This window comes from Chaetodon auriga, chromosome 4 (genome assembly GCF_051107435.1).
Source record: "Chaetodon auriga isolate fChaAug3 chromosome 4, fChaAug3.hap1, whole genome shotgun sequence".
Taxonomy (NCBI): Eukaryota; Metazoa; Chordata; class Actinopteri; order Chaetodontiformes; family Chaetodontidae; genus Chaetodon; species Chaetodon auriga.
This window is the reverse complement of record NC_135077.1, coordinates 9232071-9370928: the sequence shown is the minus strand read 5'-3', so window position 1 is coordinate 9370928 and position 138858 is coordinate 9232071. Positions and strand designations below refer to the sequence as shown.

Here is a 138858-nt window from a genome sequence, read left to right as displayed (position 1 = left end):
CTTACATATGCAGATATTGTTCGGGGATTTAAATGTGATAAAGATCCGGATGCATGTGAGTTGAAACCTCTTTTGCTGCCTTCAGTTTCGTCAGACCAGGAATGCACTCATTCCTCCATAGATGATTGTGCCACAGAGTTCCGGCCACAGTCTCCTGAATCGGTGGCATCTCAAAGTCACCTTAGGCCCCTCTCTCCAGACTCGCCTGTTCCTCAGTTCAGATCTCCTCATATCGATTACGATGTGGTTTTTCCAGGGCACAGGTCTTTTACACCAGAATCAACATTTTCTGACTGGGAAGGTACTGATTTGTGTCTGGAAACCCTGTTTGAGGAGACCAGGCCAGAGTCCCCCCAGTCAGTTTTGTCAGATTTTGAACTTGATAAGTTATTTTGTAGCAGGGCTTTGTCCCCGGAATCCGTGTCTTCCGATTTTGACTTTTCGCTCATGCAGGACTGGTTGGCAGACTTTAGAGCGTCCTCCCCAGAATCTGTTGCTTCAGCTGAGCACGCCGCGTTGTCTCCTGCCATGACATTTGGCCAAATGAAGGGTCAACATTGTAACTATTACTTACGATACCCTGAAGGTAGACCAGTATCACCGCTTTCAACACTGTCAGATGTTGAGTATTCCGGATATTGTCTGGAGGAATTGTTTGATGAAAACAGACCAGATTCACCAGACTCACTTACTTCACAGATTGAGGCTATACACACAAGGCCGCCTGCCACTGCATCATCGACGCTTTCCGCTGCCAGACCTCTTACATATGCAGATATTGTTCGGGGATTTAAATGTGATAAAGATCCGGATGCATGTGAGTTGAAACCTCTTTTGCTGCCTTCAGTTTCGTCAGACCAGGAATGCACTCATTCCTCCATAGATGATTGTGCCACAGAGTTCCGGCCACAGTCTCCTGAATCGGTGGCATCTCAAAGTCACCTTAGGCCCCTCTCTCCAGACTCGCCTGTTCCTCAGTTCAGATCTCCTCATATCGATTACGATGTGGTTTTTCCAGGGCACAGGTCTTTTACACCAGAATCAACATTTTCTGACTGGGAAGGTACTGATTTGTGTCTGGAAACCCTGTTTGAGGAGACCAGGCCAGAGTCCCCCCAGTCAGTTTTGTCAGATTTTGAACTTGATAAGTTATTTTGTAGCAGGGCTTTGTCCCCGGAATCCGTGTCTTCCGATTTTGACTTTTCGCTCATGCAGGACTGGTTGGCAGACTTTAGAGCGTCCTCCCCAGAATCTGTTGCGTCAGCTGAGCACGCGGCGTTGTCTCCTGCCATGACATTTGGCCAAATGAAGAGTCAACATTGTAACTATTACTTACGATACCCTGAAGGTAGACCAGTATCACCGCTTTCAACACTGTCAGATGTTGAGTATTCCGGATATTGTCTGGAGGAATTGTTTGAAGAAAACAGACCAGATTCACCAGACTCACTTACTTCACAGATTGAGGCTATACACACAAGGCCGACTGCCACTGCATCAGCGACGCTTTCCGCTGCCAGACCTCTTACATATGCAGATATTGTTCGGGGATTTAAATGTGATAAAGATCCGGATGCATGTGAGTTGAAACCTCTTTTGCTGCCTTCAGTTTCGTCAGACCAGGAATGCACTCATTCCTCCATAGATGATTGTGCCACAGAGTTCCGGCCACAGTCTCCTGAATCGGTGGCATCTCAAAGTCACCTTAGGCCCCTCTCTCCAGACTCGCCTGTTCCTCAGTTCAGATCTCCTCATATCGATTACGATGTGGTTTTTCCAGGGCACAGGTCTTTTACACCAGAATCAACATTTTCTGACTGGGAAGGTACTGATTTGTGTCTGGAAACCCTGTTTGAGGAGACCAGGCCAGAGTCCCCCCAGTCAGTTTTGTCAGATTTTGAACTTGATAAGTTATTTTGTAGCAGGGCTTTGTCCCCGGAATCCGTGTCTTCCGATTTTGACTTTTCGCTCATGCAGGACTGGTTGGCAGACTTTAGAGCGTCCTCCCCAGAATCTGTTGCGTCAGCTGAGCACGCCGCGTTGTCTCCTGCCATGACATTTGGCCAAATGAAGAGTCAACATTGTAACTATTACTTACGATACCCTGAAGGTAGACCAGTATCACCGCTTTCAACACTGTCAGATGTTGAGTATTCCGGATATTGTCTGGAGGAATTGTTTGAAGAAAACAGACCAGATTCACCAGACTCACTTACTTCACAGATTGAGGCTATACACACAAGGCCGACTGCCACTGCATCAGCGACGCTTTCCTCTGCCAGACCTCTTACATATGCAGATATTGTTCGGGGATTTAAATGTGATAAAGATCCGGATGCTTTATTGAGCGTCAAATCATGTGAGTTGAAACCTCTTTTGCTGCCTTCAGTTTCGTCAGACCAGGAATGCACTCATTCCTCCATAGATGATTGTGCCACAGAGTTCCGGCCACAGTCTCCTGAATCGGTGGCATCTCAAAGTCACCTTAGGCCCCTCTCTCCAGACTCGCCTGTTCCTCAGTTCAGATCTCCTCATATCGATTACGATGTGGTTTTTCCAGGGCACAGGTCTTTTACACCAGAATCAACATTTTCTGACTGGGAAGGTACTGATTTGTGTCTGGAAACCCTGTTTGAGGAGACCAGGCCAGAGTCCCCCCAGTTAGTTTTGTCAGATTTTGAACTTGATAAGTTATTTTGTAGCAGGGCTTTGTCCCCGGAATCCGTGTCTTCCGATTTTGACTTTTCGCTAATGCAGGACTGGTTGGCAGACTTTAGAGCGTCCTCCCCAGAATCTGTTGCGTCAGCTGAGCACGCGGCGTTGTCTCCTGCCATGACATTTGGCCAAATGAAGAGTCAACATTGTAACTATTACTTACGATACCCTGAAGGTAGACCAGTATCACCGCTTTCAACACTGTCAGATGTTGAGTATTCCGGATATTGTCTGGAGGAATTGTTTGATGAAAACAGACCAGATTCACCAGACTCACTTACTTCACAGATTGAGGCTAAACACACAAGGCCGCCTGCCACTGCATCAGCGACGCTTTCCGCTGCCAGACCTCTTACATATGCAGATATTGTTCGGGGATTTAAATCCATAGATTCTATACCATGCACTAAGCAAAACATTGTACATCAAAGACCTGTCTTTAACAACTTAATTTCCCATTTGTTTGAGCCAGTCTACAGGGGAAAATGTTTTTGTTGTCAATCTCCACAAGGAAATGATTGCAGTGAAGTGAATGACTGTTCTTCATTTTCAGAATATCATGTGCCATCACCTGAAAGGTTAATTCCAAATGATGGAAATTCTTTATATTCAACCTGCTCATTCACTGACCAGAGGCCACCTTCTCCACACTCGTTTTCCTCAATTGACGACTTCACTGACCTATCTCCTGACTCACGAATTCCTCTGTGTGATTGTCAACCTTGTTATGACATGCACTTGTCACAAAATAGATCTCTTTCACCAGACTCCATATTACCAGAGAGAGATTGTACTTATTCATGTCTTGATACTTCATTTGATGTGATTAGACCAGATTCTCCGGAGTCCATTGTGGTTGAATTTTATGAGTCTTTCAGTTGTATGCCGTCTGATGAGGATGCACAGTCATTCCTTGACTTCTGGCTGTCTGAGTTAAGACCACCTTCACCAAGTGCTGAATCAATTGAAGATTTAGATGAAGTTTTAAACAAGTTGCCATGTGGGCAAGGTCTGCCAGATGAGACTGTTATAGCAGACAATAGACTTGTATATAACACATTCACTGGAAAGGTGACAGCACACATACATGATCCAGTCTTTGAAGAAAAATACGTCTGTAATGAGGTTCATTTCCTTGAAGATGCAGTTGATAAGTTCTCACATAAGACTTGCAGTCAAAACAAGCTTGAAGATGTAGTAGTCAGCATGGGACAGCTGCATAACCCAGCCATATCTTGTCATTTTGAAAGCATCATACCAGACAAAACATTACAGGATTCCTCACAATCCCACTCTGCAGTACTTTCTCTGGCAGTAACAGATTCACACCCTGAAATGCTGGTGCCACCAACTGGAACAGTTGAGACAGGACCCATGGCTCCCTCCTTAAACACAAATGACCAGTCTTTTTTTGTCAGGGCTCCTCCCTGGACAGCAACAAACCTAGACTAGATCAGGTCAGACCACATAGGATTTGCCAGGTTTGCTCTGAGTTGAGTCACATGCCATCTGCAGTACAAAAATTTGAATGTCATCATGCTGTCTGGCTGGAGGAGGTTTTCCATGAACAAACTGAAGCAATGAGAGAATCAGTGAAACAACGACCACTTGTACATGAACATAAATGGACTGACCCTGAATCGCAATTAAAGACGACAGACACCCAAGATTCATTTTCCGAGAACATGAAAAGAAAATCCATGACCAAGGACGAGAGCAAAAGTTCCCTGGTGTCGGTAAGACAGCACAAGCTCTTGCCCAGTAGTGAATGCAGTGTGGCTTTCCAAAGTGATATATATGGCAATGCATAAAGTGTGAATATGGAAGAAGCTTTCACTAATAAAACCCAGAGGCTTCACTGTCTTGCTGTGGCATGTTTGCATTGGAGCAGAAAAAAGGATTTTTCATTGAACAACACCTAATGGAAATTACAGAGTAATCAGTCTCAGTGACATGAGAGCTAACCAATGGACTTAGTCATACCATTAGACTGCCAGACTTGACTGCTTCAAGTCTAAGGATGTTCAAGAGCCTTAATTATATCTTCCCTAAGTGTGACACATTTTATTTATTTTTGTAAGACTTTTGTAGTTCTAATACATTGTAGTAGCTATGTGTTTACATCTTCACTTAACAACCTCAAAAGTCTAAACCAACCAATGTATTTGCCACAGCTAGGGGCATGTACTATCTGTTCTGTTTGCCTTGCTGTTTATAAGGCAGGGGCTCACAGCATTTTCATAACAAACATACTTGTAAATACAGATCAAAGAAATATACCACTCTCTTGGTGCCCCCAGTGTTTCCAAACATGATAATGTCCCAGTGCAAGCCACATGGGTTGTGGCAATTTAAAATTAATTTCAGTTGTGAAATTAAATGTGATGGCATAATTGCTGGTCTATAACTAGATATTACCTCCCACTACCATCCTTGTCCCATGTTCAGTTGTCTCAAGTATCTAGACAGAGGACACAACACCACTGTTTGGTGTTGATTGTATTATTTTCACCTGGTGAAGATTTGTATCATTTTTACAAAAAGTATTACTTTAGTATTACATTAGTATTGCATTATGCTGCTGTTAATGAGGAGACATGCAGTGGAACAGAGAGTAGCATTTGACTGTGACATTTACTGTAAACTGGTACATTCATGCAAAGTGCAGTGCTTCCTGCCCTTGTGTTATGACAGGGCAGCAACAATTTATGTGAAATGGGTGTGAAATGATGCATGTCCACCTTCATGTTTCACCAAATCCTAATTTTGACTGAAGTTCATTTGTGCCCTGCTTTTTTTTTTACTCTAAATGTTGTCAGTGACGTTCTTGGTGTAGTATCTTTGGATATCAAGAATATTTCATGAATATCTTAACGCAGCATCTTAATCAGTCGTTACATGAATATAATGCATTTTAAGTTGTATGTGGTCTGTTAGATAAATGTTATTAACATATACTGCAATGACCTAGATGCAAGCCGGTAACAAGTGAACTTCCTCATTTGAGACACTGCTCTCATGTATATAGCCAGAGTCTGTCCCTGATGCATGCCTTATTTGATTCTTCCCTTCATGACCAAAAGAATTCACAACTCATATTTAATTACAATTTTTTCCCCACTCCATTGTATCATTTCTTGCAGGTATCAACGGCATCTCTCAAGACAAATGTTTCAGAATCTTCAGATCAAAACAATGTTCATTTAGAGTGGAGTCAGGTCTTTCCAACTGAGACACCATCCTCGGCACATGATTCAAACACACTTTCCACTGAAAGAATAGAATTACCGGTTCCAGGTACCTTTGACCTACATAAAACACAGGCTGAAATCACATTGACCAATCAAAGTAGCTCACCACAGAAAAAAGATGAAATGCCATCATTCCTCGAGCAAAGTGCAAATTGTGGCTTTGCTAAACCAAACTCAGTCACCTCTGACTCACTCTATCAGACCACTCAAGACAGTCCAGATGAACAAATAATCATGTCCTCAGAGTCCACTCCAACACCTCCAGGGTCTGGGTCCCCTCAGCTTGACCAACTGCTGTCAGATCTGGAGGAGATGAAACTTACATTTAGACCAGAGACACTTGACCCACCTCTGTCGAAATCCATTGATGAAAGCTCTGAAGATGATCAGATTGATTGCTTTGAAGGCCTTTCACCTGAAGATCAATGCCCTGTAGAAGATATTGATACCCAAAGAGTCATGTCATCTGTTGCACAGCTTGCAGAAGATACCAACCCCACAAATGTAGATGTCACAGAACCTGACCATTTCCAGACATCCATTCAAGATGAACTTGAAATTGTCTCAGCTACTCCTGATCCAACAGAAACCTTTGAGACTGGTATACCATCAAGCTTCGGCAGTTCTAAAGATGGTCATGTGTCTCCTACTAAGTCCCTTTCAGTTTCTGAATCTCCCGAAAGATTTTGTGAAGTGATGGAACCCTCACTGAACTCTAGTTGTCCTTTGGACATATTCCAGCCCAGCGAAAATGAAAATGCTACCGAGACATATTCACCATTATCTTTCCACAAAGTAGCTGCAAAGGGTCAGTCTGACATACCTGAGGAACATCTGGAGAATCTTTGTGAGGAAGACTTTGGTTTTCTTCAAAGTCAAGAGGAACTTGACCCAGCCATTTCATCTAATGACTCAAGGGGTGTGACAGAAGAAATATCAACAGAGAGTACCCAAGATCACCCTCCATATTTATGGGAGGCAACTTTTGCTAAAGCCAGTTCAAGTGAAGATTTCTCTTCTCAGTCAATTTCTGAATTGACTCCGGAGACAGTTACATGTGCAAGACGTTTTAGCTTTGAGGAACTGATGCCTAACTCCTCCTCAGGGAACTTAGAGACATCCTCCGATGAGGATAGGCCAAGGACCAGTGGACAACATTCAGAAGAATCTCTGACTCCAGTAGACTCTGAGTGTTTTGCCTCTCAGCCCACTTCAGTTAAACCCAAAGCAGAGGTGACTTCATCAACCTCTGATGAGGAGTACAGCATTCCACTTGGGTATGCAGAGAAGTGTCCTGCCACAACCATCTATCATGTGCCTTCAGAATTCTCAAATGTTGTGCACAGTGATGCAGACAGCCCGACCTTTGAATATTCCGACCCAGAGCCTTACTTTGACTGCAAACAGGCTGCGTCAGATTTCTCAGAGACTGAGCTTGATGAAGCTGATCCAAGTACGAGGTCAAGTGGAGATCAGCCCCATGGTCATCTCAGCCTTCCCGGAGTGCTAGAAAACATGAATCAAAGAGTCCTTGTGTCCTCTGGAAGTGTAGATTATGAGGATGCTCCTTTTGTCCATGAGCCTCTTTACAATGTACATGAAGCGGATGAAGAATTATTACACTATTCAGAAGCATCGGATGAAGAATATACTCTGTGTGAGGGTTCACAACTGCCTCCTGTCTGTGAAACTGGGGCATACGATGATACTGCTAAATATCTGACAAGGGTAAGATGAGATTTAGAACCACCCAGCCTGCAAGCTTTTCCCAGAGCTGAGCTTAACCAAATACTGTATTTGCTTCAGAAAGGAATGACTGCTAACCCTCTGGCCACATGGATGGAATCTAAAACTCCTTATAATCATTATTTTGTTTTGATTTCAGATTTTACTAGTCATGATGCAGCATGTTACTTTGTTGCCTGTAACCAGCTGTATCATTCACAGTAATAATAATCGCTCCATGTTTTTTCATCAGCAATAACCACATTAATTCTTTAAAGATGTATAAGCATGGTATGTTTTGCAAACGTTTTTCCATGTTACAGACTGCTATGTTGTACTTTCCAGTGTGAGATATGAAAATTCAATGTAAAATATTCAGAAGCAGTGGAAAGTGCACCATATCACTCTGCTTATGGCTTGCTTTGCTGCAAACATAGAATTCATCATATATCGTCATTCACTACATCTTAATGGGTTTGTGTTGCTTGGTCAGGAGATCACCGCAGAGCTTGGATCAATGTCAGAAAGTTCAGATGATGAATTTTTGACCACCAGAATAGTGCGAAGGAGAGTTGTCATTCAGGTATCTCATTTAGCATGATTGTTGGCGTTTTAAATGAGCATGGAGGGTGTGAATTCCAGAGTGCACCTTTAACCAGGCTAGGTCCTCATTATGAAGTTAAAATGTTCACTAACAACTTTCAGTCTCGTCAAAATGGGTGAAAAATTTGTGTTTGAAGATTAATTTAGTGTTTACAAGAAACATGCCACCTGATTCGCATAGATGGCTGAACCTCATGGTGGTGTTTGATGCTGCTGTAAGCACTTTGTTGGTTTATTTGTCAATCCACTCTAACCTTTTTTCCCTGAGAATGCAAGTTTGCTTCCTGTGTCTCAAAGCCCCTATTCTCTCTGAATCACTACCTAAAGTATGAATTTTGCTACCTATTTTTTCTCTAACATGCATTTGCATTTTCTTTTTGAAGTGGAGAATTAAACACGGAAATGTTACCCTGACCCAACTTACCATTCCTGATTATTGTTTGTCTTGTTTCCCTTACAGGCTGATGAAATGCCTGACCTCCCAAATCAGTCAGTGACTGAAGAAAAGTACAAGGACGAAAATGGACATATTGTTGTCAGAAAGGTAAAGCAAGATTTTATATAAGCTCCCATGCACATATCACAGCAGTATTTAAACTGGTAAGTGACCACAGCCAGTAAAGGCAATTTTTGATTGTGCAGAAATACCAAAGGTGTTTTGTTGCACTGTTGCTCCATTCCATTCAGGGGTAGAAAACACTGATTTCTGGAATGTTTGCAACGAATCATGTTATTGGTTGCCTTTGCCTTTAAACCTCATGATCTTTGCTCATGTGGTCATCATCAGGTCACCCGTAAAATTATACGCAAGTGTGTTTCCGCGGACGGTGTGGAGCGGGAACAGGTGTCAGTAGAAGGCGATCCCCAGGGGTCCATCAGTATGGCAGAGGGAGACAGATACTCTAAGGTGGTGAAGCGGACTGTCCTGAAGAGTGAGGGAGACCACACAGAGGTGAGTGTATTATGTACTATGTGTGTGTTCATTATCCTAGTCTCTGTTTTTAACAGAAAACACCAGACACGGCAACATTTATACTGGTAGTTGTGTATAAAGGACAATTAAATAACAAATAACTTCTTTTGACCTATAGGTGACATTTGCTGAATGTGAGGGTTTCTCTGCATCAAGGCAGGACACAGCTGAAGGTAGTAAGGTCAGTCACGTACAAAAGACTACAGTGGTGGAGGGTGAAAGGACAATGACACACCAAGGTGATCCTTCTTTGGCTTCAGATCTCCCCTCAGCCCAAGACGATTTCAAACAGGTTGGTTCATAACCTTGTCACCATTATTTCCTAACTGATTTAGGCACTTATACCTGTACATGGCTACCTGGTACTGTGTGATAGGGTCTTTTTTTTCTTTAAAATTTGACAGAAATTTACAGTCCTTGTGTAGAAAATTATTCCACATGCGTGTGGAGAGGTCCTCACATTTTGTTTTCATAATTAAATCAGTCCAAATAAAGTGAATACAGTGTTTTCCTTTTCATTCCACCAGGCACTAGGTTATGTAAGTGGTTTTAGCAGAACAGAGCTCCCTCATGTGGTAGAGAGGGAGACTGTCAAAGAAGATGGAACTGTGGTCAGGAGGTGTGTGAGTGCTGGAGTGCACCTGTGTGTGTGAGTGACTGCTTGTATTTTGTGAGTGTGATTTCTCACAATGACAGCCATGCTGTAGGTTTATTAGTATACTAATGTTGACTAATGTGTGCTATTCTTACTAACATTAACCACTCAGTCTTAAGTAGCAAACTGTAAAATGTCTGTATTCTTAATCGAAGGGAGATAACACACAATGAACTCATCATTCTCATTTGGGTGACAACATGCTGCTATATTATTTTTAAGTGTGAGGAATGAAGCAGTTATCCCATTGTCGTCCTGTGCATACAGTGCACACTATTTAATGGAACAGTTTTATTCTATAAATTATGTTCTCTTATTTATGTTATTATTTTCTGTGTTTCCTGTGCATTACGTGTTGTGACAGGTTTAGTTAAAGCAAGCATGCTGTAGGTACCACATAGTCTCAAGTATTCCACATAGTAAACAGGATGTAAACAGGAGGCAAAGCAACACAAAGGCGGTCTGTCCAATTTAATATGTGCCTCTGTGGTGGTACCTTGTCATTAACAAGGTTTATAAATGCTGGTAATGAGAGATATATAAACAGATGTACACAATTCAAAGGAAACCCCTGAAAGTGGAGAAACATAAATGCAGATTCTTGCTTGTTGGTTTTTCTTTGAAATTATCATATATTTGCATGTAAGTGCCGTGAATGTGTCACCACACTGGACTTGGAATTGATCATTAGCCTGTGTAAAGTGTTATCCAACATAATCTTTAGGTTTTTGCAGCTAAGATTGTTGAAGATCGTTGCTGTGCATGTGATCACAATGGAATGCTGGTTTTATTAAGCATGACGTACAGTAATTTGTGGGTGTTTTGTTTTTCTCCCATAACATCTTACAAGTACAGCGTAATCTGTACATTCGGCTTAATTACCACAGAGCCTCAGGTATGTTTTGTGAGGTCACTGACCTGTCTCTGTTTGCCTCCACACCCTCCTTGCTCCATCTCTAGGGCCCACATGCGTAAAGGTCGCACCCTCAGACGAACAGTGGTGAAGGGAGCTGGGCAGCGCAAACAGGTCCTTCTAGAGCAAGTGGACAACCCCAGAAAAGGGTCAAAACCACGTGATCTCCAGCAGCATCTCCACCAGCTCTTTCACCGCTACTACGAAGAAGAACAGGAGGACAATGATGAGGACGAAGAGGAGGAGGAAGAGTAGAGGAATGTGTAACACTCTCCCCAACTCCCTGGCTAAGCCCTTGCTAAAGTTCCCCCTAATCCTATGCATTAGCCACATGCAATCCCAGAGTGCACCGCGGCACCTCAAAGCGACCACAGTCTTCCCATCTAAGTCCTGGAAGATGACCCTTTGTTTGCAATTTGGAGTTTTCTTCCCTGGCTTGTATTATGTATCCATGATTTTCTTTTCATTTTCTCATGTTGTTTTGCCTTTCCGTGACCAAAGAAATCCTCCCGTTGTTTTCCCGATTCATTTTACTTTCCATGTCAGAATTGTCTTTGATATTTTTGTCTTGATGCTGTGGTAAAGCAAGAAAAAAAAAAAGAAATAAAAGAAAACACTTCGAGAAGGTAAAGAAAACTTTACCTGTAAAATACTGGTACAACTCACTGAGTTGGTACTTGGACTGAAAGACAATATCTCACACTGCACTGCCTCTCACAACCAGAGATTCTCAGATATCCCTTACTCAAAAGCTGTCTCACTCACTGTACTAACCTCTCCGCTCTTTTGATTCAGGTGATCAAGATGTCACACAAAGAAAACCAGACTGTATCGACACTGAATTGAACTGCTGCTGCTGTGTTTTGTGTAGGCTATGTGTAATCTGTCTTTGGGAATTATATATTATCTATAATCTAGACATTACTGACATCAGTAGCCTAGGAATTAATAATCACTCATGTGAAGTAGAGCAGGCATGACTAATCAACATCTGTCATTATGATCCTAGCTTTGACTGCTTTGTAGTTCTATGGATTGCCCTTCTGCCTGTCCTTCCCTTCTGTGTGTGTCTTTCTTTCTGTGTTATTATGTTTGATTCTATTCTTGTTTTTTTGGCGTTTTTCTCTTAAATTGTTGATTTGACTCATACTGTGTGAATGGTGAATGTGTGAGTGAGGCTGTAGGCACTGTATGTACGAGTGTGTCCATGCATGTGTTAAGTTTAATACTGCACTGTTAGCTCGTTTGAAGGGGTTGCTGTCAGAATTATTTCATTTGTCATTTGAAGATGTCTTATTTCAGAGTTTGTCTTTTATTTTTAGTTTACTAGTAAGTATGGAGAATTATTTAATCTGACATTTTTGGTGAGGTGATCAGGTGTTTCTGCTTTCTTTAATGCTTTAAACAGTATTAGTTCATCTTTTGAAGGAGGACGTGTTGGACCAGGTGCTTGTGCGTTTATGAGTGAATGAGTCTGAGTGTAGTACAAGAGTGTGTTCCAGTTTCTGTCAGCAAAGAAAAGAAAGATTTATTTTACACAAACCGCATTTGCACTCCTGAATGTCAGGAGGGAACACCTCCATGCTTTTTGTGCACACGATATGAGAGGTACAATATGTTTCAGCCACAGAGAGAGTCTCATTTTGGCGGGACAGATGCTAAATACATGATATCGTTACACCAGACACACGCGTAACGAGGCAGGTTGAGAGCTTAAATATACTGTTATTCACAGCTCTGAGCATCGCTTCTGTATGTATCTACAACATGTAATGTATTATTTCACTCTCACTGTTTACTTTGTGATTTAGAAAAATGTAAAATGCAAACTAGTGGAAGTTCACTGTGACAGGTATGCTTTTAATTTGAAGAATCAGCATCCCTTTTCTGTGATGATGACAGTTATATACATATACAATACATATATAAATATCTATAAGGGCATGTGTTACTGTATCAAAATTCAAAAAGACAAAAAATGGCTGCAGTGTGTCTATGGCTGATCGAGAATAAAAGTCTTCAAAAGTATTGTTGTGCCTTGTGAATCTTTCAGTACACAGTGTACGCACTATAGAAAAACTCTAAATTTATTTGAAAAGACTCACATAAAACACACTGCATGTGTTTGTTTTTCAATTAACTAACTGACAGCTGGACACAGAGGGCAGGTCTCTTACTGGGTAGACCTGGTGCTGCCCCCTGTTGGGCCTCACAGGTACTGTAATAATTGAGGAATCACAGCAGATGCTTATTAAGCAGATACTTAGAACTGAATAAATCTAGTTTTGTGAATGTAGCACATGTATTTATTCAATTTACCACTTAAGTTTAAAGGAGTAAAACTGACCTTTTTGCTTTTTTACTATAAGTCCTAAAGCGGTTTTAAAGTGGTTTAGTCTAAGTGGTTTAAAGTTTGATTTGCATGAGCTGTGAATTCCTTTTGGACTAACACATCATGCCTGTTTATCCAAACACTGTATTAGGATAAAGCAAACATTACAAAGAAACGTTCCAAATAATGAACTTGAAATCTATCACATTCAACAGCAGCACCCCTCCATCTCCGCACCAGGGCAATAATGATCAACCTGCAACATAAAACAAGTGAAAACTCATTCATTATCACACCTTTTAGCTGATTTATTTATTTCTTAAACATGTTAAGCCATCCATTGCCGTGCTGGCAACAGGTACACACCATATAAGGAGTGGTGCATTGCATTGACATCATACGTTTCATTTAAAGAAATGTTTATCATATTTTCCCTTTAAAAAAGAAGAGACCAACCAATTGAAAAGAGCAAACAGTAAGGATGACGAAGACACTGGCATTGTCCTGCAGTGGCAAAGAGACCACTGGATGGTAGAAGCACTGATCATCGAGGAAGACATCCCAACATTTTTTACAGTCCAACTCTCATTTGACTCGTTCACTGCTGTCTTGTCTAACTGCAATGTTCTTCAATCCAGCTTCCAGATTTAAAAGCCCATCCGTCAGGTTAACACTTAACCTGACTGAGGGTAAAGACTATAGTGCCTTTGCTCCATCTTCATCATCTTCACCTTCTCTGTGCAATTGGCAAAGTAACACACCGGAAATGACAAGAATAAAATGGCAACGGAAAGCCTACATACAGTCATACAATACAAGTACAAACGTTATGAAAAATGAGTTTGTTTTCTTCTCATTTTTATACAAAATGTAAGGGGTGCTTCAGCAACCAGGAGCTTAGTTTTCCTCCTCTTAGATATGAGGTTTTGATATTTACGCTGTATGTTAACCATAACTGTGTTATTGTTCTTACAACAGTTCCATGATACTGGAGGACATTAGAAACATCTGGGACAGGACTGATGCACAACATTAACAAATGCAAACAAACAAGTCAGTGATTCACAAATCAAACAGAAGATATTATAGTTTCATATGATCTTACTTACAATATTCCCCCCATGCACTACACAATAGTCTTGAATTTTCATATATTACATATATGCTACATTCTCTTATTTCTTATTTCACTGATATAAAGGCAAACATATCTCAATGCAAAGTGTAAGCTGCTCTGCTTTTCTTTACATTTAAATTAGTATTATAGGTTGAAACTGGACAATTCAAACAGTATGACTTAGCTCATAGCAAACATAAATGTAGCTCATAAACTGGATTTTACGTAAACTCTTAATTCCTCTGATAGCAAGAATAGCAATTTCAATGTTTGTTTTTGTTTTTATCAACAACCACAATGTATATACATCACCAGAACTAAAGCAAGCTCAAATTTTTACATTCTGATCTTCCAAATGTTTTTGTATTGCACACACATAAATACACATAAAAATACAGAACTAATTTTTGGGAGAGGTTACAGGAGTAGATTTTTAAACATCTCTATTTTATATTTAAAATGCATACCAAAACATCTTAAAAAACAAACAAAAAAAAATGCTGTCAATATGCTTGTTTCATAATGTCCAAATACTGTGTGCAGCCACCCGGTGGTGGTTTCGAATGATGTCCATTAATAAAATGCCATAACAGTAAAATGTATTAATACTTGTGTCCTGTGCGATGTCATGTCCTTACAGAAGGGTCAAAGGGCGGACAGCAGTCACGGGTTGGCTATTTGACTGCCCTACTAGATTTGCTGATGGGATTTTTTTTTCTTTTTTTTTTTTGACCACATGTTGATATTCCATTAACTGCAAAAAGAGAGAGAGAGAGAACACAAATATGAATGTAAACTAACACAGAGCACTGGGTAGAGCGCAATCAGACCCGCAGACATTTTTTCACAGCAGGTTTTGGGGAGTGTAAGAGCAGGGAAAGCACTGGTTTGATTAACAATGATTAATAGTAGGTCCTGGCACTTTATTGTGCATGCTGGATCACTGGCATTAATTACTGGGAAAAGCCCTTACACACCTGTGGTCCACCCATACAGGTGTTTTCAATTAGCTTGCATAATTAGACCTTCGTTCCTCAGGAACGTGTGGGTGTGTACAGACGTGTGCTTGATCAACATCTCGTGTGCTCTCATGTCACTTTTGTTGCAACTGCTAAGGCGGGACGACTTCAACAACACCTTCATGATTCATATTTCGTGTTCAAGTTCGGTGACTTCAGGTAATTTTCAGCCTAATGCCGGCCAGCGTGTAATGTGCAGAAGGGCCTACAAATGGAAAATGGCTGTCATTAATGTGATTGGTTACACCTATGCCTTTCCTGCTATGATGATGCTCTCATGAAAAATGTTCCATGCTCTTGAAAACTCCATCTTTGCAACTGACAGTTTGCTAAACTCCCCCACCAAACAGCAGTTTTCCAACTGGAATTTGGAACAGCAGGTCTGTCAAACACTGGATTTTCCTGTGTTGAAGCAGTGTGTTTACTCCACCTATCATGCGTTTGGAGGGTGCTGTCTATTTTTCTTCCTAAAGCAAAATCATTATAACGTGCTCAGCCATCAATTTAATATTAACACGCTTTTACAGGTTCTGGTATAAAAAAAAAAAAAAGCCAGGTGGAGTTTCCAGCCAACTCACAGGCTTTGGGTGTTAGAGCTGTTATTAATAAAATCCGTCATCATTCTAGCCAACAAAACCTACAGTTGTCTGCGAGAATTAAGAAGCCTTAACTGCATTATGTGGCATTAGAATGGACAAATGGAAAGGTCTTCAGGCTGAGTAAAGCTAACTATGGGGCAGGGCTTAGTGACTAGCCGATTCTCTCCTGGTTAGATTGAGTTTACTTTAAAAACAAAACTGAAAAGCAGCATTTCACTGCCCTCTCTGGTGGAAGGTTTCATGTCTGTTGCAATTTTGACCACTGGACGTGCTTAGGTGAGGTGTGGTCAGAAGTGTGCTCAGATGGACCTGTAACCACACCCAGCACTGTCATAGTGTACAAACTACACCCTGGAGCATGTTTACATCACCCCATCAAGGCGGGAAGTTAAAGCACCAGATGCCAGCAAAAACAAGATCTCCACTACTGTTTAGTTTAGCTGCTGTGTGTTTCTTACTGTCTCTTACTGGGAGGGGATGCTGGGTGAGCCGGAGCGGTGGAAGTGGATGTTCTGCCACTTGCCGTCGCGGCGGTGCCACACACGGGTCTCCTCGGACTGCATGGTGCGGGGCATGCCGCCAGCATCCATGTACTGGGTCAGTCGAATATAGGCAATACATGCTGCGTTTTCCCCAATTAGGTGCACATGTGGGTTCAAGAGGATGGTGTGCACCGGCTTATTCCCTTTTGACAGGGCTGGAAGGGAGACAAAATGGCTAATTACAGAGAGCAAATGTCCCTTAGTATCATATATTAAACAAATATAATGAATGTAAAGCACTTTCCACACTCGGCTGGTTGAGGATGGTTGGGGAAATTCTTATACAGCTGCATGACTGTTCAAAAAGAAAACACTAACCCGACCTTAGAAGGCATGCTAACTGATATGAAAACAGGAGGAACTAAAAGTCTCCATATGTTGATGTTGGATAGTGGACAAGCACCAGCTTGCCAAGTGATTGAGGTTTCTAGGACATATCTGGTTTATCTGAACTATTTTTACCCAAACTGAGGACATTCTGCCATTTATAGCTGTCATTATTCATTAGTGATTTTGACTCTGTCCATCATCACAGCCGTGACCTTCTAGTATACCAGCAAATACAAACTGTAAACTAAAGGACTAAATGTTGACAAAGAACATACTCACTCATGCATTATTTACACTCTCTTCCACACACTCCCTTCCTTATTTTCAAAATACTGATATCAATACTGATGTTTGCATTCTAAACCAAATTAACTGCAAGCAATGAAACAGATTTCTGTTCAGGTTACAGTTTTTGTCTCTCAGTACATTATGTCTGTCTGCAGGCAGGCTCTACATCACCTGTCCACTAGGTTATCTCAGTGAGTTTCCTGCACACCTGCTTCCCATCAGCTTGTGTCCTGCCTCCACAGCTGTTGCTTATTGGCTCGTTATCCTGCATGCACATATAGCTCTTGCAAGAGGCAAGCAGTTGTGGTGCATGAGCTGTATGAGTTACATTGTGTGTCTGTTGATGATGTGCATGCACATTACATTATGGGCCAAAACCTTCTTTAAAAAAAACAACAATGCAGACAGGGTTTTGTATAGCATGTATTTGTCTGCAATTTGTTTTTCCCACTGTGCTTCAGAACAAACAACTCATGCGTTGCATCATTCAGCATGCCAATGTAAGCAAGCATGCTTATAATTTATCTCCAGAGCAGCTGGAAAAACATCAACAAATCGATGTGACTGAAGAATACACAACCCTTAATCCTTCCGAGGGCCAAATTCTCTTTTTCAGTGTTTGGGTGCAGAGCCAGCTGGCTACTTGCACTTTTTGGAGTAACCCCAGACCCACAGCTACTACATATTTCAACTGCTCTGGACAACAGCAGCACAAGCAAGCATTTCCTGTTGTGATAAATTCCTCTCAACTGGTCGATTTTGTTGTTGCTCTATTCAGTTATTTTATTTAATTTGTAAAACGTGACCGCTTCAGGCCACATACAACTGCCCTGATGATGCTGCAAACGTGACAAGTCATGAATAATGTTTATGAACTCACCATTCTCAAAGTAAAAGCGATGGAAGTCATGTCCTTCCACCAGGTTGCCCAGGGCCTCAGGCTCAAAGGAAGTTAGACCAGGATCACAAATCTTCCTGATAGACCAAAAAAAAAAAAAAAAAAAACAGGATCAGCAAAGGAAGTAAACAAATCACTACAGTCAGATGTTGCTGCACAAATGGAGAGAGGAAGAAACTTACGCATAGGCCTCAAAGTCTCCATTGTTGATAGACTCAATCAATTGTTCAGTGACTTTGATAATTTCCTGTTTGCGGGCTACAACACAAGATCACAGAACATCATCAACCACACAAGCTGATGTAAACATGGCTAGTTGTTACTGTATTTCAGGCAAATAGGTCTGAGTGCAGATAAAGTAAATCCGACATCAAATCAGCTTCAAATGGGTTCTAGTCTACGAATTAGCAGGATTTCAGAGTTATTAGAAATGGAAGGCGCTCAAAGAAGGTATTTCACAAAAAAAAAAAAGTTATTTCATATCAGAGTAACTAAACAACAAGAAAGCCTCCCATGACTAATAATGGTATCAGGCAGGAAAATGCAGGATGACACGATTCCTTTCACCCAAGACAGCTCAAAATGAACAAAGACAAACCAATGCTCAGATGCAAGTATTTGCTACAAAAGCAGTTTTAGCTAAGTAATGTTGACAGTTACCTTTATTGTTATTGGTGCAGGCTGGGGGATATTAAAGAAATTACTTAATTTGTGCAACAAAAAGACATGTTAAATAGTAAAGAAATTATAAATCAGCAGAACTCCATTGCCTTCACAGCCATAAGCCACAACACTGTCTGTGTACATGAGTGTTTAGTATGTGAGTCAGCTCTCTACTGTGTGACTCAATATTTGGGTAAGTCAGAACAGAAGGCGAACAGAGGAGTGAGAACAGCATCTGTATCTGCAAGACACAAATATACAGCAGGAGAGCATCTTCTTTGAATGCAGAAGAAGAAATTGCATGGAAGGGGCAGATATTTAGGGGTAAAAAACAGAGGTTTCATTTCACTGGAGTGGGGATAGTAGGTGCAGCATAAGGACCAATAATCTCAGAGCACAAACACCCACTTATCTAAGGCATGGAGATCAGCTGAACATCAGGGGCACACGATTTGAGACACAGATCACTTTCCTCCAGTGATGACCGGGTAACAGGAGGGAGACAAAACAGGGCAATTCTCCCCCACTATGCAGGGACTTACTCTGAACTGAGGAGGTGGGAGTCTGCCTTGAGTCAGACATCTGTGAGGAACGGCTCTTAGAGCTCAAGATACCACTCACTAAGCTGCCCAGACGAAGGGCTGTTGGAGATCAGATGGATGGGTGTGTGATTGGGTGTCAAATGCATTTGTTTGTGTGGGGGATATAACACAGATAAGGGTTGTTTAGGGCATACATGTGTATGTATAGGCAAAGTGAGGATAGAATTAGGGGATTTTTCAAGAAAACATAAGAAGGGGGAAAAAAAGTAGAAATTAGGCACATTCAGAGACACAGAAAACGTAAAAAGGTATGCAAAAAAATAAAAAAAATAAAAAGCAAGCAGTGTTTTAACTGCGATGCAAAACAGAATAAAAAAAAACAGACAAAGGAGGGATCAGTCTGGTTGGAAACAGCGAGGACCAACTGTTGTAACCTCAGTGTAGCTGAAGACTGTCAGCAGGTAAATCAGACAAAAACACAAATTTCCCTACCTTTAACATCCTCATCCTCTATGGTGGTGTTGGCACTCTCAATAGACTCCTGGCAAAGAACAGATTTTGTATGTCACCCATGATGTTGTACAATTTATGTTCGTAATATCAATTACTGTTGAAAGTTTGAAATGCTCTTGCAAATCGAACAAAAACATTTTACTGCAAGTATTTTCTATTGCAATATAGTCAAAACAAGAGGAGGAAAGACATGCAACAAACCCCTCAGCCACCAAGATGCCCCATTGACCCATAGAATTTATTAACAGTTTATAATATAACAAGAACACATTGATAGACAGGGGCTTTTTACTGTTGTTGGAGAGAGATACTATTGTTATTAATTGTGCTTACAAAAGGAAAAGGCCTTAAGTACAGGAGCAAAGAGCTTTCATATCAATAAATGTAACTAAAGATGAAAATGGTGGTTTTTGTTCTCATACCTTATTTCCATCCACGGGGTTGTGGATCACAGTTGTCTGTGGTTCCTAAAGAGAACAGATGACAGAGAACTTGTTGGAAGAAATAACTAGAGAGGGCCAGAAAAGGTATGATGGCACAAAAACTGTTAAAGGAAGTGTGTTCGTGTTTATCTATCTATCTGTCTGTCTGTCTGTCTGTCCGTCTGTCTACATACATACACTTATCTAAAAACCTAATTATCACAATCTGCCTTCAAATAAAAAAGAGCACTTGTTTTCTTTGTTCACGCTTTCATCTCCCTTCCTGCGCGACATTGCTGTTCAGTGTCTTTTTCTGAGTCTTCTTCTCTCATCAGCTCTCAACAGACTCCTGCCTTGGTAATCAGATGTCTGGGATCTTGTGGAATCGATTCTGATGACCAGCTCAGTCTTTCTAATCACTCACCCCGATTACAGTAGATTATAACATCAGCAGCCTGAATCTGTGTATGTGTATGTGTACGTGTGTGTGTGTGTGTGTGTGTGCAGGATGATGGAGAGAGAAAGGAGGAGAGAGAGAGAGAGAGAGAGAGAGAGAGAGAGAGAGAGAGAGAGAGAGGCCATGTGCCTGTGTTCATGCGTAATCATCTTGACAGCAAATGGGGGGACAGAAAGCCTTTGACATCATGCAGAGCAGCAGTCATGTGGCCTGACGTAGACAGCCAGTCAGCAGACACCATGCGCAAGCCAATGAGCGACGGCCAAATCACTTGGGAATGTAGCATCATAATGAGCCCAAGGAGCTGACATCCTCACACTCCAGCCATGCACAGACAAACTAAATAACACGTCCTTTCTACTTGTTAAGAATTTTACTATCAAATGCAACTGTGAGAGCACTAAAGTACATTTTATGACATGAGAGGAACACATGCATGGTGTTGGTGTGTAAAGAGGAAGGAGAGAGGAAGGAGAGAGGAGGGGTTCAAGCAGAGGAAAATGGGCCAAGGAAGAGGGGTGGGTTGAGGTAGAGGTTGCCCTTAACTACATATTTAAAAATACACTAGTCATGTGTGTAAATGCTTATTGTTTCAGCCCAACATTAACAATATACAGGTCCAGCAAATCCTGCCCAAGCTCTGTATGCCCCATGCGTGCGCTGCTAATTCAGATGACTGAAAGAAAACATCAATCTGAATTATGAATAGTCTGTTTTCATGGTTAGTTGTGTCAAATATGCTGGAGCTTGGATGTGCTGCGCAGCCACAAAAGCTTTTACACACTCTTTCATTCAGGGATAGCCTAAAGAAGACATCTTTATCACCCCATGTTAGCACCCATTATATTTTCTGTATTCTTATACACCAGGCTAAGGGTTTAAATGTTACCAAGCAAGGCTGAGATCAAACAAAGAAGTGATCTGACCCCAAGTGAACGGGTGAACCTGTACCTCCTCCACAGCCGGGGAGTGAGGTGGGAAGGTGTAGAGGTTTTGTGGATGAGGGTGTGGGTTTAGGTGGAGTCGTGTGTGTGTATACCAGAGCAGGGGCAGGGCCAGTGTCTTTAGGACTGGTCACTGTGTTGGCTTTGTTGTTGACCTGCAGGGGGTAGTGTAGAGGGGACATGACACACATACACACATTTCAGACACACACGCACGCACGCACACACACACACTCTGGCTGCGGTCCATTCCATCGAGATCATCCAATTCATGTGTCCCAAAGATCTAGTGTTAGTGTTACACTGTTTCCAACCAAAACCGCTTGATGAAATCTGTGTTTTTTAAAAAGCACACTTACGCAGAAGCAGAAGTTAGACTGGGCTTTGGTGAAGGCAGGGAAAAATATTAAGCGCAGTAGGAGGGAGCCAACCAATAATAAAATAGGAACCAACATCGACAGATCCTCCTCCAGTTTGAAACTTGGTCTATCCTTGTCAAGGTAGATTTGTATTGGTCCAACCATCTGCTACTAAAAATTAAATAATCTAAATTCAAATCATGGTCAGGACTGTGAGATTCACTGAATTAACCAAGAAAACAAGATTTATCATATGTTTTTTTCCATATTCATAAAGCCCGACACTACAGACATGTCCCTTCATTTTTGAATCTAATGAGGACTATTTTTTTTATTCTCACTGGGGTCATATGAGGGATAAACTCCCTGGAATGGATCTCGTAGCATGACATACTGTAGGCTTGAGAGAGACCCAAACACAGTGACACTGATTCACAGAATGTATGCAGGGGTCCAATCTCAAGTCAACACACACTTACGTGTAAACACAGAATCAGTCAGAAAAATACAATTCTCAACATTGTACGTGCAGATGTGCACAAAAGCGTGTGCACATGTACTTCTGCATCAAGTGTTAAGTTCAGATTGGGCCCCAGACACACAGAGAAACTGGGATAGAGCACATTAGGGGCTCCACGGTAAAGATTAGGTGATTCTGGAAAATATGAAACATGGTCCATTCAGGAAATACAGACGAGAGGAGACACTGAAGAGTTTGATGAAACGTTTGATAAAACTAGAAATATACCGTAACTCACATGTAAATCAATGTGGTCTGCTGTGCCACAAAAACAACTGTGAGAGCTTAGAAAAGAACAACCGTTGCCCGCTGCTTGGAGTGACTGTCCCTGAATGATGATGTTGTCAAATGCACAATGCATAATAATTATCCAGAAGGGGCCTCAGACACTGAACGTTCCAACAGACTAATGCAAGTAACAAAGCGTTTTCGTCGCCGCGCAAAGCCACTCACCTTAACGCCATCTTGCTTCTTGTTGAGCAAACTCTTGGCTGCTGTAGGAGGAAAGAAAGAGACAACACTTCAGCATGAGAGTTCACAGAGTCCTGAGCCTGAGGCTACACTAACATGCAGCAAGCATATCAGTCAGCTGTGCTTATCTTCAAACTCCAGGTGCAAAATCCAACTGCAAAATCCATAATGCAGTGCAACAGATGCTTAAAATATCATCATCATTTATGCAAGGTTGTCCTCCTAGCACATACTAATTCACATGTGAAGGGCTGAAGGGTGGGTGGTGTATTTAGCAGGTGATGAAAGGGATAATCTACCCATCTCCAACAGACTCACACAGCATTCTTAAATTAACATTTGCACTCACATGCACATAGCACCCACACATCCAACAACCCCACCAGTCTTCTCTCCTTGTATTTATCATGGCATGAAAAGAATCCAAACATTAGACTGCATTTAAAAACACATGCTGCATCCTTTCATCCTTTCATTCAGATCTCATACTGGCACTTTTGCGTGAGGATCAATAGGGTTCTTTCGAATACAACCCCGATTCCAAACAAGTTGGGACGTTGTGTAGAACGGAAATAAGAACAGAACACAATCATTTTGCAAACAAACTGTGTTTCCTGAGCACATGTAGTAATATCATGTATCTTATCCTACACAATAATATGGTGAACCTCGCTCCATCCTCGCTTGTGAACGCCTGAGCCTTTCCAGGATGCCCCTTTCATACCCAATCATGATACTATCACCTGTTACCAATCAACCTGTTTACCTGTGGAATGTTCCAAACAGGTGTTTTTGGAGCATTCCACATCTTTCCCAGTCTTTAGTTGCTCCTGTCTCAACTAATTTGAAACGTGTCACTGCCATTAAATTCAGACTAAGCATATACTTACAAAAGTCAATTTAGTTGATGAGGTAAAACATTGAATATATTCTCTTTGTACTGTTTTCAATTGATTATACGTCAAAAAGAATGAGCAAGTTAATTCTGTTTTATTTATGTTTTCCACAGCTTCCAAACCTTATTTGAAATCAGGGTTGTACCAAACACCTCATCGTCATGCATAAGTGATGGACTATTAGAGGACTAAATAAGGCCTAAACATCATAACTATTTATTGGGCCCAACCCCACATATTTCCCTGTCATTCCAAAAATCTTACCTCAAATGGAAACCACAATCCAAACAAAAGAAGGAAAAAAATTGAAAAAGGAAGAAAATGATGAATAAAAAGAGACACAAATGCACTAATGCATTTAACTGCAGAATGAAGAGAGAAAGTAGGCCATTAAGAGGCCGAGGCAATAGAGATAGGTCAAAGGAAATGCATGCAAAAAGGTATGATAGAGTGCAAAACAGAGACAGGGTGAAAGAGCAATAGCTAGAGAGATAAAGAGAGATGACTGTTTACCAAATGGCACCTTTGTGCCAAGATCGTTTTTGTTCCATGGAGAAACAGATCGAAGGCATTCAAAAATAGGTCTGAAAGCCTCTACTCATTTTTTTTCTTTCAAATGTAAAGATTGACTGCACATTTTTACCTACTTTGTAGTGCCTCTGATCTGTTTTCCTCATCACTAGAAGATGCATTTTCCACAGTGCACCTGACCAAACTACTATTATATAATATTAAAGGCTAAGAAGTATTTCCAGCCTTCTGTTTTTTTTGTTTTTTTCTAATAAAAAAAATGAATGTTTTTAGTTTATAAAATATGTTTGGGAAACCAGGTCTAAGAGAGACATACCTGAGAAGTTTCTTGTGACCAGCAAAGTGGTCAATATGGCTCCCTGCAGTGGCAGAAAAGAAGGAAAGAAGGAGGTAATGATGATGGAAGGAAGGAAGGAAGGACAGAAGGATGGAAGAAGGAAGGAAGGAAGGAAGGAAGAAAGAAACAGAAATAGGAAGATTGATTATAAGGTTACAGCAAGAAAGAAGACCACAGCAAAAGGGCAACTTGAAGGTTTGGGAGAGAAAGTCATTATTTCTGAGTTACCCTGAGAAGTCTTGAGCGAGGAAGACAGAGAGAGCAGGGGCAGAGAAAGATGGCTGGATGGATTGTTCTACATAAATAGAAACATGGATTGCCAAACGTCTCACCTTGAGTTTCCTCCTGGCGTTGAATTTCTTCAGGCACTCCACTGTCTCCTGCCTGTGCATCATGGAAGCTACAGTGGACCGTTGCTGCAGGAAGAAGATGATGAGAGAGGATTTGGAGGATTAGCAGAGAATGCAAACAATGGTTGGGAGGAATGTGTGTGTGTGTGTGTGTGTGTGTGTGTGTGTGTGTGTGTGTGTGCTAACACTGTGAAGAGTTGTGTGTGTTTGTGCAAGGTGGATCTGATGCCATGACTGATGCGACTGGCCTTCTTTTACCAATAATAGTTTATCATTATCAGTGTGTGGGTCTTTGTTTCTGTGGCTGCACCTGTGTGTTTCAGCATCTGTTTGTGTGTGTGTGTGTGTGTGTGTGTGTGTGTGTGTGTGTGTGTGTGTGTGTGTGTGTGTGTGTGACACATACGCAGATCCATGGGTGTTTGAGGGCCTCTGCAGCAGTGATGCGTTTACTGGGGTTGATGGTCAGCATCTTGTTGATCAGATCTTTGGCCTCAGGAGTTACAGTGTCCCACTCTGGAGACGGGAACTGTCAAAATACAAGAGTGTTCAATGCTGATTGCACAGATTGACAAAGGAGGCAAAGGAGAGGTGGAACAAAACACAACATGAGTAAAAAAACAATATTCTGAATAAAAGACAGAACCAAAAAAAAGAGTACATATGGGAATTCAAAATTGCACACGTGTGTGATTTCTTATTTTAACATTGTTTTCATTTCATTGAAACACCCGGCTGAGGAAATTAGTGGACAAGACCATCATGAGTGTCTTTGGAAACATTAGGTTCCTTTTAAAAATTGAATTTATGATCACAATTTCCCAAAACCTTCAAAATCAAGGGAGAGAAATTAAATATTTGAATAGTGATGATCTGCCAAATTTTACAGTGGGGCAAACAACACAGTCATAACACCAAACCATCCGAGAAGACACCATAAATGAAGGAATTGTGGATAAAGGTACGGCTGTTTGCCCACAGCCTTATGGAAACCTTAGCATGACAACAAATCTTAAGTTGTCTGTTAGCAAAAGAACAGAACCACATGAATTCTGCAACTTATTTTAGGATTGGGCCATGTGGGTTGCATTTAAATGAATTTAAAGTAATCATATGTTAGTTGACTTATTTTTAACGACAGCCCTAGTTTGTACTTAATGTGTGTGAATGCTTACATCATAGGCTCCAGCCTTGATTTGTTGATAAAGGCGGTGCTGGTCCTCATCCCAGAAGGGAGGGTAACCCACCAGCAGGATGTATAAAATCACACCTGGAAGGAAGTGACATCATAAAGTTCAGTATGGTGTCAGAAAACACCAATAAACTGCATACTGATAAAACCTAATTTACTCCCCAACAACATCAAATCCACTCACTTAACACTGCCGGAAACACGTGAAACAACATGAAGATGCAGTGCTGGTGCAGAGCCACAGAAAAAAGCCTCGGATTGAGGCTTTAGCTCCAGCGTCATTCAAACAGTTGCAGTGAGAGAATTTGAATGTTATTTACCACAAGCCCACATGTCCACTGGCTTCCCATATGGGTCTTTCCTCAGAACCTCCGGAGACAAGTATCCCGGGGTGCCAGCAAAACCTGGAGGAGTAATATGGAGGGAGGGAGGAGATGTGGAATGGTAGGCAGGAGTGGGCAATTCAGTGTCCAGGCTGTTTCTCAACTAACTGAATGAGCGATTGATTGATTGATCGACTGATTGGTTGGTTGCTTGATCAACTTGACCAACTGATTCAGGTTGAAAAATGGATGGATGAATACTCACCAAACCATGCCTGCTGGTCCCCCTGCACCTCGATAGCCAGCCCAAAGTCAGCCAACTTGACCGCCGCCCCCTTCAGCTTACTGGCCAATAGAAGGTTCTCAGGCTGGGGGGGGCGGAGTCAAACAGGTTAGAGGTGAGAGGTCACACGCTCTGGGAACAAGCTGCCCACAGACACAGATCTAAGATCAGATTAACCAAACCAAATCCTAATCCAAACTATTAGGGGTTAACGATGCTAAACTGCTCTTAAATCAGTGTCTGAGGCAACTCCCTTTCTGCCACAAAAATGACAGAAAACATAAATGTGCACGGGACCAAATCTCTTCGTGACAGAGGACATTTTCCACGCTGGAGCTGTGGACTTGCTCCCTCAGCCTCATGGATTCTCAGAGAGTGAACTGGTAGCAGACATGCTGTGCTTGTCCACAGAAACATCAATCCACCGCTAAAATCCATGAGTGGGAACAAAGTGCACACTGCAGGGAGAAGGATAAAGGAGGGAGGTGTGGTGTAACAGGAGACGTGGGTGTAAAAACAAGTGACTCAGCCACATATGAGTAACAACAAACACACATCGCATGCTAACACAGTTTAGCACAATCAGAAAGATACGCAAGCCCTCAGCGAGCACACGTGCACACACACTCACATGGACACAGGTGCAGAAAGGTCTTTGCTAACCTAAGGCAGTTAGACAGTGTGCTCTACTGAATAATACATTTCCTAACATTTAGAGACTCTAAACACAGACAGCCTGTGAGCACACAGTTTATGGCAGACATGACTCACCAGGACACTAACTGACAACTGGACACATAATCATTTAGATAATGAAGAAATCCTCCCGATCATGAAGTCTATGAAAAACTTTAAATCACTTCAGCGAAGGATGTCTTGCCTAATTAAGTCGACATGATTGGAAATCTCTTTTTTTTTTTTCCTAATTGGTGTTTTTTACAGTACACATTTCACAGTCCATTTGAACATACTCAAGAGAGCTTTCTTGCATCCTCTTTCCTGCACATAAAAATGCTCTGGGGAGGTTATGAGAATACAGACTTCCATTAGAATATTCATGACCTTGGAAAATCTTTCACATCTCAACATAATTTCAACATAATTATGCAAATGGTGATCATTCCCAAGGTTCAGGCTTGTGATTGCTCCTATTCCTGTCACCATAGCACTGCTACACACAATCCCCCCCCCCCCCCCCCCCCCCCCCCCCCACACACACACACACACACATTAAGACTAGCATGCTCTCTGCAACGTCAGGGGTAGTATTAGAAGAGGATCCTTATTCTTGACATCAGCAGGACAGGTATTAAGCCGAGAATAACGAATCAACAAGATTCTAATGCAACAATGTAGGAAGGCAGATTGTACTGCCTTAAGTCTCTGCATGTTTGGCTGGTTTAAATCTCATTCCTGCACACCAGAGTTGCAGCCAATTTCAAAGCTGGGGTCAAGGTCAAATCAGCTTTATGAACTGCTCAAAGCTTGTGACAAATAAAAAATCTTTATGACGGTATTTTTCCTCTCACATGAGAAAACAATTATCAATTTCAGCTTCATTACATCAAACAGTGCGTAAAAAAAAACCAAAGTGTGTGGATGCAAACGGTAAAGACTGCTAGGGGAGTCACTGGGTCTTTCCGAATGTTGTCATCTGTTGTACAGAGTCACGACCGGCTGTGGTCATACAAACCTTCAGGTCCCTGTGGACGATGCCATTAACATGGCAGTGATGGACACTCTCGAGGATCTGCTGTATGCAGTGGCTGAGGGCAGCAGTTTGTGATGGAGGGAATGGAAGGAGAGACAGAAAAAGAGGGGAGAAAAAGAAAGGAAGGAAGGCAGAGACGAGAGGATGATGGTTATTCAGTGAGGGGAAGAGAAGAGGAAATAATGACATAGCAATGTATCATATACAGGCATGTCCTTCATTAGACTTTTTATGTGTGATGCTGCTTTTTTGATGGATGATATTAAGTCACAAAATGCGAGCCATTTTTCATAAGATTTAATGTATTACACTGTATAGACAGACTGAAACTATACAGAGTGAAAACACAGATACAGACACTATCTCTCTCTCTCTCTCTCTCTCTCTCTCTCTCTCTCTCTCTCTCTCTCTCTCTCTCTGGGGAGGGAGTATTTCAACATAAAGCTGGCGGTGTAAGGTAGGCTGTGTATGATTAATACAGAAGGCTATATGTCGTTAATCACCTTTATAAATAACTCTACGAGATGCCTCTGAGACAAGGCAGCTGCATCACACCTCTGAGACGACCATAGGTGAAACACACAAATATACACGCTAGTAACAGAAAGAGATGCATGATGGCTGCTGTGCTCAGCAGTGTATATGTGCGTGGGTGTGTGTTACCTGGCATCAGCCTCACTGTAGTACTCCCTTGCTACGATATCCTCAAATAGCTCTCCTCCTGTCACCCTGCGGAGCGGCAGAGAAAACATTATAGTGCACATGTTCCTGTCTCTCCGTATCGACGGCTGAAACACAATCATTCGCTCATGCCCTTATACACATCTACTGTAAACTTATTACAACAATTAGCTAAAGCATGTGTTTTTGAGGGCATGTAAGCTTGCACGAGAATGTGTAAGAAGGTACGGTTGAAGATATGGTGAACAGGGTTGCACATGTTTCTTTGCATGCATTTTGTGTATGTGTCTGTGCACATCCTAACAAGGTTTGTATGGGCACAAATCTACCCAAAGGGCTTTCTACAAACACACCCTTCGGCCACAAGCGCGCACACACATGCTGGAGAAGCTATATAGGTCAGGAGCCTGTTGCACCAACTCTTCATAAGCTCTAACTTAGCCCAGTTAATATTACTCAACCACAACAGTGTGGCTGGTGATGTTTTCACCTTGTGAGGCTTTATGTGTGTGTGTGTGTGTGTGTGTGTGTGTGTGTGTGTGTGTGTGTGTGTGTGTGTGTCATTGTGGCAAAATGTGGTCTTGGAGAAACCTATTGTAGGGGCAACTACCACAAAAGCAGTGTGTGTGTGTGTGTGTGTGTGTGTGTGTGTGTGTTGGGGTGGGGTGGGGGGTGGTGGGGGGGGTGAGAAAGTATTACACATTCTTCCAATAGTCCCCATAAATGTCACACACTGGTCCTCTGAGTCCAACTTTAATCTAATAATCTTTGAGTATTTGTGATTAACAAGTTGCGACTTGCTGTGCATACACGTTTTACAACCGCTAGCCTCCACCTCCAAAAAATGCGATGAAGAAAGAGAAACGTCTGTGACCCACATGATCTGTGAATGTGTGTGTGTGTGTGTGTGTGTGTGTGTGTGTGTGTGTGCGCACGCACTCAACTGAGAGGCTGTGTCCTGCTGAGTAGAGAGCAGAGAGTTGGCGTCGGTGTTTGACAAATGTTAGCAAAATAACTGATGACAAAATATATTAAGAATTGAACTGATTGCCCAGACAGGGGACACCTTCATTAGACAGCCTGCTGCGGAAAACACTGGAAAACACTGGTGGCAGCAACTTGACGAGCTACTGATTTTCCATATAAACAGACCTTTGTGGCCTGAATGACACAAATTTTACTCTTTCAAATGTGCTAAAAGATAATGGTTTTACAAAAAGCCAGTGTGCTTGATAAGAACTGAGGACATTTCTATACCCATGTTAACCTCATACAAGTACACAAACTGGCAGGGAAAGTAAAACAAGACACAACATGTGAACTTGTTCGGTTGGTTACAATTGACAGAGAATGTGTGCATGAGTCAGTTACTCACAGATCAAACACCAGATAGTGGAAACCTTCTTCTGATATGCTGTCATGGAGTCGAACTGGAAAGGAGGTTTAAAAAAAAAAAAAAGACGCAAAGCACAAATACAGGACAGAAAAGGAAAGGGAGACAGAAGAAAAAGCCAAATGAAACAGACGGCAGTCAACACCTCAATACACACACTGCCAAATACTCATTGTTTACATTTTCCTTTGTGCTGCTGTGCCTCAGAGTTAGGCTGTCATATGTACTGAAAATTCTGTGGTATTATGCAAAGGAGCAGCGTGAAGTACTAAGTGTACATTAAGGAGCAGAATGACTCTGCAATGCATAACATATCAACGAGATATTCATAATGTTATTGAGAGCGGATACATCCTGAGAAGTTTCTGAGCACAGTTACTATTTCCACAATCACTGAGATTAGCTGAAACCTTGTAGAACAACTAAGACTCAAATGAGCCCAGTTCCAATTATTTGTGTACATAGCTAACGATGGATAAGAGAATTCATGAAATGGGCTTTAAAACATGTTGATAACCCCAGTTATAAACCTGTAGTCACGCAATAAGCCTTGTAAAGGTTAAAGATTTGTACATCTTTGTTTTGACATCTGAACTGATGATCTAGGGACTCAACTTGGATTAAAAAACAAAGGAATATTAAATCCTACTTGTAGGTAAATATATGATCAAATCTGTTAATGCTGATTGTTACAGTGAGTCAATATATGCCTCTATATCCATTCAAGTTTAAGCTAAAATGTTTAAGGAAATAAACTTTCTGGCTTGCTTCCACTTTGGTCTTTGATCCCTGCAGCTGTGCTGATATTGCTAATGTCTTAATCTGAGGTGTTAGCATACAGAGGACTTTGTATTGATAATAGGAAGTCAATAATTAGCATTTGGCTCCTGATACCGAAGAACTGTCCTATGGAATGTCTTTATAGTATCTCCAATTTCTAATTAAGATAGTCTTTAAAGGTTTCAAAGCCTGGGAGTCAAAATGTTCAGTCATAGCTGCTCTCAAATTTTATAAGCACAGAGTTATCTTAGAAAACTGACAGGAGCGGCTGCTGTGGTGCAGAAGTGATTTAAGAAACCTGAGATAAAGACAGCGAAGAAGAGAAAGAGAATGAGAGGATGAGTGTGAAAAGAACAAAGGAGGAGAGACGGGTTCTATCAGAGGTATAATGAAGAGGAAAGAGTGTAAAGGGTCAGTGGTTTAGAGAGAGGGCTTTGGGCTCCCGTGTCTTTCTGATGACTCGGCTGGGAGAGCACACAGATACATCATCATTAGATACCTGTACACACGCACACACACACACACACAGGGTTTCTCTCTCTCTCCTCCTCCTCATAACTGTGTCTAGAAGATGAATAGCCACGGCAGGATTCATCAGAGACCTGAGCAAAATATGTGTGTTTTCGTTTGTATCAGCGTGCGTATTTTAAGACTGAGGACTCGACGCTCACCGATGTTGGGGTGCTTCAGTAAACGACAAATCCGGGCCTCTCTCTCCAGCTTTTGATGATCTAAAGGAAAAGCAGAGGAGACACAAACGCAGAGAGAAGCACAGGCAGGTTATTTTTAATGCTCTTCATTATTCACTGGTGTGATTGGCCTTCTGAATCATCCAGCATGAAGTTGGCTGCAAGTTAATTTTGACTTAGTGGAGGTGGAGCCCAAGTGTTAGGGCAGCGTTGTCAGCATCAGTGTGGTGTTTGTGTGCTTGACATTCACACTTCTGTATGTGTGTGTGTTGTGTCTGTCTCTGAGTGTGTACGTTGGCTTGGTGTCAGCCCGGCTCTTTTCCTTATCAGACCTGAAACGCTTGACAAAAATAATGTGACCTGATATGTGCTTGGTTATGTGCCACAAACAGGGCGGCAACAGCGATCAACAAACAGAGTGAGGAGCCACAGTGGCTTCAGACTGACCTCCTGTGAGATGATTAATATGAGGCTGCGGTGTGCTGGCAGGTTCCTTTTTGCTGCCCTGAGGACAAAATAAATTTGCAGAAATACAAATACACTTTCTCATGAAGCCAAAGTCAAGTTCAAATGTAAAGATCAGTTTTTCTCTGTCTTACGTTTCTTTGTTCAGTTACAACAGACAGGGACTGGGTGACAGGATACACTGTAAGACCAGAGCTGGGTGGTGATGGTAATGACATACATCACGAGGATCAAACTGGTGTTCGCTAAAATGAAATGTGTCCCACTGTTACATCAGACAAAACTTTCAAATAAAGAAAATTATGTCTATTTCAGACCCCCTTGAGAGATTGATGTGAGTATTGTCCACCTATTTTAACAGAGGACATTTAACTTAAATACAGCATATCCTGCTTGTTTTATTCTATACCTCAGAAAGCTGTTGTTAATCACTTTGTGCAACATGTGCATGCTTGCTAACAAGACAGCCAACGGCGTCTGCAGGGAGCAACAGACAGGACATCAGGTACCAGGGCTACTGTACTCCATCCATGTGACCTCGGTCACACGGCAGCCCTCAGACAGAATCCCTCCTCCATGAGGCCCAGACTGATTTTATCTGACTTTGTGACACAAGACGTGACTCTCAAATCTCCCTGTCAGGAGAAGCCAAAGTCCAGTGACTCTGATTCGGAACAACTGAGTCAGAGCAGCAGTCGTTATAATGAGCGATGCAGTACGGTGCTGAGGCGACCCATTTCAGCTCTGCCTCGAGACACAGAGCGCAGGAGCAAGAGAGAACGTGAGGGAGAGAAAGAAGAGCAGCGGGTTCTACTTTTTTTTTTTTTTTTTCAAATAAAATAGGACGCCTATTTTTCACTCTCATCCATGTCTCCATCCCCTGCTCTTCTTGATGCTATGGAAACTGTGGACTCAGTGCAGCTCAGAGGCAAGACCAACAAAGAACACCAGGCAGCTTGTTCCCATTATAGGTACAGGTGTCTGCCTGTTTGTGTCGGCGTCGAGCATCTATAGGAAGCAACACTCAGACAAACTTAGGGCTGCAGTGTACTTTAAACCAAATGGAACTTGGCGTGCTCTCACATGCTGGGTAAAAATGCCAGAACAGTATGTTCACTATGACTGAAAGACTGTTCATCCACACCAGAGGGTGGAGTTTATCAGTCGCAGTGAAAGAGATGAAGCCAGAATAAAATCCCAGCAGCGACATGCAAAACAAATACAGGATGAGCTGTGGCTGCACTACAGTTAAAACTAAAAATACAGAAGGAAGAAGCTGATTTAAAACCTGCCCCAGTGCTGTTGGTTACAGGCACAAAAAACAGAAAAGAAGATGGCATGTTCACTCTGTAAAACATGGACCAACACTTTGATTATCTTCCAAAACCCATCAAATTAAAAAAGGTGATAAACAGCCACAAAACCATTACCTGACTACATGTAATAAATCCTTCCTTTCCATTCAGGTGTTGCAGTGACTCAGACATGTAATGACACAATGCTATAAATGTTATCTGGTTAAGTTGGAGAGGTGACAAAGGTATAAATAAACAACAGATAAACTGGAAAACGTGCAGCCCAAGGCCAAAGGAAGACCACAATCAATGATATGACTGTAAACCAACTTCAGGGGTGAAAGAAGACTGTGAGAAAGCTTCAGACAAGAGGCCTGCACAGGCTGCGACAAACGGACGCCGAAGCAGCTCTTTTGTGTGGTCGTGAGTCTGCCACATTGCCTGTGAGAACACGCCAATTTCGATGTTGTTTGAGGTATGCTGCCAGCTTCAGAGACAGGCGCAGCAGCAGACAGGCATCCTGACAGGCAGAGCCAGAAACAAGGGCAGCTCAGCCATTATTTCATGATTAGCAGGACCCTCTGAGCAAGGTCACTAATCTCTCCATCTCTGCCTCAGTCTTACCATGTTACTGAATGACACATAATCTCTTTGGCTCTCTCTCAGTCTAACACACAAACTCTGTGTTTTGTTTGCTAAAATATTCATATCAGTAACCCCAGCGCCCAGTTTTCTTACTCCAGCATTTTATTTTTGACTTGGAGATTTTGCTTTTTGGTTATACGTCTTTTTCAATCTACCACCGTCAAATTGCATGCTGCAATGCTTGTTTGTTTTTTTTATTGTGGTGGCCCCTCCAGCCCAGAAATACATCCTTTTCTCTCTTTTTCCCTTATCTATACTTTGTGTATAGACTAAACTAGCATCTAAAATCTCTATATAAATGATAATACATACATAATCTTTGATAGAGATACCAATAATATGTCACAATCTCTTTTTATTGTATGTGAACAATCAGATACTCTGTGTTCATTTAAACCTCCATGACTGACGAGTATAATAGACTCATTTCATAATTTATCATGACAGCATTGTACAACAGAAAAGCCAGTAGAAAAGCTTCCAGTACTCTGCTGAAGCTACTGTAGACTGGTGCACGTCAGTAGCCCCCAGCCCTTCTCCTACAAATTATAAAATATATCTGCTGCAGCCCACACAAACATATTTACCCAGACCACCAAAAAAAAATTTTTTTATTTCAATTTTGTGTTCTTTGGAGATGTATTTTACAGGAAAACTGACTTTCCTATTCAAATGTAGTCTCATGAATGCAATGTTTTACAGCTGACCCTCAAAAATCAAGCAATTAAAAAACCATGGAAAAACACTGCTTTCAAGGTACAGTACATACAGAGGTGGTTATATTAGGTCGGTGGTATGTTTCGCTGTGCTGTATCTCACTGTGCATTGTGAATGTCGGTAATATGACAACCTAACTCCCCCTCTCCATCATTTTCCACCTCTACTTTTCTTTCACTCTCTCTCTGTCTCCACTATCTCCCTCCTCCACAGGTAGTCCACCTCCCAGCCGGCTGGACATCTGTTGTCTAGCAACTCCTGCACCAATCAGAGCGTCAGGCCTCTCTTCTCCTCTGCAGTGGAACCAGCCTTGCATGCAAATGGCTGACATCGAGAGTTCACACACAACTATCAAACTCTGTAGAACTACAGACAGGAAAGCACAAGAACTCGTTCTGAAGGAGCACACATGCTTTTAAAAGAGGTGTGCAATTTGAACACATCTCTGGAACATCAATCCATGTCGTCCAGAGCACACGGAGCGCACACTGTGGACGTGCATTAGGATCAGAAGGAGAAAAGGGAACTTTAGAGGTGCCTGTAAGTGCTTATGTACTGTAGAAGCCAAAAAGAAGAGCATCCAGTACACTAGAATAAACAGCACAACCCACACTAAATGTTTGTCTGCATTAGATGCTTTTGTTAGACAGCTGCTTATGTAACACATTAAAACAGTAACTTTTCATTGTAGCCCTCTGCAGCTGCAAGATGCATTTGACATGACCCTTAAGCAAAAAGGCATTGTTGTGGAAGACAGGAGACTGCTGCTGATAATGTGATGGTTAATGCAGTTTATTTTAATAAGTACAAGAAGAAGAAGAAGAAGAAGAAGAAGAAGAAGAAATGCAACTATGTGGTTAAACTTATCAATTATATTGCTGTAGCTGTGCTAGAGACTTGCTGTAAACTAAAACAAGACTAGCTTCAATTAAAAAAGCTGTAGGCAAGTAGGTTACAATATGTTAGTAACTTTGTGAATGTTTAAATGCAGTTTGGTTGAGATCCGCTCAGGTTTTAGCACCATTGCTTCATAACAAGAGGGCTGCTTGGTTTGTCCTGGTCCTGTCTATGTGGAGTTCGTATGTTCCCTTGACATTTCCTTTATTTCCCTTCAAAGATAAATGAACTGGATTGGAGCACATAAGTGCCCATAGGGGTGAGCAGGGGTTTGATTGTCTCTATGTAAGCCTGCCAGAGGAATTCTATTTTTCAATGGATTAGAAAATCACAATTTACACTTTTCCCTGAGCCAACTTGTGCTGCAGTCGACTCGGAAATCTGCCTGACTCTCAAAAAGTCTCAGACTGACAACAATGAGTCGTGAGCAGGTGATAAAAATACTTTACAATACTTTAAAGTATCTGTGTGTGTGTGTGTGCAAGCTTGAGCCCGACTGTCACAGCAACTGGCGAGAGGCTTTTTGCTTACGCGGTTAAGACTGACAGCAGCATTTCTACATAGTGCGAAGCCACTGCTATTGTGCAGACAAATGTGTAGCAACCACAGTCAGCTGTTATCATTCAAGACTGTCAGGACGGGACCTTTTTGGCGTGTCTGAATGTCCACATGCATGTGTGTTACTCTGTCTAGCATTGTATTCATATATAGAGTTGACTTAATCCGCAACATACTGAGTTGCTTCCTGGTGTGAAGATTTTCTTTTTTTTCCACAGTCAAAGGTTTTTTCTTTCACTTTTTAGATGAAGCTAATCATTTGGAAGTATACTGTAAGTCTACTGTAAAGAAAAAAGCTTTGACGGTCTTGTTTGTTTATGGCTAAAGTTTTTGTGCTAATGATATATGGCTATGGATGCAGCAGATTTAAAAGGAAAAATTCTCAATAACTTAGAGGATGAGCACACGTTGCACATCATTTGAGCCTTCTTAAAAATGTGGCCTGAACAGAGCAGCGCAGGACACTGCTGTGCTGGATCTCTGTCAGCTGCTTTGCTGTCTGTAGGACTCTGACCTCTTGCATTTGTCACGTCATAAACCATCTTGTCTAAAACCATCTATTTCTTGGCATCAGCACCGCAAGCATGCAGCCTCTGTCCTACCCAGATTAGGATTTCACACTTCATACCATATTTAGGATGGCCCAGTTGTCATTTATGTCTACGTCAGTTAGTCGACAGCAAGCCTGACGTAAGGAGAGCTTCCTATATGTTCTCACTGTCACGTGAAGATGGAGATCTGCCATTTTTGCAATAACTGAATTGAGCAACACTCAAAAACTTCCCACACAAACTATTTCCTAGCTCATAGAAATATTGTCACTTCCTGTGAGTAACTCTGATGGGTAAGTTATTAATAAACGCATTACCTTACTTTCTACTGGTTCTCTTTATTGCAACAGTGACATCTCTTGTAAACCTGTTTTCTCATTAACTTATAATTACAATACAATATGTTACAATATTATGTAATATGGAGTTATCTTCTCCTTTTAGAGAAAGCTGCCGGTTACAATGGAGCTTTTCCGTGAAGAATACTGTGTATTCAGAATACTGAAAGGGCAATGTAGGCCGACAGGGAAGTGGTCCTTATTGCAAATCAACCCCAATTAGTAGATATGCCAAAATGGGAAGCACATACCTGTGATTCATGTGAACATTTCCTCTCATTTCATATATTTTCTTTTTTCTCTTTATTATATCTGCTTTGACTTGTGTCATCCTTCCGTCCTGGACTTCCCTGCTGCAACACTTTCTTCCCACCTTGTATGAGTAAATCCTTAATAAAAGATTGCTGTTAGTAAGCAAACTTTACTTCCTGTAGCGCCTTTCACAGAGCAAGGTCAAAAAGTCAAAATTGTTCAAAATAAGAACAAAAACAGTTTAAAAAACGAAAGAAAGAAAGAAAGAAAGAAAGAAAGAAAGAAAGAAAGAAAGAAAGAAATGGTAAAAACATAAGCAACAACAGACCTTAAAAAACACAAAGAATTACAACGACACTCTACAGCATGAGGCAAGACAAAGGCCAGTTCAACTGCTTGTTAAAGGCGTCAACAGCCCACAAGTCTATCGGAAGTGTTACCTGGGTTGGTGTTACCTGTACCTGTATCTGTGACTTGTTTTTATATGTTTGTTTTTTTTCATGGTCTGACTTTTTATGTACTTTGGGGGCAGATATATGGCTTCTCGTAACTCTGAAGGTAAGAATAATCCAGATTCAAGGACATGTTTGCTTACAGAGTTTGTTAATGCCGACCCCACTAAACCTTCACCTCTGTTTCCCTCTCTGTCTGTCTCCACTGCTGCTTGTTTCTCTTTCAGTCAGTTTTGGATGTGTCGCGTCTGCAACCGCACTGCAGCAGAGTGTACCGCTCTGTGTGTGTGTGCGTGTTTGTGTGTGTGTTTTCTTTGCCTCTCGTAGTTTGACGTCCTGTAAGTCTAACACGACCGGATTTCGGGACAGACAGAGAAGACATCGAGAGCGAGAAGGAAAACAAGCCAGAGACAGAAATATAGACAGAACAAAGAGACACAGACAGAGAAAGGTAGTCGAACACACACAAAGAAGAGGCCAGCATGTGTGTCTTCACTGAACATTACGCTTTAAAACATTGTGTCCCCAGTTTGTATCTCATATCTGATTTCTGGCCTCTTGTATCAGTCAGACTCGCATTATAATGTCAAGCACTCACTTCACTGAAACCTACAATTCACTCACTTACACACTTGAAAAAACAGAATGAGTTTTTTTTGGTCCCATGCTGGTATCAACTGTTTCTGTTTCTGACAACTAACATAACTACTGTATCTATGAAATATTAACGGAAATGTAAAATGTAATATAAAAAGGACGAAGGAGTTTGGCTTGCTTTATTTTTGCAGCGTTAACGTAACAAGGTATTGTACTAGAGATGTAACGTCACATTACTTTCTGTTACAAATATGTATTCGTGTCTGCATCAGATGCAAACTGCAAAGGGGGAATAAAAATGTATAGGAACAGCGCAGCTCAGTGATATTTTCGATAAATAGCTCTATAGAAGGACATATGAGAGAGGATTTCTTTGGTTTGGTAAAACAAAACGGCTGATTTATCGGAATAATGAAATAATTTATCAGGACAAAACATCAGTTCCAATCAAAGTCATATTATAGAGTTTGAACTATCATCATTTAATAATGACACAGTCAGTGTTGCGTAATCTGTTTTCTATCAACACAAGCAAAGTTGTTAATTAACTCATCTGGAAAGTGCAAAAATGCAGAGAAAAAGTCCACAATCACCTAAAACACGAAACAAAACATGATTAATAAAATCTAACTAAGACCACAATCTTTCGATACCGATGCATCTGTAAATGATTCATACCAGCTTCTAATTATGACAATCAATTATTAGCTGAAATCATTTATCACATTAAAAATACCCATGTTTTTTTGGGTAGAGCTTCTCAAATGAACTAACGTTTATAGGCTATCACTGTAAATTGAATATCTTTGCATGTTTTGACTCTTGGTCAGACAACGTTAGCAGTTTGAAAACATTGTCTGGGGACATGTATGGGCATCGTTCGATTAATCCGTTTAAACGATCAATAATTTAATCGATAATGAAAATAAGCCTTAGTTGAAGCCCTGCTCCAAATGCACACGCAAATCGACCCACCACACACACCACAACAGGGTGCTAGAATTTCTCTGCTCAAATTTAATTAAGAGTTTTAATTAAAAAGATGTAGTGGGGTGAAGTAACATCCTCTGTGGCCAGCGGCTAAATAGTCCTCCTCCACACGGTCCCCTTCTACCCGCCACAGAACCCGGGGGTCTAATGAAACCATCCAGGACGCTGAGACACCGTCACCCTCTGCTGGTTCCCAATAGAGGAAGAATTATGAGACTGATAACTCCCTTGCTTTCTCTTCTGAGGAGAAACAAAAGGTGGCTGGTGTCAGAGATAAAGCTGCCCCCGGAGTATTGCCGAGAGGCTCATAACCTACGGTAATGTCGGCTTCTATCTTATCCAGCGTAATGCAGCTGCACGCACATTAGACTAATATGTAAAAGTGGCTTAATCTGAGGGTGGTGGTCCGGAGACATCCTGACAAGGAGAGACAGGCACAAAAAGCTATAGATTCAAATGCGCCAATGAAGCCCGACTGTACAGTGAATTCTTGTAGTACGGTAATGACTGGAAGTCTGTGGTGCTGCGAAAGAGCACTGCAGCACCAAGATATCAAAATACTGGTCCCATAATGACAGTATAAATGATTCTTTGCAGGAATATAATCCCCGCTATTAAACAACAGTTATAATAGCATGGGCTTTTTCTGAAAATGTTCCTTTAAAGACACTATGTAGCTCACTGGCTACCATAAGAGCTGGCACAGCAACCAGCAAAGCTTTATCAGTAAGGAAGGCAACATTGCCTAATATGATGAGATATGAAACAATATGCACATGTGCTGTTCCAAAGTGTGCAAACGCTCAAAGACTCAAACACACCAGCTGTTAATACTTAAAGGAAAATTCTGCATTTTCTACATAAATTGCTAAATTGCTAAACTGCTAAATTCGAGCTGCATGTAACTGCATTTCTTTCCAGCAAGTCCTAAGAGAACATGGCTGAACTTTGCATCCAGCTTTCACTTTTACATAAAGGCGGAGAAAGCAATAGCGTTACTGTATATAGAGCGAGTTGTTTTGCAGCCACACAGCATTTCACGCCTACAGCTGCTACTTTTGTCAGAAACAGACCTCCTCTGCTTGAGATTTTGGAACATCAGTGCAAAATGGCACTCCTGGTAACAAGAACTTGTGAAGAAGTACTGACAAAAAAAAAAAAGATATTTACAGTTAATGTTTTGAAATTAAATAAAGGTTTCTGCACCTAGCAGCAGTGCTATATCCTACCTATCCTATCTAGGCACATTGTGTTTTAATGTGGATTTCTCCAGTTCTGATATGGTTCTGCTGGAACAATAATACAAGACACAGAGATAAACATGAACATTTCAACAACCAAACAGATCTTTTTCTAATTTGTCATTTAGATATCATTCTTCTCCGTGGCCTTTGTCTATCCATATCTTGATAGAAACTCTCAGCTGTGAAGCCGTTTTCTGCTTCATTGTTGAAGAAGTTAGATAAGGGCTTAAAGGCCATGAGTTTTAAGTACTTGTGGGAGGAGACCAGAATAAAGATTTCCACCATGAAATACAGACTGAGACTGTGGTTTTGTTGTGAGAGCAACACAGTGTCAGGGAATGTGTGAGGGAGGACAGAGAAGAGAGAGTTGTTAGCGCGAAAGGGTAAATCAAGCTGATAAAAAAAAAACAACCAGAGGTTGAAAAGGACAGAGGCAGAGAGGAGAAGACAGAAGGAGATGCAGTCCTCTGTAATTAAGAACACCCTGACTTTCTGCAGAGTCCATTAGCCTTGTTAGTCATACTGTAGGTTCTTCCTGGGCTCAGCGATCATAGTTTATATATCGAAAGCCTCAATTCTGATTAGAACTTATGTTATTAGCAGAGTTTTAAGAGGTGACAGCCCATTAATCAATAATCACAATAGTCAGAAAAATGTCCCAAAAGACCTGCCCAGTGTCTCTCTGATTGGCTAGCGTCTGTTGCTTGGTTAGGGTCAGGGTTAGAGGGTTGGTTGGGGTTAGAAAAAATGTCAGGGTCAGAAGCAATCAGAAGTACGGGTGGATCTTTGCAGAATATGGGAGGGGGAAAAACAACACAGGGAATTGGAATAAGTGTCCATCAAAACACTGGCATGGCACAGATTAGTCACTTATTTATACAGCCTCTAACAGGTTACCTACGAATGAAGCTGTTGAGCGCTGCCAGTGTGCTCTTTGCATTTCAGTACTATTTATTACTACTTACTGCATTTATCAGCCAAAGCTGGTTATGTTGAGAAAGAAGGAAAGAAGCACCACCACCTCAGCACAACCGTGGGTCGAGTTATCAATCTAGCAGCATTTTCAGACAGTTACTGCAGCTCACAGCTAGTTAGATGATTATCAAATGCAAATGACAAAAAAAAAAAAAAAAAAATACCCAAAAACCACTGACAACAGCAAACGCAATCTCTACATTAAACCTTAAAGGATGTAATATCATTGTTTCAACAAAAATTCATTACTCTAGGTTCACTCACTAGATTTCTCCCGGAGCTTTCAGGCACATCTAATGGCCTTTATCATGGATTTTGCTCAGTTGCTTAAAGGAGCTAGAGGCTGATGAACATAGTGAAGCATTTAGCAGCTTAAGAGTGGTAAGTTTCAGTCATTGCAGGTTGAACTCTTACAAAAATCGCATCGGGCAGAATCCCGGCATTGCTCAAAATGCAAACATACACAAAGATAGATGCCACAGTTTCAGGTCTTTTCCTCCCTCTGTGTACCTGCAGTCTGGTTGGCCAGACAGGTGAGCACTGACCGAAACCATAAACCTGGATGCTTTCAAAAGATGGAAAATTTTCAATACTGTGTGTCTCTCCGCTTGTGAGTGTGTGAGATAGAGACACAGAGAGTGAGAGAATGACCAACATTTATTTTTAGCCCTCAAGCACCCAGTGAGTCATGTGATCCCCCTTCTTCCCACTGATCCCTCCTTCCTTTCCTTCCCTCCTATCTCAGTCTCTCCCACAATCACGTCCCGTCTCTCCCTTGCTTTCCGTCACTTCAAACTGAGGCGAAACAGAGTCACAGTGACACCGGAGGAGCGCAGGAATAAGGGCGATAAGAGAGGGAAGGGAAAGCAGGAGGGAGGACAAATCTTTATCTTGCCTAATGAGGGGAAACTACACCAGGCGAAATGCAAAAAATAAAATGCACATAAAAACACACACACACACACACACACACACACACACACACACACACACTAGGTTTTCATCACTTTAGGAGACATTACATAGACTTAGATTTATTTCATGGAGACTAACCCAAACCATAACCACTACTTGCCTAACCCTAACCCTTATCTTAACCTTAACCTAACACTAACCTTAACTTAACACCAGTCTTTACCCTAAAATTTAAGGTTTTGTATTATGGGGACCTGCAGTTTGTCCCCACAGTGTGAGTGTGTAAACAGATTTATGACCCCACAACATGAGTAATATAGGGTATATAGCACACACACACACACACACACGCACACACACACACACACACATATAAATATATATATTTACCACTGAGGCAGACTGCCTTACACCTCAGCAACAGCTATCATCTCTGTTACCATGACACCACCACATAACAGAAATAACAACGGCACATTGCTATTACCAGAGAAACTGTCCACTATGGGGAGGGTCAGTTACAGATTGGTGGACTAGAACAACATCGAGCCAGGAACAACAATAATGCAGTCTCTGCAGAACCAACATGGTACAGTTACAGTAAATTAAGAACGAGAATTCAAATAAGGGAGAAAATGACATGGGAGAAAGAAAATGAAAAGCATCATCAGTGCTGCATCAAAACAGATAGAGTTTCATCATACCCTCCTTGTAAATGTTATCTCCTTATCTCTGTGTCACTCTCACAGTGCAATGTGATATTTACACAACGAGAAAAGCAGGCCTTCTTTCCAATTCAGAATATCTTTATTGCACTAGATTCCACAATGTATGCCTACCCAGCTGTTAAGACGAGCTGAAAGGGTCACATAATCAGGGAAGGCTAGTGCACAGATGTACAAAACAAGGACGATCATGTGCACAAGCACACACACAAACTGGATTGAAGACACACACACACACACACACATAGACACAAGTACATGCACGCTTGTTCACGTGCACACACACACAGCACATCACAAGCAAATACAAAGTGACAAAAGATAGCAGACAGACTCATAGTGACAGGACACTGACGCATGCATGAAGGGAGAGGACAAATATTCCACTGCTGTGAGGGACACAGCGTGCACAAACATACACACACATGTAAATGTTGACTTTCCATCTTCTCTTTCTTTCTCTGATTATCTGTCTCTCTCCCTCTGCTTCCCATCCTCTCTCTCTCTTTCTCTCTCTCTCTCCACGGCTTCCTCTCATTCACTGACTCATCTGCTGCTCTTAATGAAAGGCTGCATAATCAGGATTGCAGATTGCAGGACTGTGACTGGTCCTATAGGCCCACCACACTTGTGTGCATGCATAACCAGAAACAAAACACACACACACACACACACACAGTGCCTTGATCTGCCTGCTTTCCAGCCACCAATCCTACCCTAAACCCTTTTAAATTATATATACTCACACACGCACATACACATGCATAGGCAAACACGCACACACAGTAGTGGAGCGGGGTTGGGGGGAGGTCATGATCCTGCCAGAGAGAAGGGAATCAAGAGTTGCAATTCTAGGGCTTATCACAGAAAGAGGGTAAGACCATATCTGACACGCTTGCATGCCCGGTATGTTAACCTCTATACACACAAACAAAGAGAGGAAAAAGAGAGATATATAGAGAGAAAGAGTGTGTGTTTGTGCACACCCGCAGATCTGCATGCATATGTGGTGAGATAACCCTTTGCAGTATTTTTGGAAAATCTGTCCCAGCATGCAAGTGGTGAGATACTGATCCGTCTGCCGAGGTGTCTATTACCAACACTGCACTCAGCAAGCGGGGGGGGTCAACACGGGCGGAAGAGAGACAAAAAGACGGAAGGATTGGTGAGGGAAGAGTGAGGACAGCAGAAAGAAAAAAGGATGCAGCATGAAGGGCGGCACAGAAGAGGAAGCGATAACCAGACGGTATGACGGCAGGGATAGATGGGGAGGAGGAGAAGATGTGTGGGAAGGAGGAGGCGGTAGAGGCACCTGGTGACAAATACGACTGTGTCTTGTAAGTCAAAAAAAAGAGGGAGAACAGATATGAAAGAGGGAGAATAAAGAAAATGCAAAGTAGGGAAGAAGAGTAAATGCAAAACAACAGAGAACACGGAGAAGGATGCTGAGGAGGAGGGAGACTGGGAGCCGCTGGAAAGGAATGAAAGGTAAAGTACTGCAAGGAGGGGGAGGGAGTCGCTTGTTTATACACACATACTACAACACTATAAAAAACATACATTTGCATAATCACAATGAGACGATAGGTAGTGGTATAACAAGGGTGCAACAACAGCCAAGGAAATTTACAGTAAATTACTATTAATGAAATTTTAGTTAAATGGCTCAGCTCACATCTACAGATCCCTGACGCCTTGTGAGGTATGACAGCAGTCATTGGTTATCACAGGCCAGCAATAACTGTGCCAAAGCACGCCATTGGCTGAAGAGAAGGAGGAACAGCAAGGGCGCAACACACCATTGGTTTATAACCACGAATATGCTGTTGGCAGTTCCCGGGTCATGTGTGTGCTTGCGTGTGCACGTACGTGTGTGTGTGAGCTAGTGTGTGTGTGTGTGATTATGTGTGTGTGTGTGTGTGTGTGTGTTCCAAGCCTAAGGCAACCAGGCCAGCGGCTACAATTACAGTGACGGATGTGAAAGAACTGGGTCGGCTTCGCAAGAGATCTGCCCCTGGGACGACAAGACCAGCCAGAGCCCTGAATCAATACGGAACACGTGCACGCGCACGTAGGAGCGCACATGCGCACACACAAGGTTTTATGTGACAAACATTTACATAGAAACCAAAGGACAGATATGAATAACACAAAAAGGAGAACCAGTGCAGCGCCACACAGCACAAAAAGTGCAAGTGGGCAAACGGCTACGGCATTTAGTCGACATATTCGCTGCTTCCTTCACAGACAACTTAATCAGCCAAAATCCAGATGAGTCTCTGCCGCTGTGCGCCCGTCTGCCTCTCGCTCGCTGACTTTCACTCTCTCACACATGCACACACATTAACTCGTTCCTCCCAAAGCCCGTTTCAGGGGCAGCTCATCCACACGTGACACTTGGGGCATGTTTTTCTGCTCGTGTGTGGTGTGTGTGTTTCTGTATGTGTTGTGTGTCGGTACATGTGTGTCTGTGTGTCCTACCTCTGGCAGAAAGCTTCTTGGTATTGATGATTTTGGCAGCATATTCCTGTCCAGAGGAGATCTTCACGCACCTCCTGACCACAGAGAATGCGCCCCTGAAATGAATACACACACAGAGAGAAATACTTCTTGATGTATTCAAAAAAAGCTCAACATTAAGTTGTGACCCATACTAGCCGATTTACAATCAGGGAGGGTTTGAAACAGAGGCCTGAAAAACAGGGCTTAGTGTGAAAAACTTGGCTGAAGAGAGGCTAAGAAAGCAAAAAAAAAGGTATTTCAGATTGACTGATTTGGAGAAAAGCCAGTTTAAGCCTGAGGTAAAGTTAAGATTCAAAACTTATTGCAGCGTGCTTCCTAACAAAGGATTTCCTGAAAACAGAAAAGATTTACTGACATAAACCTGATTTAACTGATCCTTTTTCCTTATGAAACATCCCCCAGGCATCATGGGAGAGTAATAAAAACCACAGCTGAGTTAAAACTGATGTTTTACAGCCATATTACAACATTAAATCGCACAAAAAGCTTGGCTGCAGTATCTGTGCAGCTACTCACGTAAACACACTCACAGGTGTGCACTCATCACCACACACACACACACACACACACACACACACACACACACACACACACACACAAACACTACACGAGGCACCAACGAACATGCCTACCAACCAGCCTTCTATTGTTTGAGCCATGTGTTGTTCTGGTGATCCAGGCACATGTATGAAGATCAAAAAACTAGGTCAGCTATATTTGAGGGAGGAGAAGAGCAGAGTGCTGCATCTCTCATCTCTAAATGCAGCCATGGAGCTTCGGCTCTGCTCAGCTCTGCAGCCATGCAGGCCGCTTCGTTATTCAACCTCCATCTCCGTCTGCGCACGCCTTCTCGTTCACATAAAAATCTGTTCTCATCCTGTCTAGCTCCAGACAACATCAGTGATATTCATACAGCATCAGAGCTATCACACACAGCGAGAAGCACTTGGATGCAGACACTGGAGAGACGAAGCAGAAAATGTAATCATTACCTCAAATGAACCCTGCTCTCTCACTTGCTGTACATCTAATGGCTGACGACTGTGGCAAAATGTTACTGTGCAATGTTATATGATTTGTTAAAATCAGTGTTACCATATGAGAAGCAACGTAAGCTTTGTGCCTATGTAATCACTGCTGAGTATATTGTGATGTGTAAACATGTTATCTAACATCCTGTGGAGTGAGCAGCTTGCCACTAAAGCTTACCTCTAATTTATAGGGGATTTGTTAAAGGAAATGATCATAGCATAACATGTTATGTAAGAATCTGACTTGACTGTGCTCTATAGATGCTAGTATGGCACGGTGAAGTGCATATGTTACCTGTGTCTGTGAAGTCCCACATGACAGAATGTACGAGAGCTCCACAGTGAAATTACACAGAGTTCAAAACCTCTTTTGAGAATAAATGAACGCTCTATTTTCCTTACTATACCCTTGGTTTTGCATGTTTCAGTCCAATCATGTAAATCACAACTCAGCATTTTGCAAACCATGGAACTACATTTTACAAATTTCAATGAATTCTTTCCACTGCACTGAAACACCCTCCAAAAAATGTTTTTTCTTGAAACATGCTCTACTTATTTAATACTACATTTATTTGTCAGTTGCGTTAATATTATGGGGAACACACTGCAGTTTTTTCAAATCAGTCTGTAATAAAACTGCATAAGCGGTCAACGATAATATAACATTGACAGAAACAAACGCAGACTGGCTCTTCAGCAAGTTTCTATCGTCTCCTATTTGATTCTCATATAGAACAGACTTCTAGGAAATTCAGATTACTAAAAATCCAAAACTGAATAGTGTGCATTTGAAAATAAGCAAAAATGTAAAGAATAATACTGATTTGATACAGGCCAAGTGAGGGGATAAAACTTGTCTGGTACGGTTTCTAATGGCTTAATCTGAGTCTGGTTCCTAAATGTATCACTTTACTAATCTTTCCAACATTTTCCAGCCCTACGTAAACATCTCCTGAAATAATAATTTTAGAATAATTTAGGGGGGAGGGGGTGGTGCTGCACACGGTACAGGTAAGTTTAAAGGTACTATAAAAGCAATATGGTTGCATTATTGATGACAGATGGTGTAAGATGAGCAGGGAAAGGATCGCAACCGCAGGGGGCTGAGGCTGTGGAGACTTCCTCCTCCTCACTGGAAACTCTGGCTTCCATCAGCAGGGTGATGGTATGCTAAGTGGGATACACTGGGTAATTCTATCTGGCGCTCTGCTTTAGCTGAAAGTCAACCCACGATGCAGACATCTGGGATTGTGTACACTGACCACGGGGTGCTGGGCAGACTGCGGGTCAGGTAGCGCACGGCCATACAGGTGGAAATTCACGTTCATGAGCGCGCGCGCGCGCGCGCACAGGTACATGGTTTTTCTCTCTCTCAGTGTCTGTCTATCTGTCTGTCTGTCTCTCTCAGGGGTGAGGAATTCCCTGCCTGTGTCTGATAATTGACCGCAGCTCGGTGCTTGGCTGGGGAATGTGTCATCGCCAACTACATGGTCTGCTGTCGCATTACCGAGTGTGTATTTCTGTCACGCGGGAGGAGGAGGAGGAGGAGGAGGATTTGGGGAGGGGTGAGAGAGGTAAAGAGGGAGGGGGAGGGTTACCAAATCTCACCATTTCACACACCCCGATGCATTTCACCCGGTTCAGTTTACAACATGGGGGCACCTCACCCTCCTGTGGCACCCAAAGGTCGAAATGCAACATCAGTGGCTGCACAGGATGGAGGCAAATGACGACACGCTCGCTTCTACATACTCTTTCGTAAGCATCAAACGTAAGCAGGGCTTCAGATGTGGGATTAAAACAAACGGGATGCAATTGTACAGGCCTGCGTGGTACATGATAGCGTATTTAGCTCCCTGCATCAAAGATTTCATGGCTACGCTGTCGCGCATAGTCACACATTCAAAAAACGCACAGACACACAGAGCCCGGAATCCGCGTCCCTAAGCCAAGGCGGCCTATTACGTAACAGGCTGACATTTCATACAGAGATGATGCCAGTTGATAAAAATATACTTCCTTACTTCCCCAATTCCTCGAACAGCTGATATTCGTCGGTAAATCTCGTGCAGATCGTTAACGCCATCCTGAAGGTGGTGCCACGGGGTGTGCGGAGACGCGGATAAGGTGCACTTCACAAACAGTATCCTCCACACACAGTCGCCACCCGGTTTTGTCCTGGACCTGCAAGCCAAACGGAGGGATTCATGCACAGCTGAGGCGCATCGGCAGGAGCTCTGGTGGGATGATTTCTGCGGCAAATACACTGCCTGCGCGAGTGCTTCAATTTGGACGAGAGAGCTTCCGGCGTAGACGTTTGCTGTTTCTTTATTTTCTTCACATGCAGCAGCTTGTCACAGCTCGTGGACGCAGCATTTTGTGTGCATTCCCGTGTCTGTGGTGCGTGTCCGTCCAGTGAGGGTCGTCTCTGCGCGCATCAGACGCCGCACTACCGCACCTACCCCCAGCTGTGCGCTCAGTCCCGCCCCTTTGCCTGCATCCTCACACGGCCCAATTACACACAAAGAATAACAAGAATAACAACAAGAGAAATAATGTAAATATTTACAATAGTGCCATGTGCATTATTAATGAGGGTATCTTTAATGGAGCTACCACTGACAGCAGCAGACAGTCCATTTAAAATGTAATTTACCAGGAACACAGTCTCAAAGAGCCACACTAGGTTTTGGTGCTGGGGCATTAAAAAATTTGATTATTTAAGTATTCATTAAATTCTTACTAAAGCTGAGCCATGAACAACAAAGTGTATTAACAGTCATTTTGTTCCATTTCCTCTGAAAGTTGTAGTTGCTGATTTGCTGTGACGCAACAGTGACAGCACATTTATGAGAATATTATCATGTAAAATTGGTACTTATTTGTGATACACAAGCCTCAATAAGGCATTGGCATAATCTTGCCTTGCTTTTAGTTGTAAACAATATTATTACCTCCCATTCTTTAAAGGACCAGCATGTAAGATAAAGGGGGGATCCATTTGTAGAATATGGCGGGGAGCCTTTTGCGTTTTTCACGTTTTTATTATCCACTGTAGGTTCTTCTGCATGCATGGTTAAGGAGGGATGAGGCGATGGGTATTCAGTCAGTTGCAATCTGCAACCTCACCATTAGATGCCACTAAATCCTACACACTGGTCCTTTAAAGAGCCACTCCAAGAGTCTAATGTCCTCTTGCTCTCAAAAAACTTTTGTCAAGTCTGAGAAAATGACTCTGATGATGTCATCCACGTTAATCTGACTCAAAGACTATACATTTTAAAAGAAGGCCGCATAACAAACTGGGGTTGTGGGGTAGAGTTGAAACTAATGATCATTTACATTATTGATGAGTCTGCAGATTTTCTTGATGAAGATATTGCTCAAACTTAAGGAATATTCTGAAAGGAATGGCAAAGAAAATGCAGACATAGACATAACACAGGCATATCAGTTACTAGAAGCTGAAATTTTTGATTGACTGATTGGAAATCGTATGACCACATCCTCGCAAAGGACATACAGCAAGGGAAAATTCACAATACGTAAGAGAGACAAAACAAAGAAATTCCATTTTCTATTTCATGTAAATTTCTTTAATCAATAGGTTATCAGTAGGACTAAACAACTGCACGCAGATACATTAACATTCCATAAATACACCAATAAATATGTTGAATACATAAGTTACCAAACAGTGACACACAAGTGACATACAAACAAGTACAATCATAAGTGATAAATAACACGTTTGATACAAACAACCTTCACGGGTCAATACTGTCGTCATGTTCAACAGTTGAACAGGACATTAGGCAGCCCTCTGGCATTACAGTGAGATGTCATGGCTTTATCATCTTGTTAAACAAATACTTTTTGGCTCTTTTCATTTGTCTATAGAGTAAACAGCTCAGACTCATGAAACACACTCTGTCTCCTGGTCACTTCAGCGTCTTCTGCTGCAGAGAAAAGAAACAGAAAAGCAAAATGAATTTGTGTATCAAAAGCACACCCTGGCATTTTCTGTCACACTATCCAGTTAAATCATGAGAGCCGACAACTGTGTTTGACTGGCCTTGTATGGTATGAGTGACCTGTACTTACTTGGACATGATCTTCTCAATCACTCTCTTCACCCAGGGAGCCTCGGGATCCAGGCAAACCTCTTGGCCTGTCTTTTTCAGAGTGGCACTGCAACACCAAGCAAGAAACAGACATGCAGTCAGAACCAGTTGATGAAGCCAACGAGCGACAGCGACAAAATCTGAAAGTACTGACACCATCCCAATCGAGATGAGACGATGGCTTTGAAATTAGGTCTTACATGATCTCAGTCTCCTCGCAATGGGAGTTGGGAGGAATCAGCTCCACCTTCCCGATGTGGCGGCCGATTGGTTTGCTCTCTGTTTGGATGCAGCGACAGTGCAGCTCAACTCCCAGGCTTCTCAGACTCATCCCTGTCAGGAGAGAGGAGTCACATATGGTCACAAAGTGCAACATTAAGAAAGACAGCAGAATGTGCATAGTAGTGAACTCAATATTATTATGTTCAATTTCTGAAAAACAAAAACTTACCTTCACTGATGGTCATGACGGCCAGGAGCACCGCGATAGAGGTGATGAAGACTCTGCTGCTCATCATTGTGCCTTTTACAAGTTCTGCAACACTTAACTCTAAAAGGTAAGAATGCTCTTCAGAAAGCCGTCTGATGAAGCCAGGAGCACTTTGTGAAAATAAAGAAGGCGGTTTTTATTCTACTTGTTCTTCTGCTTAGTTCCCTGTCTCCTGCTTTCCTTGTCTTGGCTCAGCTGCCTTCTTGCTCTGCTGTTTGAATCTAGCGCTGAAGAGGAGAGCCTCGCCTTTTATAGCCGTCAGTCGACATGAGTCATTCCTTCGGCTCAACCAGGTTGCGCAAGCTGGGACTGTTGGTTGCTGAGTGGGAATTTACACTGCAAGGTGCTTGACTAACATCTCTGATTTATCAAGAGGAATCACGGGTCAGAGACTTATCATTTGGAAAAACACAGTGACTAAAAATCTGTAATAAATCGGTTGATGCCATAGGAATGCTTGGGAAAAATTCTTTTTAAATTAGGCATGATTGTTGACAGTATATTGAACTGTTGCTCACATTAAGATCACAAATTAGCCTTTGATCAACGGAAAGCTGATCCAGTGATTGCATGCAATAAAATGTACAGTCAGATGCAATCTATGTATGAGTGACTGGTGAATGTAACCCTCAGGTTTGTCATTTAATATGTCACCTTTAGAAAGTGGAACCTGTTCAACCAAGAGTCCATTCATGAACTTAGTGTCAGTGTGTCTCTCATATACTCTGGCAGCTACTTGTTATTTTGTTTTAGTAGGTGTCAGCTATTAAAACACGAAAGCAAGAGTTTTCAAGCCTTGCCCTGTTTGCCCTGCCATGCTCACTGCTGTTAAAGTTCAACATTAGCAAGTCAGCTTCATCAAGGTGAATACTGTGTATCAGAAAGAGGCAGAGAGTAATGTGGTGTCTGATATCCAAATTTTGTTTTCCTTTCCAGAGGAGGATACAATCTACCAACTTGAATAATGCAGCTAAAGTAAATCTAACTACAATCACAAGTTTATGATTATTGGGGAGAAATTTAATTAAGTAAAACCATATTCATGCATCCTGAATTAAAAGCACATTATTGCAACGTAATTTGTGACACAAAGCTAATGTATTTGCTGGCTCATGCATTAGCAATGGCAGGCAATGTGCCCAAAAAATTGTGGGACTCAAGCCTGGTGCAACCGCAACAACAAGCTCAAACACATCTTCCTGCAGTAATGACGTCACTTCAACAACTCTCACAAGCAGAAGGAAGTATGGAGTAACTTCTGAATGGGGGGGCGAAGGGGGGGGCGGGTAATCTTGCGGTTTTGACACATTAAGATTTTCAGTTGTTGGCCCACTTAACATTAATACGTGCCGATTGACAGCTTTTGGACATGAGACAAAATTATGTGTGTGAGGACTTTTAGTTTTAGGAACTAAGCTAAATCTCAGACAGGCAAGAAGATATGACCAGGTCATATCTACAGCTGTATACTGTATGTCCTCATCTCTGTTTTGACTGAAATGAAAACCAGCTGTGAATATCACAGCTGGATCAAAAAAAAAACACATGACAAACTTCAGTGGAAAGTTTCTGCTGCTCGGTGAGATGAGTGAAAATCGCATGGCAGACAGCATGTGACTAACAGAAATCAGGAAACATATGACCATTTTTATTTATTGGTCTTCCCCCAAATTTTCTCTTGCGAGCTAATATCAGAACATTTTCAGAATGGAAAATATAGTGAAGAGAGATGTGTTTAGGACGTGTGCATTTATGGCGTTTCATGTTTTCATGTGCATTACTTTAGCAAAGATACATTTTTAACACTTTCACTCCTATAATGGATTTCATTTTCTAGAGCATGATCATCTCACACACACACACACACACACGCACACACACACGCACACACACACACACACACACACAGACACAGACACAATAGAGGAAACAGGCTCTATAGCTTCATGGGATCAAATGAGGAAGTCTGATGAAATCTTTTTTGACAGCATGATACATGGATGTTTGGATATTTCAAAACTCGCCTTGACCTCATCTGAAACTTTGAAGGTTGCAGAGTAGAAAACTACTTACATGTTGTAAATATTCCAACTAAAGACTAAATCAGAGTGGCCATGCATCGTGATCATGGTTTATTATTGCTACTGTAAATATGAGAGGAGTGACAGTCAAGAGATGGCAATGTCAGTTAGTCAGTATACCACTTTAGTCCAGACAGAAATAACATGACAAATATTGGATAAATGACCATCAAATTTACATATACAGATATTCAAGGTTTTCAGAGGATGAACCCTGATTACCTTGGTGCTCCCCTGACATTTTTAATAAGTTTGGTGCTAAGGGTTTTCATCAGGTCAAAGTTTCAGTGTCTGCACTACTTTGCCTTGTGACCAACTATCTACAAAACTATCTGCCTCAGCTGCACTTTGTGCTCAGTGCTACTTTTTATGTTAGAAAGTGTAAAAAATGCAAAGAATGCTGTAAAAATGAGCGTTATCAGCTGCGCCATCACCATCCACAAGTGGGTTTAGAGCAAGGAAAACACCAAACAAGTGCAAAAAGAATTGCTTTGCGACTGCTCGGGCTTTGTGCTGGCATGCAAACAGGGTCCTTAGGCTTGTTAAAGTAATGTTGTGGCACATATCGCCTTCCTCTGCACTGGTATAACATTGTATGGTGCATTAAAGTACTGAATAGCATTCCATACGACAGCATACTTTATATACAAGACTAGACAAGACTAAAGTATATACTGTAGAATACTTTAGAGAGGTGCTCTGCCAGAAACCTAGGCACATTCACACAAAACACGACATACTGATACCAGATTCAAGGAGCTGGGAAAATCAGGAATGAATCATGAACTTGTCATCGCCCAGTCTTTTATGTGTTTGCTTTGTCCCTCTCTTTGTGTTTGAGAGGCGAGCTAATGCTTGAGAATTACTATGCCACTTCAGTATACCATTGTAAAATAGTAACAATTAGTTTCAGCAGGACTAGGGTTGGACCATTGTTAACAGGCTCTTAATGATATAATACATTATTTCCTTGTATGTAAAAGAGGGAAGTGAGACTCAGGACTCAGAGGCGTCCGGCATCTGGGGATTACGGGAAACGTCAGGGACTTTTTGGATATACACTCTGCGGGAGGAGGTGTTGAAGATTGATTGCTTTTTCCCCTCACTAAACCTTGAGTTGGGGTATCTATTGGACGGTGGGTGGCCCTGCAGCAGTTTACATTCCACATGTGTGTAACAAGCTCCCTCTGACGTTAAGCGTCCTGCCAGGACAAGTTTGCTGGCTTGTCATAAGCTACCCCTGTGACAGCTATAGCTGTAAACTTATGATCGGATGCACAGCACATATTTATATGAATATGTGCTTTCGTTTTACACAGCGCATATTTACATGAAGTCAATAGAGCTGCAAATCTTGTGCTTTGATTGAATTATACCCATTGTGTTTATATTTATTAATTTTCTTTTCCTGCTCACTTTTGACTTTTGTTTGAGGGAGAACAGAAGTGAATTCGCTCAGCGATGTTGGGAGGCTTAAGTATTTCAAACTGCAAATACAACAGGATGGTGACGGAAAGGATAAATACTTTGTTTGCTTGGCACAGATATCCACATTCCACATAACTCCCAGCTAAATGACCTCTGCTGCAGCAGTGTAGTGTCAGTTTTCATGAATCCCTGATGGCTACCTGCATCTAGGAACATAATTTTCTCAGGAATTCAAATCTTTTAAAAGACAGCACCTCACAATTTCGCCCAGGCTTCCTAACTAGACCGGTGCAGTGAGACATATTATTCTAAATTAAATCAGCAAAGAACATGAAGAATGAAAACAAATATTCTGGTTTCTAAAGAATTGTTTAGTCATTGTAGCTCAAGTGAATCACAACAACCACCAATAAATGAATATCGTTTCCTGTGTATCTACAAGACCAGTCCTAAATGCACCACTTTTGCCCAAAAATATGTGATGAAAAAAAAACCCCGTTCTTGGAAAAAGTGAAGGAGGGAGAAATGAAAGAAAAAAAAAAAAAAAAAGTGGTTTACAAAGTCGGCTTGCATCATAGTTCACAGCTGGGGAGGGGAGAGCTGAGCTTTATATGATTGTCTGCAGTCTAGTAGGTAACACCAGTCGTAGAAATTACTGCAGATTGCACCTCTGATTTCATAGTCAGAGCAGATATGTCGATCATCAGTAATGTGGCACTCCTGGTTTTCCTGACTATCCCTGCAGGTGAGTCTCATGTGTTCAATTAGAAAATAGAAGTTATTTCTTGGAAAGTACATTGAATGTCTTACTCTCTCTGTTGCCAGCGTGCATGCACTCTGTGATTTGTGTCAAGTGCTTGTTGTTCGTTGGTTTAACAATCAGCAGTAGGATTGCTGCAGTATACTGGTTTCACTGTATACCATGGACTGAGAACTGACTGCTATCGTACCTTGCACATTTGCTTATCTACCATATTGAATTTTACTCATTAGGGTGTTTTTCATATTGTTGTTTATATCAAGATTCATGTCAGTCAGGACATCATATGTTGTTAAATTATAATAAAGCATGTGTTCAACCAAAAAAAAGAGGCCCATTGTAACCAATAATAATTATTGTTATTGTCAAATAGCACATACCATGATATTTCTGAGATGTTGCAACCTTATTCTTCTCTGCCCTCTCACAACCTCAGTTATCAGTCTTGGGGATCAAGGAGTGAGTCTGCGATGTCAGTGCATCACCACGGAGAGGAAGCCAATTGGGCGTTACATAGGACAGGTGGAGGTGAACCCTGCCAGCTCCCACTGCAACAACGTCGAGATTATGTAAGGCCTGGGTCCATAATTCAACTGTCAATTTTTACTCATGAAACACTTCAGACGTGCCTGAGGTGATTGTCTGTGTCTTAACCTGTCTAATATTACAAGAAAACATTGCTGTCTGATGTCTCTGATGTGTCTTTGATCCTGCAGTGCCACTCTTAAAATGGATGGGCAAAGGATTTGTCTGGACCCCAATGCCCCTTGGGTCAAAAAAGTGCTTCAGAGGAAACTGGTTGAGTGAGTCCACTTTGACTGTATTTTGGTGAAGGCATGAATGGATTAGCATGAGGGTGCAGGATTTTATTACCTTAGTGTTGACTGAAAAGTAACTAATTAACTATTCTATGGTTGAAGTATAAACAGTTACTCATTGTGTTGACAGGAAAAGACTGGGTTGTTTGCAAAAGATCATTAACCTGTTTATCATTTCCAGTGAACTTTCCAGCTAGCTGAGTGAGTGGGGTGAGCCCATTGTTGAAAACTAGGAGGTGCCTCCCACTAATGAAGAAAAAGTCCCAGTCTAATTCATAAAAGCTTTACACCAGAAAAAAACAACAAATTGTGAAACTGAGGCTAAAATTCATCCCATTCCATTTCAAGCCACCATATTGAATTCAAAGCTTTGTCGTAAATAATTTCATTCATTTAGCGATTTCACATTTTGAATTCATTTCGTCGTGATCATACGGAGAGCAAACAGCCATCTGCCACCAATTCCATATTTAGTACGTGTGTATGTGAAGTGAGACTGCCTATTCTATAACATATGTCCATTTTTTCTACGTAGGCAGGCACCTTGAAGAACAAACCATCACAGATTTGGCTCAGATGGAAAGAAGAACCTTTCAAAGACCCATTTTCATCACCACTGATTCACAGTTCAAAGTGGAGGCATGTGTTGCATTGAAGAGGTCGTTTTGCTCGATGAGAAGGATTTATGTGGCAGCTGTGTTTAAATCATGTACACCTAACTTTTTAATTTCCTGAGTGCCAGCGAGACAGGACTGCATGGAGACACAGACCTATATGCTGAACTATATGTGCCTTTTAAACAAGTACTGCACAATTCAGACAATGATTGTGAATAAATTGTGACATTACTTAGAAACCAGAAATCTGTTAACGTCTGTCTCAGTCCAGATTTTGTATCATTTAATTGAAAATTCTCGTTAGTGTTCAGGGAGGATAAAGCAACATGGTAATGGTTTAAATCCATGATTTTATCAGAATAGTTAATTTATTGCAGCCATATTTTTGGACTCCACATTAATTTCACCCACAGGTCAAACATGATCTCTGATTTTGTCTCTTAAAAGGCAAAATAACTCACCAAATGCTGTATTCAGAAAACACATTTGAGCAAAGGTTGACACACAATCAGTTTTCGGGAGGTGTTTTTCCTGTCTGATGATGGAGAACACACAATAAAAATACAATGTGGAAAATTTCAAACACTGTTTCTTGGGTTGTGTCACATACCCACAGGGACAGATTCAATTCTCAGTGGAAGGACATCGCCATCTCTTGGCAAAGGTGCACATCATCAGGCCTATAATCATTCTTGGTAGCTGAAGCATGCACTCTCCATTGGCAGCTGACATTACTCATTTTAGTGCAACATTACCACAAAGCTAAACAGTCTTTCACAGTACAGCTGTACCTAATCACCAAAAACAATGGAGACAAGAGCCAAAAACAACATGGTACCACTGTTCCCGGCTCTGGTATTAGCAACACAATCTCAAACTGCATCAAAACAGTGCTGTTACTTCTGACAAAGTACATGTAGAGATTTCCTGTTCTTACTGCAGTGTTGTTGATTTTAAACTCAAGTGAATTTGACCGTTGCTGTTGTTCATTTCCATTCAATATAAATGAGAGAGGTAAGTGAATTCATGAAGTCTAACCATTGATGCCATGCTCTAAGCTTCAAAGTACTTATTTATCTACAGAAAAGCTAAATATTAATAGCTTCAAAACTAGTCCACACTTGCCTTAACGTCTTGAGCTATTTCAGATCACCAGCATGTGAATCTGTGTATGTGCAAATTCATATGTGTGGCCGCACACCGTCGAAACCCACAGAACTTCCTTGTGTAAGTGGAAATGCCAGAATTTCCAAAGACACCAAATAAATAAGGCAGCTACTTTCAAATTCGCCACCTTCGCCTGTAGCCATGGGATATTACCTCCAGTAAGTTCATCCACCTGTAAGGGAGAGAAACGGTGAGGGAGCTGGTTAGGATTAAACCATTAAACACACAATCCATTTAAGCAACTTTTGCAAAGAACAAACATAAACAGCAAAAGTGAATAGAAAAAAAACAACCCCATTATAGCATGGGAGTTGGATGAAAGGGGAAATAAAGTGTCCTGAAACTCTAGTTGGCATTAAGAAAAGGAAATCTAAAAAAATGTTTTGAAAGTCAGGAGACAAAGCACCTGATGAAATACATGTCTCAACATCAGCCAGTTCTTAATCCCTTGTCTGCTTTTTTTTTTTACTTTTAACCATCCAGCCACTCCCACCTGTCATGCCGTTGCACCAGCTTTCCCATCATTCACCCCCACCTTATTCACACGCCACCCACACTCTCATTCCCTGTTATCAGCTTGGTGGTATTTATACCAACTCATCCCTTCATTTCCCACCAGATTGCTTTGTGTTCCTGCCACCCATAGAATGCCAGCCTTTGTCTCTGCCTGCCAGTTTTTGCTGTTATGAACCGTAGCCTGTTTTTGTTGTTTTTGTTGTTGTTTTTGTTGTTGTTTGGACTTTTGCCCATCTGCCTTTCTCCTTTTGGATAAGTTTGCCCATTTATATTTCTGCTTCCCTGCTTCTGACTCTTGCCTGCATGCAAACTTTGATCTTACCGCTTTGTCTGTAAGTCATGCTTTTGGGTGTGAACCTTGTTTATTAAGTGATGAAAGTAAAATCACTTACTAATGTTACTCACCGAATCAAGTATATTGCAGACATTTAAAACAAGATTGTAACTGCTGACTCTTTACATATTTCAAAACTTGGCATGAGGAAGAAAGAAGGAACATTCTAGCGAAGTCAGACATCTGGGAAACAGTTGGATGTGTAATCACTCCGAAACTGGGTCCAGTCATTTTCAGCCACAATAAATGTTTCACAACTGTTTTTTTTTTTTTTTCATAAATGCAAGTTATATATTTGCAAAAGATACATGTTTATGACATTTTTAGGGATGATTACATTTTCCTCTTCTGCAAAGCTAATTAAATAATACCATAAAAGAAATTAGGTCTTTGACAGTTTATGTCTGTACCTTACAACACCCATCAATGTAGTGCAGTGTATACATAACCCATTCTTTTTTGATCATGTACACAGTATCAACTGATATACAGAGTATACCAATTGATTTTTGTTCCATACTTATGATCATTATGAGATTTGAGTAAAGACTGAAAGAACAAGATTACACATACAAGTCACTCATTGTGAGGCCTCAGTGTGGAGGTAGTAGCCCAGAGACACATGCCATCTAAAGGACGACTGTCAGTGGTTTCCACAATGGAAATGTGAAATGTTGTGAATTATAAATTAAAGAAAATATTTTGTTTTCATTTTTTGTCTTTGTCTGTGTCATCACTGATTTGTGATGATTTATAGTGTTTAGCTACCCCTGTTATCTTGCTATGACACTTACTTACCACTGATTCACATCTATTGAGGGGAAATAGTATTTTATATGAACAGGTGTCACTTGTAGAAATGTATACATACTTTTTCATTACTTTACATTACTAATGTAAAGATATATGGTTAGAAGGGGAGAATGGGCAAATTTAGATCCAGGTGTTCGAGTAAGGTGACAGGCACAGTACTTATACTTTGCAGGGTATGTCGAGCTCGGCTGGAGGGAGAGATGAGAGGCGCGATGGGGTCGGACTGGAGCGCCACCCACTTTCTGTAGCATCATGTCTAACCACATGCGTGTTACATAGGATTTAACTGGTTAACATCACAGCAGCCCACTTCCATAACGCCCACTTTTAGGAAGCGGAAAACGAACCAGCTCCCTGTTTGGTTCGTGGTCTTTTGCCGTAAACGGGAAGCAATTGAGCTCCATTTCGATGGCACATCTGCAGTCATCATGGACTGTTGTGAACGCCGAAAACAATGAGAGAAAAGTCGCTATCGCAGACATGAAGCTAACGCCTGATAGCTCCCTGCAGTGAACATCGAACAGTCATGTGCTGACTCGCATCTAACTATGGCAAACTGGTAAAAGGTAAGGCTTTTATTTTTGACGGATACGACGCTTTCCCGTGTGTGCTGCTGATGTTGTGGCTAACGTAAGTTACGCATGGTTTGCAAATAAGCAGCTTGAATTACCTCGCTTGCTAACCGTTATTAATGGCAGCAAACTTTCAATACAACACCGCGGGCTCGAGTGGAGAGAAAAGTTGAACAGCTGGGCTGAAAACACATAATAACGTTCACGGCGTCATCTTGGTTGTTGTGTAATGGTTGGAGCTAGCGGTTTCCTGTTGCCTGAACTGCGTGTGCGTGTGTGACTGTTTCCAGGTGCCCCTCCCGTCGCGGTGCTCCCCAGCCGGTGTCTGCTGCCATGGAGGTGGGCAGCCTCCCCGTGGAGCTGTGGAGGGTAATCTTAGCCTACCTTCCTCTCGCTGACCTGGGCCGCTGCTGCCAGGTGTGCCGTGCATGGCGAGAGCTCATCCTCTCTCTAGATAACACCCGCTGGAGGCAACTGTGCCTCGGCTGCCCTGAGTGCCGACACCCCAACTGGCCCAGTCAGCCCCACCTGGAGCCCCCGTCCTGGAGAGAGGCCCTGAAGCAGCACGCCCTGGCCAGCCGCACCTGGACTCAAAATGGACCAGAGCTCCAGTCCTCCGCCTGTCTCCTGTTTTTCCGCCGCCGAAAAGACCGCAGGGTTTGGCACGTGGGGCCTGGATGCGAGTTCGAGACCCTTCGCGGGGCGCTCGGGGTGGTGGGGCCGTATGACCGAGTGGTTCTCCATCCGGGGGTGTATGAGGAGCAGGCTGAAGTGGTGCTAAAGGTGCCCGTGGAGCTGGTTGGGCTGGGACGATTGGGTGAGGTGGCCCTCCTGGTGTCTGTGGAGCAGCAATGCCCCACTGCCAGGCTGTGCAATCTGGTATTCATGCCACCCTGGTTCTCCACTGTGGTTTACAAGGTAAACAACAGCTGGTCATGATGGTTTCTTTATACGTCAATGTGTTATCAACCTAGTTTTCTCACTCCTGTATTCTCAAACATTTTAACAAAAACCAGGTGTAATTCTACTTGTTTGTTTCTTGCTGAATCTGTTGGACTTCATTCACCTTTCTCTCCTTGCTTTGCACTAGACGTCGTGGGGTCATGTCCAACTAGATAACTGCAACTTTGAGGGAGCTCAGTTGCAAATCCGAGGCCCAGGAACCTGCCAGGCTCGCTTCTGCTCCTTCTCACAAGGCAGCTCTGCCCACCTGCTAGGCGTTGTCCTCAGTTTATTGGACAGCTGTGACTTCTCGGGAAGCGACACTGCTTCTGTGACCGTTGAGGGTCCTCCAGTGTCAGAAAGGAACTGGGCTTGTAAACACTTGGCTGCACTGGCCAGGACGTTCCCGTCATGTGGCGTGTCTGGGAGTAACAACAGCCCTCCCGGAGGCCATCTGGTTGGCTCCACTGGTGGGCATCACCCTTCAGGTGACAGTGTTAAAAAGGAGCAGGTGAGCATAGAAGACTGGCAGAGGAGGACTGGAGTAGATGCAGTGTGTCAGGGCACAGTGATCGAAGACTGCTGGAATGACGGTGAGTGCAGCGAGGGAGAGGAGGAGAACCAAGATGGAGGAGGAACTAACAACATTAAAAACCCATTTACATCGGATTACAAAATCCCATGTGAACATCATGGCCTATCCCATCTGCTCAAGCCCAGGCCAGATGGCTCTCTGCCACTGGCCTCGTCCCCGGATCCCCCATCTGTGACCCCTGAACTCCTCACCTTTCAGCAGGAACTAGACAGGGACCCAGAGGCTCAGATGTTGGCAGCATCCACTCTTGGCTGTATCCTCAGACGCTGCCTCTTCAGGGAAGGGAAGGGTGGCATGCATTTGTCTAATTACGGGCAAGCTCGGCTGGAGGGCAACGTGTTCCGCGGGCTGAACTATGCTGTCCGCTGCATCCAGAACTCCACAGTAAGTACCATTTTTACAGTGTTTTCAGACTAATGGAGTGTCACTTGAATGCATCTTAAGACATGCAAATTCAAGAGGAAGGAAGTCACTCGGATCATGCGTAATTAAGCAGCAGTCGAGTGTTACTTGATCTCCTTCTCTCTCACCTCCTTCAGATAGTGATGCTGAGAAACGAGGTGTGTGAGTGCCGTGCGTCAGGTGTGTTCCTGCGCCTCTCTGCTCAGGGCCTCATTGCAGAAAACAACATCCACTCGAATGGAGAGGCAGGCCTGGACATCCGGAAAGGGGCTAACCCCATCATCGTGGTAATTGCTGTCTACTTGAATCAAATTTTCAAAAAGAAACAATGTCCACGCTGAACACAAGCTCCACTTACTAGCTTTTCCCAGAGCTTTCAGTACAATCTCACAGCCAGTTGTCACAGATAAGATTATTTTTCCACCATAAACTACAATTCTTGTCTTTTGAGGTCCAGATGTCACGTTGCATCCTTGCCCTTTTCATAATATCAATTACTTCAGAGTTTGCAGACTCCAAGTAACTCACATAATGATGTGAAGAAGCTGTTTTGTGCAAACAAATGGCCATCTATAATACAGATTCCCAGTGACATTTGACATTTAAGAAAACCGTGAAAGTGATATATGGAAGTACACATTAGATCTAAATGTAATGTCAGTAAATACATTTCCAAATGGAACTGAACTTACTTGTAGTTTGATCGTCTTTTCTGTCCCATTGTTAGTCCCTCTTCTGTCTTTCATTCCACAGTGCAACAAAATACACAGTGGTCTGCGTTCAGGGGTTGTTGTTCTTGGCAATGGGAAAGGTTCAATTCGGAGCAACCAGATCTATAACAACAAGGAAGCGGGTGTGTATATTCTCTTCAGCGGGAATCCTGTGGTCAGGTAGGTGGGACTCCACGAACATCCGACTTGCCCAGAAATGTGTAGTCTCATCGCTTGGATTATTGAATTACTCATCGGGTTTACATAGCATGTAGAGTTTTTTTTTTTAGGGCTAAGCTCCTGTTTTTCTAATGCATCAAATTAAAGCAATACTGGTTAGAGGCCATCTTGACAACAGACATCTTGCCTTGCCATAGATGATTTCCAGTGAGCCATGACAGGGCGACGGTGGGTCAGCATACACAATACCAGGACCCCCAGAAAGTGATGTACACCTGTGCTTTTCTTACTGTGACAAGTCAATACATCTTCTGTGAGAAGGCCTATTGCAAGATGTTTTCAGTACCAAAGCAGGTCTCAGTCATGGAAGCATTAAGATCCAGTCTATGACTCCTCTAGATATACAGATACGACAACACACAAACACAAACAGTGGTAAAAAAAAAAAAAGTGGTGTAAGCAGTGTTGAATAATGTTGCAATGCGAATGCAAGGGGTGCAGTTTGTAACCTAAAAAAGCAACCCTAGCCCAGTGCTTTCTAAGAAGCTACCATAAGGTCTGAACTTGTTCAGTATTTGCTCCAGTTGCACTCACATGCTCTCCTCCCTTTCTCTCTTAGTGGGAACCACATCTTCCAGGGCCAGGCAGCAGGGATAGCTATAAACGAGAACGGCAGAGGGATGATAACAGGTGTGTAAGTGGATCTGTCCCACCTCGTTTTCCACATTTCACACCAGCATGCCAAATGGGTTGTTCATTTATCCCCACTGGTGTGACACAGATGCTAAAGCACCATTTGTGGTTATGAACCCTGATTTTCTTTATTTTTTTACGTATAAACATGTTTTTATTCCAGAGAATGTGATCAAAGAGAACCAGTGGGGAGGCGTGGACATCCGCAGGGGAGGTGACCCCATCTTGAGGAACAACTACATCTGTTATGGCTACTCGGACGGTGTCGTGGTGGGAGAGAGAGGACGTGGGCTTATTGAGGGAAACCATGTCTACTGTATGTAATTTCAGCCTGATTAATCACGCATTTATCTTGACATAGCAGCTCATCTTTGACCTCATCTTTGCTGACCTTGTTTCTTCAGGTAACAAAGGCTGCGGTGTGTGGGTTATGTCATCCAGCCTCCCGCAGCTCCTGGGAAACTACATCACACATAACTGTATGTATGGGCTGGCAGTGTTCTGCAGGAAGGACCCAGAGAACACTGAGGCCAGGGAGGGGAACTGGCCAGGGCAGGAGGGGATTGGTGGAGATGGAGGCAGCGGGGAAAGGAGGGGTGTAGAAGGAGAAGGGAGAGAAGGGCAGGAGAACTTGAATGAAGAGGGGGAACTGTTTGCTTGGGAGAGTGATCTGGACAGCGAGGACGAGCGGCACTCTGCCCGGCGCTCCATCAGCGTGGCCCTCGTGGAGAGCAACTGCATGAACTACAACGGAGGTAAAGACCAGACCTGTTGTTTAGCATCATGTGCACAAAGTCACTCACTTCCCGTCTCTAATGTTCCCTCCATCTCCCCCTCTCCTTCTCTGCAGCGGTCGGTCTGTATGTGAAAAGCAGTGAGCCCCTGAATGTTTTCGCAAACCTCGTAAACAGCAACCATGGCACCGGCATTGCTGTGCTGCAGAGCAGTCAGCTGACCCGGCTGGTCACAAACTGCATTCTTGACAACGATCGAGGTGGTGTTACAGTGGAGAAAGACTGCCGAGTGGAGCTTCGTGGTAACGGCATCTATAAAAACAGTAGTCATGGTGTCAGTTTCAGCGGTAACGGGCAGATCGTGGAGAACGATGTGGTCGGAAACCACGGATATGGCATCCAAGTCTCAGGCAGTGCTGACATTAAGGTGAGGCGGAGTGAGGCATGAACACAGTAAGATTACATATACAACACTGTACAGAGCTCCTTAATGAAACATCAACACATCACTGTTTATGGTTTTATCATTCTTATCTCTAGGTGTTGCGCAACCGTGTCCAACCGGCACAGGGCTGTGGCATCGCTGTGCTCGGGCCAGTGAAAGGCGTCGTCCATGACAATCTCTTGTTCCAGGGCCACCCTGGAAACAAAAAAAAGCTGCTACATCTGGATCCTGGCAACGAGAGCTGTGTGGTGCGCAACAACAGTGTTCTAAGGCATAATAACAGGTAACGAGGCAACCAAGAGAAAGTGTTCAGAGGCCACCAGTGGTTTTACTGTCTGCACTTTCTCCATTTCCTTCTGCCGCCCACACACTTAAAAGCAGCTACAGTTGATATATTTATAGCAATGTGTTGTATGACAATGTGAAATAAGCTCGTAGTGACGAACCTACAGAGCTGAATCTGCAGCTGCCCTCAGCTTTACGAAGCTTTAGAGCGAGACTCAGCTCTTTGCTTAGCTGTCTGTTCTGGCTCACTGTCACTGCTCTCATAGCATCCTTTTCAGCCACAGACGGCAGCTGTTTTCTGTGAAAATGGCCTAAAAAGTCACTTTACACTACCTGTCCGGCATCAAATGGCAGACAGTTAGCAACTAGCTGGTGAAAATAGAGCATTTAGCAGCTAAAGAGCCTCATATTCCCCTCAGGAGTTAGTAGAGATCAAAAACAGATCTGAAAGAGAGTGAATATTGGATTTAGATTCGCCAGATGGCCGTAAACACGACTGCAAATGAATAGTAATGTTGCTCCTGCTGGGTGTCTAAATAAAAACACTGTTTGCTAAAACTCAACTGGAAAGGTGATATGTACATTTATTGCAGGTTTAACATCCTGATTTTTGCATGAAGAAATCTTTTTTTACTGACCTTTTTTTTTAACCCTTTGCATGTTGTAGCTGTACATCTGCTCCTCCCTGGATTCTGGAAAACCCTCCACCTCGTCCACTGGCCAGCTCCCCTTCTGGCCTCTCCTCGTCCCAATATCCTTCCCGACTTGGAATTTCCATGACGACCAGGATCAGCGCCACCGTAGAAAGTGGTTGCCACAGTGGCAGCATGTTCTGCTCCATCCTGTGAATACTGGCAAGCACTTAGAAACCCAGTGACTTTCCCAAAAGGTCAGCATCTGGTCACTTTTGAACTGGTATACATCGACATGTGGAGCACAGTGACCTTCTAAAATGATGATGATGGATTAACTGTCCAAGAAGCAAGAGGCTGCTCCGATTATGACCACTGAGGGGACCATCCGCCTTCCAGTGCATTCGGGTGCGCAACATTTTGTAAATCTGAAATCAGACTTTTGTACATCTTACGATAAAAATTCCAGTGGACTCGTCAAACATGGACTAAAGATGTGAAGCTGAACTGCAGCACATTGAAGTCCAACAGCCGTTTCCATACTGAAGCTTTAACTGAATCATCTTTTTTGTGCAGATTTCATATTCATGTACAGAACTGCTGTAGACTTTGTTGGGTTGGTCAGTGTGCTCACTGGTTAGGAAGTGCACATTTCTAAATCCTAGCAGGAGCCAGAGGCTTCAGAGATGCCAGCTTTAACCATGTTTCAAAGTGAAGTTGTGCCTTGTTTGACTTTTTAAATCAACGTTTGTAGCTGGGGGTGGGGGTTGTCATAGTGTGCAGTGTACGTATATGCAAAAAAAAAAACAAAAAACAAAGCCAAACTTAAGCTTCTGCCTCTTGCACAAAGCTGCTGTTTCCTGGTGAGTCTGTTTTTTGTATTGTGTCCTCCATGTTTTTGAAATGTGATGCACTTCAGCTTTCTTGCACTCGGCGAGAGAGGACGTGTTCTCATTCCAGATGCTACCAACTCGCTGCAGCGACACAACCACACAGACTCGCCTGGTAACGGCCAGTTAAAGAAGGAAAAATGATGTTCAGTGTGCAATATGTGCTGTCTACAAATGTGCCTATACAGTCAGACCGTCTAAGCTAGATGTTTTCTGTCATCTAGAGTTTGTTTACAGCTCATTACTCTGCTTTTTTTTGTATCTTGCACAGTAAGCATTCAACAATATGTACAACTCAAAGTTCACCACTTTATTTGTCTACAAAATGCATTAATAAACCATCTTTGTTTGTGGCATTTCAAGTTCTTACAGCCCCTCTTCTCTGTCCGAGTTTGCTTGGTTTGATCTTCAGTGCATTTTCTTGCGTTTCCGTCTCTCCATGAACTGATCATATTTGACCAGAGGCAGAACAAGAGAGGCCTGCCTGTGTTCGTCTCGCAGTTCATCCGTGTCAGCCTTCCCGCGGGGCGGTCTATTTAGGGTCAGTCCCATTGATTTTGCTATTTCAGTCATCCTGTAGGAAGACAAAATATATTGAATTTAAAAAAAATCTGTTCTTCTAATGCACTTCATACTGACACGATACAAGTCACAGTTCACAATGTGATTAACCACACGCAGCAAGTTGACACCACTGACATCTTCTGCTGTCATTTGAATGCTAACAATCAGTTTTCTCATATGTCTTGTAATGCTAAATGCACTTGTGGAACATGTCTTCCACATTAAAAAAAAGCATAGACATAATAAAGTTTCTATACACAAAGTCAAAGTCATTCTTTTTCCCTTACCTGGCTTCGGTGATTCCCAGGTCACGGTGCAGTAATGTGAGGTCAGCGGTCATGTGACCCATATGCAGCAGCAGGGCCAGGGAGTACGCTGCTAATTTTGCATGCATTGATGAAGACACAGTGTTATGGACCCTAAAAGAGAAAGGTCAGATGAAAAGGTCAGATGTGAGCGTTTCTATGCAGGACAATTAGACTCAATATGATGCAAGAAATGCAGCCAGGTGGGGAAAGTGGCACAAAATTATAGTTAGAAAACACATGTTCACATGGTGCTAATCATAGAAAAAGATGCAAAGCAAATGCAGTTCCTTCAGATAGAGAAATGCAGTTCCATCACCATCATACCTGCCATTGTTGAAAGTCTCCACAGTAAATTTTTTCAACAGTTGGCTCTGAATAATGCGGGGACAGCCTTCCTCCTGCCCGACTGTACATGTAAACATACATCACAATTAGTCTGTGCTCCGGAGACGTGTGCAGGAACACGTTTGAACAATGAAAGGCAAGCAGCATGACTCACACTTGCGGGTGATGCCTCTCTGCCGTGCCATCTTAAGGAGTAGAGACAGGTAAAAGGCGCAGCGTGACATCTTATCTCTAGCTTCATCTGCACTGGGCAGGTTCTCCAGGAACTTCACAACACACAAGCACCTTAAAAACAAAGAGCAAACACGACTTAGAATGCATGGACACTAAATGTACAGTAGCTTAATAAAATATCTCAGCAAACGTGAGGCCTCTCGCCCCCCTACCCTCCATCATCCCTCATCTTCTGCAGCTCCTCAGAGGTGAGTGCTGCCATCTTGGAGCCAGCCTGCTCCAAAGCCCCAAACTCCACTGGACTCAGGACTGCAGATATTGATTAAGGATGGAGACCCAGACAAACAAACTGAGATGCAGCTCTTTTAATACAGCCTCCAACTATATTATGTGCTCCACCTTCTACTCTTCTTGTATTCCCTTATTGACATGCAAATACCCGCACGCACACACACGAAGAGAATGAAGGATACGATCGTCAAATGGGTAGACATTCTCAGGTTTGTCTGCATCTGCGCTGCAGGGAGGCAGGTGGAGAGCCAGTTCTCCCTGGGACTCTGTCTCAGCCACTTCCTGTTGTAGCGCTGAGGGGAGAGAGAAGAAAAACAGATGAGAAAATCGAGATCAGCAAGAACAGACAAAGACTACGATGAGAAAAAAACGACTTGATTTAAGGTTGACATAACATAACAAAAGGTTTTTATTGAAATAAATGTCTGTTAAGTTACTGTCTTATCACTGAATGAGGAAACACAATGATGACTGAGGCTGTGGCCCACTGATGAAAGTACTGCAATACCTACAGTATCACAAACTGGGTGAAAAAACGCTGTATTAAGTTACTGCTAATGCTAACCAAACATTTTCCACTGCTGCAGCTTCACATTAAAATCATTTAACTGGAGAAAAACAAGCTGACTTTTATTATGATGTAGCCCCAGAATGTGTAGCTATGTGGCTTACCTTCCAGACCCTTTTGGTCAATCACAGTGTTGGCAGCCTTGGCCACTGCTTGATGCAGGGTGTCGCTGCCCACCTTATTCAGCCTGCGGGAGCTCAGAGCTCGCTTCTGTTTGTTGGTACCAAATGCCTCAATCAAAGAATCAACCTGAAGAGGAGATGTTACAAGTCTAAGACATTGATACCACGTTTATTCTTGTTTGAGCCCAGTCCTCTCAGGTCAATTTATCATACCTTGTCTCTGTAGGTCTGAGCAGTGTCCTGGGGTTTTGCAGTCTCTGTTGTCTCTCCTGAAGAAAGAAAACACCCATCAAATACATAAAAATTGCATTTACATTGACTAAAGCAAGCAAAGCACCAAACACTTTCCTTTCAAAGGATGATGATCTAGTTGTCAGTGACGCCGGGTATGCAGACTCCTTATAAGCAGCATTCAGACTTTAATGTCACATTCTGGTTATTTTGCCTTACCTGGTATAACAGGTTGCATGTTGAACAGCTGAGCACTGTGCACCTCCATTTGCATGGTCTGCTTGTTCAACACTCCTACGTAGTATCTACGACACCAAACACCATGCTTTTCAATGAACGGCAACGCTTTGCCACAGTCAAGAAGTACCTCAAAATACGCTATATTAACCTACTTGCAAAGGTTGTTGCATTTCAAGGATCCCACTCCAAAATTATTTCCAACATAGGACAGTCTGTCTGACTCAGCAACCTAAACAGAGGGAAGCAAATGCAACACCGTCATCTGATAGATGTGAGGTACAGTACTGCAAACAGATAGTACTGACGAGGAAAGCAGTCGATCTCTCTCACCAATATCCGTCGATTCTTTTTCCTGGGGTTACTCTCATCTGTGTTCTTGTACATCGTGAAATCCAATTTGTCTGCATTTTTGACACTGCCATTTGAAAACTGGACTGTGAAGAGGAGAAACACAACCAGGACCTTGTCAAAACACAGAAAGTGTTTAAGTACATTTACTGAAGTACATAAGTCCAATTGTGAGATACTGGTCGTTTACTTGAGTGTGCTGAACTAGCCCTGTTGCTAGCACACACGTGTGTAATGCAAATGACCGTTTAAAACTGAGTAGATAAGCACAATATAACGTTTACAGACATTATTACATTTGGCTTTTTTTTTTCTAAAAAGCTCCAACAATCAACAACTGCGACATAGTCACCAATAACAGCTTTATCCGAGTCTCTCTCCTCTTCACAACACACCAACGAGCAGGAGGCAGCCATGGTTATTGACATGAGTTTGCAGGTGAGGCAAGATAATTGACTCTTGTGCTTCCGGGTTCGCCACAGTACAAGACTCGCAGATTCGGGTAGAGGGACGGTTTTAAAAATTAAATGAGTATTAGAATTAATGTTCAGTGGGTGAAATAGGTACTGGTAGTGTTGGCTGTCCTGACTTTGGAGATTTTTCCAACAGGTTTTTTGATAATAACAGGCAATGGTGAAATCCATGTGGGGCATTGCACTCAAATGAGGCCATAATATGAATGCACATTGGTAGTGTAAGGTTTTAAATCTGGCTAATATGTATTTTCTTGATGTGACTTTGTAACTGTTTTTAAGTAACTATGCTGCCAGCTAATAGACAGTTGTACACTGTTGTTATATAAATTATGATATAATTTACGTAATTTGATTTTGTTATTAAACCACTCAGTTACGGTGAAATATAAAGAGTTATTGTTAAATACAAGTTTAGTTGGAGGTTTATTGAAAATAAATTCCTGGTCACATCCGATCAAATAAATGCTCAGCATATGAGAAGACGTGTATGAAAAGACAATAGCAGAATGAGTTGCCTGGTGGGGAATCATCTTGACACCGTCGATAGTCTTTGTTTACACAGGCTCTGAGGTTGTAGCAGCGACATCTTGCGGTGAAACGCACAATTGCAATCCTTCACCTCGTCGAGGTCACGGACATGGAGTTGAAGCACAGCGCCACCCTGTGAGTCTGGTTGGGAAAACCCCGTCTGAGGGTAATAAATTACTAGAAATAATAAGGCATTCATGTCAGACCCGGGTAGATACTGACGGTCAATTTCTGACTTATTAACGGTTGCTACATGTGACTGTGCTTTGGGGGTGACACGGACAGACGTGATAAACCAATCACTCGCAGCTTATCACCCCCACGGCCAAACCATTCAATGCGAGTCAACTGTTACAGGAGCTAGAGAGTGGACGGCTGGGGGGCTACGGGGCGTAGCAGCAGAAATGTTGGCTAGCTTCGCCTACATTTAATGGGGGAAACAACCTTCTTCGATAGCGACAAGCGGTCCAGCCAGGTAGCCGAATGCTACTGCTTCCGTTGTAGCTAACAGGCAATTTGCTGGTCGGTAGCCAGCTAACTTTAGCCTTGTGACTTTCTGGCTTGGGCCCTGTTTCTGCCGCTGTCTACCAACGCTTCCGGAAAATTCAAGGTAATATTAGTTATTACTGGTTCCCTTATCTCATCGTCATGACAATACAAGACTGTGTTTTTGCTAATTCAGCTAGTTCTGTTTGCTAACTGGTGTTAGCTAATTGAGACTTGCTAGCTGACTATCTAATATCATGTATCGTTATTAACGTGCGGAGTACAGTCCGCGGCTATTCTCTGTATCTACTGTGTTATCAGTGCGGTTGTCATGTTAACTAGTTAAGCATCTCTTAACCGATGGACCCGCTAAAGTGCACAATATTTCATAGCATATGAGTACATAGCAAGAAATTCAGTCCACTGGAAATCATTACTCTTCGTGCACATAAACTGGGAGTTTTGGAGGCCGTCTGCATCTGTCCGAATAATGACTTCATCCCGGTACAGTTTGTGGTTGTTTTGTCACTGTGTCTAAATAACATCATCTCCAACAAAACACATAAAAACCACCTTCATCTGTGTAAAACCCCACTTTCCCCTCCATCTGGTCTGTTTTTTACTCTCATTTTAGGTCTCCATCATCATCAGTCTTACTAAGGCTGCAACTATAAAGTATTTTATTATTATTGTTATTAGTTAATCTGTGGATTAGTTATTAATTTAATCATTTAGTCAATGTTAAGTTGAAAAAAGTCAATGAAAAAAAAATGCATCACTGTTTCCATTGTTGACCAACAACTCCACACTCATAGATCATCAATTAAAACACATGGCAGAGAAAACCATCACATTTGAGTGGATGGAAGCAGCAGATGTTTGGTCAATAAATGATTTTGAACAATTTGATTACAAAGCTGCGACAACATTTGATTCTTTCTGTTTTCCCCGTTCAACCTTTTTAACCTTTACCTGTTCCTGTCCCCAGGGCCATGGATTTTCCTGGCCACTTTGAGCAGATCTTCCAGCAGCTCAACTATCAGCGTGTCCACGGTCAGCTGTGCGACTGCGTCATTGTGGTGGGCAGCAGACACTTCAAGGCCCACCGCTCAGTGCTGGCAGCCTGCAGCACCCACTTCAGAGCCCTGTTTACTGTTGCGGAGGGAGATGCCAGCATGAACATGATCCAGCTGGACAGCGAGGTTAGGATCTTAACAGCACTGATTTAGAAAGAGCAAGGACGATAGTGATGAGAATGAGTGTGATGATAAGAGGTGGGAGTTGAGCAGAGAGGACAACAGTGATAGTAATCAAGTATAATCTGCTTGCATGCCTTAAACTCTCTCTTGCCACTGCATTACATAGCGCCAGTGAGATCAATCAGCTTCTTGTTCACTTGCAGGTGGTCACAGCTGAAGCTTTTGCTGCTCTGGTGGACATGATGTACACCTCCACACTGATGCTGGGGGAGAGCAACGTCATGGACATCCTCCTTGCAGCCTCACATCTGCACCTCAACAATGTAGTCAAGGCCTGCAAACACTACCTGACCACACGCACCCTGCCCATGTCCCCCTCATCCGACAGACCCACCCATCACCACGCTCAGCAGGAGCAGCAGAGGCACAGGCAGCAGCAGCAACAGCAGCAGCAGCAGCAGCAGCAAGCAGTGGATTTAGCAGTGAACCCTACCCTAGCAGCTAATGCTAACCTCGCAGCAAACACTGCCACGTCAAAGTTGCAGCGCTCCTTCCTCCTGCAGCAGCTGGGGTTGAGCTTGGTGAGCTCAGCTTTGGGTGGGATGGAGGAGGACAGGGTTGGAAGTGTAGCTGGCAGAGGAGTAGTCGAACAGAGAGCCTCCTTCCCAATCCGGCGCTTCCACAAACGTAAGCCCTCTCTGGCCCTGGGCCTGTCAGAGGAGAGACCCAGGCAGAGGCAGCGTCCCTCTGCCCCAAACATGGGCCTGTTAGGAGAAGGAGGGGTGAGCGCAGAGCGAGAGGAAGGAGCCCTACTTTCCCCAGACTCCCACAAGATGGGAGATGAGTCCAAATTGGATGCTGCAATCACTGGCCTAGTAGGGATGTCTCAAGATGATCCTCAGATGCCCAGCCAGTCGGACAGTGGACATTGTGAGGGGGAGGACTTGGGGAGAATGCAGGGAGGGGTGAGCAAGGAGGAGGACATGGAAGACCAGGACCACCAGGACAACAGAGGGGGGGTGAAGATCAAGTCAGGGACAGAAGAGGAGGAGGTCGAAGAGCAGAAGGTAAAAAGTTGATTTGTTGTTTATGACAAACTCAGCAACTCTCACTAAGCTTCAAACAGCAATGCTTTCATGTTTATATCCTAAATCTCTCTTAATTGTTTTTTGTTTTGTTTCTTGGTGAGGTTTTGCTTGTAGCAGCACTTTTTTCCACTGTGGAGAACAACTATCTGTCAATGACATCAGCAGTTATCATCAATTGACATTAATGACAAGATAATACAAAACGTACAGTCTCCTTTGCCCTGAGTTGAAGCTCCTCCTTTGCTTCACGCAGGTGGTGGTTAAACGAGAGCCGTTGAGTTCGCCTGAGCCGACTGATGAAATCAGCGATGTGACGTCGCAGGCTGAAGGCAGCGACCCGGCTGAGCCCGGAGGCCAGGAGGAGGAGGAGAAGGCGGAGCTGAGCCCAGAGAGCAGTGACCGCAGCTTCACCTCCGAACCCCAACCCAGCTCTGACTCTCTGCTGCAGCCCAGCTCGCAGCTTCTCCTCAAGAGCAGCATGGGAGGAGGTGGCGGAGTTGGAGGAACTTTTGGGTGTAATAATGGACTCGGGGGCAAACCCGGTTTTAGTATTTCCAGCTTCCTCAGCCCTAAGGATTTCGGAAGCAGTGGGGCAGGGTTGGTTGCTGGAGAGGATGAACTCCCCAACACAACCACAGGCGATGCAGTAGCACATCACTTCCTGCTCAGACAGGAAGCTGCTGGGCCATCTGGCTCTACCTCTTCCTCTCTACTGCAGTCAGGTCCACTCGGCGGTGACAGTCGCAACAGTTTTGGAGACAGCCTACAAGCTGATTCTCTATTCCTCCGCCCCCTCCATGATGGTTTAGGGAACCCTAGAGGAAGTGGGGGAAGTGGAAGTGGAGGGCCTGGAGGAGTAGATCCCTTTGGTTTGGACTTCCAGCGCTCTAGCCTGGGGCTTCACTCCCTGGGGCGACCCTCTCGAGGCACGGGAGGCGGGACTGCCTCTGCTATGGGTTATCCAGGTTACAGACGTATTGCTCCGAAAATGGCCACCGGCATGGGAGGGGAGGAAGGAGCAAGTGACATTCTGCAGGACGCCGCCTCTTCCTCCTCAAGCCTGGCAAGTCCTCTGCTTCTAAACAAGAATGGTGGGTATGAGATGAACAGTGGTAGGCCCACCTCTCTCCCCCCTCAGCTGACCCGAGCTTCAGCCGACGTCCTGTCCAAGTGCAAGAAGGCCCTGTCGGAGCATAATGTGTTGGTGGTGGAGGGAGCTCGGAAGTATGCCTGTAAAATCTGCTGCAAAACCTTCCTCACCCTCACTGACTGTAAGAAACACATCCGAGTCCACACAGGAGAGAAACCCTACGCATGTCTCAAGTGTGGGAAGCGCTTCAGCCAGTCCTCCCACCTATACAAGCATTCCAAGACCACCTGCCTGCGCTGGCAGAACACTAACATGTCCAACGCGCTACTGTAGGACCCAGGTTACTGCATCAGAGCGCAGTGGGCCGACAGGATGGATGCATTTGGAATCAGTGATGGGCAGAATTTCAAGTCCCTAAAATGTTTTGATTTTTCTGAAAGCTGTGACAGATGTTCTGTGCAAACTAACCAGTCCTGCTCACAGACCAAAGATAGGGATCTCATAATGTAATGTTTCGTGGAGCAACCCACACTATCAAGTCGGTAAAAGTTGTCCTAAAGACATTTCGCCTGTAGAAAGATTGTTGGACATGCAAAAGCGTCACGTTTCTTGCTGTGGATTCCTAGGTCCATACATAAACACTGTACACTCATATATATATCATGAAATATTATGAGTATTATGATCTGGGCCAGTCTAAGCTTGCTTTTTAAAGCAGCCACACTGTTAGTTATATTGTGTTTGTAAATGGAGTGAAGTCTGGATCTGTTGAGGTGATCCCTTCATGCTGAACATCTGTACTTTGTGGTACACCGATGAAAACAAATTTGACTCAGTAATTATAACACTCAGTCTGAGTGTTTGCAGATTAGAGGCAGCTGTGCAGCATCGACATGAAGAACAAATGTTGTGTAAAATAGTGTCGTGACGCGTTAAATTTTCATTGCACATTTGTAAAACATGTAGCAACGTCCCACACCAGGAGTCATCGTAACAGTGCGTAAGTGACAGTGCCTCGTCGTATAGACTGGCTCATTGAGTTTGGGCTCCAGATGTAATGCCTGTAAGAATTGTTAGTGTACAACAGTGTGGACGGAGTCAACCTCAGCCCTGTGAGGCAGGCCGAGGTAATGCTGAATTTGACAGTTGATTCTATTACATGATTGAATTTAAGGCCACTGACATTGTTGACAGGAGCAACCCCCCCAAAAAACAAAAAATACACAGTACAGAAAGAAAAGTTTGGAGAAATGGGCAACTTTGAATTGCACTAATCAGCCCTTTTACCCCAATTTGCACTTGCCAGGCAGAGCGATTGTTCTGTTGTTTAGGGGAGCAAAAAAATAAATAAATTTAAAAAAGTCAGAGCAGTGAGGAAAAAAAAAGTGTCAGCTTATTATGTCTCGATTAAAAGCAGGAAGGAAATTGCATTTGTTGGTCTCTTTTTGAGGAAACTAATATTAATATAATTTTGCATTATAATGCCATTTTAGTAGCTAGATAACAACATCAGAGGAAGAGTTGCCCTAGATGCACCTTATTTTATGTCATGTGCAAAAATTGCAATTTGATTTTCATTTGTATAAGATACAGCACGAAGCGACTCTCCTTCCTTATTGGTTACTGGCTGAGAATGACCACAGAAAGTTCCGCTGTGGCCAACGAGTTTACTGACCGTCCACACATCAGTGTTGTTGTGTGTACAGTGTGTGTTTGTTTATTAAAAGGGCAACAAAGTTGTGCCGAGGGGCAGAGTCGTAAATATTGCACATTTGTGGTCGGTTTCATCGTTCTTCTCTTAGAGGAGAGACAGAAAGTTTATGAAGAGCAAAACTTTTGCATTGATTTGCTTCTGTACTTGGTGCTTTATACATGTCTCTTCAGACATCTACAGCACTTAGACCAATCATTCTTTTTTGTAACTAATCTGTTTATTGCAATGTTCAACTATGTGAAAACGTTGCTGTATTGCAATTATCCAACTCTACCAGCTCTCAAGGGTTTCCCCTTCCCCGTCAGGGTGCAAGCTAAAGGTTGTAGCATGTTTGCTAGCAGGAGATCTGTAATACACCATTTCTACAGTTTGTGAAATACACATGGGGGAAATCTCAACTAAATTTCAATAGTCTCCTCCTGGCGTTTTTTAAAAAGTTAATTTAAGGAGATTCAGCTGTTTTTTATGCATGTAACTGTATTTTGATGTCTACCTGTACCTTGATAAATGCTGTCATATCCTGTTAGTTTGACAGCTGTGGTTCAGTTGATTTGTGTAAGATTCAGAAAGAGGAGGAATCTAAACTTGTACCTCATAAAAAAAATAACATACAAAGGATTTTTACATCATCCCAGTTTCGGGCGCCTGACCTCCTGCTGGTTGTAAATAAGAGCAGCTTCACTGGTAGACGGTTGGTTAATTGAAATCAGTGTTCATACAGTGTTGTAGCGTTCTGTTTTAGTGAACCAAAAAGAAAAAATAACACTTTAAAATACATGTTTGCCTTTTTGTAGACTTATTGCTTGCTGTATTGTGTCGCCTACACTGTCGATGAGAAACACATGGTCACTGCTTCCATTTCTAGTTGGCACATTACTGTACTGTAGAGTCATCCCACTGTTAGCCTGTACAAAATTTCATTTGAAGCACATGTTAAAGGATAATCTTGACTTTTTACATCAGAAGAAAAATTGCCTTGTAGGATGCTCTCCCTGCAAACATAAGCTAACCCTCGACACTATGGGATCGATAGTAAAGTCGCTAAAGCTCGGCCACAGAATTTAAAACGATGGTCCAGTCTTAAATCTGACGTGTGTCTCTGTGCTCCCCACTCCCATTCAGCCTCCTCCGCATTCTGCAAAGAGGTCGCTGGGATATCCTCTTGAGAAATGACAGAGCTGTGGAGGTGATGAGTCGAAGGAGAGACGCAGTCCTCCAAAATGACTTCCATGTCTCACACAGTGGCCTGTTAAGGATTATCATGGTGCTGTCTTCTAAAGCCGTTGCATAAACGGTAAATGTGAATCTCTGGAAAATGCACTGACTGTATTTCCCCTGTATGAATATGCCAAAATGTTCAAAGACATAGAAGGCCTAAATTGATTCTGAAAGTCACTGCCTTATGCCCTGTAGCTTGAAAAGCTGGGCCTCTGTTGATATGCCAAATCTGAAATATCTGAAATATTTCTGTGTGTTTTTGTTTTTTTTTCTCCTGTATACCTAACATAGTGTAACCACGAGAGGACTAAATGTTTGTCTCTTTACTGTTGAAAGCTATGATGATTGTATAGTATGTTCAGTTGTTGCATAGACTGAATAAAAAAAAACAACCAAATTCCTTTTTTTTTTTTTTCTGCTGGCAACATTTTTATGAACTATGAGCCAAAACTGCACAGTGATTAGGCACGAATAAGGAAACATTGTATGACGCACTTCAAGCCCTGGTTTTATTGTAATCCTCTACAGAATAACTGGGAACATGAGTTGAACTGATGCTCCAGTGTTCAGCCAGTTGTCCGAGGGGAACCAGTTTCTTCTTACAGTTGGAGTCCTTTGATCATCGGCTCACCTCGCAGGCCCAGGAGGAGGTTGTTTGCTGCCAGGGCAGACATGGCGTTACGGGTCGTATAGGAGGCGCTGGCGATGTGTGGGAGAATCACTGTGGGAGGAGAGAATTAAAAAGACAAATGATAGGCAGTGAGAAGTGAGCGCGGTGATGCAAAGACCTCAGATTAAGCACCAGTAAGTCTGACAGACTCACCGCAGTTTTTGAGGGTAAAGAGGGGGTGACTTGTGGGCAGGGGCTCAGGAACAGTGACATCCAACCCAGCTCCAGCAATCTGCCCAGTGGACAGAGCCTCATACAGGTGGTCCTGGTTCACCACACCCCCTCTGACACAGAAACACCAGAATTATAGACAGACGCAGGAAAAGCAGTATATTCATGGCCAGATTAGCCTGCTAGCCTGCATTGACCCCCTGACTGACACGAGTTAGTGTCGGTATTTCAAATGTGAGTATTTGATAGAAAACATTCAGGTTTTAGACTGTTGTTGGAAAAATAATAATGGTGAGTTGCACGCTTTGCACGCAAGTAACTAAGTACATTTACTCACTGTAGTTAAGTACGATTGCGAGGTACTTGTACTTGAGTACTTCTACTCCATGACATTTCAGAGGGAAATATACTTTTTACTTCACTACATTTATTTAGCTGCTATACTTACTTGTTACTTTGATTTTACATACAAAATTTAAGATCAGTTTGTTAAATATCATGCATCATTATAGATTAAAGGCCCCACATGCCCTAACAGGGGTTTTCACCAAAGCTATGCAGGTATTTAAGTACGATCCCAAGTACTTGTTTCATCACTGACGGTTGGTCATTCAGCACTGAATGCATTGCAGCTCTTGCTGGGTTGCACCTTTCTTAGTCAAGTGTTTCATTACACAGCGTTGTGTACAACATGTTTAAGTGATGCAGCAGGTGTGTGTGTTTAAGATAAGGGTACCGGCTTGTGTTGATGAAGATGGAGGTATTTTTCATCTTGGAGAACAGGTCCTTGTTGCAGATCTCCTTTGTTTCCGGTGTTAGCGCACAGCACACAGTCAGGAAATCTGACTGCTTTGCCAGCTCATCTAAAGAGACTAGACCAGCAGACAGCATCATTGTTATCACATTACCGTAAAAGGCTGACTGTGTATCCACTGTGTGCTGATTTTAACAACATAAAATGCTGACGTGAGACATCTCAGTGCCCATAAATCTGAAGTCCTTACCATATTCTGCATTGATGATACTGGCCAGCTCAGGCCTGGGGGCCACATCTGTGTAGATGAACTTCTTTACTTTAAATGGTGCCAGACGCTCAGCGATAGCCACACCTTAGAGCACAAAGGCACCTTGTAAGAAGTTTCATATTTATAAGAAAACAGCAGCTTGATAGCATGCTGATATGCATGTTGTGTGGAGCGCTTCAGGCACTGTATGCTCACCAATCCTCCCCAGGCCCAGGATACCCACAGTGCTGTTGGCCAGCTCATATCCACACAGCCACAGAGTTCTCCATGTGCCCCAGCCACCACTGACACGAGAGAGAGGTGTATTTAACCTTTGACCCAAACAGATTTGAGTATGTATGTGCGTCAGTGTGTATGTAACGTTACGTCTTGGCTTCATGTGTGGCCTCGATCAGCCTCCTGGAAGTTGTGAGCAGCAGAGCCACCGTCAGCTCAGCCACAGAATCTGTCAGAACGTCAGGGGTGTAACCCACACGAATGCCTCTGCAGAAAAACACACACACACACACACACACACACACACACACACACACACACACACACACAATAGGTAAGTCTCTTGGGAACAATGGGTTTTCTTTGGTTTTATCACCATGTGTTACTATACACACAAGAAATAGAGAGATGGGAATCACCTTTTCTTGAGCTCCTCCAGAGAGAGATGGTCAAAACCTACTGACATGGTACTGAGGACCTTCAGGTTTGGACCTGAAAGGGTACACCAAACAGAAACAGAAACACACACACACACACACACACACACACACACACACACACACACACACACACACACACACACACACACATTCATTTGAGAGGGATTTTCAATGCATTCGTCCTTCATCTCACTCAAAGACTGTCCTCAGACCTGCAGCATCCAACAACTCTGCATCAATCTTCTCTGTGAGCACGCAGAGCAGACCATCAACACCTTTGACCCTCTGCAGCAGCTCCTTCCTGGGCACGGGGACGTCATCTGAGTCCCACAGCTCAAACTGCACCCTGAGAAATATGAAACCATGACTGAAGATCCAATTCTACTCCTAAGCATGCACAGAAGAAAATTAATTGCTTCAGTCAAAGCAAAGATACACAGTATCTCAAGCTGTATCACATGTACTGCAGTTCTTCACAGAAACACTGGAACTTTAAGGTGCAGGCAAGTGTGCTGTGGGGGAATACACTTTAGGCTACCTGTCTTATCTGACTAACCTAAGGGCAAACATTAGCAGTCCTGTTTACTCAAAGTCAATGATGAACCTCACAAAGCAGACATTTCAAGTTTAGAGATGTATCATAGTCAAATCAGCTACATAACATTATTAATTGCTCATACAAGATGTTCTATATAGAAACCAGTTAATTGTAAATGACTCACTGTCCAGATTCACGGAGGATCTTCAGGCCCTCGGGTGGGATCTGTCGGGTGACATAGACTCGTGGTAGGCTTGACATTTCCCTCTGCACACTGCTTGTTAGAGCTCCAGTGATATTCCGAGGAGTAACGGCGATCCGCTGGAGCCGACGCAGTGCCATACGACTGCACCACATTGCCACAAGAGGGTAGATCTGTGGGCAGGTGTCCCAGAGGTGAAAGTGGTACTTTGGAGTCTGTTGTGTGCATGCACTTGATTTTGGCTCTAGTTCAGGGGGAGGTCCCTGTGTGTGTCTCTAACCAATGTGATCACAGTGAGATTGTCTCTAAAGTCTGAAGTTTCGGGTACTGTCCAAGACAACAAAACACAAAGTCACTCATTTTTTGTTTGGCTTTAAGTGAATTTGAGGTCATCGCAGACCAAAATGGATTATGAAATACAGATATATACACCTAACAAAGACATACAAACTCTTTCTCTCACCCTCACACACTCACACACACACACACACACACCTACATTCTGTACACAGACACAAATTATACATATATTTTAAAGAAAGCAGTTGACTCATATCTTCTTCACATCATTGCCCAGGATGGGGGTCAGTGGGTATGTAAATGTTTCACTTGGTTGTTGACCTTTGTTTCTTTAAACAGTGGATGACCCAGACCCTGTTTTGTGTTTTCTGGTCTGTGTCTCTGGTACGAACTGGTTCAGCATGTGTTTACTTGCCAAATGAAGCTGAGTTTTATACAATGATATGCTTTTGTTTTTTTCAAATGACACTACATTGTAGCAGATCAGTCAAACAGTCGAGACTGATGTCCAAAGCAGGTCTGCATAGATATACATGCACAGAGAAAACAAGAACAAATAAAACTATGTATAAACCAAATGAATTAAAGTTATCAAAAGTAACTTACAAATGTATTTGCAAAATGTATAATGTTCTTTAATGGTTTGAAATTGCCACTTGCCAGTAGCATTCTTGAAAGAATAAATAATGTTTTGCTTCCCAACCATTGAGTTTTGTGAATGAAATATTGTGCCAATTAGATTTATAATGAAATGAATGACATTGTCTGTATTACCATGGAAATAGATGGCACACTGCTTGCTCAATGACTGATTTTCCACAGATTGAAAAGGACTGAAAAGGATACCACTACCACATAAATGCTGGTTGGAAGAGGTAAGCGTACTATCTAAAGCTCATCATCCATATATATACACATATATTTACATACAGTACACACACACACACACACACACACACACACGCACACACACACACACACACATATGTGTATATATATGTATATACTCTATATACATTTGTCACAAATGTAGTCCTGAAAAATGCTGTCAATCTATTGGTTGACCTTGATCATGTGACTGTGGTAACCCGGAAACACTCCAGATTTTTAACCAGTCACAGCCATTCATTCGCTATTGCTCGTCGCGCATACTGACAGGTAGCTACGTAAGATTATTTCTGTTATTTTCACAACGTTTACAACGAATTTATCATATTGATTGGCTGAATGGTAAATTCTCAAATGTCTGTCTTCTCTGGGGAGTTATTAGTAGCCTAACTTGTGTGCCATCACTTTTAACGAGTTTATGACAAGTGTCCTCGCCACCGGCATCAGGCAGCAGTGGCACTCAGTGCTAGCTAGCCGTAGCTGCTAACGTTGAGATTTCTTCAGCAGGTTCATAAATGATCCAGCGTTGTTATGGTGGCTGTATTATTTAACTGTTACAAGACGTCACTACGTTTGTTCAAATGAACCGCTTTATATTGGCGCGAGGGACAGTTGTCAGGTCATCAACGTTGCTGACAACCATAGTTAGCTGGCAGTTACAGCAAGTTAGCCGTCTAACGCTAGCTAACTTCCAACAGGGCGTTGGTTAAAGATCATCACCGGTAACGAGCAAAACGTTTAATAACTTAGGTAATGACTGTCTGTATTTTTATATGTTTTAACAGGTATAGTCGTTATCTCTCAGACAGTTGAATTCCCCCCTTTTCCCCTCCCGGCATGGCTGCAGACTCGATGGAGATTGACGACTCTCTGTACAGGCAGGTGTACCGTTTCAGCTTTACATCACAGTCTGCTGTAGTCTTCCTTACTAAAGCACTTGAACCAGGCAGTGAATACAGGAAATGACAGCACTGTGCTTTATGCTACAGGAAGTACAGTCATTGCTTCTCACTTTTCCTTCTTGATCTCGAGCACATTTCCTCACACTTCCTCTTCCTTCTTCTCCCTCTCTCCAGCCGCCAGCGATATGTGCTGGGAGACAGTGCTATGCACCAGATGGCTCAGTCCTCAGTCTTTCTCAGTGGAATGGGAGGGCTGGGGATTGAGATAGGTAGGCTACATATCACATCATTGCACAACAGCACTATAATATATCCATTCCCATAGTATTCACACAATTTGCTTTGCCAAATGTGGACTAACACTGAGCAACTTGACCTCTGGTTTTGCAGCAAAGAATATTGTCCTGGCTGGTGTGAAGGTATGCACTCTTCCCTAAATATCATGATTGTCCAACACCATGACAACAGTATACGGTGCTTCAAAGTGGAGTGTCTTGAGAGTTGGTCCTCCTGTGACTTATTGTATCTGTGTGCGTGTGTGTGTGTGTGTGTGTGTGCAGGCAGTCACGCTTCATGACACAAAGCAGTGTGAGACCTGGGATCTTGGCTCCAACTTCTTTATCCACAGTGAGGATGTGTTGAGCCAGAGGAGGAGGTAAAATGTCCACAACATCCACTATCTCAGTTTATTTGTCTGACTTTTGCACATTCTTATCCACCCTCTCTTACTTGTCTACCACAGAGTGGAGGCAGTGTGCCCTCGGGTCACAGAGTTGAACCCTTATGTCCATGTTGACATGTCTTCCTCTGCGCTGGACGAGAACACTGATCTCAGCTTTCTCAGAAAGTACCAGGTAAGGTGCTGCTTTTCAGACTCTGGGTTGTGACCAACCTGTTGGTCTTAGGAAATTTTAAATGGGTTGCTCTCAGTAAAATAGTTGAAGTCTCTCATATTTTTTTATCTAAACACTCAGTGGGAATGCTAGAGTTAAAGGTCAATATTTGAAAGTATGTAACTGCCAAAACATCTGTTTGGATTTGATCAAACTTTCAGGGTATCCAGTCACAGGCTCAGGGACTGTCTGCATTATATGTTTACTTTAATTGAAAAATCATGTCATTTGGTTTTGGATGGTAGCTTACTTTAGTTAAGACCTGTATTGGAGACTGCAGGTAACATTTAGTGTCTGACAGCCGGGCCTCTGCTCTGCTCTCTCCTCCAGTGTGTGATTCTGACTGAAGCCAGACTGAGCCTACAGAAGAGAGTGAATGAGTTCTGTCACTCACAACAACCCCCCATCAGAGTAAGTGCACAGTCCATATAATGGTCATACATCACAGAGCATTAGCTAAACCATGTCTTACACATGGGAAACTCACTATCAATCAAATATTAACCAAACTGTTTTGCTTTATGTCCTCCTCAGTTCATTGGCTGTGATGCATATGGCATCTGTGTGCGGGTGTTTTGTGATTTCGGAGAGGCGTTTGAGGTGTCAGATCCCACAGGAGAGGAGCCCAAGGAGATATTCATCCAAACAATCACTCAGGTACTGAACACTTGAGTCCTCGATCCCACAGTTTGTACCCATAAGTGCAGTCCTTCCTGTCATAGATTTCACTCTCTGCAATCATGTTTATCTGATTATCTGTTTAGTTTTTGCCAACTGAAAGGATTTATTTCATCCTGTCACCTGTTTTTTCTTTAATTGTCTGAGATGGAAATATGAGCCCACAAAGACAGTGCCTGCTCCTCAAGAAAAAAAACACTTGATCTCCTTTTGACCATTCAGGACAATCCTGGGGTGGTGACCTGCATGGAAAACCAACCGCATGGCCTACAAACAGGCCAGAACGTTGTCTTCAGAGAGGTCAATGGCATGGTGGAGCTCAACGGCACTGTGCGACAGGTTTCAGGTATTATTTCTGCATAGTAGGAAATAAGCTCAGTATCTTTGATGATTTACAGTTTATTATTGTAATTATTTAGCACCATCATACCAAGTGAGTCACAGATTTGTGTGTGTGTGTGTGTGTGTGTGTGTGTGTGTGTGTGTGTGTGTGTGTTTTTCTGGATTGAATGTGTGTGTGGTATCAGTCCTCTCCCCACACAGTTTTGCAATAGGAGACACATCCCAACTACAACCATATGCACATGGAGGTTTCTTTGTCCTGGTGAAAACCCCAAAGACATACAGATTTGTGAGTTCATAGTGGTCATATCAAGTAGAAATATCACAAAAAAAATAAGAATTTTTAAATAAACATTTTCTGTGTGTGTGTCCCTGCATTGATCTATTTTATATATTTCAGGAGACAATGGAGAGGCAGCTGTGTGATCCACAGGTCCTGACTCCAGACTTCAGTAAACCAGAGGTGAGACTTTAAAGCTGTTAGTGGAGACACAGGAGAGACTCTGGAGATCACAAAGCAAGAATGACAGAACTTAATGACAGACGGCTTTCTGAGAAGTTCTTTAAGATTTCTAATGTTAATTTCAGTGAAGGCGGATATCTCGATGGTAGTGTAGGTAATTGTAGGTAATGTAGTGAGTTTATCCAAACAGTTTCCTCACAATCATTTTTTTATATTTACCCGTCAGGCCCCACTACAGATCCATGCAGCCATGCTGGCTCTGGATGCCTTCCAGGAGCAGCTCAGTAGACTTCCCAACATTGGGTAAACCAAATATGTCTCTGCTTTTCAGTCTGCTGCTCTACTTACTGTGCTCGATCAGTATCTTAACATCTCATTCGTCGTGGCTGTGGTTTTGAGTGTGTGATGTTGAAATGTAACACGTTCACTTTTGAGCAGTTTCACTTTGATGCCATCAGGTGTTTACAGGATGCTGAGGTTTTACTGAAGCTAACTGAAGAAGTGAATGCAACTCTCAGGAACAAAGTGAGTGTTTTTTTTCCATCTCTTGTGTTTTCATTCTCTTGAACCTGCGAAGATGCACATATGTCCACATATGATAGATGGTTGCAATGCGCACAGATGCCTTAATGTCTCTCTGTCTTTGTGCTTCCTCTCCCCCTTTTTCTTCCAGGCTTCTGTGAACACTGAGTTGGTACGCTGTTTGTCGAGAACAGCAAGGGGGACTCTTCCTGCGTTAGCGGCAGCCGTAGGAGGTCTTGCCAGCCAGGAAGTTCTTAAGGCCATCACAGGGAAGTTTGCACCACTGCAGCAATGGGTATGTAACAGAAGTGAAATGGTACTTGTTGAAAGCCCAGTCTACACCTTTTCCTGAGCAACAGAGCATAGAGCAACTTTGATAGGTTTTAACACAATTTGTTCACAATCAACATTCCTGTAGCTGTTAATTCTTGTTTCTCCTGTGTTTAGTTTTATCTTGATGCCATTGAGGTAGTCAGGCCACTTCAGTCTGTTCCTGCTGAGGAGTTTTTCCCAAGGGGTGATCGGTATGATGGACTACGAGCTTGCATCGGTGAATCAATGTGTCTGCAACTGCACAAGCTCAGGGTCTTCATGGTAAGGACTGTGCAGTACAAAAAAGGCCTCTCATATGTACCTAATTTAAGGTTTGTGTCCAAATGAACCACACAATGTCCTCACTTCCAGGTGGGCTGTGGTGCCATTGGCTGTGAGATGCTGAAAAACTTTGCCCTGCTTGGAGTGGGGTTAGCCAAGAACTCAGGGGAGGTGGGCAGTCTTTTTATGCTTCCCCTGCTCTGTTTGACTATTTCTTTTATGTCTTGCAAAATATTTAACTGTTTGGCTTTATGTGTTCAGTGAAACTTTGCACTCTGCACCTGTCAATTCTCAGGTATGCATCACAGACCCAGACCTTATAGAAAAGTCCAACCTCAATCGTCAGTTTCTCTTCAGACCACATCATATACAGGTGAACAGATGCCCAGATGTCCAAATCCACCTTTCTTTTTCTCCACTGTTCTCACCTCCCATTCCTCTTCCTTTTCACAACCATAGCTCAAATGTGTCCTCTACCATTCACACTAAAGCACTCGGATTACACTCAAAATTAAAGAGAAACTTGATTGGAATCAACCACATAGACATTCACACATTTTTTTCCCGGTCCTCGTGTGTCTCAGAAACCGAAGAGTACCACAGCAGCAGAAGCCACTCGCGATATCAACCCCGACCTGCAGGTGGATGCTCACCTCAACAAGGTGTGTCCGGCTACTGAGAGCATCTACAGCGACTCCTTCTACTCTCGCCTAAACCTCGTGGTCACCGCGCTGGACAACGTGGAGGCTCGGAGATACGTAGACAGGTTGGTGTAAATATTAAAGTGATCAAATCAATGCTTTCTAAAGCATTCAGTTTTTTTTGTTTCCCTGAGTAGTGGCCGTAATTTTATTTTCACTGACTGAACCCGCCATAAACCAGGAGAGAGCATGCATAGGACGTGAATGTCGGAGTTGCAAAGGTATTTCATGAAAAAGTTCCGAATTTGACCAATAATTGATATTATGTTTCTGCATGTATTTGTGTTTCAGCCGCTGTGTATCCAATCAGAGAGCTCTCCTGGACTCTGGCACCATGGGAACTAAAGGACACACAGAAATCATTGTGCCAAATTTGACAGAGTCCTACAATAGCCATGTGAGTATGTGTGTGAGTTTGAGTATGTGTGACCATGTTTGTGTTTTTTCCTCTAATTTATTCCCTGTATTACCTCAGTCCTTCACCAGACCTGCTTCATAGACCACATACCTTACGTCCTTCCAGCGCTCCTAAATATATCCTTTCCTTTACTTACCAGAGGGACCCCCCAGAAGAGGAGATCCCATTCTGCACTCTCAAGTCTTTCCCTTCTGTCATAGAGCACACCATTCAATGGGCTCGAGACAAGGTCAGCCCGCTTAAAACCCACCAAGTGATCACTATTATCATTTTTGACAGTTTGTGTCAGTGTGCTGTCCAAGTCCTAAACTTTTTCTTTGGCTTTGTCTAGTTTGAGAATGCGTTTGTCCACAAGCCCTCCATGTACAACTCATTCTGGCAGACCCACCCTTCGGCTGAAGTGGTGTTACAGGTAAAACATTAAGCTTTGCTCTGAGTTATGATAAACAGCCTTTGTGTTGGTCTATGCCAGCAACATAATACTTCATAAAAGATCTGTGTGTGTGTGTGTGTGTGTGTAGAGGATGCAGGCGGGGGAAAGTCTGGAGGGGTCATTCCAGGTCATTAAGCTGCTGAGCAGACGGCCTAGCCAATGGGAGCAGTGCATTGCTATTGCCCGTCTGAAATTTGAAAAGTATTTCAAGAGAAAGGTAATGAGTCTCCTCCTGAAAATACATGTTCATCAGGTGAATGTACTGTATGCATGATGTGCGGTGTTAACATGTAACTGATGTTTTTATTTAGGCCCTACAACTCTTGCACTCTTTCCCCCTGGATACAAGGTTAAAAGACGGAAGTAAGTTTTTCTCCAACAGCTGTCTACGCAACAACTTGACATGCATAAGTGCAGTATGAAGTGTCCTTAAAAGCAGAGAATGTAGTGAATTCTTCTTCCTTTCCGTAGGTTTGTTTTGGCAGTCCCCAAAAAGAACTCCAGCACCTTTGGATTTTGACTTGAAAGACTCTTTGTGAGTGCGCTCTTATGTTACACTTTAAGCCCTTCTTGTGTTGTATGTTTCATATCTAAGCTTGCCAAAACCCACCTCTTTCCCCATCAGGCACTTCACCTTCATCGTCAGCACTGCCCGGCTCTTCGCAGAGATATATAACATCCCTTACTCAGAAAAGGCAGGTCACCAACACTCACGCATACAAGCGCTGTACACATGCACTTACTCACTGACTCACTCACTGAACCTTTCCGTCTTTCTCAGGATGTCTCTGAAGAGGCGGTGACCAGGATCCTGTCAGATGTCAATATTCCTGAATACAGCCCTTCAGAGAAAGTAAGCTTTTCGGTCTGATCTTTGATTCCTATCTTGTAAAAAAAATATCCTAATCTTGTCGATTGTGTTGGATCTGTCCCTTCCAGTGTATAGAGACCGATGAGACGGCAAGGAAGCCCGATCAGATAAAGATGCCTCTAAGCAGTGAAGAGGAGAGGGAGGCCATCACACAGCTGGAACAAGCCATCGCTACTGACAGTGTCACAACAGGTTCGCGATTCAAGACAAACCCAACACTGCTAACTTTTAAATCTGTATTGTTTCACCCATTTTGACAGTGTGAATAGTTAGGAACATGCACTCTCTCTCTCACTTTTACATGTATCTGTGCTTTCACGTGTAGAGAGGTTACGCTTGAGTCCACTGCAGTTCGAAAAGGACGACGACAGCAACGGCCACATGGACTTTGTCGCATCGGCATCTGCTCTCAGAGCCAGGATGTACTCCATCGAACCAGCTGACAGACTCAAGACCAAACGCATCGCTGGCAAGATCATCCCCGCTATTGCCACAGCAACAGCTGCTGTGGCTGGCTTGGTGAGAACATTTTGATATTTTGCCATTTATTGATGGTTTAACGTGGTGTCGTTGATTTGAAACATCTACAGATTTTTCAGCTTTAATTTATTAACAGCTGAATAGGTTTTTCAGCATTACTGCTGCTTGACGATATGATTTTTACTATTTTTGTCCATTTGTTCACACATGCTAGTGCACGCAACCCCCATATAGCTATCTCTCTGGGCCTATACGTCAGGGGCCAACCCGGCCCCATGGGTCAAGGCCTGGCCTCCGCCTGTCCCAGAGTGGTGCTTGTTGTTATTGGACTTCTTTGTTAGTTTTGTATTTGCCATAACAAATGGCATGTTTGAGCAGAGGGGACTTCAAGAGAGGGTTAAGAAACTTTTAAGAAGTTGTAGGTTTTTTTCAGACACGTCCACCTAGTAGGAGACCCAGAACACAGTGGGGAGTTTATAAATCTCATCTGGTTTGGCATCTCGCAGGAGGAGCTGGAAAATGTTGCTGGCAACAGGGACATTTGGACTATCTCACTTAGTCAAAGTGCTGAAATTGATTCCAGTGTTCAGTACTAATATCTGGTATTATATATGTATAATAAATCAGTAATTTGTGTTTTCATGTACTCAGGTGGCCCTCGAATTGATCAAGGTGGTTGGAGCCTACGAGTTTGAATCGTACAAAAACTGCTTCTTTAATTTGGCCATCCCTGTCGTGGTGCTTACTGAGCCTGCTGTCGTTAAAAGGACGCCCATCAGGTGAGGGCCACGCGTCTCACTGCTCTGTCACACTACTCAAAAGTGATAAAACATCTTTCTTTTTCTGGTACGATAGCATTGCTGTTTTGACTCCATGCATTGAAAATGTCAAGATGGCATCAAATGCAGGATGTTTAGCCATGTTTCACATTATAGCTCTGTGACGTCTTCCACAGGGACGATATCTACTTCTCCATCTGGGACTGTTGGACTATCTTTGGCCACGAGGACTTCACTCTTTCTGACTTCATGAATGCAGTGAGGGTGAGAACCATAGACTCGTACTTTGTTTTATTAGCATTTCAGATGCAGGTACCCCATCAGCGAATGTCCCCTGATGTTTTACTTGCTTTAATTGATCTATTTTATTTCAGGAAAAGTATGGAATCGAGCCAACTATGGTCGTCCATGGTGTGAAGATGCTCTATGTGCCTGTGATGCCTGGACACTCAAAAAGACTCAAACTGACGTAAGTGTTTCCTGATTGGATGCTTTCTGTCGCCCTGTGGACCTTTGCTTGACTGTGTGTTTTGTTGGAGCTTTTTTGGACAAAAGTTGATGAGTAGATACTCTTATTTGGTGAAGCATCTCAAACCTGTTCATGCTCCTGTTTTTTTTAAGCCAATTTGAAATGATTCCCGTTGATTACTCACTCTGAAATGATTCATCCTTTGGCTAAACTGAACGGATGCATTTTACCCATGACCCTCTGCAGGATGCAGAAGCTGATCAAGCCATCAGTGGACCGCCGCTACGTCGACCTCACGGTGTCATTTGCTCCAGAGGCAGACGGAGACGATGACCTCCCCGGTCCCCCAGTCAGGTACTACTTCAGCCGCAGTGGAGAGATGCCCTGACACCTTCCTAGATGTTGTCCTCAAACCTCTTGTGTCCTTACTTCCCTTCTTTCATGTAAATTCTTGTACCCCAATAACCCTGTACTTCACGGAGCAAGGAAAGGCCAGTCCTGGTCCCAGTTATTCTTGCCCCAGATCAAGCCAGTGGAACACGAGGCTGCTTGAGTAGCACTTACCTGTACCTGTGTACATATATTTTCTCTGTTCTGTTTTCTACTCTGTTGAAATGCACAGCTCCGCCTGTGCCGATGCCTTAATTGATTAATAACCTTTTTCTGTTTGTGGCAGTGAGTCTGACTAAAAACTGTTTACAGAAACCTGCATACTCCCAACACACAGCCCCATTAGCCTTCTGTTTCAAGTCTGCCAGGCCCTAAAACGGGTGGTGGTAGGACTGTTGAGGCTGTTAAGTAATTTTCCACTTGGCAGGCATCACATCTTTCTCAGAGTCCTCTTGGCTTTGAAATTATTGCCAACCACCGAATTTGCCAGTTGTTGGTCATCTCCCCTTGTAGAAAATGGTCAGTCCCATATTTGTTGTATAATTTAGAGGTGCAAAAGGTCAATAGCGAAAACCACCAAAGATACTGATTATCATTGTGTCCGCAGATGATTTTTCTCTTTTATGATCACTTTGACTGCCTCATAAAAACACGCTTATATCACAGGAGATAGGTATTACTCAAACATTAAAGAGTAACAAACGCCAGCAGCGTCTTCATCGCAGGTTGATGCACGTCAGCTCTTTGGGATATATCACTGTCCTATTGATCGCTGCTTCACATAAGCAGCAGTTTTATCACATTTCTTCCCCGGTCAATTGATGTGCATCAAATGACGCAGCAGATGTGTGTTGCACTTACCACTTTGGGTAAAACCACCTACTCATTGTAGCTGCTAGTCGTACCGGTCTTGTTAAATACTTCAGAAATGACAGTACTGACACCTGTTAACACCTCTGGGTAAACTATGTTTTTCATTAGATTATGTAATGGCACGAGTTCAACTCACAAAGACCTTTTTTTTTTGACTGTAAGCATCTGGAATCACACTCCTGCTATTTTAAAACACCTTTTTTTTTTTAAAAAAAGGAAGTCTTTGCTGTTCATGATTTATTTGTTGTATTTGTTTATGGATATGTGTCCATGACTTGTATTTATTTACTTGTTACTCATTTTTGTCACTTTTTCGTGTCAAACTGAGCCTGTGTTGATGATCTTTGTTGAGTCATGGTGCACTGGTTAATCATGAATCAATGATGAACAAAAGTCATCCTAAAAGGGGTTTATCCAGGGGTGTAAATCGCCATTCTGTTCAGTTCCAGTTGAAGGTTGTGGAAAGGGTCTTTGACATAGTCTGCTTTGGGTTATATTGGCAGTATTGTCAATGCAATTTTGAATAAAATCATTAGAACATATAGTGAGATGTTCCAGACAGTCCACCCGCAGCGCACGAACAGGTGATCAACTGTCATCAAAACAAAGACAAAAGTCACGCAGAAGGTTTCCTAGACCACATTTATTTTTCTCCCCATAACCAGAGGTGGTGAGTTTCGCTTTGCACAGAACATGTCTATCATAGTGGCAACACTTCCTGTGCAGTGAATGTCATAAGTGTAAAAAAACAAAACAGTGTTAACGAGTGACAACGATAATGATGTATGTTTTTGTGACAGACAACCAATCAACCAATGGTCTAATAAAATGTGAGATTTCAGGATGTCCTCTAGACCGAAGCTGCTCTGTGTCTTTGTTCTAAATGCATCACAGCAGAGCTGAAACCATGAGTCGATTGACAGAAAAATAATCTGCTGCAACTATTCTGATAATCGATTCATCATTTCAGTCAATGTTTTTAGCAAAAATTGTGCAAAAGTGTCAAACTTTCTTCAGTTCCTGCTTCTCATGTGGAGCATTTGCTGCTTTTCCTTGTCATATATAACAGAATGAAACAAGATGTCAGCATCACCTTGGCTCAGCCACAGATTTTAAATACAGAGAAAGAAAACTTTTCGAGTTATTACTGTAACAGAATATCATCTCGCATAAAACCTCATGACAAATGTATAATTTGTAACACTGTACATAAGGAAATAGAATTATAAATACATTTAATAGTTCATCTAGATCTTACATTTCATTATTGTGAATGTAGTGATTTTAAAAAATACTGGTTTTAGTACAAATTATAGTATTAACATACATTACAGAACCTTAAGCAATAAGTAGATGTTATTTCATTTCACTTAGAAGTGCCGTGACTTCGATGAATGAGAATCTTCACAGACACATTCACATTATATATCGAAGTCCTGCAAGTCGCCCCAGCTGGGTCCCACCTTGACTTTGGCTTTAAGCTTTACATACAGTTTTACTGCTGACTCCATCTCCCTCTTGACTATCTGAGCAACCTGGCAGGAAGGAGGATTGGTAGAAAGAGAAATTAGAATGTATATAGAAATATATATATACTAGCACTCCTGGTCAAACTTGTATTCAGCAACACCTGCACAAATATGACCTTCACGGTAGAGTTGTCAGAAGAAAACCTTTCCTGTGTCCTCAACATAAAATTCAGCTTCAGACGTTTGCAAAGGAACATCTAAACAAGCCTGATGCATTTTGGAAACAAGTCTCTCTCAACTGTTAAGTATGGGGGTGGATCGATAATGCTTTGGGTTTGTGTTGCAGCCAGTGGCACGGGGAACATTTCACTGGTAGAGGCAAGAATGGATTCAATTAAATAGCAGCAAATTCTGGGAGCATAAATCACACCATCAGCAAAAAAGCTTGCTTCTGGCCATTTTTTGTTATTTTAAAGCTGTACAAGATGGAAATAAAGTAATGAAATATTAAAGAAATGTGTCATCTTTAACTTTATACTGTTTGCACAGAAATTTGACTGGGGGTATCCAAACCTCTGCGTACCTCAAGTGGCGTTCAGGTGAAGATCTCACATACTCAGCATCATGCTTTCTGTAAACAAACATGTACCAAACACTACTGATGAACTGACAAACCAAGTAATCATTTCCATACCTGTATAAGGTCTTCCTCTGTGGTTTCATAGATGAGCTCATCATGCAGCTGCAGGACAAAGTAGGCCCCTCTGAGCTGAGACGTCCCAGGCCTGCGGTGACTGCCGGCTGTGTAACGGACACCGTTTGACATCGTCAGACGCGATTCATTTATAGACTTTGAAATGATGCAGTGGTTGTCTCTGCATGTTTACACAGAATGGGAGAAGAAGATGAAGTTACCTGAGCGTGTGTGCTGGTGAGAGAGCGGAGCAGCAGGATATGTTTTCCGTAGTCGTTTCTGGATGTTCACTGTGGCAAGTTTTACGATGTCTGCCGCTGATCCCTGAACGGTTGTGTTCACTGCCTGACGCTCTGCCTGAATGAGAGAGGAAGACAGAAACACAGGAGTGTCACATTCATTCTACAGGGCACAGTTTCAAAATCGAAATTTTGGCATGTTCTGATGGACAAGCCTGCTTACATGTGCTTTGACATGCGTCTTGCTGTTGGTGATCCCTGGTAGGTACCTCCTGCGGCCCATCAGAGTCTGAACGTAGCCGTTCTTTATGCAGTTCTTCACAGTTTCTCTAAGAAAAGCATTGATCCCTGAAACACAAGACAGGACATGGGTGTAATGTTTCTGTGTGGGGATTTATAAGTTAAATGGACTCATCTTATGTAGGCATGAATTGAATTGGCCTTCCCAGAACCCTCTTAAAAATGTACATGTATGTACACGATCACAACTTTTACAAAGATGTCAACAGCACACAAAAATAAAAGCATTACAAAACATTATATTCTGAGCAATTGCGTATGTCGGATGGTATGATGAACAGAAACAGCAACGTATACCTTTGTATCTGGCCTTGAAACTCTCTATGTAGCAGGCCGCGTCATTCTCCTCCACTCCCATTTGCTCCCCCAAAGACTTGGCTCCCATACCATAGATAATGCCATAGCAAATCTGCAAAGACCAACATGTGCACACACCGGTGAGACGACCCAAGAGAATGCATGCATGACCATCCATCCTCGCTTTCTCTTTGCCTGGTTCTACCTGTTTTGCCTGTTGTCTGAGGCTGTCGTTCACAGATTCTGGGTCAACGCTTTTCCACTCGGCAGCGATGCAGCGAAACACGTCTGCTCCTCCATTCAGCACCTGCAGACATGCAGGGTTTCATTATTTCTTTACCTTTTTATTGAGGTGTGTTGTATCGTGCTTTTCTTGCTGTGTGTCTAAATCACTGACCTGCAGAAGACGTTGATCCTTGGAGAGGTGAGCCAACACTCTCAACTCCAGCTGAGAATAATCAGCTGCCAGTATCATCCCACCTGCAGTACAGTGCCGAAAGACACAGCTGATAGAACAGCCTGAGACATAAAAGGTGAATACACACGCGAAACAGCAATATCATCATAATAACCTGAAAAAGGGACGAAGGCATGTCTCATGCTGACAGAGAAGGCCGGGCCTCGTTCTGCACTGCCAGCTACCGCAGAACGTCTCTTCATTCTGTATCAAAACAGAAGGAGGACAAAGTGTCTCAATCTGTCATTCATAGTGACTTTTACCAAGTTTAACACTTAGAGCAACATGATCATAGATCAGGTGACCTGAACTTTGACCCAAAGAGTTGTTGACCTACCCTGGTCTGCTGGTCATGCGGCAGCTGTCTTGAGAAGGTGGGCTCTCGCCAACCACTGTGGGCATGTGAATCTCAAAGTCTTTGGGGACATTCTGTATGTTGGGCTCAGTGAAGCTCACTCTACCTGACAAACAGAATGAGCTGAGTCACTGCATGTTCTAAATTTACTTCAAATAAAATAGTCTTGCACAATATCATCCTGGATTGCAGAAAAGATTGGTGTATCTGTTGTGTGCACGTGTTTTACCTGTGGCTGTGTGCGTCTGGGCAATAGGGTATATTCTGTCCATGGTCAGTGTGGGGTGGTATTGTTTCTCCCTCTGCAGGGGGAACACCACTTTGGTCAAGGCGTTTGTGATCCGCCTCCACTCAAGAATCACACCTGGCAGCGGGTGCAGGGGGCGAAGCTTCTCCAGAACATCCTGTCGACGTCATTACAATTCAGTTTAAACACAGCTGGTCGTAGTAGTGGCATGAATTTCGTATAACGCAAAGTAGCTTCACCTTGGTGGTGCTGAACTGCTTTCCGAGTCGAACTCTGCCACCGCCTCTCCTGGTGTAGCCAAGAGTCTTCTTACTTTTCAATTCGCCCGCGTCACCGTTTGGAGGCAGGTGGAGCTCTAAAAACAGCACCTACAGTCCAGGGTGCATGTGAGAGAGAGTGAGTTGTTGTGTAGGAGTAATTTGGAATTTGTTTGAAAAACCCGGCCGGGATGAAGAAAACCTGTCTGACCTGTGCTATGTCGTCGATGCTGGTGAGGGAGAAGTTGTGTCCAGCCAGGTTGTAAGCCTGAGATTCCAAAGCTGTGAGTTTGGCTTGCATCACATGTTTTTGTCTTTCGCACTCTTCAACACTGAAGCCCACGCCATTCAATTCCAACAGCGCCAAACACACCTGGGAAGGCATCTCAACGCTCCTGAAAAAGCCTGACAAGTGCATACAAAAACATTACAACAACAGGAAAACCACTAATGTTTACAACAGTGGAAATATTGTATGAGTGTCTGTTTATACCGAGCATGCCGTCTTCCTGTAGCAGGCCAGTGAGATGGTTCATGACAGAGTGTACCAGCACACTCTTGGTCGCTGCCCTAACACGAGGACAGTGTGCATGCACGTTCCCAAGTCCATCCAGCAGAGGTAGTTCTTCAGGACAGTAGACGGTCACCATGTTGGGTAGAGTCCTCTCCTCACTGCCAGGGTCCAGCAGCCAGCATGCAACCTATGGGAGACATTCAACAGGCACGTTGCTGCATTATGAAGTTTCTTTTCGACATTTTATATAAGGTTCTATTCTATATTTCTATATTTTACCAATTTCTATTAAATATTCTTTTTTAAAGCCCTTATGTGTTAATTTTTTAAGTGATTACAGCACCATTCAAATAGTGGTGCACACACTTCTGTCTTCCAGCAAGGGGCTTGAAATGGACCCCCATCTATTACTATTATTATACATTGTATTGTATTGCATTGCATTGCTGTATGATGTTTTACTATTGTATTTCATTACTTATTATCCATTGCAGTTGTGTTTGCTACCTCATACATGCCACCAGACTACCTCACTATACAATATGATTCGACAGTTGTTTACTGTTGTCCTGCACTATTATGTTGCACTATTGTATGTCATGTATATTGTACACCAACTGAGAGACCTGTGTATAGTAAGCTTTTCATTATACCATGTACCTGAGTATTCGTATAATGATAATAAAGTTGAATTGAATTGAATGTAACAGCTTGATCATGACTACTAGGATGTGTGTCTCCACCTGTAAACTGTCCATGTGTATGAAAATGATTTGCCTCACCTTGGGATCCTCACAGTTTCCCTCCAAGCTGATGCCACAGCTCTGGACCAGCATCTTGTACACCTGGATGATGTCATATGTGACAACCACACCTCCTCTATGACCAGCCACTGGCTGGCTCAGACAGGTCTTCACCTGCGTCAGTCTCTCGCTCACTGGCAAATCATCATCCAGTGGAGGAGGGGCCAGACTGGAGCTCAAACCTGAGGGGCAACAGACACACTGAACTAAGGAAACACTTTCGAAGCTTTTGCATATGTTCATGCATGCGTGCGTCTTTACCTTTGCTCTGCTCTTGCTGCAGAGACATGTAGTATGCATCTCTTGCTCCCCAGCAGACAGACAGTCCAATCAACACCAGTCCATCACTGTCTCTTACTGGAAAACCGTCGACCTTGTGGAGCTTCTGATGGGCTGCTGATCCTGCACAGAAAACAGGTGCAGGGATGAGGAGACTGCATACAGCAGCACTCATTCTGCAGTAAAATGGTTCCTGACAGTGTTTTTGGATTAAAACCAGATTTCTCTGCAGCAAACACTTGTCAGTTGTTATCAATCTTTGGGTTAATGCTTGGCAACAATGAACATCACATTTTACTGCAAGTTAATATCACTTCTGTTCATCACTTACCTCTCTTCTGTTTCCCTCCTGTTTCCCCCTCAGGCTGCGGTCTGTGCTCCCTCTTTTCACAGGCCAAAGCCAGAGAGTACCGCTCCTTTGTTTTCCATTCCTTGATGAAAGTGTCAAAGAGGTGCCTGTCGCTTGCCACGTCTACGATGGAGAAGGTCCCTGAGTTGCTGGAACAGAGCGATGCATCCTGGGACAGCTGAAGAGTGAAGCCTTCGTCAGTCACGGGTGACTCTTCATCAGAGGGAATCCCCGGCCGGATGGAGGATGGGCTGAGATTTTGGTCGGTGTGGAGCAGGGGTTTTGTTTCTAGAGGAACAGGCAGAGTCTTTGGCTTCTGTCCCAGCTGTTGTTTGTGGCTGCGATCAGATGTAGAATTGGGCTGTTTAGTCTCAGGCACAGCTTCTGATGGATGATCACCGCCTCCTGGGTGAGATTTAGGACATTTTGTGATTGCTGTTTTTCGTGGCAGGCGCGCTGAGGGAGTTGACTGGTTAAGTGGGTGAGCGGTGAGAGGTGATTGGACAGATGAGGTGGTCAGTTTTACTCTGGGTGTGACAGGTGGTGTTTCCTGAGTCGGGGGAATAAGATCACCAGCAGAGCCGGGTCTCTCTGTTGCACCCTCACTGTCATGTCTTGAAGGCTGTTGCTCTCTAGAATCACTCTCAGCTGCAGTAACCTGCACATTCGTCTTCCCCCTGTTTCTGCCCACCTGCACTGAGGGCTGAGGGAGATCTGGACCTGCTGCTGTATCTGCAGCATTTATGAGTCTATGACTGGCTGTGTGGCCTGGTGTGGTGTTTTGCCAGGACTGGTCTGACATACTAGGCCAGCGGTCAAAGATCTCTTGCAAACCGGGGCTGCAATAAAAAGTGCATCCAGGTGCATTTTGAGGTGCACCCTCTTCATTCATCGTTCCCTGTCTTCTGCCTGGCTTACTGTTACTTTGTGCATTATTATGCTGTTTAATTCTCTGTGTATTGGCATGATAATTAGTGGTTTTATCCTTGTCGTACTCATTTTGAGTTGTGGTAGTAGCTGCGGCGGTGGGCTGTGGCAGTGTCTGTTTGGGTTTAGGTTGTGGTGCTGGCAGCTGCTCCTCAGTCAGATCTGTGTTGGGTTGCTGAGCTTCATGGTGACTTGCTCCTTGCTCTTTCTGAGTTTTCTCTTTGTGTTTGAGCAAGCTCTGCCTCTCCAGAAAGTGTTCACCCACGAGCAGTGAGTCGCCCCACTCTGACAGGTTGAAGGAGGACTCGCCCCATTGGATCGCCTCCTGCCGTCCCGCCTCCTGATTGGCGAGAAGCTCGCTGCGTCTTCGCTCCTGGGTTGACAGAATAGGACACTGGTCTCCAATGTCCTGGCCAGCAGATTCCTCTTCATCCAACTGGTCAAGGAGCTGGTGTGGACTCAGCCCAGCTAGCAAAGAGCTGTCATACAGGCTGTCGAACAGGAAGCTACTGCTTCTGTTGGCACTCTCAGAGGCAGCTTGACCAGCACCGAGGGCCTCATCCTCATCGCCACCTTCATCTTTATCTTCAGCTACATTATCACCACCTGGACGAGGAGAGATCTGTAAAAACAACATCATAGCTGAATAAGATATTTGAATTACATTTACAATCAGTGAATAATGGATGCTTCTGGTCTCTCACCTGGTGACTGGTGTTAAGAATCTGCTCCATCTGGCTATCTGTGAGAGAGATATTGAATCTGGGACATGAATTGTCAAGGGCTTCAAGCCTGTTACTTCCTTCTTTTGTGTCCTTATCCAGCTCTCTTATCTTTTCTGTTTCTACCGACCGATTCAAACCTCTATCATTCCCATCTCTGTCTTGGCATGTCTTCTGAACAATGATTCTTTCTGTCTGAGTGTCCAGTTCAAAGCTGTCACCAAAACTCTCTTCTCCTCTTTGAACAGCTCCCTCGACTTCTTCATCTCTCTCATCTCCCGCGTATAGCTCGGGAGATGAGAACTTATCTACCTCACTGCCATCTATCCGTCTTCGCTTGGCTTCAGGAGAGAATAAGGGAACAGAGGCAGGGGAGACAGATGGGAGAGAGTCTTGGACATCTGCAGAAACACCAGGAGGGTTTTCTTGCACAGGGCCAGGGGCTGGAACAGTTTTGGGCACCTGGCCTGAAGGCGCTGAAGAGAGGCCTGTGGGTTTTGAGTGTGACGTCTGTGAAGTCTCTACATTACCTTGTAGGCTTTTGTCAGTCTGTATAGACTGGAGCACTTTGCTCAAGGCTCTCGAGTGCATCAGTCTACCTGGTTGCACAGGTGAGGCAGTGAGCCCTGTGGTACCATCTCCCATTGATGTTCTTGTAGGTACACTGTGTTGTCCCTCCACTCGAGATATTGGAGCTCTAAACCGAGGAGGAGGCATCATGGCAGGAGAAGGCTGTGGACATGGCATCGGTTGAGGCAGCGGGCTGCACACAATCTCAGCCAATTCCTGTGTCAGGCTCCTTTCAGAAACAGGACGATTCGCTTGATGACTGTCCGGCCTGATTAAGACGATCCCTTTACTCGTCTCTCCTTCTTTGGGCTCTGCTTTGTTGGGCTCTTCCATTGCTTGCTGTGAACTTACATGCTTTTGCCCTTTTCTTTTTTCTTCTGGATCTTCTGTGTCATTTGTCAATAATATTTTTTTATTTGTCTCATCTTTTTTTGTTTGTTTGCTTCTTTTCACTTGCACTTCATTGCTCATGAGTCTGATTTCTGGCTCCGTCCTGTCTTCCTCTCTGTGTTCCTCCAATTTTCTGTTCACTCTGTTGTTGTCAGCATTGGACTTCCCTTGCTCTCTCCTGGCTTCTTCTTCTGCTCTCTCCATTTTTATCCTTTTCTCACATTTGTTTTCTTCCTTATTTTCTTTCCCATGCTCTTCAATATGTCTGTTCTCACGTTTCTTGACCTTGTCTCCCTCTGGGAGATCTTTAATGTTGTCCACTCGTGCTTCCCGAGAGCTGAGATAGGAGGCAGATGAGGTGTCTGACTCCCCGCTGTGATGTTCATCAGAGCTGTTCACAGCAAGAGCCCCAGAGGGAAGTGTAGCCGGGTCCCACTGAACCCCTAACTGGGCCAGGTCTCCCTGAAGGAGGAGCCTTGCCTCAGTCACAATCTCAACAGCGGCTTCCTGTTCTGTCAGAGCTCGACCACCAGTGACCCAGACGCAGCGGAGGCTTCGCCTCTCAGCTGCTTCCACCTCGCTCTCATCCACTGCACGCTTAGAGCTGGGGAAGACAAACAGAATGACATTGCCTTTGCATGTGGGGTCATGTTTCAGGGAGATTATAGCCTGGTGTGCTGATGCATACAGCCACACATACTATATGCACGCTTATGCTTTTAGAGAGGTTTACAGGAATTCACCTGCTTCTATCTCCTTGATTTTGGTGTGTGTTTGTAGCAGTAGTGTTAAGAGTAACGCCTGCACGGTGGAGACAAACTATTTGCTATTTTATATGTTTTTTCTCAGATGCTGGCCCTTAATAATGAAAAAGCCTGTGCATTCTGTAAAGCAATTCATATCCTTGTTTACCCAGTATGCATTCATATCTTAATGGAATACACACACAAACACACACACACAGACACACACACACCTACCTCTTAAATGGGACGGCATTCCTCAAGGCTTTCTCCACATCAGCTACAGTAGCTCTGGCTAGTTCAGCAACAGTACAGAAGCCTTGTGCGTACAGAGTTCTGGCTCGTGTTGCATTCAGGAGGGAGACCCGGACAAGGTCCACCAGCTCCCTCTGGACTCCAAAGCTCAGCCTGGTCTGGTACTGGGACAGCAGCAGCTCCATGTTGTGCCAGCCCAGACGCTTGCAGAACACTGTCACCATACCTGAAGGAATGGCAGAGTGTTTTTTGTCAGCTGCACAAGTGAAAATATGATCTTGAATTACTGAATTATTCACGTGTTGCTTTTTGCTTTTGGTTTTCTTTGAGTTTCTTTGTGTTTGCAGCATAATATGGTACAGTATAGCATGGTATGCTATATACTCACACCCAGACAAAAATGGTTCTGAGCCACATTTAAAAACACACCCACCGTGTCTGAATTACACTATGACCTCATAAACCCTCTCACAGTAACATGATGCAGGACGCATTAGCACTCGAGAATGATGGATATGTGGCTCTGGAGGAAGCATGTTGGTGCTGAAACATCAGCTAATGGAATGAAGTCTACGTTGTTTATCCGTCAATCTAAAGTGCTGCTGCTTCTTGCCTCAAGTTACTATACTTGTTACCCCCCCCCCCCCTTTTTAAAGTAAATCTTGTGTTGAATACAAGTCGGTATATTCTACAGCGCAACACGTCACATGCCTGCATATGTAGACGCAGACTGCTGGAGAGACTGTAACTGCCCACGATTGCAGTTGAATTTGGACACCACTGTTCCCAAAGGCACCTCGCTCACCAGATCCTGTAGCACAAGGGTGGTGAAAAACCTGTGGAGCGATAACAAAGGGGGAATGTAAAGGATTAAAGTTCAATGTGATCAAAACACTTCTAAAACTTTATTTGTTGTTTGACTCTCAGGGAATAGACTGATTTGCTATAGGGTCTCTCTTCTAGGTCACCTTTTATTCAAGGGCCACAATGTTGATAATCAATGTGTATTGAGCATTAAGAAAGCAAACACAATAGCACAAACATCAGGATAAAATAATACATTCATCCAAAACCGAACATTATAAGCTTCACAAAGGTACCCGACTGACCTAATGGAGCCCATACTACGTCACTATTCTGAGAAAGTTTCTCATTCTAATGATTTAAAGGATCTTTTTTCCATCACATTGGCAGAAATGGGCTTCCATAATTGATCGTGTAATTGTGTAACTGTGACTATAATTTAGAATCAAATTAGGTTTGTAAATTCCTGAATGGTCAGTGACTTTTCAACAACAGAAAACAACATGAGGAGGCTATTAGCCAGTACTACAATACACACATATTTTGTCTAAGTAACATAAATGCATTACCGTTTGTGAATAGCCATCTGTCTACGCTGCTTGTCTGTCTTGGCAACAAGTTTGCCGCTGACAGATCGTGCGAGAAAACCTTCCTGGATGCCAACCAGCTCTGCCACTCTCTTCATCGAAGACGAGAGCTGTTCCCACAGACAGAAGAACTGATACCAATCTATGGTGGTCCACTCTGCGTACAACGGGGTGATCTGAGGGGAATTTGGACATAGAGTTAAGATTTAGTTACCAATACAAATATATTGGTAAGTGTTCAGGGATGATTGGGAGCGATGGAAACTTATTAAGCACAGAAAAGAAAACAAGACATGTTAATGCGTACCAGATACAGAATGTGCAAGTCATTTTCCAGGACAAAACCCTTCATGGCCCTCTGGAGATCGGCAAATATTCCCAGAGCCTCTGGGGGGGAGAGGGAGGAGGAAAGGGTGGCAGCACCAAGTTGAGTTGGACGGTATCGCTCCTCTGTATACACAAAGACAGATCAGAGGATGTACAGTTAGTTATTTTAGTGGTAAATCTGAGACAAAAAGACAAAAAGTCTACTTTCATCATATGTCAAGAGCTGAAGAACGCTCACTGAACATGAAAAAGACAGCACAAGTACCTTGTCCTTCCTTCTGGATACTGATAAATTCATTGTCCATCAGCCATTCAACACAGGCCTCAATCGCTCCTTTGTTAGTCTCATCATTTGACTCTTTTCTGCCGTCACATTTCATGCTGGCAGCCAGAAGTGAGCACGATGCATATAACCCCACATCCTGTGGAGTGCTGGCTACACCTCCAACGATGATCTGCGAGTTGGGATGGTTCAGATTAGGGACAGAAAACAATTCTAGCGTTCATGGGGCAGACATTTAGCATGAGATTGACTACACTGTGTTCTGAATTATTACGCAGATGCCATTTTTATTTGTTCTTCCTAAATAGTCAATATGATTGAGGATGTTTTATAACCCCAACAATTCTATTATAAAGTGGATGTTACCTCAAGTAAAACTGCTGCTGATGAAAACAGCTTTTTTTTTTTTAATCATCTGAAAAGAACTCAACGCTAAAGGGACTCACCATCTCACTTCCAATATTCCAGCCCAAAACATTACTCCATCCATCTGGACCACCCAGTGCAGCCTGGCACTCAACAGTGAACATAATAATTTGGAACACAGCGTAGTCTGATCATACATCAATGGCCCCCATAGAACTATTCTTTAAGGACATAATCATGATCTGTGATCGGCCTACAAATCTTTTCCATGGGTGCCAAGTTCATTGAGATACATCCATACCTCCAGGATGGCTCGCAGCATGCTGGTGGTGACACCCTCTCCCTCTCTTCTCACTAGGCAGCTGCTGATTGGCTGAAGAGCACCTTTGAGGAGACTAATGCCTTTCTGACGCTCTGCCTCTTTACACACCAGCACACTTTCACCTGAAAGAGGATGATCAAAATAATGTCAGACCAAAAGAGACGTGTTTTTTTTTAAATTCACGTCTCAACTGACATGTGCTTCATTATTACTGCAGAGGATCATGTTTTGTTTTCTCTCTCTCTGAGTAAGAATGAACAAGCCATAATCCAGCCTTCTTTTCTTTGATTTGTACCTGTTGTGTCGACCCCTTTTCGCCCTGCTCGTCCAGCCATCTGTTTGTACGTGAGCGGGTCCAACAAGTGTCCATTGAAGGTGGGAGTTCGAATGATGACCCTGCGAGCTGGCAGGTTAACCCCTGAGGAGAGCGTCGAGGTGGCAGCCAGGACTCTGACCATGCCCTGACGAAAAGCTCCCTCCAACACATCGCGCTCATCAAACGTCAAACCTACAGAGACAAACTTGTTCTTATTCATACACTCAAAAAACGGACTGCCATTTGTTGAGGTTACAAAGCTCTCGTGAGTGTGTTCACCCGCGTGGTGGAAGGCAACCCCCCACTGCACAGTACGCTGCAGGATGGGGTCCAAACCGGCTGGAGTTCGTCTCAACTGGGCCACAACATCCACTAATCCGTCCTGATCCAGACTCACTGGCTGAGGCTCTGCTTCGCCCCGACCATCTGAAAGGATGAGGCGTGAGCTACGAATGCGGTGTGCGCAAAAAGTAAATGATTTTGAGATGACACTTAAATTCCAAGTACCAGCATGTCTGACGTTGTAGAACTCTCTGGCGATGCTGTCTGCCAGTTTCTCACACCAGTTCTTTGAGGGGCAGAACAGCAACACCGAGTGACCCTCGCTCACAGTTTCATAGCACAGGCTCACTATGTGGTCATCATCACCCTTTATGAAAGTGCAAAATCACACAAATGATTATACTACTGGTCTTGACAGTGTGGGCATCCCTCATGGTAACACAAAGGATAATATCGGAACTACACTTGGTTACCTTAACGTGGAGCACAGGGGTGAACTGCCGGACCACGGAGAGGCTCTTGTCATAGATGTTGCAGCCCACCTTGAGATGCTCCTGCAAGGGTACAGGTCTGTAGTCTGTCTGATAAAGCTCTGCCCCTAACCAGCTCGCCAGGAGAGAGAGGTTAGGCAAGGTGGCGCTCATACCTACGATCTGTACACCCTCAGAGAGAGACCTGCAGAATGAGTTGAACAGATTAAGACGTGTGCAACACTGCAGCTGTTACACAAAGACAAATGTAGATAAAAACACAAATGGACACAAACCCTGTGGTGTTCTGCTTCTGTGCAATGTAGCGGATTTTGGTTAAGAGCAGTTCTAGTAGGTATCCTCTTCCAGAATCTCCAACCATATGTAACTCGTCCACCACCACCATGCCTATTAGTACAAAAATAACACAAGCTTTCAAACGCTATGTTTTATACTCAAGAAAATGCACAATGATTACTGGTATCTTACCTAGTAAACCCATACTGTCCTCTTCAATGAGTCTGTTGATGAGAGAATTGGCTTTTTCTATGGTGCAAACAGCCACGTCCAGCGCTGTGAACCCTCCAGTAGCCGAGGTGCTGCCCATATATCCCTCCACACGAACTCCTGCCTCTTCAAACACACTCTGCAAGGCCACAGATAGATGGAGATACTGTATACACACAAACAGCACAGTGCCCATAACAACATGCAGGTATTTTTCTGTTCATCTCTCCCTCACCTGAAGGTAGTGCATCTTCTCTTTGGCCACAGAGACAAAGGGCAGAATGAAGAGAGCTTTTCTTTTAGTCTCCAACACGCGCTTCAACATCAGCAGCTCTGACACCAGAGTTTTTCCAGCACTTGTGGGGGCTGACAAAGACAGAATAGAAAGCTGAAAACGGCCGAACAGTAACTCACCCCTTCAATCACTTGATAAAGAGTTTCTTACCAGAGTACACCAGGTTACCTCCCTGCAGCACCTGTCCAACAGTGAGGCACTGAGCCTGCCATTCGAACATGTGAGTCACTCCGTGTTTCTGGTAGCGCTCCAGGACGGGTTTTGGTAATCCCCAACTAGATAACAGCAGCTTTTCAGCTTGCCCCGTGGGAGCGCACAAGGCAATGCCTAAAGTATAGCACAGATAAAGTATTCCCTTTACACATGGCATTAAATCAAGCTGGTGAATGGAGGCTTTCGGGTGTTTTGAGCACAACAAAGTCAAAATTTTGTTTGGAAACACCGTCAAAGCACAATATGAATTGACACGATAAGAGCTTAAGGTGGGTCTGATCTTGAACCCCCTGTCCTTAAGAGGGTCCTTGTATCAAATCTAATTCTAAGACCTTCATTTAGTTTTAGCATTTCTGCATCCATACCTTACTGATGATGAGAGAGCTGGTGGTAAGGGGGGGGTTAAACAGGGCCCAGCAGCTCATTCATGCCCTGCGAACTGTCAAAGCATCAATAACACAGTTAAAGAAATTATAAATGTCTTCACCTGGCTGAGGTAAAGTGCCACTCAGAGTGCTGAGGTCTAAGCCACTGGGGACCGTGAGTACAGAGGTGGACTGATTCTGTAACGACTGGTGGAGTTTGGCCTTCTTCATGGCCGCTGAGAGGCGAGAGGGGCTGAACAAGATGTAGTCTCTGGATACATCCAGAGGTGGGTCAGCATTCATGTTTGGCCCACTTTTGTCTTTTATATGAGGAGAACTCCTTCCTCTTGGTCCAAGTTTCTGTCTACTGAAACACACAGAGTCAGATTTGTTTACGCACAAGTACAAATGCGGATAAGTGAAACAAAAGAAAACCACATTAAATCTCACTTGGTGGTGCTGTCTCCTTGCTGACTGTCTTGGCAGGACGGTCCATTGATGCAGGTGGAAGCTGGGGGTGGCTGGATGTTCTCTGCACCCATATGAGCACGCTCCACTTCCTCCAAGTCCTCACTGAAGAGAAGCCTCTGAGCAAGGTCTTTGCAGTCAGCTCTCCACCCTGGTCTCTTACAATCACCACTACGCCCAAACACTCTCTCCTGGGTGCTCGTGGGATGACGTGCTCCATCACTCTCCCTCTTATTGTCTGCAACTGGGGCGAGAGCCCGTGAAGGAGCAAAGACAGCTGACGATGCTGGCTCCTCCTGAGCATCTCTGTGTGCTTCTGTTGGACAAGCACTGTTAGCTGCAGGCTTCACAGAGTCCACAGCCTCCAGCACCTGCAGTATCTCTTCATCAAGAGCTAATGTGGATTCTCCCAGTGGAAACACTGCTCCTCCGCCCTATGATGGAGATTAATACATGCCATGTGTGATCTATGTAGATGTGAAAGAGGTGACAAAGAAAAGCTCTCTTTCAACCTGTCCCACTCACCATGAGGCTGCCACCGCTTCTGCCCTCTGATCTGCTTATTTTGCCTGACAGATGATGGGTTTTCTGCAATGGTCTGTCTCCGTCTGATGGCTCATCAGGAGCTGGAAAGCTGTGCTCAGAAAAATGCAAACACTGTCAGGTGTCTCTAGGTAACAGGGGGGATGTGATCAGGCAACCATATTAATTAAGTGAAACCGTGACTTAAACTTACCCTTTTTTCTTCTTGATCTGATGCCGCCCCATGTAGCTTTTCCTTTTCAGGGGAGGACCCGAGGTGCTCATCCTGAAGACGTTGGACTGCTTTTGATAAACGCGTGAGCAGGCGGATGTGAACTAACATGACATCAGTTTAAGTCTTGACACGAGTTTAGAAACGATGCTTAGCGACGTGTGTCACAGGAAGCGAAAACAAGCGTCCCCTACAACTCTTTATTTTGGTTGCTAAGCGTAAACATGTTCTCTCTGTTGAACAACGCTGAGCAAAATCAAAAAGTCCGCCGGAGCGGCGCCCCGGTGCTCCACAAAAACAGTTCGACGGAACAAGTAGTCGAATACAAACGTTCCGAGGTACTACTAATACTGCTTTTACTAAACGTAATACCGATATTGATAACATTAAATAGAAGCCCTTTATTAAATGTATGGAACAAAATATTTATTCACTAATTGTTTATGGTTGTAGGCCTAAGCTATTGTCTTAATGCTCTGTGTGTGTGTGTGTGCGCTCAACTGGATGAACAAAATTTACGTTTATTAAGCAACGGTTTTTATGGACCGCCACATTGTGCTGTGATATATACTGTAATATATATACATAGTTTGTCATTTTCGTATGCGTGAAGCACTTTATAAATGTGTGTTTTAAGAAGTGCTAAATAAATACAGCTTTACTTACTTACTTACTGGCTAAATTGTCTATGAAAAACTGACAATAAGCTCATAAGTCAGTTGTAAAATATGAAAAGGACAAATATGCTACAGTTTTGAAACTGTCCATAGTAAAATGTGTGGTTAAATACAGTGAACTGTCAGCAGTATGGATTTAAAAAAAAAAAAAAAAAGAAGAAGTACATGAACTGTCTATGGTAGTGCATGAATAAAGCAAGTAAATGTTTTATGCATTATTATATATTGTTATGATTTTATATATTATACGTAATTGTTGAAAAAATGTTTCTGAACGGTCAGTATTCCATTTATCAGAAATATACCGCATATTTTCAACTGTGTGTGGTAAAATGTAAGAAGAAGAAGAAGAAGAAGAAGAAGACAAAGAATGAGTTGTAGGGATAGATAGTGATACATTGTATGAACAGTGAATGACAAACACATTGATAAATCCCGTGTTTGAACCGTCTTTGGTGAAGCGAATGCACGTGGGCGGGGCGTCGGTCTCTGTCTTGGGGTGTAGGGCGTGAGCGAGCGGCTGGTGGGCGCGCCCGCTGCGACGTTGCGGAGGCTTCAAGATGGCGGAAGCCCTGACAACTCAGGAGCAGCTGGTAAGGCTCGCTTTACGGATTTTTTTCCTCATCTCCCCAACATGTTCAGTGTATACACATGTCGCCGTTAGTTCCGTCTCTATTCGGGGATTTTTTTCATATATTTGGCTACGGTGATTGTTCCCGAGAACGATGTAGCCCTGTACACAGCCCTGGCCCGTTCGCACCCTCCTGAGTCTACTGACTCCGGTGTGACTGACAGCAGTTAGCATGAGTGTTAGCATGATGGCGTTTGTTAGTAGTAGTAGCAGGATCACTTAACCGGCTGTGTACCTCGAATACTCGCTCCCTTCATAACCCAGCTTTACACGGACCTCATAGCTATGTTAACCAGTCGCCAGTGTTAACTAGCGATATGTCGTTACCTGAGGTTTTCCCCTTACATGTGGCTTCTACTCTCTATAACGCTATCGTTAGCCTTCCAGCTGCCACATGTAACCTAGCCGCTGGCTAATGCTAACAGCCATTGTTGACTTGCGGGGAATTTCCTCGACAGCTATCTTGCTAGACGTTTAAAACCACAGTGGACCTAGAGTGAAGGTTAAAAAGGACCAAACACTGGTTGCTTTATGTGTTAATTGCCATTATGTACCATGACACAGTTGAGACAGACCGGGATCATGACTCTTATCGTACAACGCGAGTGCTTGCTCTGAGCCAACTGGGTAGCGGTGTCTATCGGATTTACGGTCGAGAATTCAGCGAACTGATTATCCGGTTCCTAGCATTGTTGTTGCCATCACTTTCTAGTAAAAGGGGGTGGACCTGGCACTGATCGCAAATATCAAATGTCTCTTTCGCTTCGTTGTAGATGTTTTATCTTAATCAAGCATTCTCAAGGTTAATTATCGGTAAGTTACAGGACACACTTGTACGGCTTCACTGATTTTCCGATGAGTTTCTTGGTGGCTAACATCACATCACTGTAACGTCAGTGGCTTTACCGCCCTGGTCAAACTAAAAATCAACGTCTTGTGGCATTGCCTTGGATTATCTACTCTAGGCTTGCAACCATTCTGGTGTTGATGCTCATTTACTGGTGGTGTATCCAAAATGTGTGATTTTAAAGGTGCCCTCTCCGACTTAGTCTTAACTTAGTGCCCAACAACTCAAAACATTACCCCAGTTTACTGTTGCCCGTTTAGCTACAAACATGTTTTGGCGACGTCAACATTGGTTTAGGAAAAGAGTTGTGGTGTAGTAATAACATTTGTAAGTGAGAATACCTTATTTCTAAGTATAAGTATAATGTATACTAATGCCAACTTTAGGGGTGTTGATGTTGAACTGCTGTCTGATTTTGTTCCTTGCTTCTCTTGTATGGATTGAAATGACAGAACCAGGTGTTGGTTGGGTTGTGTGTGTATTCCTTGAGACTACAGCATGTATCCAGTCCCATCATTGTAAGGAGTACAGTCTTGGCACAGAGATTAGACTATGTCAGTCCCAGAGTCACAAATTCAGTTGTCATGTGGATAAATGACCAAGTGTGTGTGTGTGTGTGTGTGTGTGTGTGTGTGTAGGCTCATTATTGTATTGACATGATTTCATATGTGTATGTTAGGGTTTCCCAATGAGTTTTTAATGTGGTGGCGTGCCACTTGACCTTCAACAAAGACCACCTTTTACTTGCTATTTGTTTATTTTACATAACATATTCATAAGAGTTTGGATGGCTTAGTTTTTCATTTGACATCTGCATTCTTCTTCTCTGTCCTGTGAAAGGGAGGATTCAAGTTTTGTATATAGCCAATTAGTCATTCTGCTGTACCCATTCAGAAGCTCCTTGTGCTGGTTACATGTTTGGAAGATACATCAGCTCACTTTAGTGAAAACAAGCCGACTCTTGTCTCAAGGCATATGAGTTTTAGAGTTACGCCAACATCTCACCTTTCTTCTTCCATCTCCTCTCCATGTTTGTCCAGGCTGTGGAGGAGTTCCTGGGTGAGGTGCGTAGCAGGGAGCAGCCTCACAGTGCTGGGCTCGTGTCCCAACCTACAGCTGTAAAGTTTCTTATGGCCCGCAAGTTCGACGTCTCCAGAGCCATCGAACTCTTCCAAGCATACAAGGTACAGCGATGCTTTGATTGGTGATAAAACTGAGATGACCATTTCCTTTACCTGTCGTCAACAGGATGCCAAACGGTTAATTTGGGCTAAAGGATCTGGGGAAGAAATTTAATTGCAAATTTTCTGACTTGACATTTTCTGAGTATTGCAGTTTTGATTTTATTTACAAGTTATTTCTTCATTCTTCATTATGGTTGTATTTACAAATTCCTGTTGTCTGTCTCCAAAGTTTTGATATCTGACTGATATCACCTAATGTGACATTGACAGCTCTTCACTATAGTCAAGCTTGCAAGTCAGAACCATGTCCTGTGATAACAGGTCATGGCTTGTTACCCAGATCTGAATGATGAAACTCTTATTCAAACTGAATAACTGCACGCTATGCTGTTTGGAGACAGTGAGGTATAGCGTTGCTTTATGTATATGGTGGGTCAAAATCACATGACCTGTAAATGCACAGTCCACAACAAACAGGTGTTGTCTTCAGCCGACATTCAAATCACAGCGTTGGCTCCGGCTTCAGTTTGTTTGACAGGTCTTTTGATGTGAAGATGAACACCAGACTGCAGCTAAATTCAAGTTAATCAGGTCTTTGAGATGCTGTTTGTTTACATGTTATTTTAGCTGTCAGCTAATGACTCCCCCCTCCTCTTCTGTCTCTGCCATCATATATGAAAATTAGAACACAAGAATCAAAGAGGGCATCATCAATATCAACCCTGACGAAGAGCCCCTACGCTCTGAGCTGCTGAGTGGCAAATTTACAGTCCTGGTGAGTGTTGAAGTCATTTCACACCCGAGCTGCAGCTTATCATTTTCACAATTACAACCCAGGATGCACAGAAGATGGTGCATGTGCTGGTCATGAAAGAAAAGTTGCGCGTGTGTGTCTGTGCCTGTGTGTGCGTGCATGTCAGTCTGCACATGTATGCTTGCATTTGTTGCTTTATGAATGGAGATAGACTAAAATGTTTGATTTTGACTTACAAATCACATAACTCTAACGACCTGTTAATGTTTCCACCAGCCTGGCCGTGATGCAAAGGGCGCTGCTCTGGCACTCTTCACTGCACGTCTCCATCGGCCAGACGTCACCACCCACAAAGCTGTGCTGCAGGCCATCATCTATCAGCTGGACAAAGCCATAGAGAGGTGACGCCCTAACCCTTTAGACATACAGTACTGACAACAGTATTGTCTTATTTCCAAGTTTCTGTCAGTTCTAGTAAAATGAAAAAATAAAATGATAATGTAGTCTTATGGCAAACTGTTTTTGACCCTCCTCTTCTGCTTTTAATTTGAAAATCTTGTTCATCTCACCACAGTGTACAAACTCAAAGAGACGGACTCATATTTATCTACGACATGACCAACTCCAGCTATGGCAATTTTGACTATGAGCTCTGTGTAAAGATCCTCAATTTGCTCAAGGTGAATATGAGGAACATCCTCTGTTGCTCTCCGATCTGCCTGTCTTCTTGTTTTTGGTGTCAAACCTGTCTCTCTGAAATTAAAAGCCCATTTCATCGTTTTGTCTGTCTGACTTTTGGGTTTCCTAGGGGGCATTTCCAGCTCGTCTAAAATGTGTCTTCATTGTATCTTCACCTCTTTGGTTTCGAGCGCCTTTCGCGGTTCTTCGCCTATTCGTGCGCGAGAAGCTGAGAGAAAGGGTATGTGTGTATGTTTTCATTTGGACTTCTGTCACAGTGTGTAAGCTGCTTCATTGTCATTCGTCATTTGAAACGTGTTCTCTTTCTTCTCCATCCACCAGGTGTGCACAGTGAAAGCTCACGAGCTGGCCAGTCACATCCCAGTCTCCTCCCTCCCCGAACACCTGGGCGGGACATCCCAGTATAGCCACGTGGCTTGGATCCAATCCTGTGTTAACATACACACAAACACTGTTCAGGGTGACACACAAGAACATGACATGCACGACTGTGTGGGAAGCCTGCTGCGCTCCTACAGCTTAGAGTGCAGCAACACAAGCGCAGGCGCTACACTGTCCCACACCCATATAAACACACAATTAGGTTCTGAGCTAGCCGTGACTAACTCTAACTGCTACGATGATAGCAATGCTAACCCACACAACCACTGTGGTGTGGTGGAGGGCAGGACTCGGGGCCCAGGACAGTACCAGCAGAGCCCCCACTCTGCTGCAAACAGGCTGCAGGGGAACCACCAACACTGGAACGGCTCAGCGGTGAGCGGGGCCAACATGGCTGTTAGTGGCTCCAGCCCGAATGCTAACATAAACGGTCGTGGCCGCCAAGCCCCTCCCCAGTCAGACACGCCCCCCGAAACGCCATTTTCACAGAAAGGTAATGGGGATGCAGTGGACGGCAGGGCAACAGACTCCACCCACAGGTCCCAGACGAAGGGTGTAAATGACGAGGACGAGGAGGAGGAGGAGGAGGAGGGGGTTCCTCCGCTGCCCCAGAAATCTTTGCCCCGCCCCCCTCACCAGCCTTCCTCCCAGTCCCCTCCCCTGTCTTCCTCATGGGGTCCTGATGATGAGGACCGCTGCATGGAGGTGTCTGTTCACATGCCAGAGCAGGGGGGCATGACGGTGCATGAGCTTGTGGACTACGTGAAGAGGAAGAAGAAGAAGGGGATCTATCAGGAGTACGAGGAGATCCGCAAGGAGCCACCAGCAGGCACCTTCGACTACTCCAAGTAAGATATGAAAAAATCAGTTCCATCCATTGGCTCTTTTTTTTCCTGTGTGTGTCTGTCTCCCTGCTGGTCACTTCCTTTATTTCTCCGTACCAAGGCAAAGGAATATTACTCAACTCTAACACATCAGCCAAATGTTGTCGCGTTACCTCACGTTGTTTTCAATTCTGCCTTTACAGAAAACTCTCCAATCAGATAAAGAACAGGTACAGTGATGTCCTCTGCCTGGATCAGTCACGAGTGCGACTCTGCCAGCTCTGCGACGACGTGGATGAGGTAATAATGAATTCATTAAAACTTCAGTCCTCTCTGGATTCATGCCATTCACGAAAGTTCTTTCAAAGTTATGACTTTGAAGCTGAAAGATGATTTTATGGATGTTTGCTGTTAAATTGTGACTTTGCTGCCAACATCAGTACAATTCAGATGATGCCAATGGTCCACCTTCTCATAAGAAGTATGTGTCAGTTGCTTCTTACAAAATAGAATGTCTTTATATTGCATGCATTTAGTTAAGAAGTTAGTGGATGAGCAGTAAATCATTGGCTGTAGACACAAATATGGAAAATGGATGTTGCATTAACTGTTCGGTTCAGATTTCAAGACTAACAATTGTATGTCAATGTTTGGGTCTATTCTTTTTAATGTCTTCACCTGTCTTAATCTGCTCTATCTGTTATGTGTGATTGTACTTGACAGTTATCATATACGATGGGTTTATGTGGTTAAAAGGAGAAGCCTGTTTTTTGGCAACCTGGATCTTATTTTTTGTAAGATGAGCACAATGTTTTTCTAACGGACACTAATAATTGCCAATACTATGAACATAAGACCAGTTTGCAGAAAGTCTTTCAGACAAAATAATGGCTTTGGAACAAATGTTGGTATTGGCAACTGAATGAATATCATTAACTGAAGGCTGACTGAGTCTGCTGTGGATTTATAATGGATTGTTAATGTTTTTATCTGACTCCAGTTTACATATTCAACCCTTTACTGCAGGTAAGTGGCCTAAAAAAAAAAAAATCAATTGTACAGAGAAGTCGAAAAGTTAGTTGGCCCTGCTCTATTCACAGTTATGTCCAGTGTCGTCCTACAGGAGGCAGTACATCCCTAACACCAAACAGTGACCCTCACCTCTCTTCTGCTGTGTGTTTGCAGACATCAGATTACATTAATGCCAGTTTCATGGATGGGTACAAGAGGGGCAACGCCTACATCGCAACTCAGGGTGAGCGGCTGTTGACACAAACTATGATCCTTCTCCTCATTTTCTTTGTATAGTCATCTGTGCAATACACAGTGTGGTGTTCCCATGGCCTGACACACTTTGTGGCCCTCAGGTCCTTTGCCAAAAACTTTTGGTGACTTCTGGCGCATGGTGTGGGAACAGATGGTACTTATCATTGTCATGACCACCAGGTGAGGCTGTTTTACCTCAGATTTTTGAGATCAGGTATGTTAGAGATGTACAAACGGTGTTTGTGTACAGAACTGGTTGCCCAAGTAATAACATATCGTTTGTGGGCTGATGACAAGATTGAAAATAGGTGTGATTCTGTGCGCCTCAGGGTGGTGGAGCGTGGGCGTGTCAAGTGTGGGCAGTACTGGCCTCTTGAAGAGGGCAGGACTGAGCAGCACGGATACTTCTTGGTCAGGAACACACACATCCAGGTGTTTCAGGACTTCAAACTCTCCCATCTTGAACTTTACAACACACAGGTAAGCCACACTGACTGCATATGTTTGGTAGTTTTGGAGGCTCTCATGCACATACGCACCGGTTAAAAAGAAAGATTCTAATATCTCTTCATCTATCAAACTTTGTGACCTTGGCTTAGTCGGGAGAGAGACGGGAGGTGTGCCACTACCTCTACGTCAGCTGGCCAGACTTCGGGGTGCCCAAAAGTGCTTCAGCTATGTTGGACTTCCGTGAGCATGTGCTTCAGAGGCGGGAGGCTGCAGTCCAGAGCCTGGGCTCCAGTTGGACGGGGCCTCCAGGGGGCCCCCCTGTGGTTGTGCACTGTAGTGCCGGTATTGGTCGCACAGGTAAACACATGCATTATTATGAGGTTCAGATGTACTTTATCAATACATTTAGTGGCATCTATGTGAGGTAAACCTTTGTCGATAACATGTCCTTGCCTAACTTCTCCTTCTGTGCTTTCCTCCTCACTCCCTGACCAGGCACATTCTGTACACTGGACATCTGCCTGTCCCGGCTGGAGGACATCGGCACAATAGATGTCCGTCAGACGGTGCGGCGGATGCGCACACAAAGGGCTTTCAGCATCCAGACCTGGGACCAGTACTACTTCTGCTACACAGCAGTCATCGAGTATGCCCAGCGCAATGGGAAACTGAGCCCAGTGCAGTGGTCTGACTCAGACCTCGAGACCGACAGCGAGTGAGAGACACGTGGAGGGATGTGGAAAAACAAACATGGGATAGCCAACCTAAACCGAAGTCACAGGAACGATATGAGTGAAGAATGGCGTTTCAGAGTGGAGGAGGGAGATGACTCTTCTGCCATAAGAGAGAAGAGACAAAGGATGGAGCTCTTGTTTTAGCTCTTGATGTAATGATGCAGACTCCCACAGTTGGCTCTTCCCTCACGTGAATGGATAGACAGAGGGAGGTGAAGAGCTGGAGAAAAAAAAAAATACAGGGAGTGGAGACTGTGCATTGCGTCACCGATGGAGCAAGCTGTCCTGCCAATTTCCGAGCCCCTTTTTATTTAGCAAACTACAAGGGGACTTGGCCTGCCCTGAGTCTGTCTTGTTGACAAGAGAGTTGTACAAGTTGTAGCATTTTTATACTGACTTGCACATGAGGAATGACAAACTTGAACTTTTCCCCTTGAAGCCCTCCAAACTCAAGTCTTTGTTCCTTTTTTGTATTTCTTGTTCCGTTTAAACCCTGAGCAAGTCTGTTAACACAGATCACATGTGAAGGGTACGAACAGGTGAAACTTGAAAACTTTTTTTTTTGTTTGTTTTGTTTTTGTTTGTTTTTTTGTTTTTGTTTTTTTTGAGAGGAAATGGTTCTGTGTGAGTAAATGGTCGTAAGTGACAGTAGATCAGTGTGTGAGCCATTTAGTCCATTTCCGTGTTTTTTTTTTTCTTTTATCTTCCATGTTCTTTTTTTCTATGGTGCATTTTCTACGTGTGTTTATATTTGTGCATATGTAGACTAACTTTTCAAAGCCAAAGTCTTCACCCTGAATGCTTGGATGTACTCCTACCTGAGATATTATAGACTGAAGCCCATGTATATTCTTGTAACATACATTTATACATTATTGTGCATAATAACAACCTCCGAAGAAGAGCAAAAAAAAAAAAAAAGCCTTGTTTAATATAATTGACTGAACCTGAAGAAGAAATATCTATGTAGCGAGCCAGGCTATGACAAAATATAGGTAAGGGTTGTGTTATTAAAACTGATATCGTATTGCAAATCTGTGTGATTTGTCAGGTCTAACATCATCTTTACTGTTGGAGCGTTCCGATTGGACGACCTTAAGTAATTTGGCCTTAACTTAATTCACTGCCTCGTCGTTCTCAGACCTAAACCATACCTGAAACTGTAAACTTTTCTTTCCCCTTCTGTTCTTTCCCTGTTTTTTTTTTTTTTTTTTTTTTTAAATCTTACTCCCTTGATACCACAACTGTTCTATTTGGTTCTTGAGGAATATTCTGCCTCAGATAATTGTGCCTTCAAGTTTTCCTTAGCTTAACGTCTCGTTAGTGTAGTAATAACACCCGAACTAGTGCACTTGAATAGTACACATCGACTATGTGTCACAGGACACCCACATTTTGCCTATAGTCCTGTACATAGTACACTACTTAAGAATAACATGAAAGTAGTGAGTGACCTGGGACTAAGCTTTGGTTTGAGACATGGCTATTCTTTTAACATTTGACCTCAGGGGGTAATTCTGGTGTTTTTTGCCTAGTGTCAATGATCCATTTCTGGGTTTGCCTCTGGTAAATTATCAGTTAAGAAAAATACTATATCAACTTTATTTTGTATTTTTTACTGTATTGTATCCTACTATATTTATGTCTTTGTAAAACTTCTACAATATTGAAATCAGTTGGTATGAATGTTGGTACGATGCAACAAAGAAAACAAACCAGTTATTGCATTTGATAAGCTGAACAAATCAGATGAGGAGTGAAATATATTTTTTGTTGTTGGCAATGGATTTTTGGTGGAAAATGTCACTTGCCATTGTATTTTCAGAACTGACTTGTATAAATGGTGATTGTTCAAATCTTGGACAAAGGGGGGGGGGGGGGGGGGAGCTAACGATTATGTTTTTAGAGAGCTTATTGTTAAACTCTTCAGTAACAATTACATTAACGTCTTACTGTCTGGTACCCAATGCCAAGGACAAAGCAAAGACAAAACACAAAAAAGAGCTATGAAGAGGGGAGAAAAAAAAAGCAAAAAAGGCAAATGACTGCCATTTCTGTTCACAAAACCCCCAGTGTGGTGTCTATGAGTAAAAAAATCTATATATTTAGAATGGGTTGAGATTGATTAGCATGGAAAGCGAGCCTTGAATGTTTTCGGGGTAATGGTGTCCGAGCAATTTAGTCAAGACAGACGTGGATATTGTTGGTGAATGTGGACCCTGCATCCCCCAATGCCAAAGGCCGAGGCTCACCCTAAAGATTTTTTCCTATCACACATCCTCGACAGCCTCCTAGCATGGACCTGCCAGCGCAGCCTTGCATCCACGGACACCGAAAGACTCATCACTAAAGATTATGTATAGCTACAAAATGGGAGAGTGTGTATGTAAGAGTCTTGGTCCCCATGCTACTCTTAATTTGTTTTATGAGAAACGAGAATGCGATGTGCATTTGTCATTGGTGTTCATTTAATGTTTCTTTCTGTGCTTTAAGTTCTCGTGATTGAATTATGGCCTTTTACATGCTGTCAGCCCGGCTGTCCCATTAAAGCAATGGTATTACTATCTTGAATGAGTACGAAGCCAAAGTGATGTCTTCTTACATGCAGCATGAACACCATGTCTTCAGTTCAGTGGGAGTCATGAAATTCCTTTCACATACAATAGACTGGAGGTGGTTAATGGTAACTTTTAGGGCCTGATCAACAGTTGGAGCATTTTTTTTTTTTACATTTAGTCAAAACAAAATCTTCATTTTCCATTCAGAGTTCCTGCTTTTTCTGCAGATCCAAATCATCAAAAGCAGCCAGCTTTGTGGCAATAGATTATGGTCTGTGCTTGGCACCAGTGGAGGAATACAACAAAGTACATTTAAGTAATACACTTTTAATTTAACTTGTACTTAATATATATTGTCATTTCGTGCCACTTCATACTTCTAATGTACTACATTATTTGCCACCTATTAGTCAGAAGTTGCTTAACAAATTAAGATTTTACATGCGAAACATCTGAGGAGATTATAAGATGTCAGACACTGAGGAGAAATGAGGACACACAGCACAGCAGCACCGAGTTATTCAGACCATCTGTGGAAAAGTGAGATATCCACTCAAATGTGTTATATTGTAATTTATTCTCATGCATGCTGTAATTTCAGTCTCTTCTGGCTGCAACATCAATCCCTCTCCTTTCACAGGCAGGAGTGACAGAGTGACTGTGGTTATGTGTCTGTCACTCTGAAAGTGCCAAATGTTTGTAGGTTAGTATAAAGCAAAATCATGAATGTAAGGGTACCTCAACACTGAAATCCAGTCATATAATTTTACATTTTTGGTGACCATTATACAGTGTTGCCAACACGGCCTCCATGTATGCAGGCTAAAATTTTGCCTCACTTTGCTTTTAAACCCAGCTATATCTGATTGAAATGTTCATAAAAAAAATTCAGCTTTAAATGTGATTAAGACCGGTTGGGTTAGAATTATTTGGCTCATCAATAATGTGATGCTAGAACCGCCCCTGGAGGGCAGTGCTACAAATCTGAATCATCAAATCATCATCAGGCAATGTCATTGGTTGATTGCTTACTTTAGCTGCCAAGCTAATCAATGAGAAAAGTATGATGAATCCAGACAAACTAGATCAGCTAAGAGCTCTTGGCTTAGTTTAATATAATGTGGTTTGTGTGTTTTCTGGACAAAATGATCTTGCGGGATCCATTTTATTTGTGTTTTTCTCCATTTACTTTTCGTACAGCCACTGTTGACTGTTTAAAAATGCAGCCAATGCCAACCAGATTCTCCTGAGAGTCCCATTTTTTCAATGGCCAGCAACATTAATCCATAAAGTGGCCAGAATGTCAATGCCAGGTTCAGCTGCCTGTTGAATGCTGGTTCTGGCTGCCTTGTTGGTGCCAGCCTTTTAAAGCAATGGTCCAACATTCTGCACAGCTGCCAAACATGAAGAAGGGCAACAGAGCATTGAACAGTAAATAATCAGGATTTCAATTAATCGAACATGGAAACAAAAGATGCACAAAAGAGACTTTGATAAACGCAAGCATTTCTTCAGACCTCACCTTTTCAGAGGGATCTGGTAAATCCTGGTGTGCTTGGCTGTAGATCTGAACACAGCCAAGCTGAAGTGGATGAGTTTGACCTCTAATGGTTGTCTCACATGATCCACCAGCGTGATGTTTGCTGCCATTTTCACATCAGTGTGGATCACACCAATGTTTTGAAGGATCAAATGCATCAAATCAAGCAATAAAAATGAAAAATAAATGTATTTATTTACTCGAGACCATGTCCTCAAGGCTGGAGTCGCAGGATGTTGATGAAGAATTCTCCATTGTGGATATAGTTTCAGTAAGCTGAAGTTGTTGTTTACAGTTTCATTACAAAGCTCACTTCTTTGGATTTCCTGATACTTTTCTTCACTCAGAACTTGTGTCACAAACAGTTCTAAAGTTTCGTTTGAAAAGTTAATTATAAGGAACAACAACATTCCTTGGAATAAGAACAAAATGCAATGAAGCATTTATGACACATATTTCGAAAAGTTTTCACTTGAATTGTGAAAACACACAGAGTGGGTGAGTAGGGGCTGCTGTGGGTTAGTGCAACATGAAGAAAACATTGGTATGGTCCTTCCACAGTAGTGGTGAATTTAGTTGTGTCATTTTCCAACCTGATTGTCCATTGAGGGGTCTCTTCATATTTAATTAATCTTCATGTCACCATTGGTTCCTGAGGTCATTGATCTGAAGTGTTTAGATGTACGTTCCTGGTAGCACAAACGACCTTTCAAGCATTCTGTACCCTGAGATTCATCACATTACAAAGACGTGTATCTGCGTTTGAATGTGCTTGTTAATTAAATTATAGCACCATATTGCTGCCATCATTATCGTATCGCAATATATCATGATAGTATCGTATCATGAGTTACTCTTTGATTCCCACCTCCATTCAGTAGTCTGAGTTTAACAATACCACAATCCAAGATTTACACTGACTTGACCAGCTCTGCATGAAGCCTCACATTAACTTTGGATCCTGCCAGTAACAACTGGCACAGTAGCGCATTCCTACCTTTACTCCTCAGGACCACACACGTGAATTTGGAATATTAACTGCAAGAAGCAAGACTGTGACCTGGTGGTGAGTTAACCACACACACACACACACACACACACACACACACACACACACACACACACACACACACCTGCAACACGCAGGGAGAGTCACTAGAGGGCTTGCGAGCATTAGATTTAAGGTTGAAGCAGCTCAATATTGTGTGGAACATCTGTAATAATACATCAAACAACAGCTGAGTACCAGAAGTGATACACCCTTTATTAAGAATAAATATACAAGGACATCACCAAATGTGACCAGTCCAGTTTAAAGTTACACTGAGGATCAAAAGTCTAAACCTATGAGTAGTGAAATTCTTATAGTATGTGTTTGTATGTGTATTGTTGTGAGATTCATCTGGTGTCAGAGTAAGGATGAAACAGGATCTCACCCTCTAACAGCAGTATTCATGCTATGGTGGTGTTTGTGGCCATGTTCACAAAATAGTAGAAAGCAGTTGATGAGCCGGTCAGATAATCTGTTGTAGACTGAGCGATTGAATATTAAAGCACGCCTTAGACTCCCACATCCCTAGGTGCCCTCCAAACAGAGCTAGGTGTCGCGTTCACAGTGCTGAATTGTGACCTGCAGCGATGTGGCAGCATCACCTGTGGATCCGGTTCTTTTGAAATGAGTTGGGGTATGTTTTATGGGCACGGGAGCAGGAGGTGCAGCAGACGCGTCTGTAGTAAGGGTAAATGCAGAGTCGGGCTTGAACCACCACCATACAGTTATGATACTGGTCGCTGCATGATGGATCTGTGAAAGAAAAGGAGAACAAGAGAGAAACTGAGAAAAATGGGAGAAGCAAATTTTGCTCTTCCAGTCTTATTTATTACACTGTTCTGCTTAGATAGCTTAGCTAATCTTAAATAGCTAAATTAATTTTACCCATGAATCTACAGAGTTTTCACTCCCGCTCAATGTCAGCTCTCAGCACTGTTTGTTTGGGCTGGATGCTAACATGGACATATGGACATAATGGACATAAGACAGTCCAATCACGTTACAAGGTCCAACAAGCTTTCTCATTAATTACACCAGAAGAGCTAAACACTGAACATTGGAGGCATTTGTAAGCCAAATGTTCTTGCTTATGTTATTTGTACACATTGATAAGTCACTTATTGATCTTTTGGAGATTGGCTCTTGAAATCATTTGCTTAATTTGTGCAGAGTTTCCTTCATATATGAGTCATCACAAAAACTTTTTCCTTTCCATATTTCCTTACAGCCCCTCAGTTATTCCTGGCTGAGACAGTACTCCCCAGATGAACATCCTCACCATGGTACAGTAACATTATCAACAATGACAGCATCAGAGAGAAATCTCCCTCCAACCAGGTCCTCTCTGACCCCTGTGTGAACTCTGACCCAGCAGCACATATAGTGGACACACAGTGTGCAATGGCTCAGAGCTAGTACAAGACTCCTTGGCAGACTTACTTGTCTCGACCAAACAAGGTTGCTTGTTGCATTCTTCTCGGCTCTCTGGGGTCAAACTGGGGTCACAACGGTCACTCGGGACAATGTTGTCGGCAAGGCAACGCACCTCACGCACACGGTAGCCACCGTTGCAGGAGCGTGAACACTAAGGTGATCGAAAGAGAGAGCAGAGATACACATACAATAAACACACAACTGTTAAAAGCTCCAGGATAATGCTTGCAAGCAGACCTTCAGTTGGGATTATTTTGTCAAACCATTATTTTCAAAGCCAAGACTGACCGTTATTAGGACAGATATTATATGAGGGGTTGACAGTTGCACGGTAGAAATACTGGCCTTGGGACACTTACCGTACTCCACTCTGTGACATACCACTGGACACCACATGGCTTCAGTCTGCAGAGCTGAGCTGTGATTGGCTGAGAGAGACTTGAACATTTTAAGTGGTCCACAACCTCCATGCGACCATTGTTGCTGAAAATACAAGCCACGCTCCGGGTTTGTGTGCCATTCCCGCACTCTGCAGAACACTTCACACACACACACACACACACACACACACACACACACACACACACACACACACACATGTAAGGTGAAAAACCTCAAATGGATAATTTTCATTGTGTGTATCTGTGTTTGTAAGTTACCTGACCCCAGGGTCCGGTGTACCACTCCAGGCGGTTCTGGCAGGGGCCTGAGTCACACGATGTCACCTCTGGTGGGCGTTCCCCTTCGCAGCTGTCCAATGGGAGATCAGTCACATGATCTATCAGGCACACGGTGGTCCGGGTTCGATTGCCTTGACCACACTCTGCAGAGCACTAATGTCACACGCACACAGGTACCCTCTCAATCAGTGCCACTTCAAGATTTTCAGCACCTTATATTGTCCTCCACCCATGCATACACACACACACACACAACACACACACACACACACACACTTCTGTGTTACCCGTTGGCTCCAGAGGGAGGTGAACCAGCTGCGTGCACACGCTCCCATGTCACAGTTCTGTAGTGTTTCTGGCTTTAGGTTCATGTTACACTCCTTATCCTCCTCCACATCACCCTGGTTGCTCACACACACCACCTCCCTGCTGCGCTGGCCCACCCCACAGGGCACTGAACACTGAGGGACAGAGGGTGGGAGAGAGGGGTAGGGGGAACAGAGAGGTAAATGGGATTTTTTTTTCCTCATGAACATCTACATGTTCATTTTAGGATTTCATCATTGCTGAAGCTGAATTGGGTATTAAATGTGTCTTTCTGGAAGTACTTGAGCTTCATGGATTATTTCCATTTTATTTTGTAAGACTTGGGATAAGGTTAGGTAATGTAAGTAGTGGTTATGGTCATGGTTAGGGTAAGTCCCCAAAAATGATGAAAACACAACTCTGTGTGTGTCTGTGTGTGTTCGTTCCCACCGGGCTCCACTCAGATCGCATCTCCCACTGGCTGCAAATCTTCAGCTGACATGCAGACTTGGTCACCGGCCTATCAGACAGCCCACACAGCTCTGGTGCCACAGTAACCGAGGTCTCTGTCCCGTTGGCATGAACATCAGTAACTTGGCGACAGATGACCTGACGGTGCTGAGTGCCGGGTCCGCACCTCCGGCTGCACTCCGACCACTCCCCGATGTCCCAGCTGTCAGCCAATCACAGAGGACAAAGAGCAGGTTAGAGGGAATAAGGAGCAGCCCGTAGACCATCACTAAAGATGTGGTTACATATTTAGCAGTGACCTCTCTCAAGCAGAGAGCTCCATTTCTTCATTTCAACCACAGTTATTGTAAGTGGTCTGTTGACCCTGTCCTACATTATAAAGTACTTTCCTCTAAAAGGAGATCATAAAAGAGACAAACAACACAAGCCAATTTATACTACACAAGTTCAGATGTTTCTCCTTGTTTTATTATGATGAGTCAGTTTTGCAGTCCTCTGCTGCTGCTGCTGCTGCTGCTGCTGCTGCTGCTGCTGCTGCTGCTGCTGCTGCTGCCGCATAGAGGCATATCTATTTCAGACTGACATGGATCATTGACACTGTGGGTGAAATATCTGACAGACCCACAACCAAACGTACAGTCAATGTAGTAACATCTTGGCGGTGGTAAGATCTAGTGGTATTTACCACAAGACATGAAAACCAAAAAGCCACACTAAAGTGAGTCAGTGTGATTGACTGTGACTGATTTATGGCTGGAATGTGTGTGAGAGATGAAGGCCATGTGGAACCAATCGAAAGTACAATACGTCTATGTGTTTCTCACTCTGTGTATGTGTCATGATGAATGTATGGAACATCAGGTGTGTGTGTGTGTGTGTGTCTGTGTGTGTGTGTTTGTGTCTTGCTCACTATGCAGGACAGGACTGGGTATTGCAGTTTTCTTCCTGGTTTGTTGGTTTAAGGGCAGGGTCACAGAGGTCGGCAGGAACAGTCGCCTGGGAATCTTTCTCAACACACTCCCAGAGGACCTGGCGCCTGCCTGACAAGTGCGCAGACACACAAACACACACACACACACACACCCACACACACACACACACAAACTAAGCAAGTGAACGTGTGTTTGTGACAAAATGTGACTGTATACATACATATTTTGACAGAAAATAAAGTTGTTTTCATCCTTAGCAATGATTTATGAGGCTCATGTATTTTGCCAGAAATCTCGACCCTTGGCTGTGTGACAGCTACTGTTAGTAGTTAACGGCTTTCAGTTACATTTGTGTGTGTCATCTTTGATTTGTAACATTGTATTATTGTTTATATGTATTTACTTGCTGCAATGGAGAATATGAATGTCCCAATAGTCTTAGGTCTTGGTCTTACACTGTAGATGGTCTCAGGCCTATATGCTGGAAATGTTCTCAGGCTTGTATACTGTAAATGGTCTTAAGACCATATAATATAAATGGTCTTTGGCCTTTTTGTATTGACAAATTTCAAGTAAGGATGTCTGCACACTAATTTAACGACCCAAATCTTTATTGAGCCAAAATAAAAAGCGCTACATAAAGAAACGGGCTAAATAAAGATTTGTAAAGGATTAATTAATTGTGTTTGAATTATATTATCTTTCTTTCAAATGTACGTGTTTCCTCACCGGTGCCACAGGTCGTGCTGCACTCTGCATGCCCGCTCTTTGTCCAGGTGTAGGTGGGCTGAGCGTCAGAGTTCACGCTGGGGTCAGAGGGAACCTGGTTAGGATGGGGCTTCTCTTTGATGATGTCATTGTTGGTGACGTCACCTTGGTGGACCTCCTCACCTGGGTGGGGTGGGCCTACTGTCTCAACTACAAGAAAGTGAAATGTTGTTTGGGTGGAGCCCAAATTTGACAGGCAAAAGAAGAAAAGGAGTGTAGTTATTTGAAATGTTGGATAGATAAAGGTAATGGGGTAATATAAAATTTAATTATGTTAAAGGCCCTGTACATCCATGGTACACCCACACTCTTTAGACTTAATTCTCAGGTCTGTGTGTGTGTGACTGTATTTGATTGACACCTCATTGACTCTCTTGTTTGCATTGTTTCACCTGCTTCGGTGATATAAATTACACTTTTATCCTTTTTATTATTACAGGAATTGTGTTCAAAATTATTCCCATGTTCATTTATTCACTTGTCCCAATGTCACGACTACGGCTGTGTCCCAGCTTTTTCCTTTGTGTTTCCTTATGTTTCCCCCTTCCTGTGTCTACTGTGCTTCTGTCAGTCTCTCTCTGTGTCCGTGTTACTGTGGTGTTGGCATGATGATCACTCTCTCATTCTCCTGGCTCCTGGATCCCTGCTGATCAAGCACACCTGCTGTCCATCAGCTCATCAGCCTGGCGGCATTTCAACCCTGCCTGAACACTGGTTCTACCACTCTTTCGGCAAACCACCAGGCTGCTAGCCTCCTGCCAGCTCCAGCTCCTGAGTCAGCTAGTCAGTGGCTTGCTGTAACTTCCAGCCAAGCCCTCCATAAGGAAGCATGGCTGCCACCCATGTTGTGCCTTTAAGCTGCCCAGCTCATCACCCTCACGGCTGCCCAAGACTGTAGAGGACCCCCTGCTCAGTGCCATGGTGGTCCAGCTACTCAGTACCCCAGCCAATGTTGGTTCAACCAACACCACCTTTGCCACAGGCTTTCAGCCCCGACCTCCAGAGTGGTTCCATCTTCATTGCCTGCCTCTTACCCAGCCTCCAGAGCAGTTCCAACTTAACGATCAGCCTCCTGATCTCATGAGCCTCCTTCAGACTGACCCTAACCATCTGGGCTTCCTCCTGCCCAACCTCCCAAGCAATTCTTCCCATGTTCCCTAGTGTCTGGCCAACCTCCTGCGCAGCTTTGCATGTCTGGTCATCCTTCTGCCGGTCCCTCAGAGTGGCTCTACCCTTCAACCCTCCTCCTTTTGGTTCTGCCTCCCAGTCATCCTCCTTAGGTCTTTGGCTCCACCCCTGCACAGCCCTCCATTCTTCAGCTCCAAGGCCACTTTCCCCTGGGCTTGTAAACGACTGAGACTTTTGAGGATAGCCCTTTCATACCCAATCATGATATTATCACCTGTTACCAATGAACCTGTCTACCTGTGGAAGGTTCCAAACAGATGTTTTTGGAGCAACTTTCCCAGTCTTTTGTTGCTCCTGTCCCAACTTGTTTGAAAAGTTGCTGCCATCAAATTCAGAATAAGCATGTATTTACAATAATCAGTGAAGATGGTGAGGTAAAACATTAAATGTATTGTCTTTATACTGTTTTCTGTATATGTCAAAAAAAATGATTAGCAAATTAACACACTCTGTTTTACTTATGTTTACACAGCATCCCAACATTTTGGGAAATGGAGTTGCACACAAATTATAAACCTATGTGAACCCTATGTGAATGTGCAGGGCCTTTAAATTTTTATTTAAAAAAAAAAATAGTTCAAGACATCTCTGATAATTAAATCATTTTTTTTTTATCAACAGCAACAGGCACAAATCAAGCAATGTCTTTAATCTCCTTTATGAAGGTTAAACATTAGGTAATGAAATGAAATCTGGCCCAAATGACCGATTATTGCCTCAGTGTGCGGTAAAAAGCTCTTTGCCAGAACAAAGTTTGGCTGCCTGCCTGTATCAAATGTTGTCGGAATTCTGATTAAATTTTCAAAAGGACAATTTTGCTGAAAATTATACATTTTGGCGTTGCCATGACCCTGCAGTGAAATCTGAACTGAACACACACACACGTGCACTGCATTGTGCATGCAGACACAAACAGAGGCATCTGTTATGTGTTATGCTCCCTGAGGGCACATCATACTATTTGGTATGAGAAAATGGCACTGTGGTCTTTTAGGGTCACTCTAATATCGATTTGAATGTGTGTTTATGCATGTTTGTGTGTGCACTCACCCAGTGGCAGAATATCAGAAGGTGTGCCTGGCTCAGGGGTGGGGTGTGTATTTTGTAAAGGTACACTGTATTCATAATATACACTGGGACCTGGTTGCTGGTAGATCAACTGTGGAAAAGAGACAGAGAGACAGCATTTCAATAAGAGACTTGGAAAGGATGCTGGTGCTGTTGTGTGTGCCAGTTTGCATCTCACATAAACATGTAGGTCCTCAGTAAGCGGCCCAGGTGCAGTGATGGACTCGCCAGTACGAGAGCGGATTTCATTGGGTCGTTGGTACGTCAGCTGTGTTCCCACAGCAGTGAAGGTCCCCGGCCTGTCAATCACCCAGTTGCCATTGATGATGGAGACGCTGCTTTGGGTCTGCAGAGCTGGAGGAAAATCCCGTGTTCATTTATCGTTGTAGTGTTTGTCATTCTGAAAATATTTTTGCTGTGAGACGTGTGTGTGTGTGTGTGTGTGTGTGTGTGTGTGTGTGTGTGTGTGTGTGTGTATGTGTGCGCACGTGTGTCTGGATGTGTTTTCTTCATGTTGTGGGGACATAGATCTGTTTACTCAGTCACATTGTGGGGACTTGCCATCATTATGGGGACAAAAATGTACCCACAATGTAAATCACTAAATTTTAGGGCGAAGAATTGGTTAAGGTTAGGTTAAGGGTAGGTTTAGGCAAGTGTTGGTAATGGTTAGGGTAAGTGTCCAGGAAATACATGTAAGTCTATGTAATATCCACTGAAGTGATGGAAATATTGCTGTGTGTGTGTGCGCGCGTGTGTGTGTGTACCCAGGTAGTTACGGCTCTTTATTGTCTCCCTTATGCTGATGTTCTGCGCTCCTGCAGGAATCTCTGCAATCTTATGGTAGCCAACGCGGAGGAACGTCCGAGAGAAATTCCCCTTCACCACCTGAAACCCCTGGCAACGCATGCATTTACACACTTTTATACACACACATGCTCACAGGTACAAACACTGCATGTGCCCCCACGCGAGTACATCTGCAGACTCTCCCTGCATGTGCTCTCTGTGCCATGGTTTCACCATCACAGGCCTGTGTTTCAACAGTACAATCATAAATTCCGCTGGATCACATTGCTGCTCTTTTTCTCTTATTTTCACTCGTCCATCCTGCTCTCCACCCCCCCATCCCACCCCCCACCCCCACACACGTACACACACACACACACACACACACACACACACACACACACACACACACACACACCCCTTTTTCGCTGGAACTCCCACTGCTCACTCAGTTCACTCTGACAGTTGGTTTGAGTTGGGGAACCTTTCTGGTCTTCCTCTCCACTCCTCTGCTTAGATCTCTATTTTGCCAGTTTGGTGTTTACCTCTGTTCTTTTCCTATCCGTGTTCATTTTACTGGGATCCTCTGGTTCTTCCCTTCTGATGTTTTGATATATAGCTTGATCTGTTACTGATTAGTTTGCCTGATAAAACAAACCAGTGGTCTGTTGTGGAATTAATCCCCAATGCCTGATTTTGGCAGAGGATTTTAGTTGTGGTGAGCTACAAATTCCACTGGGCTAAAGTTAAATATATTAGTTAGAGTGATGATTTGTCTTTCATAAATTGCAATATAAGTGTATCAGTCAGCCAAGACTTTTAAGCACATAAATCACAAACACAACTCTTGAAAAGCTTTCATAAACAATTCAATTATAACTTGAAACATGCACGTAGCTGTGGTATGAATTCCTTTTATACTTTTTTCCATGACAGTGAAGATGTCTTACCTCCAGCGGGGATGGGACGGCTTTGGTATCCCAGGGAAGAGCACCTGAGGGCAGGTGGAGAAGACAAATGAAGTGGAGGAGAGCCAGAGCTCGACCTTGCCACAGGGAGCTGAGCTGCTGCCACAATCCAGCCATGGAGAGACTGAAAGAGGAGGACACTCTCACACACACACATACACACGCACATGTTTAATGGGGGAGTGCTGTGTTTGTGAGGTGGGGTTGGCTTGAGGGGCGGGAGGGAAAAAAAGACACAGTTTGTGAGGGATGTGAGGAGAAAAGTTGAGAGAAAGTGTTGTGGCACATTTTGAGAGGTTGTTTCAAGCTGAGATCACACCCATTTTAAACCTCAGTATGAATGTTGTGACAGCTCATGATGTGTGCTTGTTGCATGAGGACAGGCTCCTGTAGTGTATCCTACAGCTTATCCAAAGACAACATCTCTCCCTGTGAATCGTCATGCAAGATTGTGAGGCTTTGGACACACATCACTCTTGATCTTGCTCTGGCTTCTCCACCCACTTCTTGTTTTCACTTTATTTTTCTTTCTTGTTCTGAGTTATTCCATTTTTTCATTTCAGTGATGATGGAAAGAATGAAGGACAAAAAAAAAAATCTAAATTAAAAATACCACAGTAAGAATGGGCTGGATTGAGGATAATAGAAAAAATATGTTAAATCTATTCACAGCTTATCATTTTCTCTCTCTGCACTGAACACAGCACATATAAAATGCAGTTGTGCTCTGATACACTATCCCTTCATCAGTGATTCGCACCCAAACGATGCCAGTTTTATTGTGACTCAGTTCAATACCACACAATGTCGGGGAACAATCAGATTGAATCAGAAATTACTGTAAATGCACTGGCCAGGAATCAAAAGCCCACAGTGACACACTCAAAAAGTCTTCATCTGGCAAGGTTATGGTAATATTTGCATGGACATAAACGATTTGGAGAAGTTCAAACACATGTGGGGGCAATATATTCCCCTGGCTGAATGTTTTAGTTCTGGGCAGAGGACTGTTTTAGCCCTCTAAACACACAATGTAGTGTAGCTTGCCTGGCTCTTTCACTTTCCACTGTGTCATGTTGAGGAGTCCGGAGAGATGAGAGTTGTAAATATCAGACAGTACTTTAAATGTCGACGGTAAGTTGCATTGTGGAGAAACTTCGAGGGATGGTGCAGAGATGACGTGTTTTTCCTACCTGCCTGTATGGAGTGGCAGAAAACCACAACATTTCAGAGCTCAAAAAGCATTTTTCCCCCAGATTGCCAGCTGATCCACGCCGCAGCTGCTCACAACATGGGTGTGAAATTGCCAAGGCTGAGAATTTCACAACTTCTTCTAACGTTTCTTTGTGATTAAGTGTGTGTGCTTGTGTAGGTGCACGTGTTTGTGTGTGGACCAGACAAAGATATACGAGTCACATATGCGCGGATGATGCAATGTCCGTAATACACAGTGAATCAATCATGTTTCTGTGAAAGCAGCATGAGTGAGAGAGACAAGCAGACTGTGATCCTGTTAAGCTCTGTGAAGCCTCATGAGGATGCTGGAAGCAGTAAGGAGAGAGATGACGCCAGTGTATCGTTTCCTCTGTCTTTAATTCTCTGTCTGCGTCCGTCTTTCTGTGTGAGTGTTTGGCACTGTGCCCTTTGACCTGAGACACAGAAGGACACTGACACACTGCAATGCAAACCCTTTTCACAGCATATACCTTCATCTAAACACACTAAACATGCATGCTTGTATTTTTTTCTTACTCCCTCGTCCTGGCACACAGCCAGATTGAAGACGCCGGTCCCCTGCAGTGAATACCCGGTAGTCACTGAGCTATGACACAGGCATTCTGGGAGCCTCCAAAAGTCTGTCAGGGAATACTGGGAATTCTGTCCAAGTCAGGCGCTGTTAGGGATACAGCGTCTGTTTTCCACTGTGACAGCTTAATAGCTTAATGTCTGATCATACACACACACACACACACACACACACACACACACACACACACACACACACGCACACACACACAGTCAGTCGATGAGAGCTGCTGGAAGTGGCACAGCACCTCCTCAACTGCTCACATATATAGTACAAGCATATAGCCACACATGCATGCAGTACACAGACAAACCTATGCCTCATGAACATACTACAATATTCTGTAAAGATGTTGTAGTTTTGTCTTTTGCAGCTTCTGGTTTTTTAGACTGGGATTTAGCCAATGATGTTGAGTATGCCTGATTGCTATGATTCACTACTGAAGCTTGTATATGTGAAACTTAACTGGCAAACCCTCAGGCAAACGCAGGCTGGCCATGGCCATGGAAGGCCTGTGCTGTCTGTTAAAACCATCGACTGTAACAGAACTTGCCCTCAAAAGCATTACAACCATTTCTAATTTTTTATTCGTGAAAAAAAAACCCAAAAACGTTTCTCTTGGGTTGCATCTTATAAAGGGACCCAGAGGGGGGGGAACACCCACTGGCTTACAGTATGTTACAGTACATTGAAAATGTGTTTTAATGTGCAGTAAAATTGTGAGCTCATGCAGATTTGGGAATGAAAGATTCCTCACTGATACAGTTTTTTAAAACATAAGGTCTGAAACTGTTTTTTTTTTTTTTTTTATTGCGTTCCTGAGAATCAACCATATGTGACTATTTAAAATGTGTTTCTCTATATAATTCGATGTGTGTGTGTTTGAGTCCTAGCCGGCCACAGTAACCACAAAAAACTAAGACAAAAAGAAGACAAAATGGTAAAAGACACTGGGAATGAATAATACAGTCGACAGAAATTTAGCTCAACACTGAAATTAAAGATTTCTCTCTCTTCCATATCCCATTGTTCTACATTTTCTCTGTTCTCCATTTCCCTCTTTTTGTCATCTTCCTCTGATCCCATTTCTCATCCCTATTTTGTCCTCTTCTCACACTCGCCTTCCCGTCTCTTTTCCTCCAGCTGTGGGTTGTTTGATGTCGCTCTGTCCCGTCCTGGCCAGCTGCCTCAGAAACCAAATGAGGGGTTTTGTCATCCCGCTGACACCTGGACGTCCCCTAACCACCGGTTACTTCCCTAACAACCAACTCCTTCCCTAACGACCATGATAAACACAGGGTGACCACCGATCAATCACTGAAATTCCTCTGCAGCTGTCAATGCTGGCTAAGTGTCAGGATGTAATATTTTTACTCACATGCCTTTCTTACATTTTAAGGGCAAAAGCATGACCGGGGGGCCTCAGAGGCATGATGTCCTTCACTTAGAGCTTAGCTGACCTGTCCCCCATGCACAACAGGTGCACAAGTTGTTGCTTTCAAATGCATTTGGTGTAACACGATAACCAAGAGAGACATGACTACTGTGGCATTTACAGCAAAACAAGAAAACTGCGATAGTGAGAGTGGTTGTATACAGTCATTACAGAAGACAGGCGTCTGTTAAAATGCATCCAGTGGTCTCTGAGCTCACCTCTCACCTTTTCCTAATTACAGGCTTGAGAAGTTGTGACAAGTGAAGGCAAACACACCTCCTGACACCATAAATACACCTCTCTGGTCAGCTACTGCAACTGCTTACCTGCAGGGTCAAGCAAAAACCATTCACACAGAGAATGCTTTCCATCCCACAAGCTGTATATACCTGTCCATGAATGCACATGAATGTGTGTTTGCAGGTAAATTTCACAGCTAACCACTTCCTTTCAGAAAGGTGTTATCATCCATGTGCCATGCATTAGGCAGTGGAATTGTTTTGTTTGTCATTTCATTCTTCTGTGTCAAACAATGTGCACCAATGGGGGTACATAAAGGGTAGTTTTATTCATACAGGGTGTGTATAAGTGTCAGAAGACGAATAACAAATTCAGTAATCCAACATTTTGTCCACCTCATTGATATTGAGGGTAGACTAGAAGTTGAAAGCAGTCAGTATAAAGCAATACAATTAAATAGCACCATAAACTATGGCCTTCAAAATGTCCATGAAGTTGCATTAGCGCCTCTTAAAACAGCGGTGGTACTTTTCTTTTATGGCTGTAGTACTATTATCCACCATACGGGGGCGGATGAGGCAAACCGGAAGCAGGAAATGGAGTCACCGTTGACGTGCGAAATTCAAACTTCTGGAACAAAACATCTTTGCGAGAGAGGGCCGTACTACATGCCATATGGTTGTTAGCTGATTTTACCTTCTTCCACAGCCGTTTTCATACAAATTCAGGTAAATTCGTGGTGTCAAGAGGCGTCATTGAGTTAGTTTGTAGTAACATAGATTTTATTAACGTTACTTGTATTAGTTTTAGTGGTGTTATCGATTTTCGTTCGCTACAATTCTCTATTAGCGTTGACGTTAACTGACGTTAGCGTAGCTCGCTAGAAAATGTTAGCGACTTAATGAATACAAGAGTTTCTGGTTTAGCAGAGTGTTTCAGTGAGTTGAGAGCTAACATTGCTTCTATAAACTTTTTCTTCGTCTACCGCAGGGAGATTGATCATCGTGCGGCTGAAACTGGGAAGATGCCTGTGGAAAGGACGGAGCACCGCGGAGCCGACGAGCTCTACAAGTACTACGAGGTTTATGAGACTATCGGCTCAGGTAATGACAGTATTAAAGTGTGTCGCAAACGAAACAGCACTGCCAGTGCCATATCCTCTCTGATGCGTGCTCTGAACCTTGTGTGTTTTTCAGGAGGCTTTGCTAAAGTCAAGCTGGGTCGACACATCTTGACAGGAGAGATGGTCGCCATTAAAATCATGAACAAGAGAGATCTGGGGGTGAGTGAGAGAGCCTTCGCCCCCTCAGGTTGTGCTAAATTTGTTGTACGTGTTTGCATTAAACAGGGCAAGGTGACACAAAACCATGAAACTAAATCAGTGAAATCTTGACATAAAAGCAGCAGCAAGAGTTATTCTCATAACCAACAACCAGTTTAGTCAGTGGAGACTATAAAATGTCACCAGTAAAAGTGTACAAAAAGTAAAAATATCCAAATAAATCACCAGACCGCAATGTTCCCAAACTGAGCCGGATAGTGATATTAGATAAAGAAAGGTAAAGAAATTATGAACTTGTGAAGTTATGACAAATTTAATTTGCTTTTGATTGATTTACCATTAATTGATCTGTTCAGAATTGAGGCTGGATGAAACATTAGAAAAATACTGCAATATTACTATGTTCATTGATTTCTCAGTGTTGTATGTACTTACATTATATCACCGTTTGGCAAATGTATGCAAAACACACAGAAAAACAAAAGTTAGTGTATGATCAATGTAATTAATTGTTATTCCACTATTGTGTATTACATCAGACAAAACCCTTGACAGTAGTTAACATGAACACAGAGAGGTTGTCAGACTAGAAAGATGCTTTATAAATATAAATAGAGTCCATTTACCATTCTGTATTACCTCAGACTCTCATAACAAACTGTTTGTCACCCCAGGATGACCTGCCCCGTGTAAAGGTGGAGATTGAGGCCATGAAGAACCTGAGTCATCAGCACATCTGTCGTCTCTACCACGTCATAGAGACTTCCACCCAGATCTTCATGGTGCTTGAGGTAAGCGCATGTGCACAGAGACTGTGTGTGAGTTTGAATTAAGGGTTAGCAATATTCTTCACCTCTTCATGTTACCAAAGTCAGCGTTATAGGGAGGAACATAGTTAGTGGATGTAATTCCAGTTCTATGAGTACATGCGTATCCCTCTGCCTACATGTTATCACATCAACAGTAAAGCACGTTATTTTTAATATGGTAAAACATTTATCACAGTAATGACATTTACGCAAAGTCTATCTTGTGGCAGAATGTGACACCGGCGACGGCGGCAAAACCGGTACACCCCCACCCCTTGTGTGAATATGACATTGCTATTGAATTCTTGTCCCTCTCAGTACTGTACAGGCGGGGAGTTGTTTGACTACATCATAGCAAAGGACCGTCTGTCAGAGGAGGAGACCAGGGTGTTTTTCAGACAGATCGTGTGTGCGATGGCCTACGTCCACAGCCAGGGATACGCACACAGAGACCTCAAACCGGTAAAACAACCACAGAGTGCATGTGTGACTGAAAGAATGCATGAGAGAAAATATGACCAAATGTGTCTGCTTGTCTGTGGTTTGTTTTAATGTTGGCTGCAATGCTTGTTTGTCTTGAACTGTAGGAGAACTTGTTGATTGATGAAGACCACAACTTGAAGCTCATAGACTTTGGATTGTGTGCCAAACCAAAGGTACATCACCATGTTCTGTGTGTCATTGTGTTTGTCTCAGAAGTATTTGGCCTATTAGCAGTTTGTCCAAGCAATGAGAATGGGGGGGGGGGGGGGGGGGGGGCAAATATACATCTTTTTGGGTAGGGCAAAATACAATTTTTCACAATTCACAGCTTAGATTTTCTATTTGTCACCAAAAAAAATTCTAAAATAAAACTCATGTCAGTGATCTAGCACACTGGTTCCCAACCTGGGGGTCCTAGCCCCCCACTAGAGGTCACCAAAGCTTCACGTGGGGGTCACAAGGCCTTCTTGATTTTAAGGGGTGTAAGAACACATTTATAATAATATGCGAATGTCCTGTATCTCAGGATTTCATTCGTTTCTGTGAAGAAAACTAAATAAACGTTATTTTACACAGTTAAAACAACCAAAGAGAGGAAAACCCTGAGTTTGTCAAAAATGAAGCTTACTAACTATGTCTTATTCTTACAAATGAAAAAAAAATAACATAATTAACATAAAACAGACAGAATTGTGTAAAAAGTTCCTAAAAGTATCAGAAAAATTCATCTCTGATGCAATAATCCGCTCAAAATTCATCCACATAGCTCATTTTACACAAACCTCCTGTAGTTCACTGTTTGGGTTAATTGTACAGGTTATCACCTGTTCTGTACCGTCATTGTTACGCATTGAATGTAACATGAAATATCCATTAAACTTTTCCATCCATTTCAGTTTACTCAATGACAGAAAAAGGGGCCCTTCAGGAAAATGGTTAAGAACCATTGCTCTGGCAGATAAAAGCTGATGCCTTTAAGTGTTTCCATAGTGGTTAGTTCCTATGAATATGATGTGTGCACATATATCCTGTGGTGTGGCCATCACGTGCTCATCTCTCTTCCAGGGAGGTTTGAGTTATGAGCTGATGACGTGTTGTGGGAGCCCTGCGTATGCTGCTCCTGAACTCATCCAGGGAAAAGCGTACATTGGCTCAGAGGTGAGACATGCATGCTGTGTGTAAACTTTCAGAAGCATTGGGGTTACCACTTAGAAATCTGTCCTTATTTAAACCCACAAAACTTGCATTTGTTTTTCACTGAAGTCATGATTACCTGCCTGTTCCACAATTCTGCTTTTTCATGGTGTGCTGATCATATTCGCTGGTGCATGACTCAGTGCAACTGAGCTGTGAAATCCCAACTGTAACACTTGAAGCTGAAATAGTGCTGTGCGGTGTGTAACCCTCCAGGCTGATGTGTGGAGTATGGGAGTGCTGCTGTTCGCTCTGCTCTGTGGATACCTGCCCTTTGATGATGACAACTGCATGGTCCTCTACAGGAAGATTACAGTAAGGCAATTTCCCAGCAGTCTAATATTTGTGAAAATGAATTATTTGAAACTCTGAACCCCAGCTATTTTTCAGTCTTTTTACTATTGCACTGTATTATTTGACTCGTGAAAAAACTGGATGCTATATACTTTTTTAACATGATGTTCCTAAATTGCTGTTAAATATCTTGTGTCCATTTCCTGCAATTATTGTGTGTTTTAA

At 43.1% G+C, this 138858-nt stretch overlaps 13 protein-coding genes across 34 annotated transcripts in view; 7 read left to right on the top strand and 6 right to left on the bottom strand.

The window, feature by feature from the left end:
- The window catches only part of ank2a (ankyrin 2a, neuronal), a 73029-nt gene extending 60166 nt beyond the window's left edge, over window positions 1-12863 (top strand). For all 7 annotated transcript variants that reach the window (XM_076729327.1, XM_076729326.1, XM_076729324.1 and 4 more), the window contains 4 exons: window positions 8755-8838; window positions 9082-9246; window positions 9386-9559; window positions 10883-12863. In XM_076729327.1, coding sequence (XP_076585442.1) covers window positions 8755-8838; window positions 9082-9246; window positions 9386-9559; window positions 10883-10897 — 438 coding nt within the window. In that variant the 3' untranslated portion in view covers window positions 10898-12863. The remainder of the gene's footprint in view (window positions 1-8754; window positions 8839-9081; window positions 9247-9385; window positions 9560-10882) is intronic.
- A 587-nt stretch (window positions 12864-13450) lies between these two features.
- camk2d2 (calcium/calmodulin-dependent protein kinase (CaM kinase) II delta 2) lies at window positions 13451-49669 on the bottom strand. Of its 14 annotated transcripts, none has more exons than XM_076729330.1 (21): window positions 49212-49669; window positions 46112-46206; window positions 31997-32056; window positions 30528-30582; window positions 29135-29200; window positions 28454-28526; window positions 26743-26845; window positions 26475-26558; window positions 26138-26232; window positions 25369-25491; window positions 24948-25031; window positions 24595-24637; window positions 22834-22874; window positions 21597-21656; window positions 20101-20145; window positions 19658-19706; window positions 18621-18641; window positions 18143-18218; window positions 17943-18037; window positions 16361-16599; window positions 13451-15038 (listed from the first exon to the last, which is right to left on the bottom strand). In XM_076729330.1, exons 1-20 carry the CDS (start codon window positions 49271-49273, stop codon window positions 16367-16369), a joined length of 1563 nt encoding a protein of 520 aa, XP_076585445.1. In that variant the 5' UTR covers window positions 49274-49669; the 3' UTR covers window positions 13451-15038; window positions 16361-16366. The 14 variants fall into 14 exon arrangements, with proteins under 14 accessions (XP_076585445.1, XP_076585444.1, XP_076585446.1 ...); XM_076729329.1 differs by having other exon boundaries at window positions 16371-16599; XM_076729331.1 differs by having other exon boundaries at window positions 16371-16599; window positions 22834-22871.
- Window positions 49670-50760: 1091 nt separating this feature from the next.
- cxcl8a (chemokine (C-X-C motif) ligand 8a) lies at window positions 50761-52042 on the bottom strand. Of its 2 annotated transcripts, none has more exons than XM_076729702.1 (4): window positions 51763-52042; window positions 51512-51644; window positions 51292-51378; window positions 50761-51143 (listed from the first exon to the last, which is right to left on the bottom strand). In XM_076729702.1, the coding sequence occupies exons 1-4, from the start codon at window positions 51827-51829 to the stop codon at window positions 51134-51136; spliced, it is 297 nt and encodes a 98-aa protein (XP_076585817.1). In that variant the 5' UTR covers window positions 51830-52042; the 3' UTR covers window positions 50761-51133. The 2 variants fall into 2 exon arrangements, with proteins under 2 accessions (XP_076585817.1, XP_076585816.1); XM_076729701.1 differs by having other exon boundaries at window positions 50761-51146; window positions 51763-52040.
- Window positions 52043-55948: 3906 nt separating this feature from the next.
- LOC143319484 (interleukin-8-like) lies at window positions 55949-58071 on the top strand. The gene is made up of 4 exons (XM_076728503.1): window positions 55949-56055; window positions 56507-56639; window positions 56787-56873; window positions 57424-58071. The coding sequence occupies exons 1-4, from the start codon at window positions 56004-56006 to the stop codon at window positions 57434-57436; spliced, it is 285 nt and encodes a 94-aa protein (XP_076584618.1). The 5' UTR covers window positions 55949-56003; the 3' UTR covers window positions 57437-58071.
- Window positions 58072-60568: 2497 nt separating this feature from the next.
- fbxo10 (F-box protein 10) lies at window positions 60569-67771 on the top strand. Its single transcript, XM_076728957.1, has 11 exons — window positions 60569-60901; window positions 61198-61825; window positions 61998-62828; window positions 62984-63133; window positions 63600-63736; window positions 64356-64426; window positions 64593-64745; window positions 64834-65184; window positions 65280-65590; window positions 65704-65891; window positions 66561-67771. Exons 2-11 carry the CDS (start codon window positions 61241-61243, stop codon window positions 66739-66741), a joined length of 2958 nt encoding a protein of 985 aa, XP_076585072.1. The 5' UTR covers window positions 60569-60901; window positions 61198-61240; the 3' UTR covers window positions 66742-67771.
- Window positions 67711-71034, bottom strand: polr1e (RNA polymerase I subunit E). The gene is made up of 12 exons (XM_076728958.1): window positions 70959-71034; window positions 70589-70692; window positions 70411-70487; window positions 70238-70323; window positions 70001-70056; window positions 69770-69914; window positions 69280-69390; window positions 69019-69115; window positions 68787-68917; window positions 68612-68693; window positions 68267-68398; window positions 67711-67989 (listed from the first exon to the last, which is right to left on the bottom strand). Exons 1-12 carry the CDS (start codon window positions 71032-71034, stop codon window positions 67824-67826), a joined length of 1263 nt encoding a protein of 420 aa, XP_076585073.1. The 3' UTR covers window positions 67711-67823.
- A 651-nt stretch (window positions 71035-71685) lies between these two features.
- Window positions 71686-78791, top strand: zbtb5 (zinc finger and BTB domain containing 5). Its single transcript, XM_076727840.1, has 4 exons — window positions 71686-72220; window positions 73085-73298; window positions 73499-74362; window positions 74637-78791. Exons 2-4 carry the CDS (start codon window positions 73089-73091, stop codon window positions 75804-75806), a joined length of 2244 nt encoding a protein of 747 aa, XP_076583955.1. The 5' UTR covers window positions 71686-72220; window positions 73085-73088; the 3' UTR covers window positions 75807-78791.
- A 213-nt stretch (window positions 78792-79004) lies between these two features.
- Window positions 79005-81822, bottom strand: grhprb (glyoxylate reductase/hydroxypyruvate reductase b). 2 transcript variants are annotated; one of them, XM_076729190.1, is made up of 9 exons: window positions 81650-81822; window positions 81140-81273; window positions 80907-80979; window positions 80638-80754; window positions 80467-80555; window positions 80251-80355; window positions 79983-80118; window positions 79229-79359; window positions 79005-79126 (listed from the first exon to the last, which is right to left on the bottom strand). In XM_076729190.1, the coding sequence occupies exons 1-9, from the start codon at window positions 81820-81822 to the stop codon at window positions 79005-79007; spliced, it is 1080 nt and encodes a 359-aa protein (XP_076585305.1). The 2 variants fall into 2 exon arrangements, with proteins under 2 accessions (XP_076585305.1, XP_076585304.1); XM_076729189.1 differs by having other exon boundaries at window positions 80638-80788; window positions 80908-80979.
- A 1265-nt stretch (window positions 81823-83087) lies between these two features.
- Window positions 83088-93516, top strand: uba6 (ubiquitin like modifier activating enzyme 6). Its single transcript, XM_076727839.1, has 32 exons — window positions 83088-83125; window positions 83641-83733; window positions 83932-84026; window positions 84148-84176; window positions 84318-84412; window positions 84500-84611; window positions 84981-85061; window positions 85185-85307; window positions 85551-85674; window positions 85856-85959; window positions 86071-86133; window positions 86360-86436; window positions 86592-86658; window positions 86807-86950; window positions 87103-87249; window positions 87340-87420; window positions 87545-87622; window positions 87834-88015; window positions 88242-88347; window positions 88508-88597; window positions 88700-88780; window positions 88890-89018; window positions 89113-89164; window positions 89273-89336; window positions 89427-89496; window positions 89583-89654; window positions 89741-89864; window positions 89998-90191; window positions 90804-90931; window positions 91108-91195; window positions 91306-91400; window positions 91647-93516. Exons 2-32 carry the CDS (start codon window positions 83693-83695, stop codon window positions 91786-91788), a joined length of 3078 nt encoding a protein of 1025 aa, XP_076583954.1. The 5' UTR covers window positions 83088-83125; window positions 83641-83692; the 3' UTR covers window positions 91789-93516.
- Window positions 93517-93603: 87 nt separating this feature from the next.
- On the bottom strand, window positions 93604-109135 carry polq (polymerase (DNA directed), theta). Its single transcript, XM_076727841.1, has 35 exons — window positions 108872-109135; window positions 108661-108769; window positions 108118-108569; window positions 107790-108031; window positions 107240-107416; window positions 107030-107160; window positions 106777-106933; window positions 106584-106695; window positions 106291-106492; window positions 106043-106184; window positions 105815-105961; window positions 105515-105727; window positions 105199-105341; window positions 104514-104703; window positions 104229-104371; window positions 103904-104097; window positions 103242-103366; window positions 102513-102756; window positions 100555-102136; window positions 98906-100472; window positions 98557-98697; window positions 98275-98477; window positions 97472-97679; window positions 97190-97383; window positions 96961-97089; window positions 96704-96878; window positions 96457-96580; window positions 96235-96323; window positions 96060-96142; window positions 95868-95969; window positions 95663-95774; window positions 95289-95413; window positions 95048-95183; window positions 94827-94933; window positions 93604-94198 (listed from the first exon to the last, which is right to left on the bottom strand). The coding sequence occupies exons 1-35, from the start codon at window positions 108940-108942 to the stop codon at window positions 94085-94087; spliced, it is 8385 nt and encodes a 2794-aa protein (XP_076583956.1). The 5' UTR covers window positions 108943-109135; the 3' UTR covers window positions 93604-94084.
- A 959-nt stretch (window positions 109136-110094) lies between these two features.
- ptpn9b (protein tyrosine phosphatase non-receptor type 9b) lies at window positions 110095-118242 on the top strand. The gene is made up of 13 exons (XM_076728906.1): window positions 110095-110159; window positions 112085-112228; window positions 112914-113003; window positions 113259-113383; window positions 113557-113662; window positions 113791-113901; window positions 114003-114910; window positions 115090-115186; window positions 116072-116141; window positions 116254-116332; window positions 116482-116632; window positions 116752-116959; window positions 117098-118242. Exons 1-13 carry the CDS (start codon window positions 110127-110129, stop codon window positions 117319-117321), a joined length of 2346 nt encoding a protein of 781 aa, XP_076585021.1. The 5' UTR covers window positions 110095-110126; the 3' UTR covers window positions 117322-118242.
- A 4841-nt stretch (window positions 118243-123083) lies between these two features.
- Window positions 123084-130241, bottom strand: adamtsl7 (ADAMTS-like 7). The gene is made up of 11 exons (XM_076727570.1): window positions 130100-130241; window positions 129511-129686; window positions 129315-129423; window positions 127038-127226; window positions 126287-126416; window positions 125356-125578; window positions 124887-125060; window positions 124579-124752; window positions 124279-124458; window positions 123926-124070; window positions 123084-123238 (listed from the first exon to the last, which is right to left on the bottom strand). Exons 1-11 carry the CDS (start codon window positions 130239-130241, stop codon window positions 123084-123086), a joined length of 1797 nt encoding a protein of 598 aa, XP_076583685.1.
- Window positions 130242-135213: 4972 nt separating this feature from the next.
- melk (maternal embryonic leucine zipper kinase) overlaps window positions 135214-138858 on the top strand; it is an 8821-nt gene continuing 5176 nt past the window's right edge. The window contains exons 1-8 of the mRNA XM_076728843.1: window positions 135214-135299; window positions 135562-135674; window positions 135768-135853; window positions 136528-136644; window positions 136981-137124; window positions 137250-137318; window positions 138211-138303; window positions 138556-138654. Coding sequence (XP_076584958.1) covers window positions 135596-135674; window positions 135768-135853; window positions 136528-136644; window positions 136981-137124; window positions 137250-137318; window positions 138211-138303; window positions 138556-138654 — 687 coding nt within the window. The 5' untranslated portion in view covers window positions 135214-135299; window positions 135562-135595. The remainder of the gene's footprint in view (window positions 135300-135561; window positions 135675-135767; window positions 135854-136527; window positions 136645-136980; window positions 137125-137249; window positions 137319-138210; window positions 138304-138555; window positions 138655-138858) is intronic.

What these genes read in the sequence shown, in the direction of transcription:
- zbtb5 (XM_076727840.1), top strand. Translation starts at nt 73,089, where the DNA reads ATGGATTTTCCTGGCCACTTTGAGCAGATCTTCCAGCAGCTCAACTAT. An exon ending in TGATCCAGCTGGACAGCGAG is followed by an intron (nt 73,299 to 73,498) that starts GTTAGGATCTTA and finishes GTTCACTTGCAG; the next exon opens with GTGGTCACAGCTGAAGCTTT. An exon ending in AGGAGGTCGAAGAGCAGAAG is followed by an intron (nt 74,363 to 74,636) that starts GTAAAAAGTTGA and finishes TGCTTCACGCAG; the next exon opens with GTGGTGGTTAAACGAGAGCC.
- grhprb (XM_076729189.1), bottom strand. Translation starts at nt 81,822, where the DNA reads ATGTGGTGCAGTCGTATGGCACTGCGTCGGCTCCAGCGGATCGCCGTT. An exon ending in AGAGTTGTTGGATGCTGCAG is followed by an intron (nt 80,980 to 81,139) that starts GTCTGAGGACAG and finishes GTACCCTTTCAG; the next exon opens with GTCCAAACCTGAAGGTCCTC. An exon ending in ATCTTCATCAACACAAGCCG is followed by an intron (nt 79,360 to 79,982) that starts GTACCCTTATCT and finishes TTTCTGTGTCAG; the next exon opens with AGGGGGTGTGGTGAACCAGG.
- ptpn9b (XM_076728906.1), top strand. Translation starts at nt 110,127, where the DNA reads ATGGCGGAAGCCCTGACAACTCAGGAGCAGCTG. An exon ending in AGATCCTCAATTTGCTCAAG is followed by an intron (nt 113,663 to 113,790) that starts GTGAATATGAGG and finishes TGGGTTTCCTAG; the next exon opens with GGGGCATTTCCAGCTCGTCT. An exon ending in GCGAGAAGCTGAGAGAAAGG is followed by an intron (nt 113,902 to 114,002) that starts GTATGTGTGTAT and finishes TCCATCCACCAG; the next exon opens with GTGTGCACAGTGAAAGCTCA.
- fbxo10 (XM_076728957.1), top strand. Translation starts at nt 61,241, where the DNA reads ATGGAGGTGGGCAGCCTCCCCGTGGAGCTGTGGAGGGTAATCTTAGCC. An exon ending in GCTGCATCCAGAACTCCACA is followed by an intron (nt 62,829 to 62,983) that starts GTAAGTACCATT and finishes CACCTCCTTCAG; the next exon opens with ATAGTGATGCTGAGAAACGA. An exon ending in CTGCATGAACTACAACGGAG is followed by an intron (nt 65,185 to 65,279) that starts GTAAAGACCAGA and finishes CCTTCTCTGCAG; the next exon opens with CGGTCGGTCTGTATGTGAAA.
- adamtsl7 (XM_076727570.1), bottom strand. Translation starts at nt 130,241, where the DNA reads ATGCGTTGCCAGGGGTTTCAGGTGGTGAAGGGGAATTTCTCTCGGACG. An exon ending in CCTCCCTCTGGAGCCAACGG is followed by an intron (nt 124,753 to 124,886) that starts GTAACACAGAAG and finishes GTGTGACATTAG; the next exon opens with TGCTCTGCAGAGTGTGGTCA. An exon ending in ACACCGGACCCTGGGGTCAG is followed by an intron (nt 124,459 to 124,578) that starts GTAACTTACAAA and finishes GTGTGTGTGAAG; the next exon opens with TGTTCTGCAGAGTGCGGGAA.
- LOC143319484 (XM_076728503.1), top strand. Translation starts at nt 56,004, where the DNA reads ATGTCGATCATCAGTAATGTGGCACTCCTGGTTTTCCTGACTATCCCT. An exon ending in TTTCCTGACTATCCCTGCAG is followed by an intron (nt 56,056 to 56,506) that starts GTGAGTCTCATG and finishes TCACAACCTCAG; the next exon opens with TTATCAGTCTTGGGGATCAA. An exon ending in TGCAACAACGTCGAGATTAT is followed by an intron (nt 56,640 to 56,786) that starts GTAAGGCCTGGG and finishes TTGATCCTGCAG; the next exon opens with TGCCACTCTTAAAATGGATG.
- polq (XM_076727841.1), bottom strand. Translation starts at nt 108,942, where the DNA reads ATGAGCACCTCGGGTCCTCCCCTGAAAAGGAAAAGCTACATGGGGCGG. An exon ending in TATCCAGAAGGAAGGACAAG is followed by an intron (nt 104,372 to 104,513) that starts GTACTTGTGCTG and finishes TTGTGTATACAG; the next exon opens with AGGAGCGATACCGTCCAACT. An exon ending in AGGAGGGAAACAGAAGAGAG is followed by an intron (nt 98,698 to 98,905) that starts GTAAGTGATGAA and finishes TTTTCTGTGCAG; the next exon opens with GATCAGCAGCCCATCAGAAG.
- camk2d2 (XM_076729330.1), bottom strand. Translation starts at nt 49,273, where the DNA reads ATGGCGTTAACGATCTGCACGAGATTTACCGACGAATATCAGCTGTTC. An exon ending in GGACCAGCAGGCATGGTTTG is followed by an intron (nt 26,559 to 26,742) that starts GTGAGTATTCAT and finishes TTACTCCTCCAG; the next exon opens with GTTTTGCTGGCACCCCGGGA. An exon ending in CTGCACCAATAACAATAAAG is followed by an intron (nt 18,219 to 18,620) that starts GTAACTGTCAAC and finishes CTTGTGTTGTAG; the next exon opens with CCCGCAAACAGGAAATTATC.
- uba6 (XM_076727839.1), top strand. Translation starts at nt 83,693, where the DNA reads ATGGCTGCAGACTCGATGGAGATTGACGACTCTCTGTACAG. An exon ending in AGGGCTGGGGATTGAGATAG is followed by an intron (nt 84,027 to 84,147) that starts GTAGGCTACATA and finishes CTGGTTTTGCAG; the next exon opens with CAAAGAATATTGTCCTGGCT. An exon ending in TACAAGGTTAAAAGACGGAA is followed by an intron (nt 89,165 to 89,272) that starts GTAAGTTTTTCT and finishes TCCTTTCCGTAG; the next exon opens with GTTTGTTTTGGCAGTCCCCA.
- polr1e (XM_076728958.1), bottom strand. Translation starts at nt 71,034, where the DNA reads ATGTCAATAACCATGGCTGCCTCCTGCTCGTTGGTGTGTTGTGAAGAG. An exon ending in AAATGCAACAACCTTTGCAA is followed by an intron (nt 70,324 to 70,410) that starts GTAGGTTAATAT and finishes TTGGTGTCGTAG; the next exon opens with ATACTACGTAGGAGTGTTGA. An exon ending in CATGCAACCTGTTATACCAG is followed by an intron (nt 70,057 to 70,237) that starts GTAAGGCAAAAT and finishes TTCTTTCTTCAG; the next exon opens with GAGAGACAACAGAGACTGCA.
- cxcl8a (XM_076729701.1), bottom strand. Translation starts at nt 51,829, where the DNA reads ATGATGAGCAGCAGAGTCTTCATCACCTCTATCGCGGTGCTCCTGGCC. An exon ending in CGTCATGACCATCAGTGAAG is followed by an intron (nt 51,645 to 51,762) that starts GTAAGTTTTTGT and finishes CTCTCCTGACAG; the next exon opens with GGATGAGTCTGAGAAGCCTG. An exon ending in TGCGAGGAGACTGAGATCAT is followed by an intron (nt 51,379 to 51,511) that starts GTAAGACCTAAT and finishes TTGGTGTTGCAG; the next exon opens with TGCCACTCTGAAAAAGACAG.